This window comes from Topomyia yanbarensis, chromosome 2 (genome assembly GCF_030247195.1).
Source record: "Topomyia yanbarensis strain Yona2022 chromosome 2, ASM3024719v1, whole genome shotgun sequence".
NCBI lineage: Eukaryota > Metazoa > Arthropoda > Insecta > Diptera > Culicidae > Topomyia > Topomyia yanbarensis.
The window spans coordinates 203930741-204074919 of NC_080671.1; the positions used below are offsets into that span (position 1 = coordinate 203930741).

The window sequence follows — 144179 nt, forward strand, 5'->3', positions numbered from 1 at the left end:
CGAGAAAAAAGCGTTCTTCACGTATAATTTTTCAATGATCCACATCGAATGTCAACAAGAACATCTGTTAGCGGCCACGGCTGGGTTGTTTTGACGTTTGCGTTGTTGGTGTTAGTGAGTGCACTGGCTCCACCGACAAAATTTTCGGTGCCAAATATCTGCCCCGAAATTGCACTGGAATTGCACTTTTTTATTGCAGTTCCAATCAATGGAACATGGTGTCGGTGTTTTGACAACACTTCTGCAAGAAAAGTGCAATTTCAGTGCAGAAAACTACACCAGTTCTTTCAATCGAAAACTCTATCAGACTGCCTTTTTGGTATCCAATGAACTTCGCCAGGTATAAAAACGGCACATAAGAGAAAATTCGTCAGTTTGCTGTCTGACCTCGTAGTAGCTGTTACGTTTTGTGTCAGCTCAAACTCTTCGTTTTGAATATATTCAATAACGCCAGGCATCACCCAGTTTCATGCATACAGTGATCAGCACACATCGCAGAAAAAGCAGAACGCTCTTTTTTCGGAGTTCAATAAACGGATTGCAAGTGTGCGCGTGCGAAGCGGTGGTTGGGTGCGAGAGACTCCGCTGTTTTGCTCTTTAAATTATGCGTGGAGGGCTCGGATAAAGTCATCATTTGGTTAATTGTCTTCTGACAAGCGGTAGTGCGATTGACGATGACGATTTGATTAGCATTGTTTGTTGTGTTGTGTGAATGAGATGATGTTGGCTTATTGGATACTGATGGGGTTTTCGATTGATTGACACCGGTGTAGTGGAGTGCACTGAAACTGCACCGTTTTTGCACTTTCTAGCAGAAGTGCAGAAAACTGGGTATGTTCCATTGACACTTCTGCTAGAAAGTGCAAAACCAATGCAATCCACTACACCGGTGTCAATCAATCGAAAACCCCATGATATAATATGTTTCTGCCGTTGATTTGATACTCGGGGCAAACTAGGACTGGAAAAACTTTTTACATATCATCTATGTACATTAGACTGCCCTAGAAAATAATGAATTTTTGAAAACTCAATCGGCCCACCCTTAAGTCGATTCCTAGTCCCACCAGGAGTACTTGCTCCAAATTTGAAGCAAATCGGACAAGTCTAACTGCCGGACCAACGTGCCCGAAGTTTGTATGGGAGTTTTCGACAGTTTACATGAAGATAATTTAATTATCTACAATTTTGTCGAAGACTGCTAGTCAATCTGGATTTGTTAAAAGAAGTTATTAAACTTTTAACGGAGTGAAGTCTGAGTCAGTTTTGCATGGGGCCTAGCAGTGAATGGTTGTGTATCAGTACTCGATTCCTACCAACTATAATTTTTTGTGAGTTAATGGTTAGATTTAGCTGAATAGTATGTCCAGAAGAATTGTAGTACATAATACGAGTTATATTTTGGTTAGAAAATTTCAGTTATACCTGTCACCGCATAGAGGGCGCCAATACTAACTTGTCAACGAAGAGAGATAGAATATCGATATGTTCAGAAGAATTACTGAAAAATGTCTGTTCTCCAACTTTGTAGAAGACATCTAATTCCTATCTCTCTTCGTTGAAAAGTTAATGTTGGCGCCCTTTATGCGGTCACAGGTGGAACTACAATTTTCTAACCAAAACATAACTCGTATCACATACTACAATTCTTCTGAACATACTATTCAGCTAAATCTAACCATTAACTCACAAAAATTATAATTGGTGGGAATCGAGTACCGATACACAACCATTCACTGCTAGGCCCCATGGAAAACTGACTCAGACATCACTTCGTTAAAAGTTTAATAACTTTTTTTAACAAAGCCGGATTGACTAGCACTCTTCGACAAAGTTGGAGAAAATTAAATTATCTTTCTTATTTTCACTTACAGTGATAATGCGATGCATACAGTGCCACCTAGCGGCGAAAATGTGCGCTAGTGGGTTTTCTTCATATAAATTGTCGAAAAATTCCATACAAACTTCGAGTTCGTTGGTCCGGTAGTTAGACTTGTCCGATTTGCTTCAAATTTGGAGCAAGTACTCCTGGTGGAACTAGGAATCGACTCAGGGGTGGACCGATAGGGGTCATTTTTTTCTTGTCACTCTAATGTACATGCTGCTATAAACACAGTTTAATTGTATAAATGCTGCAGGTATGACGGGATTTGTACATCCACATTAAGACCGGCATATTTTATGATTTTTTAAATGATTTTACTTATTTCGCAGTTCAATTAGTGAAATACTACATTAAAAGTAATCTCCTGGCACTACACTCGTTGTTGGTTATTATCATACGTGGCAATTGCAGGGTTATTGCGAAAACTCCACGCTAAGAAACCTGCTTGGTGAAGATTTGAACATATTATGTATAGGGCGTTTCGCCTTAACTCACTAATGCTGACATTCCACGCGCAAATGCCCTTCTGCTGGCTCTTAACTGTAGAGTGAGTTCAATTTACAATAAATCCAAAAACTATTTGTTATTCGATATTCAGTAAGATGAATGTATTTTGATCCCACTATAAATATGTGTAATGAAATACAGCGAAGACCCGTTTTTATCAGCCCCTTTGGTGTATCCTTGGTTGACAAAATGGGGGCAACGCCAACCCATATTTATTTGTTTCCTTTAATAAACCAAAGCTGTAAACATATTCAACATTATTCCGTAGACATAGCCTCAAAACCCTGGCTGGCTGACGAAATCAGGTCGAAAAGCTGACGAAATTGGGGGCTGATTAAAACGGGTTTTCACTGTATTCAATAATCAGGGCCGGTAGGTAATGTGGGTAGTACAGGCAGTACTACCCACTTGAAAATAATCGAGTTGGTAATTACCCACTTGAAACTTTGAAACAAACCTAACATTTGAATTTTGCCACGCATGTGTCTCGGGTGCGCGTTTGAAATTTTCGAGGCATGACCAAGATTACATTTGCACAAACGCGTCGTAAGTGATTATGATTATTATGTAGCGGTAGATGGGGTAAAATACACCCCTAGGGAAATATAATCATAACTTAGCTATAGACCATCAATTGGGATAATTTAATTAATGATATCATTTAGCCAACATTTTCCTCTGAAATCACAATCGCTTTGCAAAATATTCAGGAACCATGAAAAATATTCAATCATTATAATTTGCTCTTTGAAAAATGGGCAGGGCAACGCACCTGTGCGGAGGTAAAATGCATCACAACAAAGCGGCACAATACATCATAACAAATATCGAAATAGCTGATTTTAATGCAGAAGATAGCAAAAATTGCAGCATTTGAATTAACAGCCTAAATGTATTCTACTTCACTTCGGTTATGTCTCTGACATTACCTACCCATCTTTTTATACGAGCGATGAGATGGCGAAATTGTCATTTTTATCGTTTAAACCCTTCGTACTCCGAAACATTGGAAAACTATAATACTATGTTCACACTACAGAGTTAAAACACGTTATAATAATTAGCAACAAGAAAAATGTCATCAAGATAGCGTTAAAACACGTTTTAACTCGTAGTGTAAACGTAGTATAAGGTGAATTTACCGTTACATAGACATGAGCTGAAGCCAAAAACGCTAAGACAAAAATTAAAAAAATAAAAGTGTGTGAACGCGGATCGTGCCTTCCGAACGTCAATTAATAACTGTCTCTACTAGCAGCCCTGAGAAAATACTGCCACTTGATCGTGTGAAGTTTTCCGCACACTTCCGAGAAAGGTTCCGAACTCGCGAAAAGCTAAAAACTAAAATATCTATTATTTTCCAATAAATTGGAGTCTATGGTGGAAAGAAAACTTAGTCATATGAGTCATACGAAAAGTGCTGCTATTATGCAAGCCCGCGATCCGGTTATTTCTTTGGCAGCGTGATGGCATTGTTTTACTTGCGTTAGTACAACACAAAACCACCGTTGCGCTGGTTTGCCTAAGATATATAAACACAGGAAATCTTTTTTACAAGGAGTTTTGTTAATGAAATTTTCGGTCTCATAAAATTTTCAAAAAATCGATTTGTTTTATGTTCGATTACGTATACATTCAAAAGTAAGTGTGTGAATTTTGAAGTTAAAATGGGAAAAAATAACGGAAAATATAATTGTAGAAGCCTATAGTATACGACAATCCATCACTAACCCATTAAAATTGCGAGCAGATTTTTAATTTAAAAAATAACTGCCATTTCAATCGATTTTGATGGTAAATAAGTTGTTAGATGCGGAATTATATTTTCGCTCTAAATCTTTACTAAAACAAGGACGCTTCATTAGAAGAGCTTTATTTCATATTGTTGTCCCAAAACCGCATAGTATTACTAACAAAGGAACATAACATAGCATACCGTTGGAAAGATCATTTCTTCTTCTTTCCAGAACATACAAAAAATTGAAAATTGAAGATTTTGAGGGTATACAACATTTTTCAAACATTATTTTGAGTTGCATTCGATGACTAGGTATACTAGGTCACTTAAAAAGTATAAAATCACTGTAGCGCAGTGTTTTCAACTTTTAGAACTGATTCAGAGCCTCATTTATAAACCACATGGACTTAAATTTACCGGAAACAGTCGGGTTTGGTGTTTATCCGTTTTGACACAGAATTATTCTATGACCATGTGTCTCCATTTTCATTCGTAGGTGAGCAAAGGGATTGGAAAAACTTTCATCGCTACGTTATGCACTTTATCCATCTTGAAAACGGAGACAGAATAACTGTGGGTGTTATCTGTATGCCGATCACCTTCTCAAGGTAAAAGTGACACTGTAAATAGAAGTCAATAGAACTAACTATATACACTCTTTACAGTCTAGAAGCAGGATTCGTCAGCCTAGCGAGGGAACGATGCAACTATCCTATCACAAGCGTAAATTTTAATCTTTATCAACATGGAGAGCAAGGTAGTCCGCCCATAGATTACGCCTTTCAATTTACTACAGGTAGTACCGGAACAAATAAATTTTGATCTGATTTATGCATTCTAACATGCTTTGATTTTTATACAGGAAAGGAAGTATACGTGGTGAAGGTGCTGGCAGTTGCATGTCCCGAGTTCTATATCGGGAAAGACAGCGAATGCCGTATAGTTGAACAGTTATGCAACTTTGAAGTGAATGGTTTGAAAGGATGGGGTGCTGCGGAATGGCAATACAAGAATTTTGACGGTTTTCCTGTACTACTTACTAACAAAGTCATCGCAAAGTAGAACTGGAATAAACACATTTTATTCGCCAAACCTAATAACATATCATAACCGAAGAACGTATCATTGAAATAGAGCAACTAACCGTTCTTATTTTAAATAACGTGTCCTTATTTTCGAAGATTTTGGAGAGCTTAATTTATTTGGCCTCAAATGTTCTATATTTTAGTTTCTGTAGACATTTGAAATCGTTCACATCAAATTTACTTCGTGAAAAGGAAACATTTTGACCGTTATTTTATTTGGTAATTTTCTTCCAGAGCGTTTTTGACCAATAGACTTTCTACGGCTCATACGTACACGTCACATGTATTTTTGCCTGGATTACAAGCTGGTGGAAAATAATAAACAATGACGGCAAAAGCAAAAGGGATTGTCTTCAATCAGGAAGCTGCAGAAGTGTTTGTGAGACCGCCGCGGTGGGTAAGAAAACCAACCGGTACGTAGGGTGATGTGCCTATTATGGCAGTAGAGCCTATTGTGACCCTATTTCGTACCCCTTGGTTTCGAACCAAGCATATGAGGTAATGACAATATCGATTTGGCTAAAACAGGTGTGCAAAAAAAGCTCAAGTTATATTCTTTATTTGTTGTGCACATACGTATTCAGAACTATCCTCTAAATCCAACTTTTAATTAAAACAAAATCACCTTATTGAAATATCTGCTGATCCGCCTCACTCGCGTAGTGAACCGAAACAGGACGCAACGGCGCTTAGCAAAATAAACACTTTCGAGCCAGCATTTACCGCCTCATATCTCGTTATTCCGGCACAAATATATTAAATATTGCACTGATACATACCTTTATTTTAGCTGGAGAACCTTTTTACGATTATTTCACTTTAAAAGCAAGTTTGACGAGCACTAGAATAGGCCTAGTGTTATAATAGGATAAAACTAAATACGGGGGTTCCTATTATTCAGTTATTTGACGTCTATGCAGCGCACACAGAAACAACGTGTATGGATACATTCCTTTCTATTCGGATATGAAATAAGATTGTGTGCGTGAGATTGTTCCACCTGTTTTACCCTCGGTTTGTTGTTATTTCTCCACTCGTTTTAACCTCAATCGCCAAGAAAGTTTGTTGTTATTTCTCCACTCGTTTTAACCTCAATCATTTACGCGTCGCAGAAAAGGAAGTTAAATTTTTGGTCGAGTGAACTCTTCTTGTGGCGAATTGGCCGGGATGGCTATTTCGGAAAATTTGTGTTAATAGTGTTGCCTTAAGTTTGCAAGTGGACTGCGAATCTACCAAAAACGCCATCCATGCTATCCTAATTTTTCTGATGGAGCCGATATGCGATTTCCTAGAAAGAAGGATTACCACAACCCTTAATGTTGCATATTCACTAAGCAGTTGATAAGCGAAACAGTTTCCTCTAATTTTTACACGAATCCTGCCAGTTGCATCGGGTACATTGTTTCGCTTTGCTTATCACGTTCCAACATTCTTAAATTTTAACCTCAAAAAATTGAAATTATAAAATGGCGATTAGATGTTTCGTTCGCTCGTGCGCTAGTTATTCAGACGATAAAGTTCACAAACTTTTTAAATTTCCGACAGTAAGTTCGAAGTTTGTTGGTTGTGCTCGGAAAAAGGCTGAGTTACGACGACTGCGATGGATACGGGCTTGCAGCAGGTCAATATTTCCAACTGCACATGATCGTATCTGCAGCCGGCATTTTGTAAGCGGTAAACCGGCATGTTTCGAAGCGGAGGGTGATGTAGATTGGACACCGACACTAAATCTAGACCGTAAGTCAATAAAGCACTTTGAATCCGATAAGGAACCACAAAATCTGTTCGTGAAAGAACAGACTGCTTTACGGTGCTTGAAAACAGACAAGAAAACTGGTACATTGCCTGCCGAGTACGAGCTTGCCAGTAGCTCCTCTCGCACGATCAGGTGAATTTTGCCTGAAATATATTTTTGTCTTCTCTAAAATTTTGTTGTATCTTTAAGCATTCCGTCTTTTGAATCAGTACAAGGACACTATTCGTTGGAACCAACCCATGCGATTTTTGATATGAACGATGACATTGTTTCACGGCAATCCCATAATATCTTCATAAAGGCAGACGATCAGGCACTTGAGGAGTCTTCCTCTACTGACTTACATGGTATTAGTTTCGGCAGTTTGGGTACTCCACGAACTGAGAGGTTAGTATTTGTATTTTAACTTAAAAAATGTTAGTCAGTATTCACAAAATTTGTTCTTTTTATTCTTCCAAAGTTCGTCGTGTTTGGAATTCAACCAGGTGAATCTGGATCAACTAAACGATACCCACCAAACTATACCCACATCGGAAACCTTCAAGTTGAACGAACTGGAGCGTTATGATATTCCTTTTCAGCACGTAGGGGAATTATGGTTAAAACCGACACCTTAAGCTTAACACTTTTTCTAAGTTTTCTAGTACTATAAATAAGAGTATTTTATGCTATAGGATTATTTATTGATATGAGTATTTCCAAATAATCCTTGCGCACATCATTGCAACCTCCAGTGTCATTTTATTTCATAAGAGAAGATTTTCAAGCGTTCTACGTTCTGCTAATTGGATTCATTCACTTATAAGTGACACACACACACACACTTCTTAGTAAAACTATCTTTTTCAGATTTGATTTTTCGGACTCTGATCATCAACGATCTATTGGAGTATACATAATATCATTGTCTCATTGTGATAAAATTCGTCTATGACAAACCAAGAGAACACTAGAAATTCGGTTTGATGACCTTTTTGCAGAAATAGCAAAAGCTTCGTTAGAATCAGATAAGCAAAAATTCCAATTTTTGATTTTTAAAGAGACTTACAAGAAATAAACACAATAAAAGTATTTCTGTGTATTTCTGCTAATACTATAGTGTTCTAATAGGCTAATTGAAGTGTCACAAAGATCCCCAGTATTTTGAAATGAATCGCAACTATACACAACCATCTTAACAGGGTGTCGGTTTTACCCTAACCATAGGGTGTCGGTTTTACCCCAACAGCGCACATTTTTTTATAAAAGCAATTAAAAATATTGAATTTTTCAAACTCGTCTTCAATGCACCTAGTTGATCATAAGACAGGCCGATAATAATAGGTACTGAAAATGGGGTGATTTGAAAAGCTTTCGTTCGGTTAAAACCTTAAAATCTACCAACGAAATTTTACATCCAGACGAGTATGAACGCTGCTGTCGAATGTTTTGTTAATTTTTATGACATTCGGCGCACTAACGTAAATCCAATTTTTCTTCAAATGCTCTAAATAAACGTACTAATAATATTGTATCATTATGAAATGAATAAAAATTTGATTTCTAGGAAAAGTTGTGGGGTGTCGGTTTTACCCACAGTGTCGGTTTTTCCCACAATTCCCCTACATGTCAGTAGTGATATCGATGCAGACCTCTTTATTTCTCAGGATGGTGACCATTTCGGGTCAGAGTCATCCCAACTGAACCATTGAAACCAGAGCGTAACCGGCAAACCGGCATGCTTCGAAGCGGAGGATGATGTACATTGGACACCAACACTAAATCTAGACCGTGAGTCAATGAAGCACTTTGTAGCATGTTTTGCTGATACACTACTACAATCAAAACCAACTTTTTGCATCCATTATACAGAAAAGAATCATCAGTGCGGCCAAACCAAAACATGAACTTGTAAATATAATGTAATGCAATTTCAGGTATAAGCAATCAATTATTTCAAGTTATTCAACTAATTGTTGATTGCAGATATTTTATTTTCATCTGCACATACAATTTAGATCGGGAGGAAGTAATGTGTGATGTGAAACTTTATATTCCAGTTGTAAACTTTCGCATGGTTATTTCCTGCATGCGCAGTTCTGGGCGCTCTTCTACTAACAGCTGATGAGTTTCTTTCGTGTGCGTGATGTTTACGTTTGTTCTGATCGGCTGAAAAAAGCAGAATAATTCGTTTTACAAATCACGCGTTGGCGTCCATGATCTGGATACCTAGTTAGAATCGACGCAAATGAAATATGAGGCATTGCGTTTCAACTAGATTGTTTTTCGATGAGGTGGAAATCGGCACACCCATGAGGCGATAATTGGAACGTTCAGGTGGGAATAGATGCACAGAATAGAACATTTATTTTCATTTATGCTGAAAATTGAGACAATTCTGCCAAATAAGCATTATACAGATGTTTAAGAAACAGTACACTGATACTTTATTCTGAAAAAGGTTATAGGTAATATGGCTTCTTTTTAAGTTGTTCAAAAAATAGTGCGACCCTCTCCATAATGGTGCCAAAATAGGCTCATCACCCTACATTATCTGGTATGGTTCCCACAACACGTGTAAACGAGTGATGCACATCGTATTCGGTTTGGATTTCGCTCACACGGTAAACGAAAGAAAAACCTCCACCGAGTCTCAGTTTCTAAAACCAAACCGAGCCACTCAGCACCGTTTACATGTGTGTACGAATTTTAACTTGTGTTGATGTATTCTCAGCAGCGGTTTCGGTTTGGCTTTTGAAAACCGAGCCTGGTTTTTTCTGTACACGGTGCTTCGGTTGAAAGAAGAAGCAGTAAATTCGACTGCAGTGCTGCCGAATAGAAAACTGAATTGATTTCAATTAGTTGTTGAGGTAATATCGAAATGACTTCCCGTATAAAAAAATACCATTCCAGAAAACTTCGGAACCATTTCCTAATTATTCATATAATACTCACGATATAGGTAATACTACTGATACATTCCATCATTATAATTCAACTATTATACTACCATACTTATTTATTTACCATTTCCAATACCTTCCGCGTATACTATATTGGAGATTTGTATACTACATTACACTTTTGTGCCAGAGGTTAATATTGCTCTAGGTGGTCTTTGTTATTCGTATATCTGTTTACGCTACTCCAAAAATCTGTAGTTTAACATGGTCAAAAATCCTCGTCTTACAATATTACGGCGATAGCTCAATTGTATAAAGCGTCAGTCCACTTAGTGTAAAGGAAGCTCTCTTCAGAAGATGGCTTGTAACAAAATAAAACTTCATCAATCGATAGAACTGAAATGTGAAAGGGATGAAGTTTTTTTTCTCCACCAATATTTTATGTATCGCTAGATCTAAAATATGCATGCTATCCTAATCTGTGCAGTTCTTGAATGGTATGTTGTCCAAATGTATATGGAAAAAAGTATATTTTGGTATGGTGACTGTTCTTAACGACCCGTTGTCTGTATGGTTGAGCATGGAAATCGACATGTTATGTTCGATATTATACAAGGCAATGGTTAATCTATTGTTGAACGAACCATATTGAAAATGGTTCTTCAACGTTTGATTCAATGGTTGGCATATGGTACACATTTGTGCGGGTTGTTCTGAGCAGTTGTTAAAAGTTCAACAATTGATGTTTGTTTCAATGCTGAACCATGAAATGTAGATATATTTGATTTAGTCAAGTTGTCTAGAGCATCCAAATTGCTGTTAATGTCAAAATGTTTAAATTGAAATTAAAGAAAACAATGAAATCAGCGATGTCAATGAAATAACAAAAACAATAACATCAATTGAATTAATGAAATCAATAAAATTAATGAAATCAATTAAACATGACTTCAATCACTTGAAACTGAAAGGATAATCAACCAATTTTGGACCCCTAGAGGAAGTGAAATTACGTGAACGTCAAAAAATATTTGCTTGCCTATGTTTTAATGCAATACATGCACGAGTCTGCTCCAAAATTACTTTTCTTGAAAGAAAACTGTCAATGGATGTTTTATACATTGACATAAACTCGAAAATGACATTTCTTCACAGCATGAATTTTTAACATTTCGGACCCTTCCACACTAATTTGGACAGTGTTCCAAGCATATTTTGGACACACTGAATGTGACTGAATATATTTTGAAATCAGTGAAGTTTTTTCTACTAAACTGACATACTGACTCGTTCTCTTTTTGCAGCATATTTAATGCATGAAAGAAGAACATAAGCAAATCAGTGACTGCCAATCAAAAATGGTACATTAATCTTTATGTGGAAGGCTGACTGCATGAAGTATTTTTTTAGTTATATCATTTTGAGAAATAGAAAAACTTTTGCTACAATTAGGTTTCTGCAGACTTAACAAAGCAGCATTAAATGTTATGCAATAGAGTTAACAATAATATATTTCGTGTTAGAATTCATCTGTAGCAGTATTATGGAGTAACATCTTCAAGTGGATGATAAATCAAGGTTCAAAGTTCGTCAGGAATCTTCTTATACTAAATATTAATTTTTAATTCTTTTGTTTAGGAGGTGGTTTCTTGTTATTCTTTCTAAGCTCAGTTTTTCTTTGTTTCTCTCCCTTTACTTTCCTTTTTTCTTCAGTTTTTGCCTTGTGGTATTCAACTGTTCGGCGCAATGTTAAAACAGCAGGACTACGTCGCTTGAATCGTGATGTTTCTGTTCGTGTGAGTGTTTCAGGCGATTCTAGGAATTCAGCAAGCACACTCTTATTATTATTATTTAGCTGTGATATGTCCCTTAGATTTGTCAACATGTAGCTCGTTCAATTCAACAAATTCGCACTACAAATGTTCTTCAACGTGGATTTCAGAAGTCTCCTCTTTGGTCATATTATGGTCTTCAATGAAATGTTCCTCAATCGTTTGATTTTCGACATCCATTGGTTTGAACATTTTTAAATAATTTGACCAAAAAGAGCAGGCGACCTACCGTTACGAAATTTTTCACTTCTTGATTATTCTAACTCGATAAACAAATAGCTGTCAAGAAAGCAAATCGAGGGGTGTCCAAAATAAGCTGATATCAATTTTTAAGACATATTGTGGACACCATTTATTTAATATTTTTTAGATAAAACATTACGAATAAACCTTTTTAAACACGTAACATGCATAATACCAAATCAGACAAACTAATTAAATCGATAAAAAAATATTATAATTGTGCATTGAAATCCAATTTGAAAATGTATCATTTCCACCGGTTCCTCTTGGCTATCGTTGAAACATGAAACGTTTTCGGTGATATTTTTGAAAACTGTGGATTCTGTTTAATTTTAAACAATTAGAGATGAACTAATGATATTGAAACTTAATAGACAACCCAAGGAATGTAATTGCTGCATCAAAGCAAACAAATGCAGAGAAACTTGGCACTGTAGGAGGCAAATACATTAACACGGTCCAAAATATGTAGGGGACCAAATTAGGTTGGTTACCCTAGTCGTATCAATGAGATCTACACTGATAAAATCAAGTACCCATTAATGCGTAGAAAACTACGCATTAATGGGTACTTATTATTATTATTTAGCTGTGATATATCCCTTATGGCGATTTCGCTTGAACCTGAAACTGAGTCAGGTTCTAACCCCAACCGCTGTCAGTTCATACATTTTGACAGCAGTTGGGGTTAGGAACTGACTCAGTTTCGCCTCAAACAAAAACCACATTAGATTTGTCAACATATAGCTCGTCCAATTCAACAAATTCGAACTACAAATGTACTTCAACGTGGATTTCAGAAGTCTCCTCTTTGGTCATATTATGGTCTTCAATGAAATGTTCCTCAATCGTTTGATTTTCGACATCCATTGGTTTGAACTTTTTTAAATAATTTGACCAAAAAGAGCAGGCGACCTACCGTTACGAAATTTTTCACTTCTTGATTATTCTAACTCGATAAACAAATAGCTGTCAAGAAAGAAAATCGAGGGGTGTCCAAAATAAGCTGATATCAATTTTTTAAGACATATTGTGGACACCATTTATTTAAGATTTTTTAGATAAAACATTACGAATAAACCTTTTTAAACACGTAACATGCATAATACCAAATCAGACAAACTAATTAAATCGATAAAAAAGAATATTATAATTGTACATTTAAATCCAATTTGAAAATGTATCATTTCTACCGGTTCCTCTTGGCTATCGTTGAAACATGAAACGTTTTCGGTGATATTTTTGAAAACTGTGGATTCTGTTTAATTTTAAACAATTAGAGATGAACTAATGATATTGAAACTTAATAGAGAACCCAAGGAATGTAATTGCTGCATCAAACCAAACAAATGCAGAGAAACTTGGCAGTGTAGGAGGCAAATACATTAACACGGTCCAAAATATGTAGGGGACTAAATTAGGTTGGTTACCCTAGTCGTATCAATGAGATCTACACTGATAAAATCAAGTACCCATTAACGCGTAGAAAACTACGCATTTTCAATAAAAGTGGAATAACCCATTAAATGGGTAAAGCGTTTGTACCCATAAATGAGTACAGACCTTGTCCGTCAAGCTGGGTATGTGGGTAAAAAATACCCATTCATGAAATTCGCGCCAGAATGAAAAATACTGTCAATAGAATTGTTTCTGAATTTAAAAAAACATAAAATAACATTCGTTTCACATTTTTGTTTCCTTATAAAAGTATTTACTAACAAAATAAAACCGCCAACTGGATATATTTTTGATAGCTGGATCTTTTGGCTGCTCTAGAAATGCCGAACTGGCGCATATTTTCAACATCCTCAGTAGTCTAAACAGACGTTTTCGGAGCATTGCCGAAATGTTCCGTTTCCGCCACGGACTCCGATGCAGGGCGATAATTTGCAGGTTCCACTACGATCCTTAGTTTGCAGGTTAACTCGCTTGAAATAATGCTTAAGAATTTTTCACCCATTATCAAGATCAATATACCCATTGACATTACCTCATCGAGTAGTTGTGAAATGGATAAAAAGTACTCATTGTTAAAAACAAAAAAATACCCACTATTTTGACAGCTCGAATAACTTCCGCAAATGGGCAATTTGAATACATAAAATGGGTAAAGTTTTTTTTATCGTGTAATCCACGTCTGGTTGCGCTGGTTAGCGATTCTCGAATAATCTCGAGCACACACTCGCATTTTGTATACATTAATGCAAGGATAGATGTATCAATACGATGCGCCGTAGCAGTAATAATAAGGATATATCAACACTTTTTCTTGAAAAGGGCGATACTAGCAGTGACATCATTTTTTCAGATTTGGTTTTAATATGTATTTAAAAGCTATTGTGTTTTTTGCATCATAGATTGCATGAATCAGTGATTGAAACTCAAAACTGCATAAAGTATTCAAAATTATTGAATTACATTTTGTTTTGACTATATAAATCGACTAAATGATAGTATCGCCTTTTCGGCGATTGTTTACCGGTCCCACGTATCACCATTGAAGTATCGCCCTTACGTTTTTTTACAACAACTCCCGCTTTAGGCCATCAATTTCGTCCGAGTTTTTTCAATAGCGATTATTATTACTATTTACAACTGGTATCAGCTTCATAATCGTCAAAAATATGAAAAAGACAGTTTCGCCCCTAAACTGGTAGCAAAAAAAGTATCGCCCTGGTTGTTTGCATGGAGCGTGGAGGGCGAAACTTCAAATAAACAAAAATACAGTTTCGCCCTAGGGGCAGATCACTTGTGATGCATTTTCAAAAATCAGCGAAATTAAATGCATTTATTTCCATCAAAATAGAAATTCATAATGTATTTTGCGTTGCGTGCAATGTTTTGCGTTGCGTGCAATGTTGTTTGCGTTGCGTGTAAGACGTCAAAACCCTACAGAAAAACTAGCCCTACATTTAACAAAACGTCGAACAAAGTGGATCAGCGTAGGACGTTTGTTAAACAAACTTTTCTGCGAGGCAGTGCAGAGCTGATGCAAAAATGGAAATTAAATGCATTTTTTTTCAATTTGATGCAAATTTGTTATACATTTCTAGAGTGATCTGCCCCTAGGTTTCGCCCGTTGTATTTTTTGCTGTAGTTTAAGAAAACAATTTCGTAGAACCCAAATTTTTAGGTCAATTTTTTGCGTTTCCAAACCTTCATCCGCATGTATAGAAAATACCATTTGTTTACATTTGTAAGTATCGCCCTTTTCACAAAAAGGCGTTGATAAATCCTTATTATTACTGCTACAGCGCATCGTATTGATACATCTATCCTTGCACAGAGGCGTGTATGTGTGTGTTATTCACATATGGTAAGCAACTCAGACGCAAGTGGGGGGAAATTAGGTAATACTTTCATGGAAATATTTAAGAGATGGCACTGCTTCAGTGCTGGCTATGGTCACAGTTTATAAAGAACAGTTGCGCAAAGGCTGAAGCAAATCTACCTATTGAACACTCAAAACGTCTACCTATCGGACACGAAGAATAACAATGCTCGAATGCGTGGGGAGTATCGTTATAGGGATCTTTAGCAGGGTGTTGGTTAAGGCATATTCTGATCCAGATTAGTACCGTGAGTGAATATCTCAGTCCTTTTTCAATTTTTTGGCCCGAAACTATTGAAAAAAAAAACATTTTTTAGTTTGTTTCCTTTTAGGACAATAACACATCCAAACCCATGCGACTTGCACGACTCTATAGGTTGCCTTATCAGATCTACCATAGTTTGCAGATGAAACTTGGGATGGCAGGCTGCTAGCGGATTGAAAAAAAGGATGGGTGGGTAATGTCAGAGACATAACCGGAGTGAAGTAGAATACACTTTAGACCGGTAAATTCTGCTCTGGAATAAGCAATTTCTATGCGATTTTGTCGACTTTAGCACATTCATAGTTTATTTGGAGTATTTTTGGAATTATCAAGTTGACAATTTGCAACATTCTTTGAAAATATTGTTTAACTTTTATGAATGAAGGCACGAAAACGAGCGTTTGACCGTTGTCCTACTACCAGCATCAGAGAAGTAGCAGATCAGCATTTTTCGCTACATGGCCTGTAACAAACAAACCGCTCGTAAGTCCACCGAAGGAAAGGCTCCCCGCAAGCAGTTGGCAACGAAGGCCGTGTAAAAGTGCCCCAGTCACGATTGGCGTTAAGAAGCCTCATCGCTACCGAACAGAAACTGTCGCCCTGCGGAAAATTTACAGCTATCAAAAATCGAGCGGGCCTAAATTGTGACCCAAAATAAACCACAAACCAACAAGTTCTTTTCAGGACCAGCCAATTATAAAGTATTATTATTATAAATGAAATTTTCCATTGTCTTACAACCTCCCCCCCCCCCCCCTTTCCACCCGGCTTGAATTACTATCAATCTTGATGATGCTGTGCGGCGGGGGCACTAGTTTTTATTATAGTGGAAAATTTAGGTTTGCGCGTTTTTCCCAAAAGTTTTTTAGCTGTGCTGTTTTCAAGGAAGTTGTAGTTGAATTCAAAATAAAATAGTTTATTTCTATTGTCAGAGATGGACCTTCCAACGAAAACTAGTCTGGCTCGCTTGGAATCGAATTGTACGGACCAACCACTGCTTTCACAAAATCTGTTATTTTCAGTAATTTTACATTCTACACAACTAGTCACAACTATTTCCAATCAGCGCAAAAATCGAAGGTTTTCATTCAGTACAACAGCAGATTTTCACTTTTAGAAAAACAGGCAACATTTTAGCCGAAAATTTTGAAACGGAGCACCTATATCGAAACGTTAGAAAACGTTCGATTTTTGTAAATTGAATCGTTACACTAACCTGTCTACAAGTCACACAAATAACTTTTTTATTTTGTGCCATTCTACTTGAAAGCGACGATATTGTTCACAAGTGGCTCACTTACCATCCAACGCTCTTGACAAGCCACTTTCTGATGCTTCTAATCAGGGATGCCAACGGTACCGATAAACTACATTTTTTTCGATATATTTACATTTGCACAAGCCGTACAGCCCGCTACAGCGACGCATCACTACAGCTCTTGCCAGAACAGTAGTCAAACCGAGTACATTTTGCCGTACAGCAGTAGAATACATTTTTGTTTTGCTGCTGTACTCCGACTGCTCGGTGAGAGTGTGGCGTAGTAAAGTTTGTTCTCTCGCTTTGTACATTTTTCTCTGCATAGTCAAAGGGAGAGTCCCGCACACGAAAGCGTGATGCCGGCCGTGGCGTAAATGAGCCGCATTAATTGTAGTCATTTTTGAATAAAAATATCAAAAAGATTGAAAATATTAAAAAATGTAAAATAAGGAAAGCGAAGCTGTACCGCTCGCGTCTGGTGGCTGTACTGGGGACAGTAGTTTTCTGTCATGTTACTGCTTTACACACAGGCAGCCGTACAGCGCTAGGCGTCCTGCACCAGCGAATGACAGCAGCATCGAGAGAGAAATGAGAATGTAGGCAGAAAAATTACAGCCGTGGAAAAGGTAGGCATTTTGCATTTTTTTTAGAAGTTCTAATAACAAAACTTCAATTTCATTCTTTGTCGATAAATTGATGGCCCTGAAAAGGGCCTTTTGTTTGGCCAGTGTTCGAAATTTACTTGGAGCTGGTGTATATGGTAAGTTTTGGTGCCATCGAAGACGGCGTGCTTGGCCAACTCTTCTGACAGCAGCAAACGGACAGCGGTGTGAATTTTGCGGGAGATGCTGCAAACGAACTGCTGCATGTTGATGCTGGAAACGAACTGAGCGTAAGCAACAGCATGCTGAGTTTTTATACCTGACTACAGCACAATGTAAGCTCGTCCTTTTTTGTGTTGTCCTCAATATGTGTTCTTCGAAGCTCCACCCCTTCGTTGATTGACCACATATTTTTGATAAAGAACAAATATGAAATTGTGTTTCCAATACGGAGATTATCGAACACTCAGGGTAAAGAGAGTAATGTAATACAGCACATTGGTAAAATGTTTGAGAATTGAAACCTTTTTTGAATGCGCCTAGTAAAAATGTTTTCAACTTCACTCCAGTTTGTTTCTGACCATATTTGCAATTTGCGTACTGAAATAAATCATAATTTTGGGTTTAACCCAAATTGCTCTCCAGGGAGAAACAGTACATGAAACAGAAAATGCAAACTTATTCTTTTAAATGAGTTTGGTGGCCCTGGAAAGGGCCTTTTTATAATGATACAAGTGAGTTCTACCTTTTCAACTTCCAAATCCATACAATGTGCGTCCCTGCCGCTTCAGAGTATAGACGACATTCATTGAGATTTTGCGCTTGGCGTGTTCAGTATAGGTCACGGCATCTCGGATGACATTTTCCTGCACACCATCAGCATTCGTAGATTAAATCGGAAATGCATTTTACACCACCACGACGAGCCAGACGCCGAATGGCGGATTTGGTGATTCCCTGGATTTTATCACGAAGAACCTTGCGATGACGCTTGGTAGGGAACGCAAACATGATACCGCTCATTGTACTGTCCGGACGAGCATGTTGCTCGTGTGGTAAGCGAGCACCCACTGATACAAAACAAGCTCGCGTGACCTGTATATATAACATTCCCGTATGTAATGAAACGCTTACATGCTCCTTTTTGACGGCTCTGCGTGGAATATGCTGGCAAATTGCGCATTTTCCTCACTGTTTCCGAAGGATTTTCTAAAATCCTTGTTTTGGTTTATTTATAGTAGTCGCACTAATTCCGAAATTTAATACGAAATACGTGCACAAATTTCCGATCAGATAGTGCAAAAATATTGCGATTTCGTCCAGTAGAACGGAAGATATTCGCATTTCAAACCTGGGAAAATTTCTCAACTGAAATTTTTGAAACGGGACCCCATATTGAAACGTTAGAAGTATTCTACTTCAAAAGTACCAGATCATGCTGTGTGGGGTGCTGTCCCGGTTAACAATGAGGCGAACGAGATATTTGCAGATACGTCATTTAGTAGGACAACTGTCAGTTTTCTGGTTGACTTTAATTTGGTTGTTTTAAATTTAAAAATCATAAAAGAATAATTAAGGTTTAAGAATGATATGAGTGTACTCGTAAGGACACCCGCTATCAATACATATGAAAAACTGGCACAATTTTTGCAAATTAAAAATCCCTATTATGTGATTATAATTATGAGAAAAAATTCAATGATGTAATATTAACATTATTTAAAACCAGGAATATTTCGCTTAATGACAATTATTGAAAAATATATGTTCACTGATATTCAAATTTGGCACTATTTCAAACACCGGAACAGCTCTGGGTAGTGTTAATAATCTTCTACCGACAGTGGAAAAATGAAGGTATTTCTCATAGTTAAAGTGCAGCTAAAATTTTGACAAATTTGTGTATGCATTCCACTTATACATATGTACTTATTCAAATTTATCTTACGCTGCAAATTCGACTGTTTTTGTCACACCCCAATCAGACGGCAAGCGGCAAAAATCAATGCATTTCGTTCTTACACCGAGACAAAATGACTATTGAATTCCATAAGAATCGCTTATGATTTTGCGCCACAAGTATCCCATATGAAAATCATAAGTTTGACTTATGACTCGGAGGAGAAAATGGCCATCGAGTCACTTAGGGTTTTCATAAGTAATGCTAATGAAATTTTTAAGCCGTTCTTGTACCTTTCATAGGAATGTGCTTATAGAAATCATCAAATTAGTTCGAGAAAATATTAATTCAGCATCACGTTTTTTTTCATTTTATGGCATATCTTTATTATTTAATTGAATTAATTTTACATGAATAAAAAGTGCTTAACCTAAATTTGATGTTTGGATGCGTGTGTGATGTACCTCATTATAGTTCCAAAAAGCTGTAAAATGAATGGAAATGAAATCTTGAAAGTTGGTGTCAATTCCATACTTTTTTGTGAAAGTCATGTTAAATATGGAACAATGAGAAGGAAAAGAATATTTACTTACATTTCATTGCCACAAAATTGCAAAGAAACCTCAGTTTCAATGCACTTTTAAATTTGTAATTTGTAATTTATTTATCAGCAGAACGAAAACTTGTCAGTTACATAAACTTTGTATCAAGTCAAGGAAAAATGCCTGTTTCTCTAATTTCACAGATTTCGTATGGTGAAATTATGACATTTGCACAATAATACGGTTATGAACATCATTACATGCGCCTATTAATTCCATAGGACGAACTTATGAAATTCATAAGCGCTCAATGGAATCAAAATTGTGCACCTTCATAAGTTGCGACTTATGAAATTCTTAAGTAGGTTTGCCTCAGTGTATAGTTGCGGATCAGTTGAGAACCGGAAAAAGCTTAAATTCTTTATACGATGTTATTTATCGTACTGATTTTTACAAAATAAAAATAAACACTTAATTTTAAATTTTTAAATGCACAAAGTTAACTTTGAACTGAAGCGTTCGGGTGAAGTCATTTGAAATTTAACTAAAAATAAAAGGTTGCCAAAATTTAAAAAAGACCAATGATTGGTCCAATGTTGCCAATCCTCTTTACGCAACTCTACTATTAAAAACTCTGGCTATGGCGAATTTAAATGTATGGGAAAGATATTAAAACTTGGGATTTTGGAGAAACTATAATATTGTGGTTGTAAAATTTGATGCAGAAAAAATATGGGAACAGTTTGTAGAAGTTTATTTAGATACTTACTTGAAATTTTTCATATAAAATCTAAAAAAAACTGTTTGCGCCCATACATTTTACTCATTGGTTTCCACCAAGAAAAGTTGAAACTCTTTCTCTCACAACTATCTGTTTCACTAGTTTTAACAGCAGATTCCCTGCTCATCGCAATCGGAATGTTTTCTTTTAGAACTTAAGCGCAAATGTAACAACCGATTCGAAAACCGATTCATTCAGGATGGGTTGTTGCCTTCGGTTGGAATTCCATCATAAATCAGCCCATATTCCAAATCTCATTCCGAATGTAATTTACTGGGATGAGGATATTTTATGGTACGGACATCTATGTGTCGTCATAAAGAAGCTCTAGTTTCATGTATATTGCCGCAAGATGTTTAAAATATGGAAAAGCGCACCCTATCATATAACGTAAGCAGAAACGACATAAACTACTCAATTCACGATTAGGTCCTTATTTACTGAGCGCTGGTAAAACGTATTTCTGTAATTTTTGCTGTTATTGTACATCATTCTGAAACATTTTAGAGGTCCTCTAGATTTGGTCGCGAACATGCGAGTTTCGAGAAAACTACCACTCAATTATTCAATTACTAAAAAACAATTCATTGAGAACAGCAACCAACTAATGAATAGCAAAAACACTTTCATTTTATAGACCGCCGTTAAAAACTAAGTTTCTTTAAGGAATCAATATTTCCGGCGATACCAGTCGATGTGTGTATGTAAATCTACTGTAGAACAATTAAATTTTTTAAACATGTTGCGCAATAATTTGAATAAAAAAAAATTGTTCACATTGTGACCAATCACGAAGTTGTCTGTCTCATTACAACAAAACATGTAAAACGATCATTAATGTGGATATTGGTCCACAATGTAACCATGCTAGTTGTTAAATCAGCATGAATAGGCCGCCATTTTGAATTTCTAATTTACGACGCAACTCAAGTTGCGCTTCCTTGGACATATATGCCTATTTAAATATGCATGATTTTAAATACTAAATCGTCGTGAAAATAACACCATATTGGAATGCAAAATGACGACGAAAAACAATTTTTAATCTCTACACAACTTTTCGATATCAAAAATACCCTTGTTTCATGATTTTTTTGCCATTAAAACGTTATTGAATACCAGTGGTATTGAATATAGCTCGCCATTTCAGATTTTTAATGACGGCAGGCATCAATTTGCGTTCTTTTGATATATTTCTTATATTTAAAATGTCCATGTCGCGTGATTCTAGATGAATAAGTGGCTCTTATATTTTTGTCCGTGTTGTTTGATCACCGTTTTTTGTATCCAATAGAGAAAAAACAGATTTGTGGTAGACGAAAAATAAATTTGAATCAGTAAAATCGACTGGACTATTCCCTGACGCTGTGCTTTGTTGCCAGATTTTTTTGAAACTAATTCGAACATAGTTTTTATAGGATAAAACGAGGGGTGACTCACTCTAGTATTTTCGATTCAGTCTAACGTATTGAGAGACGTATTTGTGAATTTTTCACGAAATGGCATGTATTTTGTGTATTGATGAGTATTGATTATTTCTTTCATAATTCTTAGCGTATTAGTATTAGCGCATTAAAAACGTATTTGTGTATTGTTCACGAAATGCAATGTATTATGCGTATTGCTGAATTATTTCACAATTCTTATGGCTTAGTGTACTAAAACGTTGAATAATCAATTGAAACCGAATGTTATTGAATTTTGACGTTTAAATGTTATTGTAGAATGCAAGTAGAATAATTTCATAAACGCAAATAATAAAATTAGTACAAATTGAATTACCAGTGACTTTTCAAGATTAACGAACAATTCAGCATTATGCCAAACTTTATTATTTAGAGAATTAGTGACTTCTTCAGTTTGCTTCTACTGGTGAGAAGCAGGAAGCGGGGAGACCAAACCAATCTATTGGCGAAAGGTAGGACGCTTAATGTAAAAGTGTATATTAACTGTAACCTCTGTCGCTTCTCGTTTGTATGGGGGAAGGAAAGAGATATCAGTCTTCTTAATATGTAATCTTCGATTTGACTCAATTCAGCTTTTTGCTGGTGGCTGCGTTTTTAAATGCGCACTCTATTTTGACAAGTCGTACAGTGTCAACTTTGACAACTCGTCAGCAGTGTCAATTTTGACAAGCGGTCTCATCAGCCTAGAGTTTCATGGCTATCATACATCCTGCATTATTTATAAGCAGATTCTCAGCTTTTGGAAAGTGTCGAGAGAATTATGCGATTAGAACCTCTGCTCTTACCTAAACTCATCACACATGAAATGACTAATAATAGCACATGAAACTTGCTTTTAAACCACCCGGAAAAGCATCTTTAACGATACAGTACCTAAAAGTAGACCTAAACAATGTTTGTTCGCATCTGATTTTGGATACAAATTTGTAGCAAAATTTGGCACCAAGAATTGACAATAGACCTTTCTCGTCCGACCTAACCCCCTTTTTTCTTATTTTTATTCAAAAGACTCTACATTTTTAAGAATATTTCCGTTGAAATGAGACTTTTTAGAGCTATCGTGATTTTTCAATATTTTTTTTAAATTTGAAAAATGCAAGAATGTTGAGTATGTTTTTCACCTTTGCAAGAATGGTGGGACTCAAAATGTGTGTTTGGGCAACACTGTTTTGTATATTTTTGCTTGAGTTCCTGGCAACGCGGCAAATGAAGTGGTGAGTCGCGGTACAAAGTTCATTGGTTATGTAAACAAACTAAAGTGAACTTCACGGTGGAGAACATTGCATGCAAAGAGAATAGGGAAAGAGACGAATAGTGTGAAGCCAAAAATACCTTATTGAGCAGACCAATCGTGCAATGTAAATAAACATTACTCATGCCTGAGTTGGAGGAGATAAGTATTGTACATCTATTAAAAAAGAAATTTCAATTTTCGTCAGAATTTGGTTCAATCGTGATTGTGAGGTGTATTCTACAGTATATGCATGAGTAAAAACAAGCTATAGAATTATTTCATCTCTTTGTTTCGAAATGCACATCGTTTGATAAACAAATCCAACGATCGACATACGGTTTGTTTTCAAAATATAATAGAAGTCATTTAAAGTGCTGCCTGTGGAAGCGGTTGCCAAAATTCTAGTGTTGAAATCATCATAAAGGGAGTGTTGCCGTTATGACTAATTTTCACTCTTCGTCTCTTTCCCTATTCTCTTTGATTGCATGATGATGTTTAACCTCACTTTTTTGACAGTTCAGAGAGATTAGGTCTGTTCCAGTACCAGGAGAAACTGGAAGTACCCCGGAGAAAATCGTTCCTGTACTCTCTTCTTCTCTTTTTTCTTCTTCTGGTAGCAAACCGGAGTAAAAAGGAGCAAAGATTTTTTGCTCCTGTTTACTCCGGAGTGACTTCCGTGTACTGGAACAAACCTATTATTTACATGGTCTTGGAATTTTTGTTGATTCGATCATAGTATGAGAAACTTGGTTTGGTTCGCTGCCAAATGTTAACACTTTCGAAACAAGGTCGCTCAGCTGTAATTTTTTATTTGATGTCGGCATCATACATTGTTCCGTTAAATTTAACATTTTTACTTTTCTTGTACATGATTCATTGAAGAAGTAAGGAATTTCTAGCCAAACATTTGAAAAAGGCCTACTGCCCAATGCAAACAAATCGAATTTTCATATTCTCTATTAAAATTCTGGGACAGAACATGTGGATAGATGTTTTCTTTTTCTTTTTTTCTGTTCATTTTATCTCTTGTCTTGCATAGCCACTCTTTCTTCCTCACATATTTTAAATGGACTGGCTACATTTGACAGTTCCCCCTGACTGCATTTGACGGTTCCCTTTGGCTGAATTTGACAGCTCCCCTGGCTGCAATTGACATTGGGTTTTTTCGTATCCACACGTCCCGTCCCAGTTAAAAACTATTTATCTGGCCATGTACATTAGACCTCTCCACATTTTGAAAAAGTTTTGAAATATATATGGGTCAGCCCAGATTTTTGTTCTACGTGAGAATTTAAGAAGTTTCGCCTAAAATGACTCAATTTGGACATGATTTAGAGGTGTCTCCAATCAAAAATCGTGTTTTTGCTATGTTTGCATAGTAAGATCACTTACACTCTGATTTAATAGGCCCTACATGCCCATATATCATCACATGTTGTTCCTTAGACATATCTTAACATGTTTTAACAGGTGAACATAGCTCTAATCGCAACAGAAAATTTGTCAACTGGATTTTTATATAGAAAAGTATATCAAAATCAAGAAAAATTAGTAGTATTTTTTCTTGGTTCTGAAATTCTTTTCAATATAAAAATTCAGATAACAATTTTTCTTTTGCGATTAGAGCTATGTTCACCTGTTAAAACCTATTAGAATATGTCTAAGGAACAACATTTGATGATATGTGGGCATGTAGGGCCTATTAAATCAGAGTGTAAGTGATCCAGAGGCAAGCCATACTGGAACGCAGCGAAATTCCTCACAATGAATTGATCTCGTTAGATGAAATTCCAGGAAGTACAATTCTCATAGCATAATTTAATCGACCGACATTGTAGTCCTCAGTCGAGAGAGAGAGAGAGAGAGAGAGAGAGAGAGAGAGAGAGACTGATAGAGTAGCAGCAGTTAGGAATTTTCTTTCAAAAGTTAGGAGCAGTTTCGCGTATCCTACGCTAAGTAGAGAGCATTAAGACAGATTTCCGAAGCATGTCAAGTGCTATCAGATGAGAAAAAACGTCGCATCTATGACCAGTACGACAAGGACGGTCTGCTGACCAGCGGTTCCGTCCGGTACCACCATAACACATGGCACCGACGACACATATATATTCACAACATACTAATTACTTATCCTTCCGAAAAAGTAAATAAATTGACCATGAAATTTATCATTCGCTTCCTAGTTATTTCCTGCCACTTTGAACAAGACAGCAGTTGCAGATAGCTTTATAGCGGTGCAAAAATGATTGCAACTCGGGATATAATATAAATTTACATATAATTTCTCCTCCCTGATATTCATCCAGAATGTATAATGCTCTGCATTCTTACCACTCCTATCAAATTCTTCTTACTCCTTATCGTCAGTGCCGAGCACTGTTTTGCATTTGCCGGTTAAATCAACGATAATGCAATAATCGACGAAACTTTTGCTGTAGTGGCACTTGAACACGAATAATAAATAATTGTTCCATTCGAAAGCGATAACCAGTGCGGTAAAATATCAATTTCAAACGAAAATAATCGTTTCAAGTGAAACTTCGAGCCTTTCACTGTAAACATACCACCACTATATCAGTTGAGTTCGGCTGCCGTCTTCGTTTGAGTCACTCAAAGTTCACTGTCAATTGAATAACAGGTTCTGGTCATTTGACGTTTTTGCCTGTTTAGTTTCTATTGAGCACCAACCTCACATTAGCACGGTCTCAGCTAATGGAAGTGAACCATTCCAATGAACCACTCACAAATGAATATGAAGGAACACTCACTGACAAAAATAACTCCGACCAAGATAATAAATAATATAGGGTAAAGGCTATGATAAGACGAGGCAACTCAAGACGGATACAGGTACGAGCATTTTTTCTCTGTATGAGTGAGGTTGTATGTTTTTTCGATGAAGCTGATGAATCAGGAGGATATGAAAAAGAAAAGAATAAAACAAATGACGTAGTGGGCTTTTTTGCTTATTTTTACAGGTATAAAACAAATTCACTCAAAAATGACAAAATTTGTTTAATTAATGTTCCGAACCATTCTTTCTCTTCTTCTTGAAGAGTTTTCTTTCCTTTCTTGTGCCCTGCTGAATAATTGTTGACAGATGACTGTATGGAACTAGCGAGGTTGGCAGTGCAGCCAATTTCTTTGTCATATTTAGATATGTTGCTATAATACACATAATAATGACTGTTTTATTAACTCACATTTCGCCAAAATATATCTGGAACTAATCAATCCAACATCTTTATCATATACTACATGTTTCTAGCAAATTTGGCCGCATAACAGTCTATTCATCAGAATCAAATTTGCCACAAACATTGAAATAGAGATGGACGTACTACCAAAATACAGAAATATACAGAAATCGTATTACTAGTTGCCTTATCTTGACTTAGGTGTAAACGGGCGAACTCGTTAAAGGTCCAAGATGATAAGCGGACCTTACACGTTCAATATTTTTGTCAATACTTGAGTGTATTGACAAAAGTATTGTACGTGTAATGGAAAAAAAATTATTGACGATGTGGATTTCAAACGGGACTGAAATATTGTAACAATATCGTCAATACTGGTATTGACGAAAATATTGAACGTGTAAGGGCCGCTATAGATGACGGAAATCGATGGTTTAAGTCATTTTAAATGAAGGCGTAGTTGGTTGAGTGGTAAGCGTGACAGCCACCCATCCCAGTTAGTCTGGGTGCAATCCCAGCCGAGCTCGCTGAGATTTTTCTGAGGTGCAAAATCTTCCCTCGGAAGGGAAGCACAGACTAACAGACATAACACTCAAAAACAAAGCTTCGCCCGCTTTAACGGTCATTTTAAATATATTTGTAGTTGGGACTGTGGCCACATTTGAAATTATGGCGCCACTGACATATGAACAAGCATATGGGGGATAGGCCACTAGTGAAAAATTGTTCCCAAACTTGAGGAGTAACCCACCAGTAGATGGGTGTTTGGGACTGTGAATAAAAGGTGGAGCTAGTGTTCTGGGAAAATTGTCGGATCGATGTTTTTCGAGGGAATTCCCTCGTAGTGTTATGTCTGTTAGTCTGTGAGGGAAGTAAAGCCGTTGGTTCCCGGTCCATGAGTTGATGAGTCGATATCTAGTTACTATCAAATATCGTCCTCCCGTGATACTTGTGGAGTGCGCAGTAGTAGTACTAACGTTCCTTCCGCGATCTACGTTTGGGCCAGGCTGGCGCCGGTTTTGATCAATAAACACTTTAGGATTACAGGAGTTGCACATTGAAAGATGTTTCCCTAATCCCAAGCATAACTATCTGCTGATTCCCTGTGCAACTTCAGCTAGTCTAGATCGATAACGGAGTAGCAGCTAGGGGTGGTCGAACAAGGTCAAGCTCGAGCTCAAGTTCGATGGTTAAAGTCATTTTTAAATCAGAGATGAGGGCAACATGGATACCATTTGAAAGGAGGTTAGGCCATTTTGAAATCCAAGATTGCGGCCTATAGTGACCAAGAAACTGTGAAAACAACTATCAATATGGGTATCATTTAAAATAATCATAAAATACCGTAATCTATAAATTTAGGCCATTTTGAAAACAAAGATGGCGGTTTCGGGTAACCACCACAGTAAAAACCATGATCATTATATATCTATATCGCTTTGCAATGATGGTCACTAGATGATGGAAACTGATGATTGAGGACATTTTGCAATCAATCAATCCAATATGGCGCCTTTTGGTTACCTCAAATCAATAAACCCACCTTCGATACGATCTATTTATAGCATCCATATCGAGCAAAACCTTTTCGAATTCTTTCTGAAAAAGAAAAGATTCTCATATCTGTAGACTATGCTCGTAATGTGTTCCTATAGAACCAGTGTGGAAGGGTTTTACCTTTTCACCATGTCATCGGAATTGTACACAGGAAACTATTGGTAGAGGTGCAAAAAATAGCTGAATTACATATTTGATTTTAGCAATGAATTTGACAGCTTCGTACAATTATGACACTGATTATCATACTGCGGCTATCATATTTCTTTTTCAAAATTTCTTACATTCGCAGAGTTCAGACGAAAATAATGACAGCTTATTGAAACTGGTTGCAATGAAAAACGTTATTTGGTAGTACGTTCATCTCTATAATATTTTTGTTGCAAATTTGTTTCTGATGAATAGGCTGTTATGCTGACCAAATTTTCTAAAAACATGTAGTATGTGATAAAAATGTTGGATTGATTAGTACCAGAGAAATGTTGGCGAAATGTGTGTCAATAAAACAGTCATTATTATGTGTATTATAGCAACATATCTAAATATGACAAATAAATTGGCTGCACTGCCAACCTCGCTAGCTGCATACACTCATCTGTCATCTGGCACAAGAAAGGCATGATAACCAAAAATACGAAGCCAGTTGTCTCTTTTTGTCTTAGGTTTACCCGGATCTCATTTGACTGGTGCTCACTGGGTAAATTGAAAGCGGATCTATTCATTTGAGAGGATCAAACGAAGGAGGTTGAATATGAATTGCGACTCATTTGAAAGCAGCGGTGAGTGAAGTGCCATGAACCCAGCTTCAGATCAACAGCAACTGATGCGTTAAATGAATGTGAATGCTACCGTAGACGACTGATTGACTGCGTTCATTCAGTTTCGATTGAATGAAATGAAATTTTACTGCACTGGCCAGATGACAGATGAGTGTATGCAGCTAGCGAGGTTGGCAGTGCAGCCAATTTATTTGTCATATTTAGATATGTTGCTATAATACACATAATAATGACTGTTTTATTGACACACATTTCGCCAACATTTCTCTGGTACTAATCAATCCAACATTTTTATCACATACTACATGTTTTTAGAAAATTTGGTCAGCATAACAGCCTATTCATCAGAAACAAATTTGCAACAAAAATATTATAGAGATGAACGTACTACCACTGAGAACTGACATACAAGTAAAGTTTTCAACTTGTGTAAGAAAATAAACTGTCGCTTTGAAATAACAACAGCAAGTAGCAACTTGCCACCAGTCGGCGCTTCGATCGACTAGCAATCGCTATACGGAACTGGTATGCAAACTTGGATACAATGATGACTCACGCATGCGAACCTGTATGCGATGGTGATTTTCAACGTATTTTCATTTAAATGTTTACACAGGTTTTTCGGGAAAGTTTGTTCTAGATTATATGTCTGTTCTCTGTGGTACTACCAAATAACGTTTTTCATTGCAACCAGTTTCAATAAGCTGTCATTATTTTCGTCTGAACTCTGCGAATGTAAGAAATTTTGAAAAAGAAATATGATAGCCGCAGTATGATAATCAGTGTCATAATTGTACGAAGCTGTCAAATTCATTGCTAAAATCAAATATGTAATTCAGCTATTTTTTGCACCTCTACCAATAGTTTCCTGTGTACAATTCCGATGACATGGTGAAAAGGTAAAACCCTTCCACACTGGTTCTATAGGAACACATTACGAGCATAGTCTACAGATATGAGAATCTTTTCTTTTTCAGAAAGAATTCGAAAAAGTTTTGCTCGATATGGATGCTATAAATAGATCGTATCGAAGGTGGGTTTATTGATTTGAGGTAACCAAAAGGCGCCATATTGGATTGATTGATTGCAAAATGTCCTCAATCATCAGTTTCCATCATCTAGTGACCATCATTGCAAAGCGATATAGATATATAATGATCATGGTTTTTACTGTGGTGGTTACCCGAAACCGCCATCTTTGTTTTCAAAATGGCCTAAATTTATAGATTACGGTATTTTATGATTATTTTAAATGATACCCATATTGATAGTTGTTTTCACAGTTTCTTGGTCACTATAGGCCGCAATCTTGGATTTCAAAATGGCCTAACCTCCTTTCAAATGGTATCCATGTTGCCCTCATCTGATTTAAAAATGACTTTAACCATCGAACTTGAGCTCGAGCTTGACCTTGTTCGACCACCCCTAGCTGCTACTCCGTTATCGATCTAGACTAGCTGAAGTTGCACAGGGAATCAGCAGATAGTTATGCTTGGGATTAGGGAAACATCTTTCAATGTGCAACTCCTGTAATCCTAAAGTGTTTATTGATCAAAACCGGCGCCAGCCTGGCCCAAACGTAGATCGCGGAAGGAACGTTAGTACTACTACTGCGCACTCCACAAGTATCACGGGAGGACGATATTTGATAGTAACTAGATATCGACTCATCAACTCATGGACCGGGAACCAACGGCTTTACTTCCCTTCCGAGGGAAGATTTTGCACCTCAGAAAAATCTCAGCGAGCTCGGCTGGGATTGCACCCAGACTAACTGGGATGGGTGGCTGTCACGCTTACCACTCAACCAACTACGCCTTCATTTAAAATGACTTAAACCATCGATTTCCGTCATCTATAGCGGCCCTTACACGTTCAATATTTTCGTCAATACCAGTATTGACGATATTGTTACAATATTTCAGTCCCGTTTGAAATCCACATCGTCAATAATTTTTTTTCCATTACACGTACAATACTTTTGTCAATACACTCAAGTATTGACAAAAATATTGAACGTGTAAGGTCCGCTTATCATCTTGGACCTTTAACGAGTTCTCCCGTTTACACCTAAGTCAAGATAAGGCAACTAGTAATACGATTTCTGTATATTTCTGTATTTTGGTAGTACGTCCATCTCTATTTCAATGTTTGTGGCAAATTTGATTCTGATGAATAGACTGTTATGCGGCCAAATTTGCTAGAAACATGTAGTATATGATAAAGATGTTGGATTGATTAGTTCCAGATATATTTTGGCGAAATGTGAGTTAATAAAACAGTCATTATTATGTGTATTATAGCAACATATCTAAATATGACAAAGAAATTGGCTGCACTGCCAACCTCGCTAGTTCCATACAGTCATCTGTCAACAATTATTCAGCAGGGCACAAGAAAGGAAAGAAAACTCTTCAAGAAGAAGAGAAAGAATGGTTCGGAACATTAATTAAACAAATTTTGTCATTTTTTAGTGAATTTGTTTTATACCTGTAAAAATAAGCAAAAAAGCCCACTACGTCATTTGTTTTATTCTTTTCTTTTTCATATCCTCCTGATTCATCAGCTTCATCGAAAAAACATACAACCTCACTCATACAGAGAAAAAATGCTCGTACCTGTATCCGTCTTGAGTTGCCTCGTCTTATCATAGCCTTTACCCTATATTATTTATTATCTTGGTCGGAGTTATTTTTGTCAGTGAGTGTTCCTTCATATTCATTTGTGAGTGGTTCATTGGAATGGTTCACTTCCATTAGCTGAGACCGTGCTAATGTGAGGTTGGTGCTCAATAGAAACTAAACAGGCAAAAACGTCAAATGACCAGAACCTGTTATTCAATTGACAGTGAACTTTGAGTGACTCAAACGAAGACGGCAGCCGAACTCAACTGATATAGTGGTGGTATGTTTACAGTGAAAGGCTCGAAGTTTCACTTGAAACGATTATTTTCGTTTGAAATTGATATTTTACCGCACTGCATCTGGCACAAGAAAGGCATGATAACCAAAAATACGAAGCCAGTTGTCTCTTTTTGTCTTAGGTTTACCCGGATCTCATTTGACTGGTGCTCACTGGGTAAATTGAAAGCGGATCTATTCATTTGAGAGGATCAAACGAAGGAGGTTGAATATGAATTGCGACTCATTTGAAAGCAGCGGTGAGTGAAGTGCCATGAACCCAGCTTCAGATCAACAGCAACTGATGCGTTAAATGAATGTGAATGCTACCGTAGACGACTGAATGACTGCGTTCATTCAGTTTCGATTGAATGAAATGAAATTTTACTGCACTGGCGATAACCTTATTGTCCTCATGTTTGCAGCTATTATACGCTGGTAGGCATTCTGACCAATGGAAACGTTCGTCGGTATGGGCATTGAACGATCAAAATCATTTCAACAATTTATCATCGACCGAATTCGTTACCTATAAAGTTCAGGTAAACTTCACCACCTAAAAATTTGTAATCAATCGGATCATCTTGATAGGACTTAACCCACGAGCAAACAATCAAAAGTGTACAAATCCTTATCCATCATCCAGAAAGCAATCGTTTTATAGCCCAATGCTTGATCTTGCGATTCAGCATATGCCACCGGGTTTTACATCTAGCGCCGATTGGTCAATGTATGAACCAGGTTCCCATTGTTCCAATCCTCATCCCTCTTGATTTGATATTCTTTCAAAGAGCATCGAAAGTATTCAAGTAATGTAAATTTTAAAAGTCCGTGTAAACAAGTCTTAGATAAACAAGCACACTGAACTGTCAGAAAAGTGAGGTTATACATTTTCATACAATGCTCTATGTTTTTGACAGATGTAAAGCGGACCCTACACGAGCAGAAATATTGACAATAAACCAATTATTGATCAATATATTGATCGTGTAAGGACATTTTGAAAATATTGATTCTGTAGGATTCAAATGGGATTGACGTATTGAAGCTGTCTTGACAATATTTTTATTGACAATATTCTTGTCTCTTGTAGGGTCCGCTTAAGAATGAATCATTCAGCATCAGTGATGCCAGGTCTTTTTAAACAATAGCCTGCAGTAAAAATATAAAAGTCTGCTGATTGCTACAAAAATCTTCAATAAATTTGACATAGAAATGTAGCATGTATATATTTTAAATGATCAAAAATGTTGAAGGCTGGTGTATAAATTGGCTGCCATAGGCTTTGTTCTGCTAAATATTTGCAATTTGCAAAAGATCTGTAGTGAAAATGCAAAATCTGCAGATTTACTAATATATATGCAGATCTGGCATCCTTTTAGTATTCCCCACAGGAAATTCATCCAAATGGTGTAAAAATACGAGGAAACAAGGCAAGATAGGTATTCAGAATATGGGGTTAAATGAGCAACTTGCACTATTTTTGATTTTTTCAATAGTTAGAGGTACCAAATCATCGCGGCAATAGGCAGTAACGAATTGGAGATAAAAAAGGAAGCATCCTATCATATAAAATTTTTTGACGAGAAAGGTCTATTGTTAGCTACAGCTGCAGCTGCGTTTACCGAAAAAATCGGTTGCAATTCGCCTGACTTATTAGTTTCGACTAGATTGAGTATCGCTGATTTGTTTTCCGCCGTATAACAATCGCCCAATTACATTATAAGACTGATTAATTGCCTTATTGGTCGACCGATTTTTGTATGCCGATTGCGAGTAGCTAATAGTTTTGAATAGCAGATGTTCTGTATCCATATTTCGAGTTGAGTGCCGCTGTTGAATGGGACTACAGTTAACTGTGCGGATCCGTACCGAAATCAGTTTAGTTTTTCAACTGAAAAACAATATTTGTATTTGACGTTCAATTTTAGTTGAGATCAGAAGTGAACGCCTACCGCGATCAAAAAATTGAATCTAAATCACGGTTTGTCAAATTCGACAAGACTGTTGATTTGTCAAAATTGATATTGGACGGAGGACTTGTCAAAGTGGGGTGCGCATTTGAGGACGCAGCCACCAACAAAAAGCTGAATACAGTGAACAAAGATGGCAGGTGCTGCTCTCACGCAAGATGGAGAGAAAGGTGGGAACATTTGACACTTTTGAGTGTATTAGTTCTATACTTGCAAAATTAAGCATGGCGGCCGGGGCCCTTGAAGTGAACATAAACATCCGAACGAGCATCCTTATTCTTTGGCGCACGATGAAAAGTGAGAAAAGGCCGAGCTTCACCTCGGATCTACCGATTACAATACTTAGAGACACTTTTTGCCTCGAAAAAAAAACCGATAAAATTAACTATGACCGAACCGAAACAAAACTTATGGCAACAGAAAGCCCACTACGTCACTTGTTTGTGCTTTTCTTTTTCATATCCTCTTGTTTTTTCAACTTCATCAATGAAAAATGACAACCGCGCTCACACACAGAAAAAATGTGCACACTAGACTGCCCAGGAAAAAACTTTTAACGAAGTGATGTCTGAGTCAGTTTTGCATGGGGCCTAGCAGTGCATGATAGTGTATCAGTACTAGGTTCTAACAAACTAAACATTTTTGTGGATTAATGGTTAGATTTAGCTGAATAGTATGTTCTGAAGAATTGCAGTACATAATACGAGTTATATTTTGGTTAGAAAATTTTAGTTCAATCTGTGACCGCATAGATGGCGCCAACACTAACTTTTCAACGGAGAGAGATAGAATATCGAGATGTTTGGAAGAATTACTGCAATATTCTTGTTCTACAACATTGTAGAAGACACCTAATTTCTATCTCTCTTCGTTGAAAAGTTAGTGTTGGCGTCATCTATGCGGTCAGTTGTGGAACTACAATTTTCTAACCAAAACATAACTCGTATTATGTACTACAATTCTTCCGAACATACTATTCAGCTAAATCTAACCATTATTCCATAAAAATGTTTAGTTTGTTAGAACCTAGTACTGATACACTACCATGCACTGCTAGGCCCCATGCAAAACTGACTCAGACATCACTTCGTTAAAAGTTTAATAACTTTTCCCATTGGAGTCGGATCGCTTTGCAGTCTTCAACAAAGTTGTAGATAATAAAATTATTCTTTCTTAAGTTTCACCACAGATGTGGTTTCACTTTTGGTGATAATCTGATGTATACAGTGCCACCTAGCGGCGAAAATGTGAGCAAGTGGGTTTTCTCCATGTAAATTGTCGAAAAATCCCATACAAACTTCAAGCACGTTGGTCCGGTAGCTAGACTTGTTCGATTTGGCTCAAATTTGGAGCAGACACTCCTGGTGGGACTAGGAATCGACTCAGGGGTGGGCCGATGGGGGTCATTTTTTTTCTGTCACTCTAGTGCACACCTGTATCCGTCTTGGCTCTCACCAACAGCTTCAAATGGGTCGATTACTATATTCATACACCGAGATAAAATAACTATCGAAATCCATAAGATGGAAACGATAACGTGTTGTGTTAAGATTTGTTTGGGTCATTTCATGATGTGGATGTTTACTTTTCGAGGCTATGACTGTCATACTTAATGTAATAAGAAAAAAAACTAATTTTATTAATACCAACAAATGTTCACACCTCTACCAACTTATGGGGCTGGATGTTGTTGGCTCGAATCAAAACTTGTCGAAAGTAAACAAAGTTCATTTCATATCGTCAACCTGGCGCCCAGGTGGTGAAATCAACGGAGTGCTGGAGCGTTGCCAAAAAATTTTTATTTCCAGATTAAATTTTACTAAACTTCCCAGTTAAGTTCAGCCGGAATGCTGGCTGGTTCTAATTCCTATCCCGGCTCCTATGACAGCCGATTCAAGTTAGAATGTTCAAGGGGTACCATTTCGATGCGGCTTAGCCGCATAACCGAGGCCTAGGAACCGAAGCGGCGCAAAGCCGCTGAGGATCCGCCGGGCGAGTTGGCCATCGACCCGCCGTCGGAAGCAAGCGAACCTGTGACCCACTCGTTTGCCCGGCTTACTCTAACATAGGGGCTATTCCTAGTTTAAGTCCGACTGAGCGGTAGCGAAGTCGGACAGCACGCGCAAAAGCGATGTGGCGTAGCCACATTGGGTGCTGCACACAAAATAAAATTGGCAACGCTAGTAAAATGTAAACACAAATGAACACTCCGGATGAACCTATCGTCAATTGACATTTCGACGAGTTTTGATTCGAGCCAATAATATGGGCCCAACTTGTGGTCATCTCAGCTGTCAATTCTAAATAACTATCCATATGTCAACTTTTGAAATAGTTCACTCTCTCGGTTAAATTTTTCCATTCACGAGAAAATAACTTTCGAACAGTCAAATTTTAACTAAAGGTTAAAAAATCGCCAAAGCCTAAGACAATATTAGGTTTGTTCCAGTACACGGAAGTCACTCCGGAGTAAACAGGAGCAAAGAAGAAAGAAGAGAGTACAGGAACGATTTTCTCCGGAGTACTTCCAGTTTCTCCTGGTACTGGAACAGACCTATTGTAACCTACTATCTTGATTTAAAAAAGTTTTTGTTGATGTTGTGAACAGAGATTCCAGGTAATATTTTGTGCCAATCTGTGTTAAGGAAAACGTACATAAATTTGTCTCAAAACAAGAGGTGGCAACCTTTCATTTTTTTTAGTTTTTGCGCGAGGGAAAAATTGAGAAATCTGTGCAAGTCTATGCATTATAAGAGAAAGCTGTGGAAATCTGCTTTAAAACAGAAAACTGGAAATTTCTGCGGTTTTAGAAATTGTGCAGCATATTGAAAATCTGTGAAACGTAGATTAATGTGCGTACCTGGCATCCCTGCGGTTGTGAATTGTAACTTACTCAATTTCTATTCCTCATTTGTGTGTGCTTATTTGGCTCGCATTGAGTTGAAAGTACAGTAGATATAATACTACAAAATGACATTACTGTTCGTCCAGAATTGCTTTTAATTATCAAATAGAACAGAAACTCGTCTTAAGGAAATTCAGACTGCTAGCGGTGGGTTTATGAGAAAAACAATATAAATTTAAATAATTTTCTTTACTCTAAATGACAAGCTTTTATACGCCAAAGTAAGGCTGCTTACAGAGTGGCGGCGAGAAGCTGAGCTGGTGCTGATGCTGACATTAGAAAGCGAGATGCGAGAAACCTGCTTGCTGCAAACCAAAGGGATGATGTCAGAGTGAAAGCTGAGCGGATCGGCGCCGACTGCCTGCTTTTACTCAGACAGGTTCCATTTGATATGCTGCAAGCAGGTTTCTCGCTCAGCTTCTCGCGGCCACTCTTTAAGCACCCTTAGGCTAGGTAACACTAATAGAGATTATCAATTGGGAGCCTAAAACAATGAAATTAAAAAAGCGTTTAATACATTCATTGGTCATGAATACTCACACTTATAAAGTTATATGTAGGTTGGTATATGTCATTTTTTGACATATAATGATTTTACCCATTATTGCGAATGTGCTGTTTAGCCAATAAGTGAGTCTTCCCAGTTTTGCCGCAGATGGGTCGTATAAAACTCATTTACGGGTACTTTTTTAACCGTGTAGGCAGAGACCGCTCTGATAGATTTCTGTAAGTCTTGGTTTGGCAGCCCTGTCAGATTTCTGCGCGTATCCTGCCGGGTTAGATGAGCTAGGGCAAACTTGGTTTCGCTCGCGTTTTCTGGCAAATTTTGACAGAAACCGAGCAAAACCCTCACATAACTCGGACATAAACAGTGCAAAGATCGTGGCAATTCCTACCTGGTAGAATTTAGCTCGAATCGAGCAAAACATCTGACAAAGATGTGGCAGGAAGCGTGCAGAGATCTTGGCCGTACATTTCTGGCTGGATTCTGGATAAAAATGAGCAGCATCGGTTGGTTTAACCGCTTCTGTCAGAAACGCTTGTTGCATTTGAGCGAATTCGTTGCCCAAATTCTCGCACAAATTCGACACAGATCTTTCATTAGGGCCTAAGTCGCAATGTACTCAAATGGAGAAAAATCAGTTTCAATATTCGGCGGTTTTCTAAATGTAGTTTTTATTGTAGGTATAAATTACTTTATGACCGTGTTTTTCCGGAAGCATTTTTCGTTAAACCTTATGGCAATATAACAAAGAATTTAATTCCTATGTGCTTTTAGTGGGTAGAAACTAAAAAAATGCTTACGCCCAATTTGCATCCCAGTCGTGATTTCGCCCTTCAGCAACCACCATTTGCGGAAGGGCTAAACCGTGTACATAATTTTCAGAAGGGCGCGGTAAATGGGCTAAACTGACTCTGTCTTGCTGGGTAGGGCTGGGTAAATGGGCGAGCTTGACAGTATACTTTTTAATAGGGCTCAGCAAATGGGCGCATAGAAACCCAATGTAAAAGAAAGGGCGCGTGAATTTTTTCTTCAAATTTCATGAAAATATCGAAATATTCGAATGTTTATGTGCAACAACTATCGAGTAGACATGATCATAGTAGATCTTGCTCATCATTTATATAACAGAACCGCCGTTTATTCTTTTATTTGTGAATAATAACCGTACGCCCGCTTCTGTCTAAAAATGTAAGTGTGGCCTTTATATTCCATATGAGAAGAAGGGCCTAAGTCGAAATCTCGAAGAAAATGCATATTTCGCCGTTTTGTTTTCTTTAATTATACATTGAACTAAAAACCATTTTAACTAATTTTCACCTCAATCTGGTAGTATTTTTGTTGCATAATGTCGTAATAGCAAAAACGCAGTTTGTTTACATTTGCGATTTAAGCCCTAATGAAAAATCTATGTCGAATTGCGCAAAATGCTCGTAGAAACTCTGCCACCCAGTTACGCTCATTCCGGAACCGGTTCGAATTTCTGAATGGAGTCAGTATGGATTCCAAATTAAATGCAACAACCGATTCCGACTCAGAATCGGTTGTTGCATTTGATTTGGAATCCATACTGACTCCATTCGGAATCAAATTCCGAATGGTTTGACCGGGCAGCACTCTAATGGCGATTTCGCTTGAACCTGAAACCAAATACAATTTGTATTTGCTGAAACTGAGTCAGGTTCTAACCCCAACTGCTGTCAGTTCATACATTTTGACAGCAGTTGGGGTTAGGAACTGACTCAGTTTCGCCTCAAACAAAAACCACATAAGAATGTATAACAAATTTGCATCAAATTGAAAAAATGCATTTAATTTCCATTTTTGCACCAGTTTTGCACTGCCTCGCAGAAAAGTTTGTTTAACAAACGTCCTACGCTGATCCACTATGTTTGACGTTTTGTTAAATGTAGGGCTAGTTTTTCTGTACACGCAACCGTAAAATAACCTACAAAATAAGTTCTTTTAACTTAAATTTAGGTACTTTTGAGCTGTGCATCTCTTTCGCACTTATTAGTGTTGTCAAAAACAAAACGAGAGATTCGACCCAGTCGAGGTCTTCCGTGCAGTAAGGTACTTTTGAGTTGTTTGGGGTATACTCAAAATTAGGTAAATTCAACTTAAATTTAAGTAAATTAAACTCAAGGTTGAGTTATTATTTTTGCCGTAGTTAAATGGAAACTACCTTCAACACCGAGGGGAACGTCACTTCAGAATGATTGTTTTATTCCGTTAAGTTTTACACGAATTCGTACTTTTTCCGGTAATTTTAGAAAATTTTGACAATGTTCTAACAAATCGAGCATTGTTAAGAAAAATCGAAGAAATTACAAAAAATCTATCCAATCTCAAGCAAATTTTGCTCGAATTTCGACGATTTTGATGGAACTGGCAACTCTGTATACTCAATGTTTGAATCTTTCAACAATTCTGGCAACAAAATTTATGTTTTTGTTTTGATTTGGTCATGCAGTTATGCTGCTGGTAATGCTTTGTTTTGGTTTCATCGAGCACTGAAGCTGTCAAAACGTGAATTTCGAGCATTTCATTTTGTTTTTCATGACACATTTTAAATCATCTTCGGCCATTTGAAACTTTTTTTTGGCAATGTTGAAAATGCGAATCCATTTCGAACTAACTAATGTTAATCTTTATCAATCTGTTCAGAAATATAAATTTTATGTTCATTTCATCAACAAATCAAGGAGTGTCGTTCCCCTCGTTCAACACGGTTTACCTAATTTTACATTCCTGCTCGATAATACGAGATTGAGTCAAAAGTACTGAATTTTAGGTAGTTTTTCGGTGGCGTGTAGGGTTTTGACGTCTTACACGCAACGCAAACGATATTGCACGCAACACAAAATACATTATGAATTTCTTTTTTGATGGAAATAAATGCCTCGACAAATACATGATTACGGCCTAAAAGCCAACTGTCAAAATCCACTTTGAATGGAAATTCCAGACAAACAGTTACTAGTCGAACACAGTTCACAACAGTTTATGAATGAGAAAGTTTTTCTCTTTCGTTTATTATCAACATCTGTGATTGGCGTGTAACGGTTTGTCCGGAATTTCCATTCAAAGTGGATTTTGACAGTTGGCTTTTAGGCCGTAATCATATGATTGTCGAGCATTTAATTTCGCTGATTTTTTAAAATGCATCACAAGTGATCTGATCTGGGGCAGCATCAACTTCGCTTTGCTCAACTTTTGCTAACTTTCTGCTGTAGTGAGGAGTTCAAACAATCACCAAATAATTAGTATCCTATTTCACAGAACTTTTGCAGTATACTTCACTGGATACCCAGAGATGCCAGGTTTGCAGACAAGTCTGCAAATTGGCAGACTTTTAATTTAAGCTGCAGATTTTTTCGATGATGCAGATATTTGCAGATTTTTTAGTTTGGTTGCAGATATTTGCAGATTTTTTAGTTTGGTTGCAGATATTTGCAGATTTTTGGATATAAAGGCTTTTGGTTACACTAGGTTTCCTGACATTTTTTGTTCTTCCCAGACTTTTAAAATTATTATCGCAGACATTTGAAAAAAGTACCTGGCATCTCTGATGGCGATCCGCAGTCGGGTAATCTGAGTTTTGTTTACAGTCTTTACGTTAGTTTGCGCTAAATTTAATTTGATTGGATTTATCACCACCGTTAACTTCAATTGTAGTTCAATAATGGCTAATCTGAAGCCGCTTCAATGTCTTAATTTGGGTAAATATTTTTAAGATGCGTTAAGAAATGCAATTAATTTTGAATATTTTTTACAGACACTAATCAACAAAAAAAATTCATGAAATTTTATAAGTCCTTACCAGATGTAAGTAATAACATACTATTCCAGTATATTTGAAGTCTTCCGAGCTCACTGTTATTCTGGAATGTAGGTAAATGTTCCGGGTAATTGTTTACTTTAGCTACTTTTCTCCCTGTAAGTGGAAAACATGTTTTTCTTTCGTGATTATGCTAGTTTAGTGTTGTAGATTCATAAAAATGAGGCGGAAAGCAATTTTTAATAATTCATTAATTAGCTTTAAAGTAAGTTGTACCTAATAACTTTGTTCATAGGGTTATTGTGCTCCCGAAAGTAAGGTTTTTGGCGAAGCTAGTTTAGCCGCATAGCCGTAGTCCTCGTACTCGTCATCGGAAACGTAAGCGAACCTGTGATCCACTTGTTTGCCCGATATACTCAAACATAGCGGCTATCCCTAGTTTAAGTCCGACTGAGCGGTAGCGAAGTCGGACAGCATGAGAAAAAAATCGATGTGGCGTAGCCACATTAGGCATTAACAATGTTTTATTTAGTAACAATAGGATTGTATTCATCGGCAAAAATTAAATTATTGTCACTGCCTAATGTGGCTACGTCACATTGTTTCAATTGGGTGCTGTCGGACTTCGCTGCCGCTCACTCGGACTTAAACTAGGGATAGCCCCTATGTTTGAGTATACCGGGCAAACGAGTGGATCACAGGTTTGCTTGCGTTTCTGATGACCGCTGAGGATCCGCTGGACGAGCCTTCCTTGTACTTACAAGGAAGGCTCGTCCAGCGGATCCTCAGCGGCGTAGCCGCATTAAACTAGCTTCGCCAAAAACCTTACTTTCGGGAGCACAATAACCCTATGTGCAAGGTTAGTAAGTAGAACTTATTTTTAGTGTCATTAATAAATTATTAAAAATTTTCGCTTTCCGCCTCTTTTCTATGAATCTGCAACACTAAACTAGCATATTCACGAAAGAAAAACATGTTTTCCACTTACAGGGGGAAAAGTAGCTAAAGTAAACAATTACCATGTTCCGAATCACGGGTCTTTCGGACAATGGGTCAATTTTGTTTGGAAATTGTTTTAAATGGCCTATTTAATAATAATCGATGAAAAAATAGGGGGAAAGCTTTAGAATAGTTTAAACAAAAAAATATGGTCTTAATAATCTTACTAACAGAACTATTGCTTATAAGAAAGTGACGTTTTGGGCAAAGATGTGTGATGCGGCTTGGCCACATAACCTAGTCCGCCGGACGAAGCGGTCTTTGGCTTGCCGTTCAAAGTACAAACAGATCTGTGATCCTCGTTTGCCCGGTATACACAAACATAACGGGCTCTCCTTGGTCCAACTAAGCGACAGCGAACGAAGCGATATGGCGTAGCCACATTTTGCAGCGACAATATTTTATTTTTGTTAATGAATACTATCCTACTGCGTGGGTGAACGGAGAACAGTGAGTCTAGTTATGTGTGGTATGCAAACTAGGCTCGATGGCGGATCCAATTCATAGTGTCTCAATCATATACATTGATGTTGTTTCCAACTGTTCTCAACTCCTATTCGACAGCTCTCACAACGCCACCCACGTTACGGCTTGGTAAGGCCAAACTGGTGTCGAGGGGGGTCAATTGAGGTTGTGACGTATTCTTGATGGTCACATCATTAGCTTCTGCATTAGAATCGTTAGACAGCCTTAGTTGATTACAGAATTAGGGAGTTTTTTATAAAAATATTTATATATTATTTTTGCTTCAGGTAGTTGATAGAGTCGAGCGTCTCATGTACGGGTTCCGACGGAAGTTGAGGATTCGATGAAAGAAATCTCTTCTATGCGACGGTCGACCGACGGAGTCGAAATGCCGGAGGAGATAGGCAGCGGCAGGCGAGTTTAAAATGAGAGAATGAGATTACCATTAAAATGAAGTCTGTAAGTAGCACTAATAAAATTCTTAATTTCAGGAACTGTACGGGATGGCGGTGGGCCTGTGGCCTTCGACTGGCATGGTCCATTCTCCTTGATTCGGAAGTCTTCTTGTCTGGTTGCTAGATATGTGCTCCTACTTGCAAGTTGATTAATTCGCTTGGGTGGGGGATATGTGGATCCTATTAGTTGTCGACTCTTTTGATCGTCGGTATGAGGCTAGTTCAGGAAAGGAGTGCAGGACTGGCACCTAAGAGATAGTTAATTATTCAGGACTTTTTTTTTATGATTATTAAACTCGACCAAGCGCACCGGCTCTCAGAAATGATAAGCAACCCTTTCGGGTCGGTGTGGTCTATTCGAGTCGAACCAGGCGAAATCCTAAAATACCTTCACTGGTCTAGCTACTCAGGATAATAATAATAGAAAATTGAGGGTTTGCCTGGTTCATAATGTAATGAAAACGTATATTGACTAGAACAGGGATAATCGAATTATGTTATAAGATAGAGATGAAACAGCACAGTTGTAGGAAAAGTATTCGCGAGTAAGGACTAATACTGCTAGTATGTATGTTTACCGTTTCAATTAATAGTCGATTGATCCGCTTCGGACCTAGGTGACAAAAAGGAGATTAGGAAGAAACAGAAGCGGATTCAATGCGAAATTTTCCAATATGACGTTGACCCTAAGGCGATGGTATGATGATTTTCCATAGGATGACAGACTAGATGGCACGACGTTACACGCTCTAAACTTGTGCCAAATAGTTTGTATGTTTTATATGAGCAATGTATCCCTGAGCAACTTGGAAGGACAGCCTCTGAGCCGCCAAAACGCTCATGGGAAGCCGGGTGCCCGGTTGTAGGTGTGACCATAAAGTACTGCACACACTGCCAAGTGCAACGGTGAGATGCGCATAGGTTGCGGAAATAGGTTGTTGAGACAGCCCGATTGCACACTGATAAATAACAATAATAATACTATCCTATTGCTACCAAATAAAACATTGCTAATTCCTAATGTGGCTACGCCCCCATATTTCAGTATTACCGGCAAACGAGTGGTTTGTTTGCGTTTTCGATTGCGAGATTAAGACCACCTTTTCCCCGGATTCTCAGGGGTTCTGTGTCGCTTCGAATCCTTGGACTCGGCTAGGCGGCCGAGCCGCATTATCTTACCTTCGCCATGTTACTTTCTCATGCGCAACACCACTGTTAGTAAGGGTAGAACGAACAACTTATTTTTTAAGTTTTAAATACTTTAATCCTTTGCAAGGCAATGGCAACTATATTGCCACCAACAATATATATTTTTATAGGCCTAATAAAATAATAGAATCAAATAGTTTTGTGTTTGTAGCAAACTCATCACTACTGAAAGTACTCGATAATATTTTGGACGTGGACGATTGCACAGAATACCACATGAGTTGACCTGTAATCTATTAATGAAATATGTTTGATTAAACGGTGCTACAGTGATTTTGCACGTTTCAAGTGACCTAGTATAGGTTGTAGATCTCGCCAAATGTTACACAAGACAATGTATGAAAAATGTATACCCTCAAAATCTTGATTTATGGCAAAAAACTATTTTTCGAGAGTTTCGGCATTAAACAATTTTCTACGCGGTCTTTTTTCAACTGATTTTAAATTTGTGTTCTGGAAAGAAGAAGCAAAGACCTTTCTAACGGTATGCTATGCTATGTTCTTTTGTCAAAGATACTTTGCGGTTTTGGGTTAACAATATGTAAATAATTATGATTTTGGAATTTTTCCATGAAAATTATGAAAATTACTCAACATTCTTCTAAATAAGCGTCTTTGTTTTAATAAAATATTAGAGAGAGCGTTCAATTTTGTATCCAACGAACTGTTTATCATCAAAATCGGTTAAAAAATGACAGTTATTATTTTTTTAAAATTAGGAATTTGCTCGCGTGAACTCTTAAGAGGTTAGTGAGGTATTGTCTCGCACTATAACATGCTATAATTATACCTTCCGTTATTTTTTCGGATTTCAAACTCAATGTGTGGGAAACATACTTTTGAATGTATACGTATAGAGCTTCCATTTCCCGGCGGTTTTCAATTTCCCGAGATTCGGGAAATAAATAAGTTTCCCGGGAAACTCCGGGAATCCAGAAGAAAAATAAAAAGGTGAATGATTTTCTTGGAAAAAAATAAGTTGAAAAGTTTTCATGTATATCTGTCCTAGAAGCAGTTGTCAGAAAACGGCGATTTGGTGTCCTACAAATTAATTAAGTTTCTACATTAATTTAGAGCATTCAATGTATATATTTTATTTATGTTCACGTTATACTAATTTTAGTCTTGGTGGGAAAGGAGGGAGGGGGGGTTGCTTCTCTAATCTTGCGGTCATCACATAACATGATTTGGTATTCTTAGTATGTATAACAAACATAAAAGATGTGACACAAGGTGCTAAAAACGCACAAAAATCCCACCAATTCTATTTTTCATTGGATTGTCTGCTTTAAAGATATTGCCAAGGGCCATTCATAAATGATGTCGCGAATTGATAGTTGGGGAAAAACCATGAATTACCGAGAAAAAAATTTGAGACGTAGGGGAATTGTGGGAAAAACCGACACTGTGGGTAAAACCGACACCCCACAACTTTTCCTAGAAATCAAATTTTTATTCATTTCATAATGATACAATATTATTAGTACGTTTATTTAGAGCATTTGAAGAAAAATTGGATTTACGTTAGTGCGCCGAATGTCATAAAAATTAACAAAACATTCGACAGCAGCGTTCATACTCGTCTGGATGTAAAATTTCGTTGGAAGATTTTAAGGTTTTAACCGAACGAAAGCTTTTCAAATCACCCCATTTTTCAGTACCTATTATTATCGGCCTGTCCTATGATCAACTAGGTGCATTAAAGACGAGTTTGAAAAATTCAATATTTTTAAATGCTTTTATAAAAAAATGTGCGCTGTTGGGGTAAAACCGACACCCTAAGGTTAGGGTAAAACCGACACCCTGTTAAGATGGTTGTGTATAGTTGCGATTCATTTCAAAATACTGGGGATCTTTGTGACACTTCAATTAGCCTATTAAAACACTATAGTATTAGCAGAAATACACAGAAATACTTTTATTGTGTTTATTTCTTGTAAGTCTCTTTAAAAATCAAAAATTGGAATTTTTGCTTATCTGATTCTAACGAAGCTTTTGCTATTTCTGCAAAAAGGTCATCAAACCGAATTTCTAGTGTTCTCTTGGTTTGTCATAGACGAATTTTATCACAATGAGACAATGATATTATGTATACTCCAATAGATCGTTGATGATCAGAGTCCGAAAAATCAAATCTGAAAAAGATAGTTTTACTAAGAAGTGTGTGTGTGTCACTTATAAGTGAATGAATCCAATTAGCAGAACGTAGAACGCTTGAAAATATTCTCTTATGAAATAAAATGACACTGGAGGTTGCAATGATGTGCGCAAGGATTATTTGGAAATACTCATATCAATAAATAATCCTATAGCATAAAATACTCTTATTTATAGTACTACGCTTTCGAACTTTCTTCCCCTCTTTACATGATGAAGCAATAAAAAGCACATATTTGCATCATACATACTCACATTTTATTAATCACGCATATATCTCATTTTTAATAAAGATAAAGATTTTAGTAAAGTGGAGAGAAAATAAATTAAAGGGGGTGTCGATCTTACCCCTATGGGGTGTCGGTTTTACCCGCAGTGCTTACAAAAAGTCACTTTGTTTTCCAAGTTTTACAACCAATATTTTTTAATGAAATTAATTTTTTGAAGCGCTGAAAAAATTAAGTCTTGTTAAGAATTTTCTGAAGAAGAATTCTGCATAAAAATTATAATTTTATTGGTTTTGTGGCAACTTAGAAAAAGTGTTAAGCTTAAGGTGTCGGTTTTAACCATAATTCCCCTACTAGTGGAGCGGGGTTAATAAAACCAACAACAATTTTTAGACGTTTTCTGCGAGACATTGTTTATGAATGGACTCCAAACAAACAATATTCCATAACGAATATCACGTAACATCGATGACAGAGCAGTGGCATCAAGGCCAAAATCCCCCTGGGTCGTGCAAAACTGAGAAGCAACATCAATTTCGGCACAGAGAACAAACATCCATCTCAAGCGTAAAATTTGAGTAAAAGGCACATCCAAAGATAATCGAGAGGTTACTACCAAAGGTGGTTCTGTCCTGCCGTTTAGTGCGTATGTGTTACGGAATTGATATCAAAGTGATCGTTATAATTATGTGATATGCCAGTATGGTGGTCATAATGGTCTAGCAAATATTTGTTCAAATGACAAAACAAACATTTTAAACTTGTTTGTTCGAAACTGGATATCTGTTCTCTGTGGCTTAGTTGTAACAATTAAAATCTTATATTATTTTTGATTTTCAAACAAAGCGATTATTAATACACACTAGAACAGGAATCATAACTGGCAGAATACATAGTTACAGGGATATTAGTATTCGTGGACATTGCGATTATCAGCGCTCTCTGAATAAGTTAATATTCGATTGATCCGCTTCAGACCTAGGGGACCCAAGAGGAGATAAGGAACAAGACAGAAGCAGAATCAATGCGAAGTTTTAATTACATCACTTACGATTTAAAACGCGTTGTTAGTAGCTTGATACATTGGACTAGACAAAATAGTGGACTTGACGTTATACACTTCGAGACAAACAGGCGCAAAATTTAGTACAGGTCGCGGAACGGACCGAGATCCCCTAAGCTCTAAGCTGCAGTCCTATCAGCCCGCTAAAAAAAGTTATACTAATGCCAGTCTTGATACTAATCCATGAAAAATAATGGCTTAAATTTGCCTCGGACAGACTCCACGAAATTTTTGTATAAATTCGGAGCAGATTGTCTGGCCAGATAAGCATATACAGTCTATGACATTTGAAATTATTCCGGATCATTTGCAAGGGGTTTGGTTGAATATTTTGCAAAATTTTAATGATTAGAGCCAATTGTGCACCAATATAGATCAGAGAAAGAACAACAATAAAGCAAAGCCCTTTGTTTAGCGAAAATTTTCATCAAGGTACATTATTGGGTTATCAAAAAAATACAAGATCCAAGATACTTTGAATTCTCTGCTTTAAAGGAACACTCTAACCTGCACATGAAAACTAAATAAAAATGGTTTATCGTGCAAATTGCTTGGATTTGATCATAATGAAAGCTAATTGGAATACCATCCTTGACACGATGTACATAACAAGATGGTACTTTTCCAGCTCTACAACATTTCTTGACATACAATAAGAACCACAATATTACTTGAAATACAGCAGATTAAGAGAGAACTGTTTTGTTTTGCTAAATAAGCTTTCCAGACTATATTCTATCGGCACGTCACTTTGGTACGTCACTTTTTTATCGTGGCCATTTCAGAATTTAAAAAAAAAATGCGGTGGCAGATGTGGATTTTTCTACATGGAAAGGTAAAGTTTGACCAAGTGCAGTATGAGGCTAACCCTAATAATAAAAATCGTACACGAACTTCAACCCATATACTACCCATTTTCGCATATTTGTTTTGTTTTCTATGGGATTTCCTATCTTTATGGGACTGACTTGCGATCATAGGCAGTATAGTTCATCGCTTCCACTATTTGGTTCCATATTGGTTGAATGATACCCTGAACAGGTTGTTAGGCTCTTGAATCATACGATTTGTATTTGAGAGGTTATTCTCTTACCCAAACCCATGTCAAATGTGCGAAATCGTAGGGAGAAAGTTTTTGCCAGGGTCAATGGATTATTCAGATAGAAAAACATTTACTTTTCTGTATTCTAGCAAGGCTTGTTGGAAAGGTTGCATGTGCAAATGAGAGCCTCTCTTCCGCTAATAACTCATTGTCCTATAATATTTTAGTCGAAACATAGTCTTCCAACATTTTCGCTCTCATTTGTACAATTCAATGCCCTTTTTGCCTTTCTCATATAGAAAGGTTATGCAATCACTCTAAAAATCGTCAACATAAAGCCCGATTCAGACCATACATCAGCTTCCGTCAACGTCAACGGAACGTCACCGTTCCGTCACGATAAGTTTAATACTTTTCTCTTGTGCCCGTTCACATGTGCCGTACGTCAAAACGTTCCGTGCCGTTGATGTTGTGTGTGAATGCTTCCATTTAACTGCATGTAACTAATTTTGACGTTCCGTTGACGTTGACGGAAGCTGATGTATCGTCTGAATTGTCCTTAATCCCGGCCCGGAGGGCCGAATGTCATGCCATTCGACTCAGTTCGTCGAGATCGGAAAATGTCTGTGTGTGTGCGTATGTGTGTATGTGGAAAAAAATGTTACCTCTGTTTCTCAGAGATGGCTGGACCGATTTGCACAAACTTAGTCTCAAATGAAAGGTACAACCTTCCCATCGGCTGCTATTGATTTTTTTTTATTGATTGGACTTCCGGTTCCAGAGTTTCGGGTTGCGTCCACACAGCAAATGCTCATAAAAGCCAAAAATAAAAAATTATCAAAGGGGGAGTAAGGAAAAATTTCAAAATCGAATTTGCATTTTTGATGCCAAATGACTTTAAAATGCATGAAACGTTGATATTTGATGAAATCTCGAAAAAAATTTGACTAAAATTGACTTTTTTGGACTTTTGTCTTTTTGACCTTTTTGTCTTTCTCACATAGAAAGGTTATGCAATTACTTTAAAAATCGTCAACCTAATCCCGGCGATTTTTTTGACTTATTTAGGCGTAGGTAGGAGTATGCAATGAGGGGTTGCTACTTTAAAATTGAAACTAGTTGAAAATTTTCGGCAGGGTCCGGACCCCCCGGATCCTCATCCTTGATCCGCCGCTGGTTTCAAGCGATGTTTCAGTGTCGACACATAGCATCTCAAGATCGTGGCTGTCGATCCATTGTATGTATGTGCAAATCGTAGTGAATATGTAATATTAATTTCCACCGTTGTATTGAACATGGAATCGTAGTTTGGACAAATGAGAAAGGCACAATTGCACCACTAGGTGGATTAAAACAGGTTTTTATATATGAAGGTGTTCATTTAGGCCCACATGCGGTAGCTTAATGACGCGGATTGTTAATTTTGTTAAGTATATTGAATATGTTATTGGATTTAGAGGCGGTTTGCTCCCCTTTTATGTTTGTAAGGGAATAGGTAGGGATCGATAGAGTCGTTGTCGCAGTTTGCCAGGACATACTGGACTAACACATGACGTGATCTGCCTCGGACCCGAAGCACTAGGGGGACATGACATGGACATTCATCGTAGCCAACATCAATACCTTGTATACGTAATCTAACTGAAACACCAAGGCAAACGTTTTTGAACTGATCAAATCAGGGTAGCCGAAATCAAATACAGGTTACATGGATGATGACTTTAATTTTACTATTCGACATATTTATCGAAGTTTGCTCTGAAAATCTAGCGAAATCGTCTTAGGGCACCAGCGGCTGCTCACTCAGTGGGCCATAAGCGCGACTTCCGGAGGGTTAAAGAATCTTGCATTTACATTTGAGAGATCGAAAATAAAAGTCGCAAGGATAAAACATACTCTGTAGAATCCACTCCAGATATCTTAGCATGTAAAAATCGAATGTAAACATCAAGCGTAAAAATCGGACAGATATCCTTGAGCATAACAATCGCTTAGAATATTCTCACCCGAAAAAATCGGCAAGGATGAACCTCCAGTATAATTCGCTCAGAGGAAATTCCGTACAACGTTACATTCAAGATTAAAAGTTGGATAAAGAAAAGTCCATAATCGAAAAGCTCCTGTCCAATTTTGAAACTTGAAGTTTAAATTCAATTTTCACATTCTAATATATTTAATACGGGTTTTACGAAGCATTTTCTGTTCCTGCGACTTTAATTTCGATCCATTCCATATTCCAACTAGTTTCATATAATACTGGGAACAATAGTCATTGTTACTCTGACAACTGAAAATTAGAATAAGCCCAAACTACTTTTATTCTGCTTGTTACTCATTTTAGGGGTTGCTATACTTTTAGCGAAATGAGGTAGGTATTCACACAAAATTTAGAAAATACCAATTTAGTTCGGTGAAAAGTGAGTAGTATGCAGAATGCGAGTGGCCTTGACATTCGTCATTAGTATGAACCGTAATCAGAACTCTCACAAATCACAATCCGAATTTTTTCGGCATCAACTACATCAGCAACAGTAGAAAAAATGTTTAGTTCGTTTAGGTGGATTCACAGTAAGAAACGAATCGACTTAGCCCAAACATTGAAAAGTGTTACCACTTATTTAACCACAATATTTGTAAAGAAATGTTGGATCACCGCTATAACAATGATTCAATCGAGGAATTCATATACATGCAAAACTTTATGACAATAATACTCATAAAATTTTTTTGGATAACAATACATTAATGTTCAATTACCAAAATATCAAAAAATGCAAAAAACCCAATCTTCCCGCGAAAAAACCGTTTTAACTGGGAAAAAACGTTGGGTTTTTTCCCCAAAATTATAAAAACCCGATTTGGTACATCAGTGCAAACAACACAATAATTATTCTCAGCAAGCCCTATACGACGGAGATGCGCATCAAACATGTAATGGTTGGACATGGGTATTTACATCGTACAAATAAAGTCCCGGTTCGCAAGAAAGCCCAAGTATTCGTTGATACCTTCGGAATAATAGAATATCCTCAGATATTGACATGTTCATTGGATCATATTCGTCTAATGCGCCTTCTCATTGCCCGGGATAGAGCTGTGTGGCCAACCAAGGTAATCTGGTAGGATTTTTCAGACGAAACAGTCAGATGTTCCCGTATTTTCCCTAGGAAATACGGTGAGTGCCAGCGTTGCCATAGTTGCGGATTTTTCCGCAATCCTGCGGATTTTCCGCAATTTGAAATAGAGTGGCGGATTTTTCTGCGGATTTTCTGAATTTGCGGATTTTTCATGAATGAATCAAATGGTTGGCCTTAATTTTTGAATTTAAAATTTCATGTTTAATCACAATACGTACATTATATTATTTAAATAAATTTAATTATGCAATAATTGGCGTACAGGGATGTAACCGACTTTCACATATAGGGGAACATGAGGTGACTTGACCAGGTTTTTGGCTCAACCTGTATAACTCTCTAAAAAGTTTTCATTTCCTCAAAACTCATTGAGATATGATGCACTAAGGTATTGTGCGTGGTCATGTTTTTTTTGCAGAATTTTTAAATTATTTTTGCAAAAGTTATAAAAGTTTTTCTGTGAACGCTTTTTCTGGTCAACTGCGGAGAGACTTGACCAAGGCCTGGGGAGACTTGACCAAGAAAATATTAAAAAATCAGGACGAAAAATAAAGACATAAAACATACTGTAATCCTTTTTTCATATTGTCCAAATCCTTGGGTAGCAGCAAAAAATACAAAAGGGTTGCGTTTCATAAATTTCCATTTTTAAATGTATTTCCTTTTAAGGATTATCTGTACTGCTTACATTGCATATTCACACGTTACGAACTTATCCATAACTTTCATTACTAATACTAAAAGATATAGACTGATATTTTAGGTGGGATTTTTGTGTGACGTGATAACATTTACAGTAGGAACCACAGCATAGTATATATCAGAAATTTGGTATCTTTCTTCAGCTTATCGCCACTTGGTCAAGTCTCCCCATAAAATCTTGGTCAAGTCGCCCCAACATTGGTTCTTACGTTCAATGTCGTGCAAATTTTAGTAATAATAATTCCAATGTTCCGATTAATGTAAAATCGTTTTGCTATTTCACAAAGAATAAGATGTGATATAAGTACTTTGAAAGTAATTATTAGTCGAGTAGATATGTCCATACAAAGTTTGATAAAAAATTACATCCTTTAACTTAAATTTATTAATTACGGAATATACGCTATAAGGATAGGATTTTTCATTCCAAACATTTAAAATTACCTTTTAAAATTACCAAGCATAAAAGTATTTTTGAAAAAATTTGTCGTCATTGCTAATAATAGAATTCTGCGCTTGGTCAAGTCTCCTCATGTTCCCCTACTCACTTAACTCAGCTAGGAAATTTCCGGAACGAGTAAACAATTGATTTCGAAATGGCAAAGTAAATTTTGGTTGCTGAATTTCAGCGAAATAGTTTCCGAGTTTTAGCAACCATTGAGAACTAAATAAAAATACATTAAGGCAAAAAATACTATAAACTGAGATTGTTTCTTCGATCCCGCTTTTCTCGTTGTTTCAACTATTCGTTATGTATTATTTTAAATTTTTAAGCATTCAAAGTTAAAAACGCTAAGGTTTTAAACTTTTAGAGATTTCAAAGTCTATAATTTTGAAAATATGATGCTTTAATATCAAATTTAATATTTAAAAATAAATATTTAATTTTTTTGTTTTGAATTTATGAATATTTTTCAATTTTGAATTTATTAAATTTCAAAATTCTTGGATTCTTAAACTTTTATATTTCCGATTTTTAAATTTTGAGAAGAAATTGAACTCTAAAATTTTTGAATTTTAAAGTTTTTAATGTTTAATCCTTTAAACCTTAATTCCCAAATTCTGATATAATTTTTATATCATAAAATCTTAACAAATCTTCAAATTTCAAAATTTATAAACTTTTAAATGTTTAACTTTTTGAATTCTCAAATATATTTATTTTGCAATTTTCAAATTTTTATTCATTTCAATATTTAAAATAAAAAAAATCAGAATTTCAAATTAAGCGTTTTGGCCTGTAATTTTTTAAATTTCCAATTAAACATACAAAAAAATTATATCTCAATTCCCTCTCGCAGGTTGATGGGATTGACGGTATTGTAAACATCATCAAGCCACAATATATTCAATAGAGTTATCTAAATATAAGGACCTTCGCTCTTTTTAGTTTTTATTTGCACCAAGTTCTACTACTAGAGGTTAATTAGTTCTCATGTTAATATTCCACCAAACATTATGACTACTGAGGATTTGATTTATATAAGAAGCCCGCTTCAAGATGTTGATTACAATACGCCTCGATAGTGGTGTGTCGGGGAGGCCGGGAGGGCTGATATGAGCCTTTTGTCTGTTCTATACCTTTCCTCTATTCACCAGCTCATAACCAACAATCAACCAGTAACAAATAGATAATTGAGAAAGGATGTGCTATGTGTGGTGATTGGCTATTCAAGTATTAGTAGTGTTTGAAGTACTAATGTATGTCTCATGTGATGATCATAACTTCAGCTGTATCTTGTACCTATCTAATCTATTACGTCTCTCATATATTGTCTTTTATTTCTTCTTTTCGAGTCCTATACTGCCATTCTACACCCGCCTTCAGCTGGGTCAACAAAGATGGTGATAGTGAACGTCTTAACACTCACACATTCTCAAACGCGGTCTCAGCGGGAACCTACAAAAATGCCATCGTGCACGCGATTACGAATCGGTCATGTCCGAAAGTCTATCCTTGATCCTAGAAGCCTAGGTCCATGCCTTCAGCTGGACCAATTGAGAAAATACGCCCATACCTATTAGACAACACGTCTCATGGCGACATGACCGGGAACCCTATTGATATAAACGATCCCACTCTCTGCCAGAATTCAAACCGCGCACTGAAAATTTAATATCAGACTCACGGTTCGCGCAACCATTCAAGAACACACGTTACAAAATCACGTCAGCGCACAAACGTTAAAGCCCCTCGCGATTTTCCAAGCAACCTACGAACTCGCAAACATGATTACACCCCGGTGATAAGGTGAAAATCTCAGCACTAATAAACTTACCAACACGATCTCAAGTGTCAACCTACAAACTCCCGCGCTCGCGCCATCATGAATCGGGATCGTCCGGAAGTATCTATCCTCGGTACAAACAATCTAGGTCCTTGTTAATTAATAAAAAAATAATAAAATTGAAAAATAACTACCATATCCACTAGACAAAACGTTCCATGGCGACATGACCGGAAACTCTAGTGATATGGGGTAACTCTCTCCCTGTCAGAATGTGATCCGTACACCGAAAACTAAAGATCAGAATGACGGTCCGCGAATATATCAATCGCCGCAAGGTTTCAAAATCGAATTTATACATGCAAAGTCACATACACGCGACAAACACGTCAACATACGAACGCTTAAGCCCTTCGCGATCATCTACGCACACCTATGCCCGCGATCGCGTAAAGTTGATAACACTCCGGCAATTGTGTGAACGTTTTAGTACTTACGAAGTTACAAACGCGATCTCAAACGCCAACCCGCAAATGCGCGATCATGAATCGGTCACGTCCGGAAATCTTTAACCTTCATTCTAGCAATTTAGGTCCATACATTCAGTTGGACCAATCAAAAAAAAAAAATAAAGCTCATATCCTCTAGACCACGCGTTCTACGACGACATGATTGGGAACTCTAATGATATGGAAGAACCCACTTCCTTCTGGAATCTGAACCGTACACAAAAAATTAAGTATCAGATTCACGGTCCGCGCGCGATTATTCTAGAACACACGCGAATATGCGAAAGGCACACGGTTATGAAATAGAATTTATGCACGCGAAGTTACACGTTAGCACACGCGACATACAAACGCACACGCGATCGAGCACATTAACGTACAAATGTTCGAGCCCTTCGCGATGATACACGCGATTCCGAGTCCCTACGCCCGCACATGCCTGAACCGTACAATGAATATCACATTCAGAATCACGGCCCGCTACAATTGGCCTATTGCAGTGTTTTATTGGGCGACATTGCCTGTCTCGTCTGCAAATTGTAGTATGTGATTCTGACGGGGAGCCCTTCCGAGAACCTAGCTCTACAGCTCCAGTAGGACAACTCTCGAAAAAAAAAAAAAAAAAAAAATTATATCTCAATTGTTTATTAGATTTTTAAATCTTCAATTTTTGGATTGCAAATTTTTAACTTTGAAAATTTTTGAATCCTCCGATTTTAATGTTTTTAAAAAAAATTTAAATCTTTCAATTTTTCATACCTTTTTTGAAATAATTTTATTTTTGAAGTTTTAAATCACTTTTTTTTAATTTAAATTTTTTTAGATTTCAAAGTATTTAATTTCTAAAATTTTAGACCATTAAATTTGAAATTTTGAAGCATTTCGATTATAGACGTTTTAGCCTTAGGGTCATTTGCCTCCTTTTTCAGGATAGAAAAATCTCTTTAGAAAACTCTTTAACTCTATGTGCGAGATTGATAATTGAACCCAAGTGAGCTGCGAACAAGGCAAACGATTTATCAACTATGCTATGCCCGCCCCTTTGAATTTGATTGACGCATCCTTAATTTTTTTTTGTTTTTCGTAATTTTATCAGTTCATGTTTTTTTTTAAATTTTCGATGCTTCTATTTTTTAATTTTAATTGTTTTTTATTTTTTATTTTGGAATTTATTAGGTTTTTATTTGTGATTTTTCAATCATTTAATTTTCAATTTTTATATTTTCAATTCATGATTTTTTCCTTTTTGAAAATTTCTGGAACAAGGTGCGCAAAACTAAATATGCGTCTTGTCGAATTCCCGCAGCTCCTTTAGTTCATTGAGAAAGTAGATATTCTCCCACATTCAGCGGCGAGTGTGGAAAGAGTTTTCAGCCAAATATTTAATAATTTAAAAATTAAAGTTATGCATGTGTAATGATAATAGATTGTTAAAAGCTCGAAAAGCCCTTAATGGTGGAAAAAAATAAAAAATGGGGCTTGTATTGCTTGCGGATTTTTGCGGATTTTTACATCAGCCAGGGATATAACATTTGCGGATTTCCCAAAATAAATAATGGCAACGCTGAGTGCTTTCCAGGCTTCGGCGCACGAAGCACCTCAATGGAGCTGAGACTGTCCGTAACGATGTAGTAATGGTTTGCGGGCAATGTGTTAATCCCAAGAGTATACTGAATGGCAACTAATTGTGTGACGTAAATTGGGTCATTAAATTAGAAAAAAAAGTCGTTTTTTTATTACTTACATCGATAAAGCTGATTTTCGTGATTGTAAAAATGTTTTTTTCCAACTCAGGAAACGTGAAAATAATATTAAAATTTAAAATAAAGAAATATGTTGACAGTCTGGATTTGACACTATAGGAAGGATTTGACATATCGAATTTCACGACAAATGATGCCCTGTCAGAAAAAAATAGGGCATGTTTTCTCGGTTTTCCAAGAGGGTTATTTTTATTTGACATAAACATCATCCATTGCATATAGTTTTTTTTCATTTTGGGTGTTGTCCTGATAGGCCAGATGTAAACAACCGCAGTTATCCTATGTATGGTTGCCAAGTTTACATAAGATTTATTTTAAAAAACAAAAAAATCGTTTTTACGTATTACAACGAAATTTATTTTGAAATAATGTTTTATTATGTATACTGGACCTAAAATTTATCGAATGGAACGGAAAACTATATATAGCTTAATGACCCAATTGAAGCAGGATCACTAAGTATGGGTCGAGTGCATGCAACCGCAATCAATGCGCAAACAGCGTTACTAAATTCTCTCTAGTTTGATGAAATGTTTGTTCGCAGCGGAGCGAAAGCCGAAGCATCCGTTCTCCATCACGGATAATATCGTTGTTTGGTACAATCTGATCAGGTCTCATGGTTGGGCTACCCACTGTGTTCTTGTTATTGTACGGAAAAAGTTGATCCTTTGTTGGTACTTCTGTTTCAGATACCTTATGTGACATTCCACTAACGAAAAGGTGTTTCGTTCGCGGTATTACGAGGGGTGACGGGGCGGCAGAAATTCTGTGTGGGGGGGGGGGAAGAGGAGGGGGGAAATCCGGACTAAACTTTGCGAAATCGAAAATCCAACTTTTGAATTTTCCATGCTCTCGTTAGTACTGTTTCGGTTTCGCGGGCCGCCAAAAGAGTGCTAATAAATGTTTCTCCTGTTAACGTACATCGTAGCCAGTGGCTACGTTTGTAATATCGCGTACGCTAGTAGTTCACATGTCGTTCCGGAAGGCTTTAAACGCTGCAGCCATTTCTGCGTATAATTCTTTGTCTCACCACGGATACTCGCTTCTTAGCTTGCATAGCGGTATCGAGAAACAAGTTGGACAAAAACGTGTACTCCTTGTATCGAGTCGATAGTTTTGGATATCGTAGTAGCGTAGCTCTTCTAATCAATGTTTCGCATGAGGTCATACGAAAAATTGATTGGGTACGATGGTCTTGAACCAGGTTATTATTATTATTATTATTATGTTTATTAAGGCTTTAACCACTGAGGGTCATTCGCCTTCTTGAACCAGGTCACTATCGTGGGAATCAGATATTACCTTCCACTTACAATTTAACCGTAGTGACGTCAAGTATTTAGATATGTCCAGTGCATTTGGGTGGTGGTCTAGGTATCCGTGTCGTTGTCCCTGTGTTCAAAATTGTCACAAAAATCTTGAATTGTCGAAGATCGATTCTCGTGGGACAGGCAAAACCCTCCTGTACCGTGCGAGCTAACGTCTCCAAGAAGCAGTCGTGATGGGGGGAGATGTTCTTTCTGTTCGTAGAATAGCAATCAGCAAGCTTTTCAGAGGATCGGTAATGTTGAATGCTGGTGCAAGTATGATCCGCATGGCGTTCCCTACATTTGCCGCGCCGCTGCTTGTTGCTGCAGTAGGTGGCCGTGCGACTTAACTGCTTGCAGTTGGAACACTTCTTGAGCCGCGATACAAACATACGCAGAGATAAACGAGCTGCTCCCACTTCAACGTAGTTCGGAAGTGCAGAACGAAAATCACGGAATCGAGTCTGCTGAGTCGGACATTGAGTGCAATTGCTTCTTAACTGATCGAAGGTTCGGGTTCTAAGTGGCCAACCCCGTCATCAGAACATCGACAGTCAAACCTACATCACTTACGAAACCGTCAATCTCCACATCGCGAGAACGTAGACGGGAAACCCCATCGCGTAGGAGCTATTGTTAGCGATATCGTCTGTTTCAAGTCAATAATGACTTCGCGCAGTTAACCTGACTGAATCTTTTTAATCTCGGTCGCAGCAGACTACCGTTTCATCAGCTCCCACGCGACAGAAATACTGTTCAGTGGTTTATTTCTGTGCCTACAGTATATCGCCCAAGGGCCAGTCGAACTATCCTGATACATCTTGACACATGTGGGGCGAGACATTGGGCAGACAAATACTTAACCAAGTCCTAGGCTAGTGAGTAGGTGGATTACTCTTCACCGTCCACTATGTGTTTCCTATATGACCGTGATGAAACTAGGTTGTTATCAATCGGTGAGACAACCATACAAAGGCGGTGTCAGAATTCTAATGTCGGAAATCCGACGTAGAATTGATGTCGAAATTCTGTTGTCGGAAATCCGATGTTGAAGTTCGTATGTCGGAATTCCAACGTCAAAACTCCGATGTCGGATTTCTAACGTCGAAAATCCAATGTCGGAATTCTAACGTCGAACATTCGATGTAGGAAATCCGACCTTGAAATTCCGACGGACCAAAATCCGACATCGGATTTCTGACAGCGGATATTCGACAGTGGAATTCAGACATCGGAATTCCGATGTCGGATTTCCGACATCCGAATTCCGATGTCAGAATACCAATGTCGGAGTTTCGATGTCAGAACTCCGACGTCGAAATTTCGAATTTGTCTTGGTAAGGTTTCCGTCGTCAAATTTCCAACATCGGAATTCTGACCTAAGATTTCCGATATCCGATATCCGTAATCGGATTTTCGACATCAGAATTCTGACGCCCAAATTCAGACGTTTGATTTCCAAGATCGGATCTTCGGCGGTGGATTTTAGACATGGTTGAGTAAAAGAACAACAGAAAACGTTCCGGAAACGACCTCGCTAATAGAGGATTTAAACAGAAAAATATGAACATACCTATTTGGTTTCTGCTGCTCAAAGTAAGCATCTATCTGTACTTTGCTTGTCTGTGACCTTGCGCGTACACAAAAAAAGGAAAAATTTGACCCCTAAATTTAAAAAATAAAACTTAGAAGAACCACGTAAACTCAGAGGATTTTTTGATGGGTTTGACGGAGACCGAGAGGGCTAGTAGGCTTTGTTTATTCACTGCTCAGATAAAAACCCAAAATTACTATATCTTAAATTAGATTCATGCTAACACTCACCAACACAATCAATTGCATATTCTCTCACAATCTCTTCTATTTCAAACGTCAAAAACACTCGTTGCCTTCGCGCTAATACAAACCTGGTCACAAACGCAAACATGCAATTGCAATCATCCACACATACTTACACCCGCGCTATCGCCAACATTAAAACACCTCGGTAATTAAATGAACGTTTTAGCACTTATAAATTTACAATCGCGGTCTCAAGCATTAACTCACCGCTCGCGCGATCATGAATCGATCACGTCTGGAAGTTTCTACCCTCGGTTCTAACAGCCTAGATTCATGCCTTCAGATGGACCAATCAAGAAGAAAGATACTCATATACACTATACAACTCGTTCCATGGCGACATGACCGAAAATTCTAGTGATATGGGGCCACACGGTTATATAATCGAATTTATCCACGCGAACTTACATACACGCTAGCAGACGCGACAAACACGGTGCTCGAGTCCTTCGCGATCATCCACGAACACCTACGCCCGCGATCTGGCAAACACTATAACTTATAAATTTACAAACGCGGTCTCAAGAGTGAACCTACAAACGCCCGTGTCCGCGCGATCATGAATCGATTACGTTCGGATGTTCCTACTCTCGATCTCAGCAGCCTAGGTCTACGCCTTCAGTTGGACCAGTAAATAATGATGTTCATATCCACTATACAACACGTTTCTAGGCGACACACAGTATCGCCTAGCTGGACAAAACCTTAAAATTCAATATGTTTGTAAACAGGTTTAGTAAAGTCATCTCAAAATATTTACAGAACTTCAAAGGTGAAATAGAATTCTGAAAAAACTATTCAAATCTATGTTATTCAAATGAATATATCTTTTTAGTTAAGATTCTGATTAGGTTTGAACTGATTTTATTTGAATCTTTATTCGCTGGACTTATACATGCCATTCGATTTAGTCTATACAAGCCTTTCTTCTCGCTTAAACATAAAGAACAAATAATGCATCGTGCATTAGATTAAAGTTATAATGTTCAAAGTGACTGTACTTTTTTTGAAACAGTTCGGAAAATTTTCTTGTAGTTCATGATACTTGAAAATTTGTGTACTTTTCGAAAATGCATGTCATGTTTTGCCGCTTTCTACCCGAGACATGAAAAAAGGTGATCTTTCATGATATGTCTGAAGGATACGCATGATACTGTTTGATTACCCAGTGTTCATAATGTGACTTTTAGCCGTAAGCTAAAAGGCGCACTAAATGTTTTTAAACCGGACTAACTTTTAAACCGGCCTAAAATATTTGGTAAGCTTTAACCAAACGATGCTGTCATTTATATGGCTGCGTTCTGATCGACGATACACGACAATGTTAAAAAAACAACAAATTCAAGTTAAAGAAAATGAGTAAATTAGACAAAATGGCGAATTATTTTTCATTCCGATATTTTCTTGCAGTAAAATAGCTTTTCTACGTCATATGTCTCGTTCCAAAGCGTGTGACAACAATTATGTCAACTTATAGCCGATATGTTTCTGAACTTAGAACTTTAACGTGTTGGACAGTTGAAAGTTGGTCGATGATGTACAGCATTTTGTAGTGACATAATATTCAATGCACAAAAGAATAGAAATTGGTACACATATGCATGTTTTCATTCAGTTTGAATACGCGCTCGTCAAGTTTAAGGCTGTTGAACCATCGGTTGTAACTGGTACCATGATAGTTATTTCAAGCTTTGATTAAAGAATTGGTTGAAATATTTCAATTTGAATTCAAAATGAACTGTGAATGTCATTCTAATTGAACATGATACCTGTTCACGTGGGGGAGAATAGTTATATTCGTTTCAAGCGAATTTTCACAAGTTTGGAATAAATATCAATTATAAATAAAGGTTAGATCGCACTCTGCGAATTAAAATTGTACACGTTTTCTTAGAGAGGCTTAAATTAAAAGTAAACAAAGCAAAGTCAAACAAAAAATTAAAATTTGGCAGAATGATCATTTCATTTTCATAAATAGGGCAGCTGACCCAATGGTTGTGATAGCAGCTATAGTTGTGAATCAACTTGTGATAGTGATGAAAATTGGTTGTTTTTGATCATTTAAATAACGTAAAGGCAAGAATATCAGTTTGTAAAATTTATATTTCTACAATTACTTAGAATACTCCAAGAATTAATGCAGTAATAGTATCAAATATCTGCATAAAATGCTTTTTCTTTGGGGACAACAATACGACGGTAGCGCGCTAACTATTTCGCTAGCAGGAGTAGTTTTTTTCTATGCGTATAACTAAGTGAAAACTAAACCGATCGTGCATATGTTTACTTATACTTTTTAATAAGAAGTTAAACTGTACTTTCAAATATCTAAACGGTATTGTTTTGACTAGTCTTTCGAATAAAAACGTGTATTACAACTATTGGGTCTGGGTAACCTACCATGTCGGTATAGTTGTAATGGTAGTAGATTTTTTTCTAACTGCAAAACTAAGGAAAAACAAAACACAACATGTATATTTTTACATATGCATATAAATCAGTTAAACTGCACTTTCCAGTATCAAAAAAAAAATAGTTTTGGCTATTTGTTCTCATAAAAACGTGTAGCACAACTATTGAATCAAATCAGCCTGCGATGTTGGTATAGTTGCGTTACCTATTCCATTAGTTGTGCTACCATTTCCGTTCATCCCAAACTGGTACGGATAGATGTTTTCTTTCCACTACTGCTCACATATTCTTATTCTGGCTCAATTTTTAATCGCCAGCTCTCTCACTCCAGCTACCACTGATATGAGAGATAAATTCACTTGACACTTGTGTTTCTTTCTATTTTCGACATAGGGTGATGAGCCCATTTGCACCATGTTTCTATTATCACCCTACCCATTTGAAGCCGTTGGTTAGAGCAGTGTCTGCCATCTTTGTTCAACGCATTGAATCAAATGGTAGCGCAACAATAGGGGCTCTCGATTCGTGTTTTCGTTGCGCTCAAGCACGAAAATTTTGCTGTTTTCAGCGCATTAGTGTTATTATATTGTTTCTTAACAACGAAGCAAAGCTGTTGATGTCAATTTTTACGCATTCCATTGATTGTAGGGTGAGAAATTAACGAATTTGTAAGGCACCTTGCTTAGTATGGTGAAAATAGGCACTTCACCCTACATAGATTGGGAATATACAACATATTTTTTCCATCCAATATATTGGGATTGTTTTACGAGTTTAACAACGTCAAAGTGACAACAAATTACGAAAATTACGTTCAATGGAAAAAATGAAAATAAGTACGCAGGTAGCCAGTTGTTAAATTGGTTAATCATAGTTGTCCTCGTTTATTATTTTTACTCTATATGACTTTTAACCAACAACAAAAAAGTTTCGCTCCCTTGCTACCCACAAACAATTTAAATTTCTTCGCAGTTAGTTAAGTTAGATAAAACGATATAAATAAAGAAAAAAAAATAAACAAAGATTACAGAAAAAACTATCAATAGGTTTACAATGAAATTCAAGAAAATAGAGTATAAATAAAAATATTCAAAATGATGATTATCCTCAGTGTTAGCATTAGAAAGTGAATTTTTATTATAACGTGATAGTCTTAAGAACTTTTGTAACATGTTATGTAAAAAAACCCCGGCGTAAAAAAGCTTTTGCAAATGCCGTGTCAAATAAACGTTTTATAAAAAAAAAGCACATTTAACAGGCCGACAAGGTTACTCGGGTACCCGCCAATTAAAAGGTTAAATAATATAGCGGTTTTAGCCGATTTGGACACTTTTGAGCGTTTTGAATTGAGAATCTCATCTTTCACTTTCTGTGAAAATGAATTCGACGAATTTGAATGATTCTTGAGAATTCGAAATCCCCCCGGTATTATGACACTAGTTATGAATTTCAGTGGAATACTGGCAAAATGAGTATCAACATTGTTGCAATTATTTTAGATATCTGTTATTCATCATTACGGGACCATAACACTTTGACCTCAGAACGGCCACTCACGGCCCCACGAAATGTTCCTTTCAGAGTCAAATCACCAAAATAGAGGATTTCAGGACCCTAAGATACAGTCTTCTGAGGCAATTCCATGAATTTTGATATCCATATTGCCAGTATCCTATTGAAATTCTAGAATTGAAAGCTCTATCATATAAATACAAATACAGAGCATATATAAGAAAATTTGAGTTAGTTTACTTATAAAATTGCTTAGGCGTTGGCATAGTTCATCCACTATTGGGTCATCTCCCCTACTTTTGAGGGATTAAAAACTTGTTTATAGATTTACGCAGGTTTAGCGTGAAACCTGGTCAAGTCTCCCCATGTTCCCCCATATGTAACGTATGCATCAGTAATGAAATGAACAACTGCGACTAGAGCAAAAAGGGCAAGGAATAATTTGAGATTTGTTTTTCCTTCCTATTCAAGTTAACTTACCTTTTAACAGGTTTGGTAGGTAGGATTCAACTACTGTCCAGTTTATGACCGCGACAAACCATATTTTTAAACAGCATTTGTTATTTTAGCGTACAATACTGTTTGTAGATCATTGGAGTAGTCGCATCGCAACACATGAATAACATACGGAAACGGTGAACACACCAAGCTACACAGGTTTAAAATTAGCTTAATTTTAGTTTAATAGCAACCATAGGATTAATCAAAAATATATACAATTTTATTGATCTCCAGTTGCTACACAAAAAACTTTTCTAATAGATATTTTAGAATTCTTTGTCTCTGGTATTTAGCATACTTTGTCTCTGATATCAATTAAATGGAAATTATAACTGTATTATGCTTATAGTGTCGTAAATCTAAAGCTTTGAACAAAATTATATAGTGAATTTTGACCATTGTCGTTGGAACCAGTTTTTTTGCTTCTTTTCGGTGCTTACTGGAAGTGATGTCGTCAGTTCCACCACCTATAAATAGCGAATATAGCGTTGAATAGGTTAATTTCTAGTTTACGTTGGGTGGTACTACCCGGGGGACTCTAGAAACGAATACTTACAGGTTCAAATACTCCCTCCTCACCTCCTTTTACTGCCACATCAGGATTACGGTATTGCTGCTCCGGTGGTGTCTGCCTGAAACTACTTGCTTCTTGTAATTGTTGTGGGAACGTCTCTTGCCCTAACTGCAACAAACTTTGCTGTACGTCTTGGAAGTGCTGAACATCTTCATACTGTTGATAATCAACATTGCTCACTATTGATTGCGTTTCATGTTCTCCAACGTTGTCTTGTATGTTTAGATCTTAAATTCAAGAAAAAATTATCTAGGGGGAGTCAATTTGGACAATGTTTACCTAGCTTAACCTTCTGCGGCCCAAAACCGGGCGGGTTGCGGGAAAATCGCTATAGGATATTCAAATCACAATTGTATGTTGTCACCACTATGAAACCCTCTTCACAACATTCCCATTAATCATTCAAATACATTGTTTGCATTTTAATTTTTAAACCACTATGTTGAATACAATCAACGTTGAAAGTTGAAAATTTTAGGAAAATAAAAAAATATATGTATGGCAATGTAATTTAGATAAAAACTCGTGAAATGCTCATGTCCGTAGCTTTCGTGAGCTGGTAATATATTTTTCGGCTTTTTCATTACAAAAACAATCTGCAATAGCAAAACTTGGGCAGAAGAGGGTTAATTTATAAAAGGACGACAAAAATGAGAAAATGAGACTGTGCCGGTGGTTGAGTGGTAAGCGTGACCGACACTCATTCTAGTTGGTCTGGGTTCAATCCCAGCCGAAGTCGTTGAGATTTTTCTGAGGTGAAACGTCTTACTTAGAGTAGTATAGCTGTTGGTCCCCGGTCCATGAGTTGTGATGAATCGATATCTAGTCCAGATAGTGGAGTCAGCTCTCTGGCGCCGGTCACGAAGAAATAGAAACCAACTTCTATACTCACTATCAAATACCCTCCTCTTGTGATACTTGTGGAGTGCGTAATAGTATATACGGCCTCTAGCAAAAGGAAGTTCCGGACTAACATTCATTCCCTTTCCTTCCGCGATCTAAACAGCAAAAAATACTTGTAACTTTACATCTTGCCAAATGCACATAAAAGGAGCGTCCCAATTCACATAAATTTACATTTAATTGCATGTAAAAATGTGAGTTGCTTGGCTTGTGTTTTACATCAAAAGAGTCGCAATATTTAATTTTACATATCATAACTTGTAAAATCATGTTATCAGACAGGAGAAATACGTCGCCACGTTGTTTACGTCAAATGTAATTTTCATTTTTTCTAAGAGTGTACGTTCGGGTCTGGTCGGCGCCGGTATTGATCAATAAACACTTTAAGATTACCAGGAGTTGCACATTGAAAGATGTTTCGCTACTCCCAAGCATAATTATCTACTGATTCCTTGTGCAACTTCAGCTAGTCCAGATCGATAACGGAGTAGCAGCCAGGGGAGGTCGCGCAAGCTCAAGCTCAAAGGACGACAAAAATGAGTAAATGCAGTTCCCCAAAATCCAATTGTGTAAATTTACATTTGCCTATCCTGATATATACGTTTTTTCCGTTTGATTTTAATTTTACATGACGTTGAATTTCGTAAATCAGGTAATTTTACTTCACATATCGTCGCTGTTGTGCTATCTTATTATCCCCTTAAATGAAAAATTTGCTCTAAAACTGAACGTATGGGTTAGGTATTTTTAACATAGAACGTGTATGCAAAGTTTGAAAGAAATCGGTTAAGTAGTTTTTAAACGGCAGGTAACACCGCAAATCACGTTTTTCCAGGGACGTTCTACAAAAAGCTTCGTCGCTGAGTCGTTTGTCGGTAATTTTGCATAGAAAAATTACAGGATGTTTTTGGAATGATACACTATAATGTACATAAGTTTTGATAAATTTGCTTCACGCGAAGTTCAACAAAAATTCGCATAAAAAGTGTTTTTTTTCCACGATGACACCTTTACCGCCCCCCCCTTAAAATATCTACACTTTTTTTTTTCAAAAATCAAAAACAAATTATTATTCTGTCTGAAAGTGAAGTTCATTTTTAACATTTTTTTCAAACTTTTCTGAAGATCCGAGTAGTAGATCGGAAGCTACATCCTTTCAAAGTGCATCTCCTATACCAAAAGTAGTACTAGGAATGTCCCTATACAAATGTTTTTTAGCGTTGTAGGATTTTAGTTGGCCTGCTTCCGTCTCGATCACCGCAAGCCGCTATAAGGGTTTCGAGGGAAACGTCGTGACTCCGTCAATTATTATTTTTTTTTATAAATTAAGTTTTATCAATGGAAAATGTACTATCAAAAAATTATACTTTTATGTACCTCTAAAAAGTCTAAACATATACCAATTTTCAACACGTAAAGGTATATAACATCCACTGTTGTACTATCTTATGACAAACGCCATTTTATTGTCTGAAAACAAGGATTAACGAGAAACGTAATGAGAATTTGTGAGTGTTTTGCTTCAAATCACTTTATCTAGTTGGCTCAAGTTATATTGAAATTTTAAATAATTTTAAATTTTAAATAGAAAAATATATTCATCGCGAGAAAAATGCAGATTTATTGTTAAACTGAAAATATTGCATGTTTGGTAACACTGTAACCAACAATTGTTATTTTTTCTAGATTCCTTGACCAACTTTCTCTTGAATTCAAATTAAACCGAAGATGTGAATAAAACATGATAATTGATGCTTTATTTGTATGGACAATTTTCCATGCACAATATGTTGGGGGAGTATCTCCCAGTCACACTCCTGTTAAAATCCAGAATATCTACCTAAGTCGTAATTTTTCTGACCGGGAATAGGTTGACGATTTTTGGAGTGATGGCATAAGTTTTTTATAAGAGGCAAAAATGTGTCAATCAAGTCGAAAAAGCCAATTTCACCCAAAAAAATCACGATATTGCCTCGAATCTCGACGTTTCCTTCAATTTAAAGACGTTTGGTATCAAAATTAGAATCGTCGTAGGGGGTCAATGCACAGTGGTCCCAAAGAGCAAAACAGGGGGTTTTTTAGATTGCGTCAAAACGGTTGACTTTAGCAATATGGTGTCTTTGAGAAAGTTTCTTGGAGTAGAACTCCCCTTCTTTCTGTCATATCAGATTAATGATTAATCCCCCTAAAAGTGAATTACGAAATTTATTTTCTTCAATAATTCAGATAGACAAATACTTCAGTAAAGTTGTAGAAAAACTCGTTACAAACATTTTACCCGAAGACTTCAACTCTCTATCTTTTAAGGTTTTTGAGATATGGGACATTATTTGCGAAAGGCCTCTTAAAAACAGTTTTTTCATCATAAGTTTTCTTCTAGATTTTTTCCATGATATAAATGTTCTAGAACATTGTTTGGACTATTAAACTGCATTACTTTGCCGAAGACGGAAACTTGTTATCGCTAGTATGTGTGGAGATATTCACATTTTTTGATTGAAAATAGCTCTTTTTCCAATGCCGATAACTTTTAAACGGGCAAAAACGGGCAAACCACTTTGTAAACAAATTAAAGTGCAAGAAACGCACAATAAATGCTGGAAAAATCAAATCTCCCCAAGGCGGCCCTCTATGGAAATACTAAAGCTTAAGTTTGGCCATACTAGAGCTATTCCGGCATTAAATACATCACCATATATTACTATTAGTTTTTTTTATTTCGATTATAGAGGTTTTCACCTTAAGGTCATTCGCCTCTTCGGGTTAGCAAAATCTCTTATGAAAAATTTCTAACCCTATGTGCGGGGTCGGGACTCGAACCCAGCTGCGCTGCGTACAAGACAATCGATTTACCAACTACGCTACATCCACCCCCTGCTGTTAGTTCTGAAATAAAGGCTTAAAGTCGTAATAATTAGCCTTTCTTACTTTTGTAAGCACGTCTTGAGTAAATACCCCAGCAACCAAAAGTTGATATAAAGGAACTACATAAGCTTCTCGTTTTAAGTAATTTTGCAACACGTTTTATGTTCTAATAGCGGGTTAAGCAGTTCTATTAAAGCTTGAACAGCTTGAAAGTTTGCTAAGAGCTTTTTGTGAATTTTAAAGTGTGCTTTTTAAGTATTATCCGAACTTCTGTTTGCTTAGGTCAATAGTTACAGTTGTTCAAAAATTCAATGCATGCGCCTGACACCGGAAACTGACAATTCCCTTGCGCCTACTTCATAACAATGGCGCAAGTGCAACCAAACGGCGAGTAATCAATTGTATTTGATGACGGAATGAGACAAATTTCAGCTCAAGTATTTCCATAGAGGGCCGCCTTGGGGAGATCTGATTTTTCCAGCATTTGTTGTGCTTTTCTTGCACTTTAATTTGTTTACAAAGTGGTTTGCCCGTTTAAAAGTTATCGGCATTGGAAAAAGAGCTATTTTCAATCAAAAAATGTGAATATCTCCACACATACTAGCGATAGCAAGTTTCCGTCTTCGGCAAAGTAATGCAGTTTAATAGTCCAAACAATGTTCTAGAACATTTATATCATGGAAAAAATCTAGAAGAAAACTTATGATGAAAAAACTGTTTTTAAGGGGCCTTTCGCAAATAATGTCCCATATCTCAAAAACCTTAAAAGATAGAGAGTTGAAGTCTTCGGGTAAAATGTTTGTAACGAGTGTTTCTACAACTTTGCTGAAGTAAGTATTTGTCTATCTGAATTATTGAAGAAAATAAATTTTTCGTAATTCACTTTTAGGGGGATTAATCATCAATCCGATAAGACAAAAAGAAGGGGAGTTCTACTCCAAGAAACTTTCTCAAAGACACTATATTGCTAAAGTCAACCGTTTTGACGCAATATAAGAAACCCCCTTTTTTACTCTTTGGGACCACTGTGCAATGTGGTCAAAGCGACTTTAGTTAGGCATTATTGATCTAGAGCAAATCCAAGTCATGTTGCACCCATTTTAACAAGTTTTGCATCATTTTGGTATTATTCACTTTTCGTTGTTTCTAGAAATATGTTTTCATTCAAAGAATCAAAGATATAAAAATATTTTTCTTGCACAACCATGTGTAATGATTAATTTGGAGTAACTCCATTAAGGGTGCTATTTATCTATATATTTGTTTTGGCATTTTCTTAATACGATAAACTTAGGTTTATTCTTGAAAACTTCGTTTTGAAAAAGTGCATTTATTCGCTGCAATTTTCTTTTTCTATGCCCAAATTAACATCAACACAAATTAATGTGTTAAGGAAAGTGTCCGAAACTTTAAAGAATAAACCGAAGTAAGCCGTGCTAGAAGAATTTTAACCTGTCACATAACGCCTATTTGTGTCCCTCTAGCTACGAAAAGGCAGGTAATCTTCTATGCCAGCGCGAAGTCTTATCCGTACAATCTAGCTTTGAATAACGTATTCAGCGTCGGTCCTGTAGTGCAAAGTGAGTTGTACACCAGCATTAGAGTGGCCCAAAGTTGTATGAAAAAAATGCAAAGTGAGGAATTTCAAACCTTGCACCTGAATATGATAGTTTGGGTGGCTAATAAGCTTCCCTGAAAATTTCATCTCATTTGGTACACTGGAAGTGGTTGCGCAAATGGCTCAAAGTTTGTATGGGAAAAATTGACCAAATGTATGGAGAAACGCACCAGTTTCACCTTTTCAGATCTAGGTGGCGCTGTATTCGATCAATGTTTTTCGTGAGAAAAATTAAGAATCTTCGTGTAACAACAAATCGACTCATGAAGATTGCAAGTCAATCCAACAAAAAACTGACAAAGTTATAAGCGCGCAAAGTTGAGGGTGTCATGTGCTGTAGTTGGGGTGGCTCTGTCGAAAATGAAAAAAGCGGCTTATGGTGAACGCACGATTGGCAAGAGGTGGATAACTACATGAATTTCAACTTTTAATAACACGAAATGCTGACCATTTGGAAGGGTAATATCTTCGGCAAACAGAATGTCAAGGGCTATCCGATGAAGAACAGGCTAATGCAGAATTATCCCACCAGGTGGCGCTAGGGAGTAGGTAAATGACCTATAGTAAACTTATATATTGGGTCATATCTCATGATCGGAAATACTTCGACAAAGCAAATCATAAGATCCAGGGCTATTCGACGGAGCATATTTTAATTTAGAATTCTTCCACTGGGTGGCACTAGAGTGCCTGAGAATTTCCTATTTATTTGATATTGAGTCATATCTTGTGAATGGAAACACCTGTCGGAATAAAGTCTTCGGCAAAGTAGATTATATAATCAAGGACTTGCCAACGGAGAACAGTTTTATTCGAAATTCTTCCCCTGTGGCGCTAACTCATATTAAAATGTCCTATTCTGTTTTCATTAGGTTTGCTAAGTGATCTTAAACACTTGACGACAGTCTTCCGTAAAACAAATTATAACTGCAAGAATTTTTACTGGTGAACATAATCCTCGTTCTAAGTGAATCATTCCTTTTTTAAGAATTTTCAGATTAGGACATCCTTATCGGAGCCGATTGCTGCCTGTTAATGATTTACGTTTATAAATAAATAACACTTCAGTAGGGTGATAGTAGCAACAGGGCGAATTGGCATTCCTCTCGTGTTCGCTCATTTCTAATTGTTCTTTTCTTATGCGCTCCTGTCGCTCAAAATAAAATTATTTGACACCAAGCTCAAGCTAAATCAAAAAATTCTTTTTAGTCGTTTCGTTGTTTCTGCGGATCTACCCCTTCCAGAATCTTACTCTGTTGTATTATTTTACTATTTCGTTTATGATCGGAAGACTTCGCGCCATCAAGTGTTTAAGATCACGTAGCATATTCTAATGAAAACAGAATAGGACATTTTGATATGAGTTAGCGCCACAGGGGAAGAATTTCGAATAAAACTGTTCTCCATTGGCAAGCCCTTGATAATATAGTCAATTTTGCCGAAGACTTTATTCCGACAAGTGTTTCCACTCACGAGATATGACCCAATATCAAATGAATAGGAAATTCTCAGGCACTCTAGCGCCACCCAGTGGAAGAATTCTAAATTAAAATATGCTCCGTCGAAGTGCCCTGGATCTTGTGATTCTTCTTCTTCTTCCAATTCTGTTTATTTTCCGTCGGCCTTTTTCCGCTACGAGGCCAAATACCGACGCCAGAGAGGTGACACACTCCCACTATCTGGATTGGATATCGACCCATCGACTCATGGACCGGGGAACAACGGCTTTACTTCCCTTCCGAAGGAAGGCGTGACCTCAGATTTTTCTCACCTCTGAAAAATCTCAACGACCTCGACTGGGATTGAACCCAGACCAACTGGGGTGGGTGGCGGTCACGCTTACCACCCAACCATCGGCGCCGTCGGATCTTATGATTTACTTTGCCGAAATGTCCACCCCACTAAGTATTTCCGATCATGAGATATAACCCAATATATAAGTTAACTATAGGTCATTTGCCTACTCCCTAGCGCCACCTGGTGGGATAATTCTGCATTGGCCTGTTCTTCATCGGAAAACCCTTGACATTCTGATCTAGTTTGCCGAAGATATTACCCTTCCAAATGGTCAGCATTTCGTGTTATTAAAAGTTGAAATTCATGTAGTTATCCACCTCTTGCCAATCGTGCGTTCACCATAAGCCGCTTTTTTTCATTTTCGACGGAGCCACCCCAACTACAGCACATGACACCCTCAACTTTGCGCGCTTATAACTTTGTCAGTTGCGATGTGACCATTGTTGGATTGACTTGCAATCTTCATGAGTCGATTTGTTGTTACACGAAGATTCTTAATTTTTCTCACGAAAAACATTGATCGAATACAGCGCCTCCTAGATCTGAAAAGGTGAAACTGGTGCGTTTCTCCATACATTTGGTCAATTTTTCTCATACAAACCTTGAGCCATTTGCGGAACCACTTCCAGTGTACCAAATGAGCTGAAATTTTCAAGGAAGCTTATTAGCCACCCAAACTATCATATCAGGTGCAAGGTTTTGATTTCGAGATTTAATGTATTTTGGGCCAGGCTGCTCTTCTTTAGTAATCACAAAGTAGCATTCATGACAGTCCTAAAAATGTCCGTTCAGATTCTGATAGCACCTGAACATAAATACTATCAGTGAATTTTCAGGCGAGAACTAATTTTTCAACTGCTGCGGGTACTGTAATTGGACACCGTCACTTATGGTACAACACTAGCCCCACACCAAAGAACCCGAAGTCTGACACAGATGACCGAGAAAGAGAAGGTTGACTTCATGGACGAACAGCTTCGTAGTACCGATTCGGTACTGAAGATGAAGTTTCGAGAAACTGCCTGCGATGTGACCATTCAATTGTTCTAACCTGGAACAAAAATCCACTCACTGAACTTGAGTTGATTGGCCGAAATCGCATTGAACCAAGATAAAACCGATGAATTCAGATGGAACTACAACAATACCAACAACAATCCCGCCTATATCGTTTCGCATCTCGAGAGGCTGAGAAGAAACAAACACTGATGGCATGGTCCTGAATTCCTTCCCTGCACGGTCTATCAGATTCTGTCGCCCATAGGGTTTTCAGATAGATTTGCCAAAAATGACAGCAGTCCTCACCGCATTCACCCGCTGCCACATACTGCAAATTGTGCAAAGTAGCTACGTGGTCAAGTTCCGACAACGTACAACGAATGTATTTTGATGAATGATGAATCTTACGCTACTCTCCGACTATGAATGGATTTTACAAGGAAGAGTTGCCCCAGAAGAAAATTTTGCCACTTGTTCAACCTCATAGGCGAATGACCATAATATAGTTCAATCTCACAAAGAACCCGTAAAGTTCTGATACGACTTAGGGAACGTACACTAATTACGTAAGGCTTTTTTAGAACTTTTCAACCTCCCCCTCCCCCCTACATAAGATCTTATCATGATTTGTGTAATTAAAAAATCATATTGTTAATTCATTAAATTAGACGATAGCGAAAACGATACTTATAGAACTATTAAAAGAAAATTCTGGACAAAATTTAACTTTAATCATCTGCAGTAATTTTATTTGCATCCTAATCTCGCCCAGTAGAAATTTCAGATTAATTTTTGTAGATATTCAGCAACTTTGATTTGGTCAACATAATTTACTTCGCTATATTCCACTTTCTTTGTGTCTATTTCCTTGTAATGTAGAACTCAAAAGAATTTATAACCTCTTCTGGTGTGAAATTATTCCAACTATACGGGTATCAACACTATTTAACTTGTAAGACAGATTGTGACTCCAGTTCTTGATCAGAACAATGTACCACCAAGAGTCAAACAATTGCTGTAACTGCTCCAAAACCATCGACAATTAAGCCACTCCTCACGTTGGCAACAATCAACAAAATTCCATAACTAATTTAACTATCGTATTATGTCGCTGCAAAACACTTCAATTCAAGGTCCGCCTTTCCTTGACCATGATGTACAATATGTGATTATATTGCTTGATATACAAAATGTGCATGGCACAAATAAGAAATAGTTTCTTTTCTTATGAAAAGAATTTTCATTTTTCATGCATGTTTTACGATATTACGTAAGAAGGGAGGAACCCTCCCTCCCCCTCAGACAAGAATTTGTAAGATATTGTGAAACGACCCCTCCCCCCATATGCCCTTACGTAATTAGTGTATGGCCCCTTAAATGCTACTATAACGGGGATTTCTTAGAACGCCATAACTAGAATCATGTCGATTTTGCTGACAAAAGGTTCAATCGTCAAAATTGTTCGTTTCGTTTTCTGACATTTTTCTACTGCTAATTGATGAAATGTGGCAAAGCAATCGAAACAATTGATTTTGGAAATTTGCGAGGTTTTCAACGTGTTACTAAATCATAAGAATAAGATGTAGTCTACAAAGTTGTAGAAGAAGCCTTTTCCAGTAATTCTTGTAAGCATATCCATAGGTGAACTCTCTTCTTTTAAAAGTTAGTTTTGGCGCCCTTTACGCTGTGAAATGTGGAACTAAAATTGTGTAGTCAAGAGATGACTCATGTACTAAAATGATAATGTGCTGTTAGGCCCCATCAACAACTTACTAAGACATCACTTCATTAAACATTTAATAACTCCTAAGAAAGTAGGATTGATTTGCAGTATTTGACAAAGTTGTAGCCAATAACAGTAGTGTAGTGATAAACTGATGCATACAGTGCTACCTAGCGGTGAAAATGCAATTTTGTGCGCTTTCTACAGGTAAATTGTCGAAAAATTCCACCCAAACTTCGAACGCGCCGGTCCGGTAGCTAAGCTTGTAGGATTTTATTCAACTTTGGAGCATAGACTCCTGCTGGGACTAGGTATCGATTCAGAGCCGATCAAGTTCTTTTTTTGGGTCTACTGGTGGCGTTACAGTAAATAAAATGTAGTGACCAAGTTCTAAATGGAACAGACTTTACACTAATGCATTGTCCACCTATCCCAAGGTTTCCTCACCCATTAAGTTTTCTCAACTGGTTACCATACATACCTTGCAGGGTATTCGCTTCTACATATGGGGCATGGTTGGGTTCTAAAGCTTCGGTTTCCTGAACCATGGCATCTAACTCGGTTGCTTGTCTATGTACCTATAAATTGATTTTATTCAGTTAGGAGCAACAATCGAAGAATGGTTAGATTTTGGTAACCTGTATTTGCTGAACCTCTAAGGGGCGCTCTGGTGTAGGAAATTCGGCCAATTTTGCAGAATAGTACGGATTGGATCTGAATGTGGTCGTTGGTAGTGGTGCCAGAGGAGCATCGTAATACAGATTCATTTCACCTGTTTTTTTGTACGACGGTTCCGTTGTTGAAATATACAGTGAGTTTGTTTCATGAGGAATGAACAAATTTGAATGCGGGCTACGGACGTTTTGCTTAGTTTGTTCGAAGAGATTTTCTGTATTTTGAGTGGATGCAACTACGGCTAAAGCTGGTTCAGTATTTACCGGATAGCTACCTATGCCAGGTTCAGATTGAATTATCTCATCCGTAATGTAGTCATCATCGTTTACAGACGGTTGATCGCCGCGATTTTCCATAGGAGTCGTTTCGTTGGTCACTATGTCGTAAGATAATTTCTCGTGTTCCGTGTTACTGGTCATTCCCATGAAATGAGTCTCCTCGTTTGTGGTTTCAGTGTGTTGTTTGAGGTTTTTCTCTAATTCATTTCGCACCTTCTCATATATATCACTATAATTGTAAGACGGGACTTTATGCGGTAACATAGACATAACGTTGCTGGCGGTGACTGATTCGGTTGTGGTGGCGATTAAATTTGAAGTGTCAAGAAAAGTTAAAGTTGAGTTTGATTCTGAGTTCCGTTGTGGGTTGGAAATCCTCTTCCTAACTAGTGCGATTGCATTGTTTACCTTCGAAGATGTTGTAGTTGTATTCTCTACAAATTGCAAATCGTAGATCGGTTGCTGATCATACGTGCTCCCGTAGTAGTTATCTCCATGCGATTCAGTTATTTCAGGTGTGGTTGATATCGGTCTGCTTTCAAATTGTGCAGACGAGCGAATGTCCAAATCTCGACCTGCTTTTTCTACTTTGTCGTTGTTGAATTTTACCGGAGGAAGGGATTGGATGTACGGTACATATTGATTATGTGAATTTTGATCCTCCATTTCAATAACTTCATGATGTTGTTGATCTTCAATGAAAGATGATTGATAGTGAGGCTCGTGCAGATCCACTGGAATAGTTAATTGATATTGATGTTGTTGTTCGTTGTGATCGAATTGCTTTGTGTCCAAAAAGAACATGTTTTCATGTTGTCCATTGTCATGTGCACTGTTCTGTACAAGACTTTGTTGTGATGCAAGATCATCTTGCAAATGAGCTTTATCAAGCTCACTAGCCGCTTGCTGAATAAAAAAATCCGGTTGCATGACGACCTGTTGTGTAACTTTTCCCTGTTCTAGATTTTCAATTAACTGGCGAGACATTTGTTCAGTCTGCTGGTGAACGTGTTCCAGTTGATTGCCAAAGTATTCGTTCCAGGTATAACCGTTCGGCAGTTGATAAAACTGATATGTCACTACAAAAATCAATCCACTGTTATTGAAATACTTTTAAATGTAATTCTGAAACACGACCTGGTCTTAGTAAAGTCTCCATGAACGAGTTGTGCTGATGGACCATCTGGTTATAATTTTGTCGAAACATTTCAGCAAATGCATTCACTTCATTCCGATGCTGGATGGACCAGGGAACTGCATCATTTCGAATCGGAGCCACTTGTACCCTGGCACCCATATATGAAACAAAGGTCAACAGATGACAAATAGTTTGAACTATAGTGCATACCTACCCCATAACGGGAATAGCTGACGGTCCAGAAGCAATATCTTGAAAATTCTGGAATTCATATCTTTGTTCTTGTAATTTTCCAGGTCGCCCAAGTGCGGATCCGCATAAAAGCAGTACCATTAACACGGTTTCTCTTTGTATGGTTGACATTTTCGATAAATTGTCAACTAAGCACACGCCTACAATGAACGAAATATGTGAAACGATCTTCTGTACGTTCTAGATTGGAATGACTAAATCATAAGGTTTTTCCACTAGCCTGAGCAAACAGATTCAGGTCACAGGTTATCTGCTTTATATGCCTTCGTCATTGATTGAGGTACTCCTTTGCATTGAAGCACATTCATAACAAATAGTTCAGGGAATTCCATTTATTTCCCTTCTATGTTTTGACGATAGACATGTCTAACTATGTGTTACACTATGTGCGGTCTAATATTTGTCGAGCTCGCGTTTTTGCATCACGCTTTTAGTTGTGCTATAATTAGGAAACGCTTTTTTGTATTCCAATACCACACAACATATTTAAAAATAGGTAAAATTGACTGGCTCACTGTTGAATGGAAACAACTTAAATTAATGCTTATTCAGAGGTGACACGTCGGTACGTTCAACCTGTTCATTGAACAGGTAAGCCAAATCAGTCGAACCGAAACCCATTCAGAGTTTAAATTAACTGCAGTTAGTACACAAAATATTTTAAATGATGAAAAAACCTCTACCTTTATGGTTTCACCTGTGCAACTTCAAACATGCACACATCTCGTACTCTCAACCACAAGCTTTCGATTGAATAGCAGCACGAGTGTCATGGGAGACGGCTTTTTCTATTATCTTTTGCACCGGTTCAAATGAAATATTGAACCAGCGTGCGTTGAATTGATGTCCATATGCTCGTCAGTTCTCTGTGTGCGAATTGAGAGCACCTTATAATTTTTGCACACATTTTGCAGCTGTGTCGTACGTTAACAGCTATCGGTCGAACGCTTGTTTTCTTGAATAGTCTAACTCAGAGTTGCACAAAATCATAACTATCACTTTTTCTTCAAAATGTACGCAAAGCTTCAGTCACAAATCAAAATGATCGTCATTTTCAGATGAGAGAACTTGAGCAACCAAAACTGAACATAGTGAGTACCAACAACAGTGACGAGGGAGAGCGAGAAAAAAAATTACGGGTCGCAGATAGTCGAGTCAAGTGACATCACACAATGATAATTTCTCTTTCCTTTTTGTCTACCACGCGAATTCAACAAGCGTAGTTTTTATTCACTAAATAATCACCATATACGATTCAATCACTAGCCAGTGTTTATGTTTGCCTTAAATTCTATCAAAATCAGCAACATACTGATAGTTAAACTTAAATAATACTTATAGCTTATATGCTCCTGAATTAGTAGTAATGCATGTTGTTCTTTGACCTGTTTTACTTCAAAAATATTTCTTGAGCGTTTTTTCAAAACATCATATCTGCAATGAGTTACTCTCTTTGTTTACTTTCTCTTCTGTTAATAATTCGGTAACTTTGACATTTATCCCTCAACTCTTTGCATAATATGCTAGTTAAAACCACCGTCTTTCGATCTGTACTGTAAAATAAGTGAAAAGTGTTATAGTGACGCCGTAAAAATCGAAAGAGAAAGTAAACAAAGAGAGTAACTCATTGCAGATATGACGTTTTGAAAAAACGCTCAAGATTTATCAATAGACAGAGCATATTTTTAACTAATCGAACACATCAACATGATCAAAACACAGCCTATTTTTTTTGTTTTCCTCACGAAGTAATTCGGCACCGTTTCATTTTTAACGGGAGTAGAAAGGTCAATATATTTCTTTTGATTTCCTTGCATTTTAACCCTGCCTACTGTAATTGGGTGCACTAGACTGCGAATAAACAGAGTTAGTTTTATCACAGACATAAAACATAACATAAAACCGCAGTTAGTTTTATCTGTGTTTTTATGTTATTAGGGAATCCGATAGAATACAAAATGAATATTGCATTATTAAATATGACATTACATGAGCAATTTACGTGGCTTGCAACTCTTATCAAAACGGTGACGGAAAATGAAAGACAATATTTCTCAAACAATTTTCGGTTAGCAACCAAGCCAATTGTTCAATAGGTAATGTAATTGAACTGTAATATTGAAATCAAAACTTGCATCTTGCAGAAATTAAAATTTCCTTTGCTAGGCTTAGGGCTGATTTCTTCACCCTCGCTTATCTTTAAACCAGGTTCACCAGTACGTTTAAACCTCGCTAAGCGAGGGTGAAGAAATCGACCCTTAATGACAATAATTTTCAAAACTGACTGTCATCGAGAGGCTTCAGTCAAACTGAGTGAACAAAAGAGCGAAAAGACAGAACATTTTTTTGCAAAGGCACGTAGTATGACTGACCTTATATGTTGCTGTCACAGTACGGAAAGAGAGTCGACTATGAGTGCTTGCGACCGTGTAGGAAGGTTTTCTGTTTGCGGTTACCGAATGCAGCACTGGTCTAACTAGATGTTTTTGCCCTTGGGACATACTAGTTATAAACGCATGGTTCAACGATAATAATGAACCAATAATTTTTGCTTCGAAGAAATTGTTTGTTCTTTGCATTTACTTATCGAAAACATGTCTACTGAAAATATAAATGGCATTTACCTCCAAAAAGGTTCCTTTTAATTCGTGTTGCGTTGTATTAAAATCATGAACGGGTGGGTGAATGTTAAAAGTTTCTTTCTTATGATATGCGGAACCAATGATTTCTATCCTATCTGGCAGAATTAAAGGATGATTTTACACAGGTTGATAAATGTTTCAACCTAGCTTATACAGCAGGACGAATAATTATCCGTGTTAAAACATGATTCTACATTGCAAGTTAATGCGAATCATAGTATGATTTATGAGTATTCAATAATGCCTTTGGACAACGGTTGTGTTAAGTTGAGAAATCTTTTTCAATACCCAGTACGGATGTTATATGTTGCCTTCCGCATATAAAGAAAGGTTATGCAATCACTGGCTACGAACTTGAGTTGGTATGTGTCGACGCTGAAACACTTAAAATCCAGGAGGATGGTTCGGGGGCTTGGACCCCACCAATTTTCAACTTGCTAAGAAATTTTAAATTAGTTTCTCAACTCGAAATTATTTCAAACCAAATTTTTCACTGGTTTTCAGACCCACTAGGAAATTTATTCTGGAGGGACCAGAAAATTTTATTCGGGTAGGGAGGTACATGATGAGGGAAGGGAGGTTTAGGGAAGGGTGGTGAGTGATGTGGGGGGTACCCCTCACCGTATCCCCCTAACTACGTCCCTGTTAAAATACAGAAAGCCTATGTAAGTAAAAAAAAATGGCCGGGATTAAGTTGACGATGTTCAGAGTGATCGCATAACCTTTCTATAGGAGAACGACAAAAATGTGAATTTGCTGTGTGTCCGCACTCTTAAACCCGTAACTCCGGAACCGGAACTCGGAATTTAATTAAATTCCGGAGTTACGGGTTGAAGAGTTCGGTCACATAGCAAATTCCCATATAAACTGGTACAACCATGATGTCCAAATGACGTAAAACGAATTAAAATGGGTTCTCGCCAAGTTCCTAAGCTAATATCACAGCTATTCCCCAACGAATTCTCTTCCGATTTTTACGACATTATTTCAAATGAAAGATACAGTAATGCCATTGACTGCTGCTGAATTTCATTCGGTTCTGACTCTTGGTTCCGGCGTTACAGGTTGGTTAGTAAGTTTACACTGGAATTTCCCATAAAATTGTACAATCCACAGTGTTTTAAAACATTATTTTCGTGCTCAAAATTAATAGCGTCCAAACCGTTAACTTTAGAAGTATTATGCTATATTTCACCCTAAGGAGAAAAATTTTGTTAAACACCAAAAGAAGACACTATATATCTAGCTTCAATACACTCAGGTTTTTTTTACGCGGGGGATACAGGCCGCGTAAATGAAAACCGCGTAAATTTCAAAATCCGCGTAAATGAAAACCGCGTAAATTTCAAAATCCGCGTAAATGAAAACCGCGTAAATTTCAAAATCCGCGTAAATGAAAACCGCGTAAATTTCAAAATCCGCGTAAATGAAAACCGCGTAAATTTCAAAATCCGCGTAAATGAAGACCACTTAAATTTAAGAATCCGCGATAAAGGGAACCTCATTGATGGATACCGCGTAAATTCCAAAATCCGCGTAAATGAAAACCGCGTAAATTTCAATACCCGCGTAAATGAAAACCGCATAAATTTCAAAAACCGCGTAAATGAAAACCGCGTAAATTTCAAAATCCGCGTAAATGAAAACCGCGTAAATTTCAAAATCCGCGTAAAAAAAACCGCGTAAAAAATACCGCGCAAAAAAAAACCGCGTAAAAAAAACTTGAGTGTAGTTTGCAAGTTATGGAACATATTGTATGAAAGACCCCTTGAAATTGTTTTTTTCATGATAACTTTTTTAGGCATTCTCCTAATTTCTTAGGATCTTCCATAAAGTTGTTTGCGGTATCGGAACACATATTTTTGTCGAATATAGTTACTTCCTATCTGTTGAATTTAAAAAGATATTCCAATTTTTGCGATATTTTTGGGGTAACTTCTACCTGAAATAAATCGATAAGGAGCAAAAAGGAGCAAACAACATCATAACATTGTGAAAATACTAGCTTTTTACTTCCATCTGGTAGCCTGATTGTTAGTTGACGCGATTCTCCCCCAGTGTTATGTTCAAAACAATATACCATCGCAGTGGTATACCAAGTACCTACCAATGAAATATTCAAGCGAACTGGGACAAGCAGCTTTTTCTTATCATGGTAAATTGCATAGAACACGTTCGCCATAACATGCAATGTATATGGTTTGCCTTTCAAAAATCGAAGTGTAGATTTGGATGTGTCTAATAATGTCGAAATTTTATGTATAAATTAGATAAATAAATTCATTTTTAATAATCGGTATCTCCCGCTTTCTTCTTCCGCCAAGAGCTTTGGCGTCTTCGATTTATACTTTTTTGGCCATCCCTGAGCTTCACGACAGGATCCACATTGTGAACAGGTGACGTTTATCAAACTCCACTATAAATGTCACGAAGGACATTAACAAACTTCATACCACTAATTAAAATTGTTGCAAACCTGCTGGTGGGATTTCCGTCATTGTTCAAGCTTACCAGTATCCACTGATTGCTTAAATATCACTTGACACACTTCTCGAACACACAATAGGCTACGTTTCGTACTTTGATCTTGATTGTGGTCAAAAATCCCTTTCCTTCTTTGTACATATTATATTATCGATGGATGTTTTATGCAATTTACCATGAAAAAATGAAGCTGCTTATCGCTGTGCGCTTGAATATTTCATTTTATACCACTGCGACGGCATATTGTTTTGAACACAACACTCGGGGAGAATCGCGTCAACTAACAATCGGGCCACTATATGAAAGTTAAAAGCTAGTACTTTCAGAATGTTATATTATTTGCTCCTTAACGAGTTATTTAAGGTGGAAGTTAACTCAAAAAATCGCAAAAATTAGAATATATTTTTAAATTCAACAGAGGGAAAGTAACTATGTTCGACAAAAATATGTGTTTCGATACCGCAAACAACTTTGTGGAAGATTCTAAGAAGTAAGGAGAATGCCTAAAAAAGTTATCATGAAAAAAACAAATTTAAGGGGTCTATCATATAATATTAGTTAGGGAACTTGCAAACTATTAAAGATAGATATATAGTGCCTTCAGCAATTTCTTTTGTAGTAACATTTGCTACTACTTTTCTAAAGACACAAAGTCTCTATCTTAATTAGTTCAGAAAATAAATTTCGTATATCGTTTATAGGTGAATTAATCACTAAACGATATATTCCTGTGGATGCGCAATTATAAGAGCAACAACTTCTCCAAACAAACTATACAGCTAAAGTTAACGGTATTAATTTTCAGCACGAAAACGACGTTTTAAAATACTGTGCGTTGGTCCTATTCTTATTGAACAGGTTGATGGTGGAATCACGCGTCGCCTTTATGCTTATTTTACCCCGCCCAAAATTTTTTCGTATCCTTTTTTAAGTTTGGCAACACTTGTGCTTGTTTACGTTCCTTAATATTTTGTGCTCCGCGTATTACAAGTTTTTTCGCTGTTAAACAGCCTATTTTTCCGTGCAATCACCGTTAGATATTCCGACCAACAGCTTTCCGCTAATTCTACCGATCGCCATTCGTAACGAGATAAATCGCCACCGCCGCCCGCCCACCTCGCACAAACGACCCACCCCATCAATCACCAGCAGTTAACCTCACTACGTCGTATCATCAGAACCAAAATTTGACAATAATTGCATCTTTATACAACTGCCGCATTCAACGAAATAGAACAGATTTCACTTGCTGTGTTTTTTTTTCAACGAGATAGATAAAGAACATCCATCCGTGCAAACTGTGTAGCGTTCAACACACACACACAATTACATCTGCGCAGCTCCGGCTAGTGTTTTCGCTCCTACGTCGCTTCACTGCTGTTAGTACCACTCACCAAACCAATCTATTTCATCGAGTATAACATCCGTCGCATGATTTCTGACGACATCGCCATCTAACTCTGAGATTCATAGCTATCGCAACTGACTCGAGCCGTGTTGCCATTTACACAGAAACAAACAAAATGACCGGTATCTGTAAAAAATGCACAAACGATGTGGCAAAGTTCTGGACGAACCAAAGTTCTGGTTATATCTTTCCGGAATTGACCCGCAGGTACCTGACGACACCGTACTGCAAATGATGCATACGAGACTGGATTCTGAGGAAGTGAAGGCAGACAAGCTGGTTCCTAGAGGCAGCAAAGTGCGCACGCTGAGCTTTGTATCCTTCAAGGTGAACATGCCAGTTAATCTTAGGGCAAAAGCTATGTCAGCGGATACATGGCCAATAGGTATTCGGTTTCGCGAATTTAAGGATACAGGACGAGCCGGTCAGAATTTTTGGAGACCTCCGCACACCCCAATTCCACCCCTGATCGCTGTGGAGACGCCGCTAACATCCAAGTAAGCTTCGATTCTCAACGATCCATTCATACCACACACTTGACCTCTGAAGATTTCCTGTCCGTCTACTATCAGAACGTCCGTGGAATGAGAACGAAAACTCAGACCTTCTTGCTTGCCCTTACTTCCTGCGATTCCGACATTATTTTTCTCGCCGAAACCTGGGTATGGGATGATATGTATGATATGTATTCCGAGCTTACAACGAACTACGCTATTTATCGTTGCGATCGTATTCTTCTACCAGCCATCTACGCCGCGGAGGTGGTGTTCTTATTGCGATAAAGAAAAATCTTGCTGCGACTGAACTAAAAATGCCTGGATGTGAATGTTTGGAACAGGTTGTCGTACGCGTGTCCCTGCCAGGTCGGTCGTTATTTATTTGCTGCATTTATCTGAGGCCGAACAGTTATCCTGACTTGTATAACGTACACTCCTCCGCGGTTCAGAGCATTCTTGACAAAGCCAGCAGGCGAGACAATGTACTAGTTGTTGGTGATTACAACCTTCCTCATCTCCGGTGGTCTTTCGACGACGATCTTAAGTTCTACATTCCAGAAAATGCGACATCGGAGCAAGAGACGGCCATCACAGAAACTTTGGTCTCTGGTGGTTTATATCAAATCTGCTCTCTTAGCAATGTGAACGGACGGACACTCGATCTAGCCTTCGTCAACGACACGAACGTGTTCGAACTGATCGAGCCTCCGACATCTATACTTAAGGTATACCCTCACCATAAGCCCTTCGTTTTAAGGTTTGATGCGTGTTCTAACGACGGCAACGATTCTGATACAACTAATGACCTCAACTTTGATTTTACTCGATGCAACCTCGATGAAGTAACATCGGTCATTGGCGCAGTCAATTGGCACGATATACTGCATGGAAATGATTTGGATCAGGCAGTTTCGGCGTTCTACGAGGCCATATATGGAATTCTTCGTTGCAATGTTCCTACAAAACGTACCACTAAAAAGTAGATTATGAGTACCCGTGGTGGAACGCTGAGCATGGCCGGCTGCGCAACATACTACGGAAGCAACGTAAGCGATTCTTACGTCACAGGATTGAAGACAACAAAATTATACTTCGAAAAATTGAGCTGCAATATGAAACAGCCCGAAACAGTGCATTCGGTGAGTATCTCAACCAAGTCCAATGCAACCTGCGGAATAATCCCTCGACATTCTGGAACTTTATAAATAGCAGAAGACGCTCCGGGGGTATTCCAGAAAATGTTTATCTTCGAGACAAATGTTGACAGTCCACTGCCGAATCGAATCTATTTGCAGATCACTTTCGAGATGTTTTTACCAGGCCTCCTATCTACCCATCGCAAGACTACCTCGAAACATTGCGAACCTATAATATAAGCCTCCCCCGCCCTAACGTAAACGATGCCGATGTTTTAATAGCTTTGTCGAGCATTGACCCGTTGAAAGGGTCAGGTCCGAATTGTTTGCCCCCTTTGTTCATAAAACATTGTGCCCGAGCGCTTTCTGTACCAGTAAGCATTATTTGCAAGCGCTCGATCACGGAAAATGTTTTTCCAAGTGTGTGGAAAGAAGCTGCTATAGTTCCTATCCATAAGGCAGGAAACACTCATAACATTGAAAACTATAGAGGGATCTCGCTTCTGAATTGTTTGGCCACATTCTGGAAAAGTTTGTTTCCAATGAGATGTACGCTGCATCTTCACACATAATTGATGAACGTCAGCACGGATTTGTAAAGAAACGCTCGACAACTTCGAACTTGATGACGTACACAAGTTTTCTAGTTCCAGCCGTCGCGGTGCGCCAGCAAGTTGATGCAATATATTTTGATTTCGCCAAAGCAGTCGACAAGGTGCCGCACAACATTACGGTTATGAAACTGCAGCGATTAGGACATATGCTTTATCGCATAAAGTATTGCCATCGCCTCAGCGGAGAAAATTGAACATACTAGAGGGAGTTGCTTGCTAATTTCGATATTTTCACAGGTGATTTCAAAACCAACAGCTGCTTCCGTAACTGAGCCATCGGTTTGTGAGTCAGGTACTTGGTTTCTCTTGTTGCTAGGAATAGCTGTTGAGCCTTAGATGGTGCCTCACCAACTTTGTACTTGGTTTTAGTAATCCAATCAATTTGAAGGCTTTTTTTATTCAAATCGTTTATTTGATAAGGCACGTTGCGTTAGCTTAAAGGTGCCAATTTTGTTTTGTTTTACATTTTAAATTGCTTAAAACTAGGGGATTACATATTGATTTTTTTAAAATGAAACTAATGCGATTTTATAGCTATCTTATATATCTACACAAGGGGATAATATTATTTTCGTAAGATTAGGGGGGTCATTTAGTTTTTGTGGCAATATGGTTTGACATTTTTATCAGTGAGATTATTGGAGCAAATAATGTTTAACTAAGGGGGACAATTTTTTACGACTATCTTAAAAGTAGGAATAATTAGAGGGCATGATTGAATTTTGTAAAGATTCGTAATTATAGTTATTTTTGTGGGTAGTAGAGTTGGGCATTTTCAACGAGATTATATAATATAATAGTAAAAACTAGAAGAGACAAGAAGAGCTAAGTTCTTCGTGAAGATAATGGGGGGGGGGGGGGGTAGGGGTGTTACTTCTGGGTATAAGAGTCAGGGGAGGGAGGGTAGACAAAGATGGCAGGGAGAGAAAATTATTTCAGTTTCAGGCATCGTGAGATCAACGGATTACAAACTCGGGTGGCCTTCATCAGGGGAATCATGTACTGGGACGCCGGGTGGTCCTCCTCAAGATGGCAGGGGTCCAGACGATTTCGTAGTACGGCTCAGATGTGGATCGGCTACATTTCGAGTTAAGCGTGTTATGTTCGTGCCGTAGGTCCCGTGTTTGTTGGCTCATTCGATACAGATGCTTTGATACATGTGGAAGAGGGTTCTGAGAATGATAAGGAAAATAAGAAGGGGAAATTAGACTTGTATATTGATGGTTTTCACAAAGGTGTATATAAGGGACATAGAGAGGACATCGCGGCTTGCCAGCACATCTCGAACCGGGACGTTGGTTGGTCTTCCTCGGGCCCGCAGGGTATCCATTAGCCGAGACCTGGCGGAACTGTACTCAGTGCACGCCCAGACAATGTGCTCGATGTCGTGATAGCCGTCGCCACAAGCGCAGATACCACTATCCACGAGCCCAATACGCCGGAGATGTGTATCCAGCGTGTAATGGTTTGCCATGGGTCGGGACATCACACGAATGAAGTCACGACCCACATCCATCCTCTTGAACCAAGGTTTCTTCGATACCTTAGGGATTATCGAATGTAGCCACCTTCCCAGCTCCCCACTGCTCCACGAAGTTTGCCAACTTTCGAGGGTTCTCTGATGAGTAATACTGAAAAATTCGCTGAAGCAAATTGGTCTTTCGTAAACGTCTCCTTCTAAGGCACCCACCTTAGCTAAGGAGTCTGCCTTCTCATTGCCCGGAATGGAGCAATGAGAAGGGACCCATACCAGGGTAATCTGCAAAGAGTTGTCAGATAAAGCACTCAGTAGCTCCCGTATTTTCCCCAAAAAATACGAGGAGTGCTTTCCATGTTTCATCGAGCGAATAGCGTTAATGGAACTGAGGCTATCCGAAACGATGAAGTAATGGCCTGCGGGTAATGTTTCAATGACTCCAAGGGTATACTGAATGGCAGCTAGTTCTGCGGCGTAAACTGAAGCAGGGTCACTGAGTTTGTAGGAGGCGGCGAATTTTTGATTGAAAATACCGAAGCCAGTGGACCCTTCGAGGTTTGATCCGAACAGTCGACTTCTCGGAAATTATTATCAAAAATGTTTGGAACCACTTGTGGGCGTATGTGGTCCGGAATTCCACTAATCTCGTCTTTCATGGATGTGTCGAAGAAAACAGTAGATTCAGAAGTATTTATGAAATGCACATGGTTGGGATTGTAAGAAGAAGGGTTAATATTCTGCGCCATGTAGTCAAAGTACAGGGACATGAAACGGGTCTGAGAATTGGGCTCAACAAGCCTTTCGAAATTTTCAATCATGACCGGGTTCAAGATATCGCATCGAATGAGCAATCGATATGAGAGTTCTCAAAATCGATTTTTCAACGGGAAACGCCCGACAGCACTTCGAGACTCATCGTATGGGTCGACTGCATGCATCCTAAGGCGATACGCAAACAACGATACTGAATTCTTTCGAGTTTGATGAAATGTATGTTCGCGGCGAATCGAAAGCAGAAGCATCCGTATTCCAGTACCGACAGTATCGTTGTTTGATACAACCTAATTAGGTCTCCTGGGTGGGCTCCCCACCACGTTCCGGTTATTGTACGAAGAAAGTTGATCCTTTGCTGGCATTTCTGTTTCAGATACCGAATATGGCATCCCCAAGTACCTTTCGAGTCGAACCAGACCCCTAGATATTTTACTGTGTAGACCTGAGCGATAGTTTGACCCATTAATAGAAGCTGTAGTTGTGCTGGTTCACGCTTCCTTGAAAATACAATTAGCTCAGTTTTCTCCGTGGAGAATTCGATACCCAGCTTAATAGCCCAAGCAGACAAATTGTCCAAGGTATTCTGTAATGGTCCTTGTAGATCGACAGCTTTGGGTCCCGTAACAAGCACCACGCCATCGTCTGCAAGTTGCCTTAACGTGCAGGAATTGTCAAGACATTCATCAATGTCGTTGACGTAGAAATTGTATAACAGGGGGCTTAGACATGAGCCCTGGGGAAGGCCCATGTAGCTAAATCGTGATGTTGATAAGTCACCATGCGAAAAATGCATGTGCTTTTCCGACAACAAGTTTAGTAAAAAGTTGTTTAAAGTCGCTGAAAGACCATGCTGGTACAGCTTCTCAGAAAGAATGTTGATCGAAACTGAATCAAAAGCCCCCTTAATATCTAGGAACACTGATGCAATCTGCTCTTTGCTAGCATAGGCCATTTGAATTTCAGTTGAGAGCAACGCAAGACAATCGTTCGTCTCTTTGCCTTTGCGAAAGCCAAATTGTGTATCTGACAGTAAGCCATTTGCTTCGACCTAATTGACGAGGCGGGATAGGATCATTTTCTCGAACAACTTCCGGATACAGGATAGTATTGCGATCGGACGGTACGAATTGTGGTCGGAGGCTGATTTTCCTTCACTTGTCTCCAATCGAGTGGGACAATGTTAGCCTCGAGAAACTTATTAAATAAGTTCAACAAGCGTCTCTTGGCAGAGTCAGGCAGATTCTTCAACAAGTTGAATTTGATTCTGTCTGGCCCCGGAGCTTTATTGTTACACGACAAGAGAGCACCATCGAAAAAGGTGTTTCGTTCGCGCTATCGTGAGGAGACGCGGCGCGGTAAATCTTCTGTGCCGGGGCGGAATCCGGACAAACCTTCTTGGCGAAATCGAATATCCAACGGTTTGAATATTCTGCACTCTCGTTAGTACTGTTTCGGTTTCGCAAACGCCGGGCCGTGCCCCAAAGAGTGCTCATCGATGTTTCTCTCGTTAGTCCGTCAACGAACTGGCGCCAGTAACTACGTTTCTTGGCTTTCATCAAACTCTTCATTCGCGTTTCTAACGTCGCATATTGTCGATAGCTTGCGGGTAACCCGTCGTCCCAGAAGGTCTTATACGCGGCGGCCTTCTCCGCGTACACGTCTGAGCACTCTTTGTCCCACCACGGATTAGGAGAGCGTTTTTGTATGTTCGCGCCGGGGGTACTGGCTTAGTCTGAGCTTGATTCGCGCTGTCGAGAATCAAGCCAGCCAAAAAGCTGTACTCTTCCTCCGGAGGAAGTTCTTGGGTAGATTCGATGTTGTCGGATATCGCGGCAGCATAGCTCTTTCAATCGATATTTCGTGTGAGGTCATACGAAATATTGATTGATTTCAATGGCCTTGAACCGTTATTGATTGAGACTACAATCGGCAGATGGTCGCTGCCGTGGGGATCAGGAATTACCTTCCACGTGCAATTTAACCGCAGCGATGTTGAGCAAAGGGACAAGTCTAAGGCGCTCGGGCGCGCTGGAGGAGCAGGAATCCGTGTCATTTCACCCGTGTTTAAAATTGTCAAATTGAAGTTATCGCAAAGATCCTGAATTAAGGAAGACCGGTTATCATCATAGAGGCAACCCCATGCTGTACCGTGAGAGTTAAAGTCTCCTAAAACTAGTCGCGGTGCTGGCAGAGATTCTAAGATGTCTTGTAGCCGTCGGTGCCCAACCGCGGTGTTGGGGGGAATATAAACGGATGCTATGCAAAGGCTTTTGCCTTTGGTTCTTACTTGACAAGCGACAACTTCAATACCTGTTATCGAGGGAAGGTTAATTCTGTAGAAGGAATAGCACTTTTTGATCCCCAAAAGCACTCCTCCATAGGGGGTGTCTCGATCCAGGCGAATAATATTAAAGTCGTGGAAGTTGAGATCTATATCGGAAGTTAACCAAGTTTCACATAATGCAAATGCATCGCAACTCAAATTATTTATTAAAATTTTGAAGGAATCGATTCCGTGACCTCGTTCGATGAGATAGCCATCGAAGGATACAATCGTTGAGAGGAGGGGCAATTTAGCAGTCAACTGCTTCAAAAATGTTCTCACTGTAGGGAGAAAAGCTAACATAAGACTTTTAATAGGATCAGTAATATTGAAAGTTTTTATTATTCAGTCCACTATGTCCGAGAGTTTTATAATTCCAGTGCTATGATTACTCTCGAACTGAAACAAAGGAACACTTGGGATTTTTGATGTTCCTGGCAGTGCTGGGAACTCCTTCTCTGAGCTTAATCCTCCGAGACCAGGAGCTAATTGCTTCGGTTTGGTTGCAACACTTCCAATAGATGTCACTTTCGGAGCCCCGTCAAGGGACACCTTCTGGCCTTTACAAGGAACTTTACGAGAGGAAATGTTCCTCCTCTTCCTATAACTTCTAGGCACCCTAGTAGATGTTCCCTCTTGTGGGTTACCAGCCTCGCCCTCGCCAGGAGGCAAGTGAGTATAGATTTTTTTTTATAATTAATATATTTATTTAGGCCCAAATGCGGTAGCTCGACGAGGCCGATTGTTCGTTTTTTACAATAAATAAAAAAAAACAACTAAGTCAAGTTTTTTGTCTCGTTCAGACGCAGCTTTCTGCTGCGTGTTGAGATCCTTTTTCTAGGGGGCGAAAGATTGCCAGTGTTGTCCACTGCAATTTGAGGTTCGATCCGTTTGTCTTCTTTCGCGTTGTCGTTCATGTCCATGTCCTCATCCGTAGTACTTTCCTGCTGCTCGCGGTCAGATGTTCCAGTTTGTGTCTTACTCTTATCGGTCGTATTTTTCGGCATTCGTTTTGTTGTTGTTGTTGCTGGTTGTTGGTGCTTGATCCGGAGATGTTGGTTTTGCAGCTGTTAGTGGTTTAGCGTAAGATGGTTCTGGGCTGATTTCAGTTGGATTGGTTAAGTTTTCCTTAACAGTTTCTACGCAAGGTTTTCCGAGGTGCAGCTTCTTCGTGCAGAACTGGCACGTAGGAATTTGCCCTGGGTACGTGACTAGTGATGTCTGTTGAATGAGAGCATCGTCCCTTCCTAACACTGTGAAGCTTAAGTATGAGGGAATTGGCTTGGTCACACGCATTCTCACCACACGAACACCGTTAGGGATGCCCGGGAAAAATTCCTCCATGTATCATGTGTAACGGAGTCTACTTCTCCGTATTTTTGCAAGCATTTTTTAATCGCGCCGTCAGGGGTACGCGTAGCCAAATCATGGACCCGAACTTCTACGGCACCGTTCTCGATGTATACGGGAATGCTATATTTAACATTGCCGCATTCGGCGGTGTGCTGCATGTTGTTTCGCGAGGCGAATGACTCAGCTTGGTTAATGTTGTTGAACGAAATCAGCGCGCAATGTTTGATATGATGCATTTGTAGTGTTTTCACTTCAGCCAGATTGAGTTCCATCTGCACTTTTAATAACTGTTCCACTTCCCGAATGGCTGGTCTTACGGGGCATTTTGAAAAATCAACAGCAACACAGTTCGGCCGCATCTGGGTTGCTTTTTGCTGGGCACCGTCACTCATCACTATATCCCACAGTAGGTATAGGCTATTGTTATATGGACTGCTTGTGTGATAGGCACCGATTGATTTTTAGGTAGAATTGACTGTTTCACTTGCGCGGGACAATTTTTTGCTTCTGCTCAGGGCGAGATGTGAAGACAAACTCAAGTGAGTATAGATGTTTGCTGAGGATGGTGGCGTAGCATTCTTTAACATTTCTGCGAAAGAATGTTTGGATCGTCCCGCAAGGGAACGTTTCAGTTTATCCCCACGTAGTTTGCACGCGGGACATGCAAGATATCATGCAGACTCTCCGCACAGTAGGGACACTATTCGGCTTGCTTACTGCACGAATCATCTAGATGATTCTCCCCGCATTTTCCACAGCGGGCCTTATTGCTACAATGGGTGGCTGTGTGACCCAGTTGTTTACACTTTGTGCAATTCATGACCCGCGGCACAAACAGACGCACAGGCAGACGGACCTTATGCAAGAGGACGAAATTTGGCAAAGCGGTACCAGCGAAGGTCACCCGATAAGAGTTTGATTGGGGGTACGTTTTTGAACCATCCCCCGCAACTACTACTGAGTGCAAACGTTTGCACTCAAGTATTTTCACTGGCTGAAGTAAGCGGTCTCAGAAACGGCCAACCCCGTACTTCAGCAGATCCTCGCACGTCAAACTCTCATCGGTTACGACGCCTTCGGATTGTACTTTTACAGCTGGAATATACACTTATAATCTCGCGTAAAGTGCTCACAGCAAGCAATATCGTTTGCCTGCTTTGAGTTGGCTAGCAACACCCTTATCTTGTCCGAGCGGACCTTTGAAATTTCGGTCACAGCCGAGAACCGTTCCGTCAGGTCTCTAGAAATCTGAAGAAGATTCAGTGATTTAGTCTTGGGCCGAAAGAAGACCACAAATGGACCAGTTGAGAGTTCTGGACAGCATTTGGGCCAGGGGGAGCCTTAGAAGTTGAACCCGATTCAACTTCCATTTAACCAACAAGCATTATAACGTAGCCTAATATCTGCTTTAGATCCACATATAATGCTGTCCTATAAAGCCGTGAAGCCCTAAATACTTGTATAATGCTGATATTATGCCAGAAAAGGCGAAATATAGTGCTATTACTGTGCAGAGATTGACAGCTCATTTCTGCAGTACTAATGCTATTATATAGCAAAAGCGCACAAATGTCAAATTTGAAAGCCTTATATTGACACTACTAATGCTATTAAAAAGCTTCAGTTGGTTCTCATTGTCCGCCTTGGTTTTAAAACCATTTCTTATGTTTCCTTTCGGTATGATGAGCAAAAAGGAAAAATTTTAAAATAAAATATTCTGTTTAAAACTGTAATTGACTCTGTTCTAATGCATTGTAATGAATATCCTTAATGGGTTTACGTTCTCGCATGATATGAATGTTTACGAAAATTACCTTTAGTAAGTCTCGAACTGAGGTACCTTGCCGCGTCCTTCACGGTAAGTGCGCTGCGTTAGCTTCCTGGACTATATTGCATATGTTCAATTGAAATGAAATATGCCGAATATAATCTTCAAGAAGAGTTGCTTAACAAATAAACCCACAGCATTACAATAGCATTATATCAGCTTTTTATTTTCTCTATAATGGCATTAAATGCACTTGTAAAGCTTACATGCTTTAAAGATCCTTGAAGCATATACGCGTTATATCAGCTTTATATACGCATATAGAGCAAGCTATAATGCTATATGTCGGCTGTGCAGCTATGCATTATTGATGCTAATATAGAGCTTTATTGCGTTGTTAATGCTGTAATAGAGTTTCAATGCAACATTAGTGCAAATGTATAGCCAATATAGTGCAATGGCTTAATGCTTATGGTTACTTGGGTATTGTTTAATCCTCACACGCGAACAAAAGACTGAGGACCGAACCGAACTGGCAAAATAACCTTGAATGCGGATTAACACTATTCTTTATCGCCACACACAGCACTACGGACTAGAAAAAACAACCTCTGTCTCGATGGAGAGCTCGAAAACGAATGGCAATTTGAAGGCTTGTTGTATCCCCTGGACGTTCCCCGACACATGATAGAGAGGCGATGTTTGGAAGTGCTTCTCCGGTTAAAATTCGATATTCTGTCATTGCTCTGTTTACCGATGGAAAAACACTTGGCACTCCATTACTTGGCGATAGATTTGGGAAGATTTGGCTTGATTTTTCCATTAGTCTAATGGCCTTAGTAGTTACGTGGAGTGTCGTCATATGTCGAAAAAGTAGTTGACCAGATTCAGCCATGATTGAGTCTACTGGACTCGTACGAAACGCTCCTGAGGATTCCCGTATAGCTGAGTTGTATAAAGGTTGCATAGTTTTGATCGCTGTTACACTACCGCTGTTAGTTAACGAAAAACCCAAAAAGTAATTTTGGTAACACTACCGCATTTGTTATTTGAAACAGAGATTTCCTTGTTGCTCCGTTCATCCTGTTACCTAAGATCTTCAGCAGATTCAACATAGACTGCGTATTTCGTCGAACTGCTGCTGCATGGCATTTGAAATTCAACCGCCTGTCCACTGTCACGCCGAGAATTCTAGCATATTGCACTTCTGGTACTGATGCGTTGTTAATTACAACTGGAGGTAGTTCGGGACGTTTACGTTTCTTGCACAGATGCATGTAGCATGATTTTTCAACCGATATACACATTTTGGTTTGTTCAACCCATATTTCTAGTGCTGTTGCTGCTACTTGAATTTTGCGTCGAACTTGTTTAGCATTTCTGTTGATAGCCAAAATCAAAATGTCGTCTGCATACACAAATATTTGTAGACCTCTAGGGATCCTTTCGAAGACCGTTTCCATTAATACGAGAAACAAGGTGACCGATAATATGGATTGTTGAGGGACACCGGTAGCTTGTACTTTTCTTGAAGACAATGAATCCCCTACGCGGAAGTGTCTGTTCGTAAGAAAATTTTTGAGAAATTTCAACATACGTCCATTAATTCCCCAGCTGATTAAAGTTGAAATAATTTTGTTTCTGTCTGCTTTATCGTAGGCTTTTTGTAGATCGATCATCAACACTTCGCAGTGTTTACGGTCCTCGAAGGGCTCTCGAATGGCACTCTCCAATGAAGCGATGTAGGTATCCACTCCTCTACCTTTTTGAAAGGCGAATTAATGAGAATTAAATCGCCCTTTTTTCGATGTGAGCTGTTAATCGTCTGTTGACCATTCGTTCAACAGTTTTGCTGAAGCAGCTTAGCAGTGTGATCGGACGTTGATTATCAATTTTTTTAGGGTCCTTTCCCGGTTTTGGTAGCGGAATAATTATGCCTTCTTTCCATTGTTAGGGTATTGTTCCAGTACTCCATATTTTCTTGATTGTTTCAAGCACTTGTAATTTAATGCGATAAGGTAACCGTCGAAGCATTTGGTAACTGATGTTGTCAGCTCCCACTGATGTGTTTCTTCCCTTGTCTAGAGCCCAGAGAAATTCTTCTAGAGAGAAGTTGCTGTTGAAATCAGTCTCCTGATTTTCATTCAGATTTTGGACCGTCTCCTCCTCTAAGCAAGTGTTAGTTGACTGTGACTGAGAAACAGATTCAAAGTTGCAGGCTAAGTTCTCTGAAATCTGCAAAAGTTTCCTCTATTGTTTGATTATTCACCACCAAGACCGGTTTGTGAATGTTCCTCTTTCCGCGTAATGCATTCACTTTACGCCACAACTCGCTTCCGGGTATTTGTGAATTGATTCCGGAGACAAAGGTATCCCAGGATGCCTTTTTGCTTCATTTACAGCTTTTCTGGATTCGTTTCATGCTTGTTGAAATTCTTGCAAGGCTTGCTGTTTCATTGGATCATCGTTGTGTAGTCGTTTCAATGCTCTAAGTTTTTTTTCGCCTAATCTTAATTACCGCTCGTACTTCTGTGGTCCACCAAGGAACGCTTTTAGTGCCAAGTTTTCCCGATGATTTTCGTGGTGTTCTGCTGCATTGATTATTTCGTCGCTATGTTCTGCTGCTGAGTATGACTGGTCAGGGTGAATCCGTTCTAGCAGGATATCTTCAAATAACGTCCAATTCGCTCTATCATATATCCATCGTCTTCGACGTCGAATTTCTGGTACAAATTGCGATTATCACTGGAAAGTGATCACTCGTACGATTATCTGCGTCCACATGCCACTGTAGTTTAGATGCAATTTGTAGTGATGCGATGGTTAGATCGATAGCCGAGGTGGTTCCACTTCTTGGATCTAGGCGTGTGTGTTCTCCAGTGTTGAGTATTATAAGGTTGTGTTGAGCTGTGAAGTCTTCAATTACAGCTCCTTTACCATCGTTTTTGATACTACCCCAAAGTGTACTGTGGGCATTAAAATCACCCATCAGGACAATAGGGGGTGGTAACTCGGTCACTAATTGTTCTAGCTCGTTGTGTAATTGGCCTGGGGCACAGTGACATGGGATGTAAATTGATACGTATGTGGCTTCGATCGGATGGTTTACCCTTGCGGCTACCACTTGTAAATTTGTGTTTATTCTCAGAAACTTATGTGTTAATGATTTGTGGACAACGGGTGGTACTTCATTCTGGGCGCAAGATGTTGGCCCCGGACGAATTGACCATTTGTACTCGCTTCTGTGAATTTTTTGCATTATGTCTGCTTGAGCGAGGCGCGATTCTTGTACAGCGATGATACCTGACTGAAATTCCGGTGCAAAAAGTTGCAAATCCGCATAGCGTTCTCTTATACCATTCACGTTCCATTGAATAGCGATACAACGTTCTGACACGTTGTGTGGGATGTTTGAAATTGCTGATCGATGTGATGATGTTCTTGAATTGGTTCCGCGGTGTGATTTCTTTGCTGTAGTAGTGTTTAGGTCCTGGGTTTGCGTACCACTATTATTATCACCAGGAAGACCGGAGATTGGCTGAGACAGTGGCGTATTGATAGCCTAGTCTGCTATCCCCGGTTCCCTTCCCTTCCAAGATGAGTAAGCGGATCTGTGTCTTGCATTGTAGTAGGGGTAGTGTGGCTTAGACTTGCTGGATTATACGTGTTTATAATAGATTGGTGAGAGTTATCCATAAAGATCAAATAAATTGGTTAACATATACGCCTAGTTGATTACTCCTGTCATTTCTTGATCTTGCTCATAATCGGATACTCCAGATGAATCATGCATGTGGTGTTGTGTGTCAGTTTCATCATTGCTGAATGAAATGTTTAATTCCTCGTTCTTTTGGATTTTGGGAGGTTTTGCTAATGGTTTGAAAAAGGAGCGTTTTTTGTTTGAATTCATGGAATCTGAATCACGGGGGATGCTGCCTTGACTGCCACTACGTGTCTGTTGTCTAGTTAAAATACGATTTGGATCAACAAAAGTCTTTCTCGATGAGTGTGCAGTATCACATGGTGCTGTTTCTTCTGATCTGACTTGCTCTTTTTGCGACTCGTTTGGCTGTTGTGCACGCTGAGTGTAACGGCTAAACTGTTCCTGCAGTTTTTTCTGGTTTTTCAGCACCTGCTTCAAGGATTGTTGAAGATCTGTTACCTGTTTCCGTAATTCTTGATTTTTTTGATGCAGTGTCTTGTTGGCTTGTTCTTTTTGAACGAGGAGTTGGGTTAGAGTAGTTATTTCATTGTTCGGCAATTGTGCAACGATCAGTCTTTGCTGCACTACATTGGCGTACGTGCCTTTTGATTTTGTGACTCGGTTTTGGTGCGCTTTTCTGGCTTCGACAAATGTTAAACTTCGTCTACCTTCATACGGATTATCTCTACCTCCATCTTGTAAACTGGACATGAACGATCAGCAGGCTTTGTTCGCAGTTCTTGCAGAACGTGGGTTTATTACATGCCTGAACGTTGTCGTTGGTTTCAATCAGTTCGTGTGTATCCGAGCAGTTTTCGCAAGTCATTTGGTTACTGCACTTGAATTTGGTGTGGCCGTAGGAGAAACAACCGTAGCATAGTAGAGGCAAAGGGTAATAAGGACGGGTCGGAGCACGTAATAGGCCGAATTTGATGTATTGTGGGGGGACAGTTCCATTGAATGTTAAGATGATAATTCCAGTGTTAATCGTTTTCTTGTCTGGAGTACGACGAGTAATTCTTCGGATGTTTATCACATTTTGTTTTTGTAGGTACTGCTCAATGTCTTTGGTATCAGTATCGACCATATCCCAGCATGTGACCACGCATCGGCACACATTGCGTGTAGGATGGTACTTTATTTCGACCGGTGTGTCGTCGATTAGGTTTTTCATTGTGAGTAGTTTATCGACCTGGCTTTGGCTGCGAACTTGCAAAGTATATCTGGCTCCTCGTGCCTCTGATATTGCACCATCGATTGGCCCACCTGCAGCTAATTCAATTGATGTCTCAATCACTAATGGTTTCCTTGGCAGTGGTTTTTCCTCGGTTCCTTGCAGTAACAAAAACACTACATCACCGTGCATATTTTGTGTCCATAAACGATGGTATCGTACGTCGATTTTTGTTGACCTTATAATGTGCCTTTTCTTGGCCCTCAAGATCAGGATCATTTTCCTTATTGCTTTCAATATCCGGTGGCTTAGCTTTCGTGGAGTTCGCCATGCCGGTCAACAAAACACTCCTGCTGCTCCAAGCAGCTCAATAACCTAGGTTAAGAGCGCAAATAGTTGATGGAAACGAATTGCACGTATTTTGTTTTGATCACCGTTTTCTTGACTCACACACTATCGAATGATTGCTGGGTCAACTGTGGTACGACAGTTGTACCTATATTCGGCAACAACAGTATGCAATTTACGCGAAGAAATCCAAAAAAAGCTAGAGCAAACGCGCGCGAGGGTAACTCAAGCTTGCGACTCTCACCGGGGATAGGATTAAATATTTGAATAAACAATATAAATAACGGATTATGCTTACCTTTTATTTCAGAAACCTTCAACTACGATACGCTTCTTCGATCGATCAGACTACTACAGCTCCCACGGTCCCGATGCAGAGTTTGTCGCAAAAAGTGTATTCAAATCAACGAACGTAGTCAAAATCATGGCCCCGGCTGGTTTAGATTCAGAGCTACCGTACGTCGTGCTGAGCAAAAATAATTTTGAAGGCTTTGTTCGAGATCTTTTACTTATACGCAACTATCGGGTAGAGGTCTACACGAATAAGGGGCCCACGAAGACGTCTAACGAATGGGTATTAGAGTTCAAAGGATCGCCAGGAAACTTGACTCAATTTGAAGATCTGCTATTTTCCAACAATGACATGGTTGCAGGCTCTGCGTTGATTGCGCTACACGTGAAACAGCAAGCCAAGCAGAAAGTTATTGGAATATCTTGTGTTGAAATGAACGAACGGATTTTTTCGGTATCTGAGATTGTTGACAACGATTTTTACTCGGAGCTTGAGGCTTTGGTTGTTATTCTGGGTCCAAAAGAGTGCATTTTGCCCTCAGGGGATGCTGAGGTAAGTAATTACAGGTATTTGTCCATTGACGTACTTTAAAAGTTCTCTTTTTACCATTTCAGTATGAACGCATTATAAATCTATTAAAAAGAAATAATGTCGTAGTGACCTTCAAGAAGAAACAAGACTTTTCTCTAGAAAAAAATGACGTCATACAAGATTTGAACAAACTGCTCCGATTCTCTAAAGGTCAACGAGAAAGTGCCAATACCATGCCGGAAACTTCTAACACAATAGCACTAGCTGCACTAGGTGTAGCGATACGTTATTTAGAAATTGTGAACGATTCCTCTAACCACGGTCAATATCAAATTAAAATGCTGAATCTCAACAGGTAGGTCCACAGGCTAGCTTGTTTTCTGAACAATCAAAAAATATTACAGTGGCTTTAAGATAATGTACCTAATAAGCACCTATTCTATACCAGAAGACAATTCGACGTCAAATACAATAAGCTGATGTTGAGAAAATTACTTTGGAAAAAATAGCTTGCATGTTATATTCCTATGACAGAAGCTTTATAGAAGGATCAAATAACGTTATGTCGTGTTAAACTAGTCATATTTTGTGAATAATATACCAGATATATTCATAAAATTGCATTTTAAACTAGAGATGCACCGAATATTCCGTCTACCGAATATTCGGGCCGACTACCAGCCGATTTTGATTTAAACCGAATATACGGTACGCCGAATAATAAAAACCGACTTTCGGCCGAATATGATAAGTAATGGTCTAATATTCATGAAATATTTAAAAGAAACAAAATAAAAGAAAATACATAGGTATATACAAATAGAGATGCACCGAATATTCGGTCGACCGAATATTCGGGCCGAATACCGACCGATTTTAACTTAAGCCGAATATACGGTACGCCGAATAATTAAATATTAAATATTCGGTATTCGGCTGAAAGCCGAATAGTACTATTCGGTGCATCTCTATTTTAAACAATTTTTGCTGATAAATGTTTTTGGTACCTTCTGAAACATTACACTGGTTTTGTGCCCTCTCTTATAAACCCTTTACGGCGAGACATTAACTTATAGTCCGTACGAGAAAACCCTTTCGTTTACAGCAAATGTGTGACGTTTATTTTGGTTGTATACCATTCCCCCAAAGGCCATTTCCCAGAAAGTCATTCCCCAGAATTCCTTTGCCCAGAATGTACCATTACCCAGAAAGACATTTCCCAGAATGTACCAATCCCTAGAAAACCATTATCCAGAATGCCCCATTCCCCAGAAAGTCATTCCCCAGAATGCCCCATTCCCCAGAATGCCCCATTCCCCAGAAAAGTTATGGTTTTTATTTATTATTTGTGCTTAAGCCAAAGGTTTACGCATACCTAATTAAAGAAACTTATGCGGTGTTAAGCTGCTGAGGATGTGCCGTTCGAAAGCGGCGGCCTCTCGCAAGCAAACCTGTTATCCTCTCGTATAACCGGTTTACTCAAACATAGGACTTGGTTCCTTCTTTCAAACATGAGCAGTTCTTTGAAGTTGTACGCCAAGCAACTCTTGCACGCATACTTGTGATCTTTTCGTCTGCCCGGTTTATTCAAACATATATGTTGATTCCTTCTTTGGAGCTTTGGTTGAATCCATATTAAGATCGAAATGAATGCATATTTTGACAAATGGTTTCGTGGGTTTTTAGAGCATTTATCTTTCTTTTGTATTGGGAATGTTTCGTATGCAAATGTACGATTCACCCGATTGCTCGGTTTACTCAAATAGGTTGAAATAAATACATTCGAAAGTATTTTCATACCTTACGCCAAATGGTACTTATAGCACAGAGTTACAGACATAATACTCGACAACAATTATTCGTCAATGTTAGCGATCATTTTGAATTGAATATATTATTAGTTGGGACTGTTTTCGCATTTGCGATTATGGCGCCACTGACATATGTGCAAGTATACGGGGGATATACCAATTACTCCTGGGCCTGAGGGTTGACTAATTTGTAAATGAGTGGTTGGAACCGTGTATAAAAGGTGTAGCTAGTGTTTTGGCCGAATTGGCGCTACGATATTTTTGCGAGGAGCCGCCGCTTTCGACGGCTTATCCGTACCAGCTTAACATCGTGCATCATGCATCAGCTCCTTGACTTAGGTTATGTACAAAGTTTTTGTTTCGCCACACAACCTTACTTACATAACACTGTTACATTCTTTTGGATCCTAGGAAGGGGGCTACCTCTTTCTATGGTTGTTGTTAAATGGCACTGAAAAACACGCCTGTACTGAATTTGTATGTATGTATGTTTATATTATTAAAAGAAAAGTAAAAATATTGCTATTGGCAATATGGTCAACATAATGAAAAAATGTTTTGATTACCATCAAAAAAATTTCCCACTTCAAAAAAAAAATGTCTCGGAAATGGTTATATCTGTGGAATGAACTTATGAGCATTGGTTCATTCTGGATATGGTTTTCTGGAGAATAGTTCTTTCTGGGGATAACGCTTTGGTATTTTAGCTTCTGTGGAATGATTTTTCGGGAAAGTTAGTTATTCTTTATTTAAATTCGGAATGAATAATGTCATCCTAACTTCCGGTTTCAACACAATGCAAATCATTTCAAATGTGACCGAATCGAAGAATGTCGTTCGATGGAAATGGGAACGAGTAGTACGTTTGAAAAGATCAAATCTATAAAAAAATTAAACCTTTCTGGGGAATGACTTTCTGGGAGATGGTGCATTCTGGAGTATGGAATTCTGGAGAATGGTACATTCTGGGAAATGACTTTCTGGGGAATAGTATATTCTGGGGGATGATATTCTGGGGAGTGGAATTCTGGGGAATGGCTTTCTGGGGAATGATTTTCGGGGGAATAGTATACAATCGTTTATTTTGATCCCTTTCGCGGTGAACCTTTTCAAGTGTAGTCTTTTGCAAAAAGTCCATTTAAACATTTTTTATGTTTTGTTGTTTGAAGTATATTAATTTTTGAGGGAAACTGAAAGGTGTAACACAAACAAAGCAAGTTATTTTGCTTATGTGCCTTTTCGATAATCTATTACACGGTGCTACAAAATAATAAAAAATGGATGTACTTTTAAATTGGTCTGTTAAAGGTTGTAGATTTCGTCAAATACAACACAAAACCACGTTTGATCAATTTAATGTACCCTAAAAATCTTTTTTTATTTCGATTATAGAGGTTTTAACCTTAATGTCATTTGCATCTTCGGGTTAGAAAAATCTCTCATTAAAAATTTCTAACCCTATGCGGGGTTGGGACTCAAACCCAGGTGCGCTGCGTACAAGGTAATTGATTTACCAACTACGCCACGCCCAAAAAATCAGGATTTTTGGCACGAAAAAAAATTCTGCTAGGTCATTTTTCAACGGATTTTAAATTTGCTACGTGTATTAGAAAGAAGAAGAAATTACCTTTCCAACGATATGCTATGTTAGGATTTTTTTTAAAAGTATTATGCGGTTTTGGGACTATAATATGAAAGTAACCATTATTTTGCGTTTTTTTTCTTTAAAAATATAAAAATTGCTCTGCATTTTTATTACTAAGCGTCTTTGTTTAAATAGGAATTTAGGGAGAACATTTCGAATTCGCATCCCTCGACCTATTTATGATCAAAATCGGTCGGAAAATGGCAGAGATATTAATTTTTTTGTTCAAATTAGAAACTTGCTCGCATGAACTTTTAAGGAGACAGTCTCGTATAAAATTTCCAAAAAATAGATATTTTTTTGGCTCGTTTACGTATACACTCAAGTTTTTTTACGCGGTTTTTTGCGCGGTATTTTTTACGCGGTTTTTTTTTACGCGGATTTTGAAATTTACGCGGTTTTCATTTACGCGGATTTTGAAATTTACGCGGTTTTCATTTACGCGGATTTTGAAATTTACGTGGTTTTCATTTACGCGGATTTTGAAATTTACGCGGTTTTCATTTACGCGGATTTTGAAATTTACGCGGTTTTCATTTACGCGGCTCGTATCCCCCGCGTAAAAAAAACCTGAGTGTACATTCAAAAATATGTGTGTGAACTTTGAGCTTGAAATTGGAAAACATACCGAAATAGTAATTATAGCATGTTATAGTGCGAGGCAATACCTCAAAAATTAATAACTGCCATTTTTTGACTGATTTTGAAATAGGTATTTGGATGCGAAATTTAATGCTCTTTCTAATATTTTGTCAAAACAAAGACGCATCTTTGGAAGAATGTTAAGTAATTTTCATAAATTTCATGGGAAAATCGCAAAATTATGGTTGTTTTTATGTTTGTTGACCCAAAACCACAAAGTATCTTTGACAAAAGAACATAATTTTCATGAATTTCATGGGAAAATCGCAAAATTATGGTTGTTTTCATGTTTGTTGACCCAAAACCACAAAGTATCTTTGACAAAAGAACATAACATAGCATACCGTTGGAAAGGTCATTTCTTCTTCTTTCCAGAGCACTCAAAATTTAAATTTGTTTGAAAAATGACCGCGTAGAAAATTTTGTAATGCCGAAAGTATCGAAAAATAGTTTTTTTTGCCATAAATCAAGATTTTGAGGGTATACAACATTCTTCAAAAATTGTCTTGTGGCGAGATCTACAATCTATATTGAGTCACTTGACAAGTACAAAATCACTGTAGCACCGCGGTATTTCGTGAACTGTCAGGTATCAGAATCGGCTTATTTAAGGTGTGTATAAAGCTAAGTTAGTTTGTTTGAAGTAAGTATTAACCGGGTTGGTTTACGTATTGTTTATGTGCTTATTTGAAATGTTCACGTCGAATTATATTCTTATAATTTCAGAACAAATTCAGGATAACAATCACTAAAATAACTGTAATGACTATCTTCCAGATTTGTGCATATGGATGCCGCAGCTGTTACCGCGTTGAATCTTTTCCCTAAACCAGGCGTCAGCATGACTTCGGCCGCTTTCAAATGGCACAGCGTACTGGGAGTACTCGATCGTTGTCGGACACCTCAAGGTCATCGGCTGATGGCTCAATGGATAAAGCAACCGTTACGTGGCTACGACATGATCAAGGATCGCCATGACATTGTCGAGTGTCTCGTGGATAGTGCTGTAGTTCGGGCGGAACTGCACGATCTGCACATGAAGCGACTTCCGGATATACTTCTAGTAGTTAGGAGGCTACTGAAAAAGAAATCATCACTGCAAGACATTTTCCGACTGTACCAGGTCGTTTTGCGAACTCCAAAAATTTTGCAACTTCTGGAAACAGTGGAAAATACTGCAGTCAGAAGTATTATTCTTATTCCGATGAAGGACACACTGGGAGATCTTAAATTGTTCAAGGCAATGGTAGAACAAATTTTGGATCTGGAAGCGGTTGAACGTGGAGAATATTTGGTGAAACACACGTTTGATGATCAGCTAAAAGAGCTCAAAGAACAAATGGACGAAATCCAAGGCAAGATGAAACGACTACTCTCAAAGGTAGCTAGTGAGCTTGGTTTGGAGGGCAATTCAATAAAATTGGATTTCGTCGGTCATCACGGTTTCCATTTTCGCATTTCGCTTAAGGATGAAACTCTCATACGCAAAAGTACAAAATTCCAGGTAAATTTGTTTAATTAGGTTAAACCACGTGACCTGAGTAATATATTTTTATTTGAAATCTAGATACTGGATGCAATCAAAGGTGGTGTTAGATTCACGAATGAAAAACTTACTGACTTCAATGCGGCTTTTGCCAGCTCGAAAGAATCGTACGAAGAGCAGCAAAAGTCTATTGTTGATGAGGTCATACGAATTGCCATCGGTTATGTCGAGCCATGGACGATATTGAACAACCAGATAGCACAACTTGACTGCTTCTTAAGTTTTGCGGTAGCCGCAACAAGTGCACCGGAGCCATATGTGCGTCCGAGAATGCATCCAGAAGGAGAAGGCTCGCTGAAATTGGTAAGCTTGCGTCACCCTTGTTTAGAACTACAGGAAGATGTGAGCTACATAGCAAATGACGCCGAGTTTCAAAAAGATAAAACCACAATGTATATTATCACTGGCCCGAATATGGGCGGAAAAAGTACCTTTATTCGTTCCGTTGGAGTTGCTGTTTTTATGGCTCACATGGGAGCCTTTGTACCATGCGCTGAAGCCGATATCACGCTTGTTGATTCGATTCTTGGCAGAATTGGCGCAAATGACAACTTAAGCAAGGGTCTCAGCACTTTTATGGTTGAAATGGTAGAAACTGCTGGTATTATACGTACCGCCACAGATAAATCATTAGTCATTATTGATGAGCTCGGTCGTGGCACTTCAACTTATGAGGGTTGTGGAATTGCTTGGTCCATTGCAGAATATCTTGCAAAAGAAAAAAAATGCTTCACTCTTTTTGCTACTCATTTCCATGAAATCGCCGAAATGGCTGAGACCATAAAAACCGTGTATAGCTGCCACATGGAAGCCATCGCCGATAAGGAGAATTTCACTTTGCTGTACCACGTCAAACCAGGTGTCATGCAGAAAAGTTTCGGAATACAAGTTGCCAGGCTGGCAAATTTTCCTGACGATGTTGTTGAGGTGAAATCAATTTCCGTTAATGTTTACTAATAAATTACTCACGTTTCAATGTAAATTTCTAGTTGGCTCAAAGGCTGTATGATGAATGCGAAGGCCATTACACTCAATTACAAGCTGACAACGACGAGGAAGGAATTAAGGTTTTCTTAGCATCACTCGATAAAATTACCAATGTGAATCCACACAGCGACGAAGCAGTCCAAACAATGCTGCAAGACGTTCGTTCTTGTGTTCGCAATTGCAACAGTCCGTACTTCCGTAAGACTTTTCCAAATCTGTATGTCTAAGCAAAGTAATGAGAAAGATGCACTTTGATAAAGTACAAATATGGTTATGTGAAAATGTCAAAACCTTTGTCTTCTTTTCGTTTATGAAACTTTTATTCCATATCAAACTCCACTTATCAAAAATAATAAACACTGCCTAAAAAAGGAAACTAATTTGGATGATGGTGAAGTACCAAAACATGTTAATTTTTAAGTTGGTTTCGCCTTCTCTTTCTTGTGAAATATTCATCCATCTTTGGTAATCAAACACCATCAATAATGAAAAAACTGAAGATAACGAAATGTGCTGTATTTCGAACACATCTTAGATATTTAAACTCTCGAAAAGGGCCGCCCTGAAAGCATTTTCTAATAGGGAATGAGCTATAGGGGAACTGGTGGTAAAATGAACACGTTAAACAAAGTAATTATTTTCTAACTAATAAGTGATTGAGATACTACAATTACCTTATACGTTTCTTGTTAAACATGTTTTGTACATACTTCGTGAAAATACTTCGACATAAACACAAGTTTTCAAACATTATTCTTGATTTCAAAACATGTCCAAAAAACAGACATGTTTATAGCGTGTGGGTAAAATGAACATGTGCTGGTGGTAAAATGAACACCTTCTAGTGAAAAAATGTTCTGTATGTAGGGGAATTATGGTTAAAACCGACACCTTAAGCTTAACACTTTTTCTAAGTTGCCACAAAACCAATAAAATTATAATTTTAATGCACAATTCTTCTTCAGAAAATTCTTAACAAGACTTATTTTTTTCAGCGCTTCGAAAAATTAATTTCATTAAAAATTATTGATTGTAAAACTTGGACAACAAAGTGACTTTTTGTAGGCACTGCGGGTAAAACCGACACCCTATAGGGGTAAGATCGACACCCTCTTTAATTTATTTTCTCTCCACTTTAATAAAATATTTATCTTTATTAAAAATTAGATATATGTGTGTAACGGATTACTTGTGCACACAACAGTCGACAACTTAAGCGCCACTTCCGTTAGGAAGGCTGCCGACGCATGACGATAGTCCGGCCAGAGACTCTATCCACAAGGCGGGTATGTTAAAGTGGCTCAAACACCGTTCTTATTCAGCTAATCCACCGACGAGACCCCAAAACAATAGCCAAACCGAATAAGTTCCTTGAGAAAATCTTTCGCGTAAAAATCTAACAATAAAAAAGTAAAACGAACGAACCGCGCACTTTAATCGAGATGGTCATAAACCCTCAGGGAGATAGAGAGACACTATAGAGCGGTATAACATTTCTATTTTCCTATGGATGCGTTTTCTAGTCCCGGGACGCTTAGATATAGGTACAATCTTGGTCTGTCTCTCTTAGCTTCTAAACCTGACCTGATAAGATCCAGTTCGATGACGATCGTTTCCTTCTCACGCTGACGATGCAATTTCGGTCGTACTTACTGCTCGCTTAGTGACTCCACGCACGACCATGCGCGTGCAACATATCGCCCAGTTCTGCCTAGCGGTTGACGATTTACCTGGACGACGAGGGTGCCCGTGGGATGGCAATGAGCACGAGAATTTGTCGGACTGTTCTCCGTCGTATACGCCCGACGGAATGCTACCGGGCGAGGTACCGTCTTAACGTCACAGGATGGTGAATTTGGAGACGTTGGATCGGCGCGTAATTGCTGCTAGGCGGTGATTGGCTGGCTGGCGGGTTTTCCGATCTGCCCAGGCTGAAGTTGGCTGGGTGGTGCTCCCAGAGAAAAACCCACGTTGAGCGGGTTGCCTACCTGTTCAACGGTTATCATTAACAGAAGTCTCATTTCGCGACATTTACAATTTTACCTGATTTGTATCACTAGGGTTGCTCAGTGATCAATCGGTAGGGGTTTTAAACATACTATTTCAGCCTTTTTGATCAAGAGGGCCTAGAAAAGATCACTGGGTTATACCTACAGCACGTGGTGGCTTTTGTCGTCTACTTACGATCTACCTACAGCATCTGTACACTAAATATGCTGCCTTCTTAGTCTTCTAACTAGTATTCGCTTCAGTTTTTAATTAAATATTTGCTTCAAATCTTCTCGTGTGAACTTTCTTCAACTTTCAATCTGATATCTTTTGGTCACACGTTTCGCACTTATCCCCAACTGATGGCTTCAGCAATCTCTTTTAAAGTGAGAACAAATACCTTTTTGGTATAGTGGCGTGATTTCCGAAACACAAAAGAGTTGCCCATCTCCCTCACTCTGTCTGGCAAGTCTACCCTACGTGATCGTTTAGATCCTCGTTGGAGTTATTCTCTTGGTGGTTCATCGGGTGGAAAAGGCAAAGGAGGGTGAGGTGGAGCCTTACGTGTTAAGTTAAACTTTTCCGTGAGCCGCAGCTTTCCCGCTGACGGAGAGATGGCGCAGTAAGCAATGCTGTCAGTGTGATACCGACTGGGATATTCTATCTCGTTACATGTGTGATTAATAAAGTGTGAGTATGTATGATGCAAATATGTGCTTTTTATTGTTTCATCATGTAGTGAGGGGAAGAAAGTTCGAAAGCGTAGTACTATAAATAAGAGTATTTTATGCTACAGGATTATTTATTGATATGAGTATTTCCAAATAATCCTTGCGCACATCATTGCAACCTCCAGTGTCGTTTTATTTCGTAAGAGAAGATTTGCAAGCGTTCTACGTTCTGCTAATTGGATTCATTCACTTATAAGTGACACACACACTGTTGTGGCACAGCATCTTCTCTGGCTGTACCCCGAACTTGTCAATTAGCTTAGTATAAAATATGGAGGTGTAAAAGTAGATGGATAGGTAGTGTCATCGATTCTGTGTAGTAGTAGCGCTGCACTGTCTCATTGATTGTTGGCCGTGATGCCAGAGTTAAGGTTATTGAATCGATAGATATAAGACGAAAAATAATTATAGGTAGTCGCTATCCGACCACCGCCAAGAGCGGTTGGTATTCAACATAGAAGTTTAAATAAAGTTATTAAATATATTAAACCGTACAACTTACCGAATGTGCCAAGGAGAGAAAAGTACACCGCTTACCTGATTGCCTGGATACCATCCGAAGAGTGATCTGTAACGAAAATAACCCAGAACCCACGTTCCTCAATTTGGATTCTCGACCCCTGACCAATCCCGGTAAGGACGAACCACTCATCCACAACGTAGGGCTTAATCATTGGACGCATCACACACTTCTTAGTAAAACTATCTTTTTCAGATTTGATTTTTCGGACTCTGATCATCAACAATCTATTGGGGTATACATAATATCATTGTCTCATTGTGATAAAGTTCGTCTATGACAAACCAAGAGAACACTAGAAATTCGGTTTGATGAGCTTTTTGCAGAAATAACAAAAGCTTCGATAGAATCAGATAAGCAAAAAATCCAATTTTTAATTTTTAAAGAAACTTATAAGAAATAAACACAATAAAAGTATTTCTGTGTATTTCAGCTATTACTATAGTGTGCTAATAGTGTAATTGAAGTGTCACAAAGATCCCCAGCCTTTTGTAATGAATCGCAAGTAAACACAACCATCTTAACAGTGTGTCGGTTTTACCCTAACCAAAGGATGTCGGTTTTACTCCAACAGCGCACATTTTTTTATAAAAGCAATTAAAAATATTGAATTTTTCAAACTCGTCTTCAATGCACCTAGTTGATCATAGGAAAGGCCGATAATAATAGGTACTGAAAATGGGGTGATTTGAAAAGCTTTTGTTCGGTTAAAACCTTAAAATCTACCAACGAAATTTTACATCCAGACGAGTATGAACGCTGCTGTCATATGTTTTGTTTATTTTTATGACATCCAATTTTTCAAATGCTCTACATAAACGTACTAATAATAATGTATCATTATGAAATGAATAAAAATTTGATTTCTAGGAAAATTTGTGGGGTGCCGGTTTTACCCACAGTGTCGGTTTTTCCCACAATTCCCCTATGCAATGCTTAACGCTGAAAAGCAATTTCCGAGCAATGCTGATGTCCCAGCGGCTCATGAGCATTGCATACACACAGGGCATTTTGAAGGCAAAAAACCTTGTCACGGAAAAATGAAATTTTCATGTAATACTAACCAATTTACAATTCTGTGACATGGAAACACATCTACAAACTTGGGGTTATCCATAGGTGTTTAAAATTTAAGGATCTGTTGGAGAACAGTGAAGATATAGCAACTTGAACTTAGCGATTAATTTTGAGGCTTGGTACTTGGAGCAGCAAGATGGTTCATATTACCCCCACTACAACCTGTTCATTTTACCCCCTAAGACATTTTATTTTCAAACAGCCGTTCCGATTGAGCCGATTTGTCCTGATCCCTACTTATTGCTGTGAAATATCTGCAAGAGGTTCAACTACTGTCATGTAACACCATTTTCACAAAAAAATTAAAATTTCACCGCAAAAGACCTTATATTCTACATGCCGAATTTAACATCAGCGACAAACATGAATGCCGATTTTGGTTTTCATCATATTTATTTCACATTCGACAGCTTTTTATCAAAAGAAATTATTTCAATATCCTTTGAATACTTGGCAGGTCACGTTTCTGTGAAGTTTGTTCTAAATTTAACTCACATTGACTTGATTTGGCTACCTGTTCATTTTACCCCCCCCCCCCCTGTTCATTTTACCCACAAGTCCCCTACTAAACTACAAACAGCGTACGGATTCAAGTACACAGGATATGCTAGATGTTTGCGGGGCCGTAACGTGATCTTATGGTGCCCTTCGTGAAATCCCAATTTTGCTCTTGCGAAATTTGTCTACGCTAGCACTATTGCTAGTGAAAACGCTTCGGCGATTATGTAAGACATGGAGCACAGGTAAACATTACAATACCAGCACAAATCTCGAGGTAAGAAAAATTTATTCCTAGAGCTATTATTACCCTAGATAGATCAAGAAAAAGTCGAATATAATACTGACAGTATTCTGACTCATGGACGGACATAGTAAATGACTTAACATTAGGCTCAACAAACATTTCATACCTTTCCCCGTCCATCATCCCTTCTTTTCCTATGGAGTGCATGTCGTCCGCATGGACCAGCTCAGCCATTACCCAAACTATCCTGACCCGTACCAGAACTGACATAATTATAACTGTTCCACTTGGTTTCGAAGAAAAAAAGAAAGTAGCTAAACCTTATATTTTAGAGCTACTATGTGTTCAAGACAAATAATCAGTATCAAGCAGGGATCTTCAGATGTAGATGGTATTGGTGTGGCTCTTATTGTTAGGGTGTTACAAAAATTGTTTTCTGAATGTGGTGAGTTGGAATATTGCTGTCTTCAGCAACATTGTAGAGGAACTTATACCAAGCAACTTTGCCGAAGACGTCATAGTTGTATCTCCAAAGATTTTTATTTTATAGCCATTTTAGTTGAGCAGTTGGGCTTCCACTTGGTCTGGGTTCAATCCCAGCCGAGGTCGTTGAGATTTTTCTGAGGTGAAAAAATCTGCGGTCACGTCTTCCTTCGGAAGGGAAGTAAAGTTGTTGGTCCCCCGGTCCCCATGAGTTTGATGGATCGATATCTTGCCCAGATAATGGAGTCACTTCTCTGGCGTCGGTAATGAAGAAGTAGAATCAAACTTCTATACTTACTAACAAATGACCTGCGTTAAGCCAAAGTGAACTGAGCGCCATAATTTTTGCCTTTCTCAATATAAAGGTATTGCAATTGCTCTGAAAACCGACTTTTTAACGGAGGCCCGGAGGGCCGAGTGACATATACCATTCGATTCAGTTCGTCGAGTTCGGCAAATGTCTGTGTGTGTATGCATGTGTGTGTATGTATGTGTGTGTGTATGTGCGTCTGTGTATGTGTACGCGAACACAATCTCACTCACTTTTCTCAGAGATGGATGAACCGATTTTTACAAACTTAGTCCCAAATGAAAGGTGCAACGTTCCCATAGGCATTGCATTTCTAATGGATCCGACTTCCGGTTCCGGAATTACAGGGTGATGAGTACGATCACGCAGAAAATGTCGATTTTAAGAAATTCTGCAATGAATGTATAATGGTGAAAATTTTTCCAAAATATGACCACAACTGCTTCGATTTGTAGTATTAGGTCACTAACATCCATTCAAAGTCTATTTGGCCACATTGGCCACCATCATCGGTTCCGCAAGCCCCGGCGGAAGTATCTAAATTCAGAATAACAGTCACATCGGTTTCTCGGAGATGGCTAGACCGATTCGACTAAACTTGGTCTCAAATGAAAGGTATTGCGTCCCCGTAAATAGTTATTTAATTTCATCCCGATCCGACTTCCGGTTCCGGAGTTACAGGCTGTGGCGTGCGATCACATAGCAAATTGTGATTCAAACCGATACTCCGATGATAGCAAAAAAGGTAAAAATTTCGCTAAAATGTCTCTCAAACAACTTAAATTTGCTGTTCTAGGTCACCGACAGCCAAACAAACTTTCGTTGACTACATTAACCACCATAGACGGTTCCGGAAGTGCACGGGAAAAGCGGCCATCTTTCAAAATTTACGAACTCACATCAATTTCCCGGAAATGGTTTGGCCGATTTTCACAAACTTAGCCCCAAATGATAGCTATAATATCCCCACAGATGTCTATAAAATTTCGTACGGATCGCTTATATGGGTCCGGAAATATAGACTAAATCGTCACGTCACATATGAAATTCCCATATAAGCCGGAACTCAAATTTTTTTTTCAAAGGGGGGACCCCATGAAATTTCAGAAATCGAATTCGTATTTTTGATGACAAACATCTTTAAAATGCATGAAACGTCGAGATTTTATGTTATCTCGAAAAAATTTTTTTTATAAAAATCGACTTTTTGGGACTTTGCCGATTTCGCACCTTTTTTCAGTTCAATATTACCGTGGCTGTTTTTTCTTTTTCAAAATTTTAGAACTCGAATAATGATTTATTTTCCTGTATATAGTTGTCATGTGATGTATAATAATAAAATGTAATATATGCATTTAAAAGTTTTTAATGAATTTAAACAACGCACACATTCTCGTGATTCATGATTGAGAATGGCACAATTGCACCGCTAGGTGGATTAAAATAGGTTTGTTTTTCCTGGTATTTTTATTGAAAATATTAATTTTTCGATTATTTACCATTATCATAGAAAGTTTAAGGGTACTTTTTTGCTATCGATTACTACTTCAGTTCTCAGAAATAAATTGATGTAGGTGTTTATAGTGCTACATTAGCTGCGATAGCGATTTTAATGAAGGTACCTCCAAATGGCGCTTAGTCCTCTGGCTTAACACAGGCCAAATATCCCGTGATACTTGTGGAGTGCGCAGTAGTATATACGGCCTCTAGCGAAAGCAAGTATCGGACCAACATTCCTTCCCTTTTCTTCCGCGATCTACGTTCTGGCCTGGCAGGCGCACAGAGGAGTAACAATAACCAAAATATTTTTTCTCGATTTTTAGTTTCTTCATATTTTTTACATACCTGGAAGCCTACTGAATAACGTGGTAAAATTAGGAGTATGTCAAAAATTGTCAAAGAGTTTTGCATGGATGCAAAATGGTGATATTTGAAGGGGTGTTTAATAATTTTCATTATATATCCAGCAATATCGCTTTCTAATGATGATGACTGTAATAAATAAGACAATATTATTAAAAACGTAGTTGACCACGATCATGTTCACGAGCCTAAAATTCACTGAAAATAGTGGTGTTACTGTGCATTGCACCAACTTTCAAAAATACGTTTTTTAAACAAACACTTGAATGAAAAAAAAAATATATTAAACGCCGAGAGCCGGCGAGGTTTCTGAAGCAGAATTACAATACAAGATTCCAGCTATCCAAAAAACATAAGAACTCTTCCGGACTTGGCCGATCCACAAATTCCAAGCGATTTGAAAATATTGAAATTTTTACTAATTTGAGGTACACCGAAATACTGCAGGGCTAAATACTATGTTTGGAAAAATGTATCCCTATGAAAACCCACACAGTCATCCCTTCCCCTCTCCCTTTTTCACTGATCATTTGTTTATACAACTAGAAAAACATGTATTCAGAAAGATCTCTTCGAAATTACTAGTATTCGAAAGGATATAGAAAATTGACCTTTGCACTGATAGGTGGATATATGCCAAATTATTCCAAAATCTAGTTATTGTCTATTTTTAGTTCACATTAAGGCATAATAACAACAATAGCAGCAGAAAATAATTTTGGCCAGGATTCGATTCCAGTTACTCCTCTGTGCGGCGCCGGTATTGATCAACAAACACTTTAGGATTACCAGGAGTTGCACATAGAAAGATGTTTCGCTACTAGCAATCATAATTATCTAGTGATTTCCTGTGCAACTTCAGCTAATCCAGATCAGTAACGGAGTAGCAGCCAGGGGTGGTCGCACAAACTGTTTTATTTCGCGTAAACGTTGTTTTCGAGCAACTTTTAAAGTTAGTTGAGACAATTTTTATCAAACTAGAAGATTTCAGATCGCACTTTGAGAAACCAAGTGATGAGTAATATTGAATAAAAAAAAATAATGTAATTAATTCTAATGAAATTTTACTACAGTAAAATGCCTCACATACTAACTCGAACATTATTTTCATTATATAATAAGATTGTATCACAGATTTCCTTTCAAAATATCTAAGATATTTATTTTTTTATTCATTTCGTTTATTTGATAGGCACAAATGCGTTAGTTTGGCGGTGCCGAATTCTTTTGTTTTGACATTTTGGATATTTTAAAACTAGGAGGTTACAATGTTGAAATATTTTTTTTAAAGAGAAAAATTTTACAGCGATCTTAAGACTAGAAATAAGATTCTATATACAAGAGAGGGGGCAAAAGATTTTTTTTATGAAAAATTTTAAAACAAGGAATTCAATAGTAATAGTTTTGTAGGAAATATTTACAGTTATCTTAAAACTAACAATATTGTTTGGTACACAAAAAGGGGAACAAATATTTATGAAAAATTTCACAGGTGTTTTAAAACTAGGGATACAATTCTATTTACAAGATGGGGGACAATAATTTTAACAAAGAGGTAAAATTACAACTATCTTAAAACTAGGAATACGGAATACAAATTTAAACTTTTTTACCGGAGACTTATGCTTGGTCAAGATACTCAGAGGGGGGCTTATTTCCAGAATCGGTGTAGAAGCAGTTGTATCAAGGACAGGGAAGAGAAGGCGTAGATGGTGACCGGGAGAGAAGAGCAAAACTTGCAACTTTCGGGCAAACGGGAGATCAGCGAAACAAATTAGCGCCTCAGTCTAGTAGGTCGGATTGGCGGATGGTATTCTTCGGACCCGTGGGAAATCCTTCAAAAGTCATTGGACCTCGAGTCGCTCTCGCTTCAGTTTCCGTAGTGATAAGGGCGACAGCGGTTACATAGTGGCAGTCTGGAGCTGATTGGTTCCACAAGCCAGGAGAAAACTTCTAAAAACGAGAAAAAAAGAGAGGGGCTAAATTGGGATATTTATCGTTTTTATGAAAGTATAAATAAGGGACATATAGAGGAAATCACGATTTACCAGCATATCTCGGACTGGGACATTGGGTGGTCTACCTCGGGCCCGAAGGGAATCCTTTAACTGAGACCTGGCGTCCAAATACCCGGCGCATACCCAGACAACGTGCTCGATGTCGTGATAGCCCTCGTCACAAGCGCACAGACTACTCTCCGCAAGCCCAATACGCCGCAAATGCGCATCTAAGGTGTAGTGGATGGACATAAGTCGGGACATTACACGAATAAAATCCCGACCCACATCCATCCCCCTGAACCAAGGCTTCGTTGATACCTTTGGGATAATCGAATGTAGCCATCGTCCAAGCTCCCCGTTGCTCCACGAGGTTGGCCAACTGTTGAGTGTCCTCTGACGACAAATACTAAAAAAATCGTTGAAGCAGATTGGTCTTTCGTATGTGTCACCATTTAATGCGCCCACCTTTGCTAATGAGTCGGCCTTTTCATTACCTGGGATAGAGCAATGAGAGGGGACCCAAACAAAGGTAATCTGGTAAGATTTTTCAGATAACGTATACAAGGACTCCCGTATCTTCCCCAGAAAATACGGGAATTGTTTTTTGGGCTTCATCGCACGAAGAGCCTCGATAGAGCTGAGGCTGTCCGAAATGATGAAGTAGTGATCTGTGGGCAGAGTGTCGATGATCCCAAGGGTGTACTGAATTGCAGCTAACTCTGCGACGTAAACTGAAGCGGGATCATTGAGCTTGAATGAAGCGGTGATAGAATTGTTGAAGATACCGAAGCCAGTGGACCCATCGAGATTTGATCCGTCAGTGTAGAACATTTTGTCACAGTCGACTTCTCGGAATTTATTATAAAATATATTGGGGATCACTTGCAGGCGTATATGGTCCGGGATTCCACGAATCTCTTCCTACATGGATGTGTCGAAGAATACAGTAGAATCAGAAGTATCTAGGAAACGAACACGGTTGGGAGTATATGAAGAAGGGTTAATGTTCTGTGCCATGTAGTCGAAGTACAAGGCCATAAATCGGGTTTGAGAATTAAGTTCGAGGAGCCTCTCGAAGTTTTCAATCACCAACGGGTTCAGAATGTCGCATCGGATGAGCAATCGATATGAGAGTTCCCAAAATCGATTTTTTAGCAAAAGAACGCCCGCCAGCACTTCGAGACTCATCGTGTGGGTCGAGTGCATGCAACCCAAGGCAATGCGCAAGCAGCGATACTGGATTCTCTCCAGTTTGATGAAGTGTATGTTCGCAGCGGAACGGAAACAGAAACACCCGTACTCCATCACCGACAATATCGTTGTTTGGTATAACCTGATCAAGTCTCTTGGGTGGGCACCCCACCATGTTCCTGTTATTGTTCGGAGAAAATTGATCCTTTGTTGGCATTTCTGTTTCAGACACCTACTGTGACATCTCCAGGTACCTTTAGAGTCGAACCAGACCCCGAGATATTTAAATGTGAAGACCTGATTGATCGTTACACCCATTAATAGAAGCTGGAGTTGCGCCGGTTCACGCTTTCTAGAAAAAACAACCAACTCAGTTTTCTCCAAGGAGAACTCAATACCCAGCTGAAGAGCCCAAGCAGACAAATTGTCCAAGGTAGCTTGTAATGGTCCTTGCAAGTCGGCAGCTTTGGGCCCTGTAACAGAGACCACCCCGTCGTCTGCAAGTTGCCTTAGCGTGCATGAATTGGCAAGACAATCGTCAATGTCATTCACGTAAAAATTGTAGAGTAGGGGACTCAGACATGAGCCCTGGGGAAGACCCATGTAGCTAAATCGCGATGTTGTTAAATCGCCATGCGAAAAGTGCATGTGCTTTTCAGACAACAGGTTTAGCAAAAAGTTATTTAAAATTGGTGAAAGACCATGCTGGTGCAGCTTCTGTGACAGAATATTGATAGAAACTGAATCAAAAGCCCCCTTAATATCCAAGAAGACTGATGCCATCTGCTCTTTGTTAGCATAGGCCATTTGGATTTCGTCCCTTTGCCTTTGCGGAAGCCAAATTGTGTATCTGACAGTAAGCCATTTGCTTCAACCCAATTATCGAGGCGAAACAAGATCATTTTCTCGAACAACTTCCGAATACAGGACAGCATTGCAATCGGCCGATACGAGTTGTGGTCGGAGGCTGGTTTTCCTGGTTTTTGGATGGCGATGACCTTCACTTGCCTCCAATCGTGTGGGACAATGTTACCCTCAAGAAACTTGTTAAATAAATTCAACAAGCGCCTTTTTGCAGTGTCAGGCAGATTCTTCAGCAAGTTGAATTTGATTCTGTCTAACCCTGGGGCGTTATTGTTGCATGATAAGAGAGCAAGTGAGAACTCCACCATCGAAAACGGTGTTTCGTTCGCGGTATCGTGAGGAGACGCGGCGCGGCACGTTTTCTGTACCGGGACAGAGTCCGGACAGATCTTCTTGGCGAAAGCAAATATCCAACGGTTTGAATATTCCACGTTCTCGTTGGTACTATTACGGTTACGCATACGTCGAGCCGTACCCCAAAGAGTGCTCATCGCTGTTTCTCTCGTTAACCCGTCGACGAACCGGCGCCAATAACTGCGTTTTTTGGCTTTCATTAGACTTCATTCGCCTTTCTAGCGACGCGTACTGTAGATAGCTAGCGGGTAACCCGTCTTCCCGGAAGGCCTTGTATGCAGTGGACTTTTCCGCGTACAGCTCTGAGCACTCTTTATCCCACCACAGGGTGGAGACCGTCCATGGGTATTCGCGCTGGGTACTGGTTTAGTCTGAGCTTGATTCGAACTGTCGAGAATCAAGTCAGCCAAAAACCTGTACTCTTCCTCCGGAGGAAGTTCTTGAGTGGATTCGATTTTAACGGATATCGCGGTCGCGTAACTCTTCCAATCAATGTTCCGTGTGAGGTCATACGAGACATTGATTGTTTCCGATGGTCTTGAACCGTTAGCAATTGAAATCACGATAGGCAAATGATCGCTACCGTGGGGATCAGGGATCACCTTCCACCTGCAATCTAACTGTAGCGATGTCGAGCAAAGCGATAAATCCAACGCGCTTGCGCGTGCTGGTGGTGTAGGAATCCGCGTCATTCCTCCCGTGTTTAAGATGGTCATGTTGAAATTATCGCAAAGATCTTGGATTAATGTTGATCTATTATCATCATGAAGACAGCCCCATACCGTACCGTGCGAGTTAAAGTCTCCCAGAACTAGCCGCGGTGCCGGTAAGGATTCCGTGATATTACAAAGCGTTCGGTGCCTTACCGAGGCTCTAGGAGGAATGTAGATGGAAGCAATGCAAAGGTCTTTACCTTTGATTAGAACTTGACAAGCGACAATTTCAATGCCTGGTGTTGAAGGAAGGTTAATTCGGTTGAAAGAATAGCACTTTTTGATCCCCAAAAGTACTCCTCCATAAGGGTTTTCTCGATCCAGACGGATTATATTAAAGTCGTGGAAGTTGAGATTTATATCGGAAGTTAACCAAGTTTCACATAATGCGAAAGCATCACATTTTAAACTGTTTAGTAAAAATTTGAAGGAATCGATTTTCGGGAGGATGCTTCTGCAATTCCACTGTAGGACAGTGATCGAATCAGTGACCTCGTTTGATGACTTAGCCATCGAAGGATACGATCGCTGCAAGAAGGGGCCATTTATCAGTGAACTGCTTCAAAAATGTTTGCACCATAGGGAGAAAATGTATCAGAATGCTTTTAAGAGGATCAGTAACATTGAAAGCTGTGAAAATTAAGTCCACTATGTCAGAAAATTTCATTAGTCCGCTACAGGAGTGAGTATCTGTTTGGAAAAAGGGAACACTTGGTTTTTTTGGTGTCCTTGGAAATGGTGGATACTCCTTGTTAGAATTAAAATTTCCAAGTCCTGGAGCAAATTGCTTCGGCTTTAGTGCATCACTTCCGTTGGATTTATTGATTGTAGTTGGCGCACTCTGAGTGGACGACACCTTGGCACCCTTACGAGGCAGTCTAGGGGAGGCTAGATTTCTCCTCTTCCTGGATTCCCCTGGGTTAACCAAAGATGTTCCCTCTTGTGGGTCGTCAGATTCTTGCTCAACGCCAGCCAAAAGAGCAAAGGAATTTTCGGAAGGGACAGATGGCGAAGCATTCTTAAGAATTTCTGCATAAGAGCGCTTCGAGCGTTCCTTAAGGGAGCGCTTAATTTTATCCCCGCGCTGTTTGTACGCGGGGCATGATTTAAGATCATGCGGAAGGCCCCCGCAGTAAATACACTTTTCAGTTTCTCCACCGCAAGCGGCATCCTCATGTGCTCCCTCGCATTTGCCAAACTTTTTCTTATTGCCACAATAGATGGCTGTGTGGCCCAGCTGCTTGCAATTGCTGCAGTTCATTACCCGCGGTACAAACAGGCGAACAGGTAGACGAACGTTATCCAGGAAGACATAGTTGGGGAGGGAAGACCCGGAGAAAGTCACCCGAAGCGAGTCGGACAATGAATAAGTTGTCTTATTATTCTAAGTTTTTGCTGAATACAATTGCTTGCATTCCAGAATCTTCACATTTTCAAGTGAGGGGTCCTTAAAGCAACTAACTCCTTACTTCAACACGCCTTCGCACTTCAACCCCGGTTCGGCGACGACCCCGTCAATCTCCACTGCCAAACAAGGTATATACGCCTTAAATTGCTTTGTAAAACGCTCGCTGCGAGCAATCTGGTTTGCCTGGTCGAGGTCATTCACTAATATGCGTATTTTATTAGCTTTTTTTTTTTTACAATGGAGAAGACCTTTACGTCCTAGCCCAGTACACGTGCTATTGGTAGGGTCCAATCTACCGCACGGGGTGCACTGGGGGCGTGTCGGGCTCGAATGGTGACGCTGCCATTAATACCGACTAAACTCCATTGGGCTCCGCCATCGATCCTTCCAGGAACTACCTCTCGGTATTACTTCTGGGGGGATGGCTGTACTAAATGTACTCATTCACTCTCACTCACGCGTTCATACGTCCTGTATGAGGCTTACTTGTGTGCTCTCTCTCTATCGCACCAAGTTTCACTCTCAAACACTCCCACATGAGGCTGACTTTTGTGCTCACCTTTTTCGTTCCTTGCGAGGCTGACTTGTGTGCTCACCTTACTCATTCCTTGCTAGGCTTACTTTTGTGCTCGCCCCACCCATACCATGTGAGGCTGACTTGGGTGCTCACCCTATCACCTGATTCACTCTCGATCGTGCCACTCTATTGAACCTCTGTCACTCCCCCTGGCATCCCATGTGGGACATTTTCCTTAGGCCCCACTTCTGACATACCATGCGAGGCTGACTTGTTTGCTCACTTTTTTCATTCCTTGCTGAGCTTACTTTTGTGCTAGCCTCTACCGTACCTCGTGAGGCTGACTTTTGTGCTCACCCTTAACATGCCGTGTGAGACTGACTTGGATGCTCACCCTTTCACTCCTCTGCCACGCCATGAGGCATCGATAGCTAAGTCCCAACATACTACGCTACGACCCTCCCGTCTTGGCATGAGGCAGTCCACTTATACGCCTATACACTCACTCTTCTGTCTTGCTTCGGGGTGGCTGGGTTTACCCCTTACGCGGTTGCCAGTCGCTGCGCCAAACCTGCCTCGGCATGAACAGACCTTTCACTCTCTTTTTTGCGCTTGGCCTTTTTCACTCCAGCTAACCAATCACTAGTTAGCCGTGCCCGTCGTCTGTTGCTCGGTTCGCCAGATTACCTGTAGCCTACTGGCAATCTGGATGGTAGCAGCCGAGACTGCGTTCCACTTCTCCACCGTTTGACACATCCGCTGAATAAGGGTATCCGGGGTTGTGTCCCAGCCACAGACGTCAAGCATTGCTCTTCTTTCGACGTCGAACCGATGACATACGAACAGTATGTGTTCGGCAGTTTCGTCTACACCTGGGCAGTCCGGGCAGACTGGGACCTCCGCGTGCCCGAACCTGTGGAGGAATTGTGTCAGGTGGAAGTGAACTTCCCCATGGGGTCTTCCCACCCAGCTCGATATGCTAGGTATCAGCCGGTGAGTCCACCTACCTTTCGAGGAGTTGTCCCACTCACGCTGCCATCTGGCGACCGAGGTCACCCTGGTGCGCTCGCGGGCTCCCCTATTTCCACGTAGCTCGAAGCACTCCTCATCTTCCCGAATGACCAGCCCGACTGGCATCATGCTCGCTATCACGCAGGATGCATCGTGTGATACCGTGCGGTAGGCAGATATCACTCTGAGGCACATCACGCGGTAGGTGCTCTCCAGTTTCTGTAGGTAACTGGTTACCCTCAGTGCCCTTGACCATGACGGGCCGCCGTACCTGAGGATAGATACGGCAACGCCTGCCAGTAACCTACGTCTACTGGCGCACACCTTTGAGCTGTTGGACATCATTCTCGATAGATCCGCAACAGCAGTCGACGCTCTCTTGCATGTATAGTCGACATGGCTGCCGAAGGTCGGCTTGTCGTCTATAATGACTCCGAGAGACTTCAGACTTCGCTGTAAAGTGATCGCGACTTCTCCCACATGGATAACTGCATGTTGTGCCGACTTGCGGTTGTTGACGATAACTACCTCCGTCTTATGATGAGCGAGCTCAAGGCCTCTCGCGCTCATCCATTCCTCCACCGTGCTGATCGCGTGTTCTGCGGTTAGTTCTACCTCAGGAGTTGACTCCTCGTAGACCTCCAAGGTTATGTCGTCAGCAAAGCCGACGATCTTGACCCCAGGAGGGAACTTCAGTCTCAGAACCCCGTTATACATGAGGTTCCATAGCACCGGGCCTAGGATCGAGCCCTGCGGGACTCCGGCGGTAATCGGAACCCTTTTCTGACCGGCATCGGTCTCGTATAGCAGTACGCGGTTTTGGAAGTAACTTTCCAGGATCCGGTACAGACCCACCGGTAGGCTAAGCCGGTGTAACGAGAGCGCGATGGCATCCCAGTTTGCGCTGTTGAATGCGTTCTTCACGTCAAGTGTCACTAACGCACAGTATCGAATACCTCGCCTTTTCCGTTGGATCGCTATCTCGGCAGTATTTATCACTGAGTTGAGAGCGTTCACTGTGGACTTACCCTTCCGAAAGCCAAACTGGTTGCTTGACAGACCGTCCGTACCTTCCGCGTACGGGGTTAGCCTGTTGAGGATGATCCTCTCAAGCAGTTTGCCAGTCGTGTCTATCAGACAGATTGGTCTGTACGCCGATGGGTCGCCTGGTGGCTTCCCGGGCTTCGGCAACAGCACCAATTTCTGCCTTTTCCATCTATCGGGGAAACGGCACTCGTCAAGGCATCTCTGCATAGCTAGCCTGAACATGTTTGGGTTCGCTATGATCACTGCCTTGAGAGCGTTGTTTGGAACTCCATCCGGCCCTGGAGCTTTGTTCATTGCTAGGGATTTAGCCACTGCGAGTAGTTCTTCATTCATCACTGGAGCCACCATTTCGGCCGTGCCCGCACTGTCTCGTAGTGCAGGTGGCCAGGGGCTTGTGGTTCGAGACGGGAAGAGTACTTCGATAATCGTTGCCAACCGGTCCGGAGACCGTTCTGGGGGTGAGGAGCCCCCTTTGGTCTTGGCCATCACAATCCTGTAGGCGTCACCCCACGGATTCGCGTTGGCACTCTCACACAGGTTGTCGAAACACGCTCTCTTGCTGCTTGTAATGGCCTTGTTAAGGGCCAATTTCGCAGCTCGAAACACTTCACGGCGGTTCTCTCTTGCATCCTCGGTGCGAGCTCTTTGCATCCTACGTCTAGCTCTGAGGCAGGCTGACCGTAGAGCTCCAATCTCGGCACTCCACCAGTATACCGGGCATCTACCGTTTCTTGGCAGTGTTTTTCCCGGCATAGTGGCGTCGCACGCGCGTGATAGAACAGCTACCAGCGCATCCCCGCTTAGACTGTCGGTGTTGGCCTCCAGTCCCAGGGCCGCGGTGAAAGCTTCGCTGTCGAAGTGATTGGACTTCCACCCGCGTACCTGACAGGGATCTCCCGCCCTCGGATGCTGCACACCATAGTTGATCCTAAAGCGGATTGCTAAATGATCGCTATGGGTGTAGCTTTCGTCTACCCTCCATTCCATGCCTGGAGCCAGACTCGAGCTGGCAAATGTTACGTCAATCCACGCCTCCACTCCGTTTCTACGGAATGTACTAGCGGAGCCATTATTAGCTAGCACAGTATCGAGTTCCGCAAGCGCCTCCACTAGCGCTTGACCCCTGCTATTTGTACAGCGGCTGCCCCACTCCACTGCCCAAGCGTTAAAGTCTCCCGCTATTACTACCGGTTTCCGGCCCACTAGGTCCGACGAGAGCCTGTCGATCATCTGGTTGAACTGTTCTATTGGCCACCTTGGTGGGGCGTAGCAGCTGCAATAGAACACACCATTGATCTTGGCAATCGCCACACCCTCGGCGGAGGAGTGTATTACCTCTTGAACCGGGAACCGTCCCGTTGTACAGATTGCCACCATTCCAGACCCGTCCGACACCCAATTGCCGTTGCCGGCAGGGATGTGGTACGGGTCTGATAAGAGGGCGACTGCCACAGCAGCTGTTGGGCTGCTGCACAATGGTTAAGATTTAGCTGTGTGACTCTCACGGCTTCTTATTTAACTCGCCGAAGGGACACGAAGGTCCGCCCATAGCATGTTTATGGGCTTGCTTCTTAGCGGTGCAGATAAGGCACTTGTGTGCCTTAGTGCAACCCCGCTCTTTATGCCCCTCCTCGCCGCAGCGACGACATAGTTTGCTCCTATCTATGCCCTTGCACTCGTAGGCTTTGTGGCCGGACTCAAGGCACCGATAGCACCTATCCACTGAAGGCGGCTGGGGTATGCTAATAGGGCATACCGACCAGCCGATCTTCAGCTTCCCTTTCTCGGTTACCTTTTTGGCATCCGCCTTCAGAAGCCTGAGGTAGGCTACTTGGGTGCCAGAGGGTCCATCTCTAAATCGCACAGAGGCCCGCTCGATTGTGACGTCGCATTGTTCCTTAACGGCTGCGACATCTTCTGCGGTCGTGAACTCGTCCAGATACTTGCATTGGAGAGTCATTTCCGCCCCTAGCGACCTGACTTGGGCGCCTTCACCAAGGACCTCTTGGGCCAAGGCCTTGTATACCGCACTAGATTGTGCGCCTCGCTTCAGCACCAGAAGCATTTCTCCCGTGTTGGTGCGTCTCACGCTACGCACATCTTGCCCAAGGGCCGAAAGGCTTTCGACCGCCTTCATCGACTTTAGGACATCTGCGTATTTGTCTTTGTCGGTTTTTAACCACAAAGCTTTGCCACTGTCCTTGGCCTTCTTCGCGGGCCGCGGTACCTCCGGTGTCGGGGGGTTTGGGCCCCCCTGCCCCGGTCGTGCCGGGTTGCTGGTACCAACGCTCTGCTCAGCGAGGTCACTCTCGCCCTCGCTTACCTCGGCCAGACGGCGTTTGGCCTTAACGGTTGCGCGCCGTGTGGTGTCAGTTTTTGCACCCTCGCCTGGCGACTTCCTAGGGCGCTTCGCGTTCGACGCCGTCTTACGATTGCCCTTGCCCTTGCGTTTTCCCTTCGAGGGGAACTCGGCCGCCGCGTCGAGCGACGTGGCTGCTCCATAGAAGGTGAAGGCCACTGTCTGAGTGCCTGTATCGACCTTCTCTCTTCCCTCTCTCTTGGAGGCCACTGTCTGGGTTTCTCGGTCGGACTTCTCCCGACATTCCACCCTCTTGGCATAAGCCTGCTGCTTCTGTCTTGCGACACGAACAGTTTTCCGCAGCTGCAGGAGACTCTGTTTTAACTCCTTGCTTATGTTTTGCTTTGCGCTAGTGAACTCGATTATTGAATCGAGCTGCTCCACCACTTTGCGCATCGCCGATAGTGTCCCGTCCAGTGCGTTGGTAGGGCTATTTCCTACCACTACTGGGGGGTCACTGGTGCTATCAGATGCAGCACTCGTCGCTGCACTACTCTCTCCACGGGGGGGGGGAGACCTCGCCAAACCACCTCTAGCAAAGGGGTTTGGCACCTCCGTTTGTTTACTATAGTTTTTGTTTTTGTTCTCCATATCAGATCCCACGAGTAGCGCGAGAATAAATGTCCGCCACGCCAGAGCTCCGCATTAGCGTGGTAAGGGACGCTTACTGTGGGGGTTGCCCAGGTACCCCAGAGGCTCCGTTAACGATCGAGCATCTTTTTCACCCCCTCGATCACTCATCCCTCGGCACGGGTCGCTTCACGCCTTGGAATTGGGGTTATGACCTGTCTTGCTTTACGTGGTGACCGCGGCCCAGATCATCACAACCATCCTCCTTTACCAGGGCTTTGGACCTGTAGCTCAGTTTCATGTACGTATATTATTACAGACATGCTACTATTGAGATCCGTCATTCGCTAGCGGAGTCCATAATATTTTTTTTTGTTTTATCTGAGCTACGGCCGGGTAGTTAGCAGTCAGCTCCCGTGAGATCTCTAAAATATTAAGCGATTTCGTGATGGGCCGGAAATAGACCACCCAGGGTCCAATTGAACTGGGTGGGTATGTTTTAATACGAGGAGGACTGGGGGAATCAGGGGAGGGAGTAATTTCGGGTTTATCCGGTAAATCCATGGGAATATCATTCCCATCCAATGTCACTTCGCCCTCGGCCATTTAGGAACGAGGATAGCACGTGGTGTAAACGAGAGATGAAACTTATATTCAGGGGAAAGGGAAGAAGTAGAGACCGATCGGGGAAAGGGAAATGAAAGAAGAAAAAAAATACTTAGCTTTTATAGCGGCGATTCCGGCTATTCTGGTATTCACTTCACCAGCCTGAACACCGGCGAACAAAGACTGCCTCAAACAATGGTTGACCTTCACTGACAATATTTATATTTATTCACTTTATGCACGGCACCAGAAAACGAACTGCTTCGATCGAGAGCTCGGAGAGTTATGATATCTAAGATATTGTTGCTTGCGGTGTCATTCTAAGGCAACTGTCTATGAGAAATCTTACATTCTTTGGTCTTCAAATATCTCTTCGATCGAAATAAGCACGCAACCCTTCGACGGCTACAATCTTATAATATTCATCTTCGTCAGATGGCATTACTTTTGGGTTGACTACCAAAAATCGCTATTTATTACCTTCTTAACTTTTTGAAACAAATTGAAACTGCTCTAACATAACTCAGTTCAGCAAAGTATCACGATTTTACCTGCGCCATATTCAGGTGATGTAAGATTGACAGTCCGAGCTTTTCCAAAGGACCATTTATGGATGTTGTCGAGGTTGTAGGGCGAAGGAAAAAGGCCGTTTTGACAGCGTAATGATTTTAATTAGCTTCAAACTTTGGTGGCCTATTCCTTTTCTCCGCCCTAGATAGCGGTTAGCTTCGTCCGCGAGTTTCCTTCTAGCACAGTTAACTCACTTCTATCTAATTCTATACTTTACTCCTAATCTCGCTTTCACTCTTTACTATCTTTACTTTTCTTCACTTTAATACTAAAATTTTCAATTTGTTTAATTTTCAGCACTTTGCTAGTTCAGTCCTGTTCTCGTTCACGGCTAATGTGGAATAGACCGATTACGAGAACACGCGGTCTTGCCGTTGACAGTTCGGTGACGTATCTCCACTGTCATCAAATGACGTCTGTCACCCACTGACGCGGCGCTTCACTGTTGTGTTGCTTTTGAAGCGGACGCGTTGCCTTTGTCAGGCAGTGTTGCCAGCTCGACGGTTTCTGCGTTGACAGTCTCCCCCGGGTGTAGTCCGGAGTCCGCCGGAGCTCCACTCTCCTTGACGTCGAGCAAAGCCAACCGCGTCACCGGTCGAATACAAGTCTTGTCGCCTATCTTCACGACCGCTCGTCGATTTCTGCCGTCCGCATGCTTCTTCAGGCAAACTATTCGCCCTCGCTCCCACTTACCAGGTCGCCTGGTTTCAATGATGGTGTCTCGCTGAACCATTTCGGTTGTCGGCGGATCACCGGCAGATATTCCACCAACCAGCGCCCCCAGAATACATCTAGCTGATGCTGGATGTGCTCCCAGGAATCCCCCAGGATTCGACACCGAACTGATTCGCTGAACTGTCTCGGTCCTTCATCTTCGTCGTTCATTTGCTTCATCCCATTCGAACTTAACAACAGGAAGTGGTTCGGGGTGAGGGCATCGGTCTCCTCGCTCTCCAATGGCAGATACGTCAAAGGCCTTGAGTTCACGACACTTTCAGCCTCCACGACCAACGTCTGCAACCCCTCGTCGTCAAGCTTCCCCTCGGAATACGCTTCTTTCATTGCAGCTTTAACGGACTGTACTAGGCGTTCCCACGCTCCGCCCATGTGTGGCGCTCCTGGTGGTATGAAGTTCCACTTCGTGTTTGCACTGGTAAACGTTGCGGACAGTCCCTGGCTTATCTGGTGCTGCAGTACTCGATCGGCTCCTTGGAAATTCGTTCCGTTGTCGCTGAAAAACTCGGCAGGTGGCCCGCGCCGTCCGACGAATCGGCGGACGCACGAAATACAGGACTCTGTTGATAGTGTGTAGGCGATTTCTAGGTGTACGGCACGAATCGTTAGGCAGGTGAACAGTGCGACCCATCGCTTTACATTGGATCGCCCCAACTTCACCAGCAATGGTCCGAAATAATCCACCCCTGTGTAGGTGAAAGCTCGCTCGTGATGGGCTAAGCGGGCAGATGGCAGTGGTGCCATTGGAGGGATCATTGGTCTGGTTCGCCGTATTTTGCAGGACGGGCATTCTCTGCCCACTTTCTTGACCACCAATCGAAGCCTCGGGATAGCGTACAATTGTCGAACTTCGTTAACGACCGTTTCAGCATTGCCATGGCGAAAGTTGCGGTGGAATCGATGCACCAGAAGTTCCGTGACGCGATGCCTTCTCGGTAGAATCACGGGATGGCGCACGTTGTAGGCGACGTTCTTAACTGCCGCGATTCGACCCTGTTCACGTAGCAAACCCTTCTCGTCCAGCTTCGGCATCATTTGGTAGATGCAACTGTTTTTCCCGATGACTTCTTGACCGGTCTCATTGGGCGCTTTGTTTGACAGCGCTGCAACTTCGTCCGGGTATTGTTCACGTTGCACCAACTTGAAGATGACTTCTTCAGCAGCCTTCAGTTCCGACTGTTGTAGCTGTCCACTATATCGTGGCTGTTTCTTCGATACATTGTGCAGAAAACGGAGAACGTATGCGGTCGCACGTTGCAACCTGTCCCAGGAAGAGAATCGGTCGAAATCGATCGTTGGTTCAAACGAACTGTGATGTAGTGTCGATACACGCATTTCTTCCACGGTAACCATCACCGGTTCTTTGCGACAGGTCCAATCTGCTTCCAGGAGATTCAGGAAATGCGGTCCTTGGAACCACTTGCTGTCGTGGTTGAAGTACGGTCCACTACCCCATTTCGTTGCTTCGTCCGCTGGATTGGATTTGGAAGGCACCCATCTCCAGTCGCTTACCGAAGTATGCTCAAGTATCTCACCTACTCTACAGGACACGAACTGTCGATAGTTTCGAGGGTCAGCATTAATCCAGGATAGCGCCGTTCTGGAATCGGTCCAGAAAACCGTCTTGGAAACTGGGACGTCGAGGTTTTCCTTGACAAATTTTGACCACCGTACGCCCAGTACACACGCCTGCAGTTCCAGCCTGGGAATAGACCACGGTTTCAGGGGGGCGACCTTTGATTTTGCCGCTACTAAGCTGCACTGTGGTTTACCGTGTTCGTTGAAGGTGCGTAAGTAGATAGCGCACGAATAGGCTACTTCGCTTGCGTCGACAAACACATGCATTTCAGCCCTGAGGTAGGTCCTTCTCGTGGCGTTGGGGAAGTAACATCTGGGAATTCGGATCTCTGCGATATGGTTGATCATCTCGATCCACCTCTGCCACTTCGCATAGACTAAATCGCCTACTTGTTCGTCCCAATCCGTGCCTTCGCGCCACAGGTCCTGGATCAAGACCTTTCCGTGGATGATAAACGGCGAGAGTAACCCCAGTGGATCAAACAACGTCATGACGCAACGTAGAATCTGCCTCTTCGTCGGTCGGGTTGCCATGCGAATCAGTGTTTGTACCTCGTCGCTCATTTGAGTAGAGAAACTCAATTCATCGGATGATGGGCTCCAAAGCATACCGAGCACTCTCTCGGTTGTCGACACGTCGATCAGGTTCAGTTGCTTCTCAGTTCCATCTGGTACTTCGCCCAGTTGCTCGAGGACCGTGCTGCTATTTGACCGCCAGTTGTGCAATTTGAAGCCTCCTTGGCCCTGAATGTATCGCACGTCGTTTGCTACCTTTGTCGCCTCTTCTGCGGATCCGAAACTCGACAGGTAATCGTCAACGTAGTGATCGTGGACGATCGCTTTCGATGCCTCAGGAAACAGTTCAGCGTGCTGAACTGCGTTCCGATTTTTGACGAATTGTGCCGAAGCTGGTGAACAGGTGCTCCCGAAGGTAGCGACATCCATCAAGTAGATCGTAGGTTTCTCCGATGGACAAGCGCGCCACAAGAAGCGCTGGGAATTCTTATCTTCCTCTCGGATACGGATTTGGTGGAACATTTCCTGAATATCCGAGCTGATCGCCACCCCATACTGTCGAAAGCGGAATAGCACGGCTGGAAGTGACGAGAGTTGATCCGGACCTTTGAGAAGAGCGCTGTTAAGTGAGACTCCATCGACTTTGGCGGCTGCATCCCAAATAACTCGGACCTTTCCTGGTTTCTTAGGGTTTATTACCGCTCCCACCGGGAGGTACCATACCCTTCTTGGGTCCGCTGCATCTATCTCCGCTTTCGTAGCCCTGTGCGCGTAACCCTTTGCCTCGTATTCGCACATCTGTCGATGGAGGTTCTCTTTTAGCAGCGGATCGCGATCCATTCTGCGTTCGAGACATTCTAGACGACGTACCGCCATCGTGTAGCTGTTCGGGAATTCTACATTGTCTTCTTTCCACAACAAACCCGTTTCGAAACGGTTCTCTACTCGTCGGGTTGTAGTTTCCAGGATGGTTAGCGCTCGTTGTTCTTCCTTAGACATTGGAATGTTTGACGGGCGCACGCCTGCTTCCTCGATGGCAAAAAACTGCTTCACCGTATCGTGAAGTTCTTCGTCGCAATCGCATCTGCTTACGTGGAAATTATAAGCTTCGGTGTCACCGCTTTCTCGCGGGCCGTAGACACACCAGCCCAATCTGGTTCTCGCAGCTATCGGACCGGTACCATCGCCCTCTCTTACTTTAAGTGGTAGCGCAAGTCGTAGGTTGTCGATTCCTATGAGGATCTTAGGCTTTGCATTATGGTAGCTGCTAACCGGAATCCCCCTAAGGTGCGCGTGTTTTGTCGCTGCTTCTTCCACCTGGAAACTCTGACTCGGCAGATTGAGACATTGAACCGTTCTTGCGTTCACTATCTTGTGCCGTTTGTGCTGTCCTTCACCTGCGATCTCGAAAGTGATGCGTTGCGATTCCTTTTCCATGCGGGAAGTGTTTCCCGTCCAGCGTAGACACAAAGGCTGAGGGCTACCTTTCAGACCCAACGATACAGCCAGATCATGTTCAATTAGTGTCAGATCTGATCCCTCGTCCAAGAATGCAAAGGTGTCAATCGAGACGTCGCTTCCATGTAGGATCACGGGAATTATCCGAAACAGCGTCGACGAAGTCAGGAGACGGTGGGTGTGATTCTCCGCCACTAATGCATTCGATGCTGGAGCATTTGGAGGCCCACGTAGAGAGTGAAGCAGTGGATGATGGCGGAACTGACAACCCTCGATGTCACAACTACTACGAATCCGACACGCCCTGCGTCCATGGCTGAATAGACAATTTTGACAAAGACCTAAAGCTCGGACTCTTCTCCAGCGGTCGTCGACGTGCAACGCTTTAAATGCAATACACTCGCGCACTCGATGACCAGTTTTGCTGCAGTGTGCGCACTCAAACTGTTTCGCTGCGCCGGTTGGCACATTCATTGACCGTACAGAACTGACTGCTCCTTCCATCGCGTGAGTGTTCACGAACGCTTTGTTCTTCGGACGATCGCGTGGGTTGTTCCTTCTGGACTCAGGTTCGAAAGTTACTACGCTCGACGCGTCCTGCACCACCGACGTCATGTAATCGCCGAAGGTTTTTAAATCGACGACTTGAAAACTACGCTTATATCCTGCCCACATCATCCTTTGATCTGCGGGAAGTTTCGCAACGAGTTCCTGTAGTAGTGAAGGATTCGATAAATGAGCGCGTTCGTTCGCCGCTTCGATGTGGTCGCATAACGCTTGCACCGCCGTCCCGAAATCGATGAGACCTTCCAATCTGTCGGACCGTGGTGCTGGGATGTCTCGCACCTTGCGTAGCAGAGCGTTGATCAGCAACTCAGGACGTCCAAATCGCATACGAAGTGTCTCGATCACTTGGGGCACCGCTGCTGGTAACACCAGCCGACTACGTACTGTTTCAAGCGCAGGACCAGACAAACATCGTTGCAGGCGAAGCATGTTCTCACCATCCGAAAAGCCGCAGGCTTCTGTTGTGTATCGATAGCTTGAAATAAAGATCGGCCAATCCGCTGGGTCTCCAGAGAATCGGGGAAGTTCCTTAGCCAGGGACTGCCGTGCTGCTAGCTGCTGCTGCGTTGGACCTCCTGGAGCTCGAGGGGGAATCACTTGGTCTTGATACACATTTTCTGACAGACGAGGGGGCAGAGGAAATTTATTGAATTCAACCGGGTATGTGGGGGAATCACGCATTCGTTCATCGGTTTTATTCTTATATTGACTCTTGGGCAGAGTTAGTATTTGTGTTACACCCGGGCGCGCGTGAAAAACTTGCTGCTGCTCGCGGGGAACTTCAGGAGGCATTTTACTATTTCCCGGATGCGCGAAATTTCGCGACTGTTCACGGGAAATTTCATACATATTGGTCGTGGGGCAATATTGAGAGGTGTATTCGTTTGCATTTATTGAATAATTACTCAAGGCTTGACGCTTACCTGGGGGTTCCATATAGCTTGGATTGCTTTCCGTTGCTGCGATTGTTTGACTTACCGCTGCCAAACTAGTATGGCTTACCGGTTCCCTCACAGGCCAGCGTCGATTCATTGGGTCGATTCCACCTACTGCTTCAGCTTCGGAACCATTTTTAGACCGAATTCGTTCGCCCTCCGGGACAGTTGCTAACGTTCGGCCCGCCTTGGGAATGGCGCCGGTCTGCTTCTCCATGCGCGGCTGGCTTGCCGCTGGCTTTGGTAGCTGCTCCGTCACTGTACTGCTTGCTTCCGGTTGTCCGACTCGTTCGCACATTTCCGCACTGGATTGAAATCCCTCAAGTAGGTTGCGGCACAGTTCCAACTGTGCTTGTAGTGCTGATAGCTGTTCGTGTGTCGGTTTTGCTCGCCTTTCGCATTGCTCCACTCGGTTTTTGAGTTCCAACAATGCATCCTCAGATTTCGTTCCCTGCGGTAACTGAGACGCAGACGGCTTCAACACTGCTAGGGGAATGGTTACCATCGGTGGCGCTACCGATCTGGGTGTACCCGGCGCCGGTACCGAACGACGAACAGATGATGCTAGTGGGGCACCGGGGGGAAGTGGAGTAGAAAGACGCTTACTTGAAGTAGGTGAAGCCGCTTCATTGGTACCACTGCGCGCTGAAACACCACTGCGATGGCTGCCATTTTCTTCTCCTTCCAGCACTTTGTCGATGAGTTTTTGTTGCTCATCAAGATGGCGGCGTTGCAGCTCTATTTCCGCACGTTTTCGTTCTAGCTGCTGCCTTTCCACCAGCTGGCTCATACAGACGGAAAGCGCCGACGCTGCACTGGCACGACTGGAACCGCTCTTCAATGAAATGGCATCCTCTTGCATGGAGGTGCAATCACCGCACACCCATGACCGGTTCATCACACTCGCATCCACCCCGGCGCATGTATAGTGCCGCCATCCGTCGCATCGGTCACACTGGACCATATTGTCCGCACTATCCAGACGTTGGCAGGCCACACAATTGGATTCCTCTTGTTCCAACTCCGTTGTATCTCCAATTGGCGTCTGTTCGGCCATCTTACCACAAATTTTGAAGATTGTCGAGGTTGTAGGGCGAAGGAAAAAGGCCGTTTTGACAGCGTAATGATTTTAATTAGCTTCAAACTTTGGTGGCCTATTCCTTTTCTCCGCCCTAGATAGCGGTTAGCTTCGTCCGCGAGTTTCCTTCTAGCACAGTTAACTCACTTCTATCTAATTCTATACTTTACTCCTAATCTCGCTTTCACTCTTTACTATCTTTACTTTTCTTCACTTTAATACTAAAATTTTCAATTTGTTTAATTTTCAGCACTTTGCTAGTTCAGTCCTGTTCTCGTTCACGGCTAATGTGGAATAGACCGATTACGAGAACACGCGGTCTTGCCGTTGACAGTTCGGTGACGTATCTCCACTGTCATCAAATGACGTCTGTCACCCACTGACGCGGCGCTTCACTGTTGTGTTGCTTTTGAAGCGGACGCGTTGCCTTTGTCAGGCAGTGTTGCCAGCTCGACGGTTTCTGCGTTGACAGATGTATTTCGTCGCAGTATATGAAGAGCGCATTTTGGTGCAATGGATTTCCTGAGGGAAAAATGACACGTTCGAAAAATGTAGCACCGAGTGTAAAAAATTAGTTGTAATCACAAAATACAATTTGTTGTACAGTTACAGTTACCGTCGATAATTTCTTCAAATTGAAAATGGATAATACACCTTTTTGACGGTTATTTGGATTTATTATCAGATACTTAATTTGAAATAGTTGAGACATCTATATGAAAGTAGTCAACACCTAATGCATGTTTATTTGTGACGAAAAAAAGTAAAATAAAATAATCAACAATTAGTATTATCACAGATAACAGACGTTTAGGCTCGATTTGAATCATGTGTAAGTACCCGCTACTGAAATTCCGAATAATTCAGACGTCTGAAACACGTTTGGCAAACGTTTGTAGATGGCGCAGTGATCGATACAATGCAGTTAGAGTGCAGCTGTCAAACACGTGTACACCCCCTCGAAGGGAAAAGGAAAGGGCAATCGCAAGACGGCATCGAACGCGAAGCGCCCTAGGAAGTCGCCAGGCGAAGGTGCCAAAACCGACACCACTCGGCGTGCAACCGTCAAGGTCAAACGCCGTTTGGGCGAGGTAAGCGAGGGCGAGAGTGACCTCGCGGCTGAGAGCGATGGTACCAGCAACCCGGCACGACCGGGGCAGGGGGGCTCAAACCCCTGGACGCTGGTCACCAAGAAAAAGCCGGCACCAAAACCGGAGGTACCGCGGCCTGCGAAGAAGGCCAAGGACAGAGGCGAAGCCTTGTGGTTAAAAACCGACAAGGACAAATACGCCGATGCCCTAAAATCGATGAAGGCGGCCGAAAGCCTCTCAGCCCTTGGGCAGGATGTGCGTAGCGTAAGACGCACTAACACGGGAGAGATGCTTCTGGTGCAGAAGCGAGGCGCACAATCAAGTGCAGTATACAAGGCCTTGGCCCAAGAGGTCCTTGGTGAGGGCGCCCAAATCAGGTCGCTAGGTGCGGAAACAACTCTCCAGTGCAAGCACTTGGACGAGTTCACGACCGCAGAAGACGTCGTCGCAGCCGTTAAGGAGCACTGCGACGTCACAATCGAGCGGGCCTCTGTGCGATTGAGAGATGGACCGTCTGGCACCCAAGTAGCCTACCTCAGGCTTCTGAAGGCGGATGCCAAAAAGGTTACCGAGAAAGGGAAGCTGAAGATCGGCTGGTCGGTATGCCCTATTAGTATAACACCCAGCCGCCTTCAGTGGATAGGTGCTATCGGTGCCTTGAGTCCGGCCATAAAGCATACGAATGCAAAGGCATAGATAGGAGCAAATTATGCCGTCGCTGCGGCGAGGAGAAACATAAAGAGCGGGGGTGCACTAAGGCATACAAGTGCCTTATCTGCACCGCTAAGAAGCAAGCCCATAAACATGCTATGGGCGGACCTTCGTGTCCCTTCGGCGAGTTAAATAAGAAGAAGCCGTGAGAGTTTTTTTATTTATTAACAGTTTAAGGCCGAAGTGACCTGTGCCGTATACAAAAGATTCCTCCATTCCACTCGGTCCATGGCCGCGCGTCGCCAGCCACGCAGTCTGCGAAGGGTCCGCAAATCGTCTTCCACCTGGTCGATCCATCGTGCTCGCTGCGCGCCACGTCTTCTTGTACCGGTCGGGTTGCAATTGAGAACCGTTTTCACCGGGCTATTGTCCGACATTCTGGCTACGTGCCCGGCCCACCGTAGTCGTCCGATTTTCGCGGTATGACAGATGGGCGGCTCCCCCAACAGCTGATGCAACTCATGGTTCATTCGCCTTCTCCATGTGCCGTCTTCCATCTGCACTCCACCGTAGATGGTACGCAGCACTTTCCGTTCGAAGACACCAAGTGCGCGTTGGTCCTCCACGAGCATGGTCCAGGTCTCGTGCCCGTAGAGAACTACCGGTCTAATCAGCGTCTTGTAGATGGTCAACTTCGTACGACGGCGAACTCTGTTCGACCGAAGTGTCTTGCGGAGGCCAAAGTAAGCACGATTTCCTGCCACGATGCGTCTACGAATCTCTCTGCTGGTATCATTGTCGGCGGTCACCAGTGAGCCCAAGTACACGAACTCTTCAACCACCTCGATTTCGTCGCCACCGCTGCAAACTCGAGGCGGGCGGTTCTCATTCTCTTCTCGTGAACCTCTTCCTATCATGTACTTTGTCTTCGACGTGTTGATGGCAAGTCCGACGCGCTTGGCTTCTCTTTTCAGTCTGATGTAGGCTTCCTCCATCTTCTCAAAGTTTCGTGCAATAATATCAACGTCATCGGCGAAGCCAAGTAGCTGAACGGACTTTGTGAAAATCGTACCACTCGTGTCGATCCCTGCTCTTCTGATTACACCTTCCAGCGCGATGTTGAATAACAGACACGAGAGACCATCACCTTGCCGTAACCCTCTGCGTGATTCGAAGGGACTCGAGAGCGTCCCTGAGACACGTACTACGCACATCACCCGATCCATCGTCGCCTTCACTAATCGCGTCAGTTTGTCCGGGAATCCGTACTCGTGCATAATCTGCCATAGCTGATCTCGATCGATAGTGTCGTATGCGGCTTTGAAGTCGATGAACAAATGATGTGTGGGCACATTGTACTCGCGGCATTTCTGCAGTACTTGACGAAGAGCGAACACCTGGTCCGTGGTAGATCGTTCGCTCATGAAACCCGCCTGGTACTGCCCCACGAACTCTCTTGCAATTGGTGATAGTCGACGGCATAGTATTTGGGAGAGTACCTTGTAGGCGGCATTCAGCAGGGTGATTGCTCGGTAATTACAGCAATCCAGCTTGTCGCCCTTTTTGTAGATAGGACACACGACACCTTCCATCCACTCCTCCGGTAAAATCTCCTCCTCCCAAATCTTGGTAATCACCCAGTGCAGCGCTTTAGCCAGTGGCTCGCCACCGTGTTTTAGTAGCTCGCTTGGTATTTGGTCAACCCCAGCGGCTTTATTATTTTTGAGCCGGCTAATCTCCTCCTGGATTTCTTGGAGATCCGGAGCCGGTAGTGTAATGTCTTCCGCGCGTGCTCCCAGGTGCGTTACCGTGCCATCCTCGTCATCTGCTGCATCGCCGTTCAGGTGTTCTTCGTAGTGCTGCCGCCACCTCTGGATCACCTCACACTGGTCCGTGAGAAGATTCCCGTTTGTATCTCTGCACAAAGCCGTGAGAGTCACACAGCTAAATCTTAACCATTGTGCAGCAGCCCAACAGCTGCTGTGGCAGTCGGTCTCGGAGTCGAGGACAGATGTCGCCCTGTTATTAGACCCGTACAGCATCCCTGCCGGCAACGGCAATTGGGTGTCGGACGGGTCTGGAATGGTGGCAATCTGTACAACGGGACGGTTCCCGGTTCAAGAGGTAATACACCCCTCCGCCGAGGGTGTGGCGATTGCCAAGATCAATGGTGTGTTCTATTGCAGCTGCTACGCCCCACCAAGGTGGCCAATAGAACAGTTCCACCAGATGATCGACAGGCTCTCGTCGGACCTAGTGGGCCGGAAACCGGTAGTAATAGCGGGAGATTTTAACGCTTGGGCAGTGGAGTGGGGCAGCCGCTGTACAAATAGCAGGGGTCAAGCGCTAATGGAAGCGCTTGCGGAACTCGATACTGTGCTAGCTAATAATGGCTCCGCTAGTACATTCCGTAGAAACGGAGTGGAGGCGTGGATTGACGTGACCTTTGCCAGCCCGAGTCTGACTCCAGGCATGGAATGGAGGGTAGACGAAGGCTGCACCCATAGCGATCATTTAGCAATCCGCTTTAAGATCAACTATGGTGTGCAGCATCCGAGGGCGGGAGATCCCTGTCAGGTAAGCGGGTGGAAGTCCAATCACTTCGACAGCGAAGCTTTCACCGCGGCCCTGGGACTGGAGGCCAACACCGACAGTCTAAGCGGGGATGCGCTGGTAGCTGTCCTATCACGCGCGTGCGACGCCACTATGCCGAGAAAAACACTGCCAAGAAACGGTAGATGCCCGGTATACTGGTGGAGTGCCGAGATTGCAGCTCTACGGTCAGCCTGCCTCAGAGCTAGACGTAGGATGCAAAGAGCTCGCACCGAGGATGCAAGAGAGAACCGCCGTGAAGTGTTTCGAGCTGCGAAATTAGCCCTTAACAAGGCTATTAAAAGCAGCAAGAGAGCGTGTTTCGACAACCTGTCTGAGAGTGCCAACGCGAATCCGTGGGGTGACGCCTACCGGATTGTGATGGCCAAGACCAAAGGGGGCTCCTCACCCCCAGAACGGTCTCCGGACCGGTTGGCAACGATTATCGAAGTACTCTTCCCGTCTCGAGCCACAAGCCCCTGGCCACCTGCACTACGAGACAGTGCGGGCACGGTCGAAATGGTGGCTCCAGTGACGAATGAAGAACTACTCGCAGTGGCTAAATCCCTAGCAATGAACAAAGCTCCAGGGCCGGATAGAGTTCCAAACAACGCTCTCAAGGCAGCGATCATAGCGAACCCGAACATGTTCAGGCTAGCTATGCAGAGATGCCTTGACGAGTGCCGTTTCCCCGATAGATGGAAAAGGCAGAAACTGGTGCTGTTGCCGAAGCCCGGGAAGCCGCCAGGCGACCCATCGGCGTACAGACCAATCTGTCTGATAGACACGACTGGCAAACTGCTTGAGAGGATCATCCTCAACAGGCTCACCCCGTACGCGGAAGGTACGGACGGTCTGTCAAGCAACCAGTTTGGCTTTCGGAAGGGTAACTCCACAGTGGGCGCTCTCAACTCAGTGATAAATACTGCCGAGATAGCGATCCAACGAAAAAGGCGAGGTATTCGATACTGTGCGTTAGTGACACTTGACGTGAAGAACGCATTCAACAGCGCAAGCTGGTATGCCATCGCGCTCTCGTTACACCGGCTTAGCCTACCGGTGGGTCTGTACCGGATCCTGTAAAGTTACTTCCAAAACCGCGTACTGCTATACGAGACCGATGCCGGTCAGAAAAGGGTTCCGATTACCGCCGGAGTCCCGCAGGGCTCGATCCTAGGCCCGGTGCTATGGAACCTCATGTATGACGGGGTTCTGAGACTGAAGTTCCCTCCTGGGGTCAAGATCGTCGGCTTTGCTGACGACGTAACCTTGGAGGTCTACGGGGAGTCAATTCCTGAGGTAGAACTAACCGCAGAACACGCGATTAGCACGGTGGAGGAATGGATGAGCGCGAGAGGCCTGGAGCTCGCTCATCATAAGACGGAGGTAGTTATCGTCAACAACCGCAAGTCGGCACAACATGAAGTTATCTATGTGGGAGAAGTCGCGATCACTTCACAGCGAAGTCTGAAGTCTCTCGGAGTCATTATAGACGACAAGCTGACCTTCGGCAGCCATGTCGACTATACGTGCAAGAGAGCGTCGACTGCTGTTGCGGCACTATCGAGAATGATGTCCAACAGCTCAAAGGTGTGCGCCAGTAGACGTAGGTTACTGGCAGGCGTTGCCGTATCTATCCTCAGGTACGGCGGCCCGTCATGGTCAAGAGCACTGAGGGTAACCAGTTACCTACAGAAACTGGAGAGCACCTACCGCGTGATGTGCCTCAGAGTGATATCTGCCTACCGCACGGTATCACACGATGCATCCTGCGTGATAGCGAGCATGATGCCAGTCGGGCTGGTCATTCGGGAAGATGAGGAGTGCTTTGAGCTACGTGGAAATAGGGGAGCCCGCGAGCGCACCAGGGTGACCTCGGTCGCCAGATGGCAGCGTGAGTGGGACAACTCCTCGAAAGGTAGGTGGACCCACCGGCTGTTACCTAGCATATCGAGCTGGGTGGGAAGACCCAATGGGGAAGTTCACTTCCACCTGACACAATTCCTGTCAGGCCATGGCTGTTTCCGTCAGTACCTCCACAGGTTCGGGCACGCGGAGGTCCCAGTCTGCCCGGACTGCCCAGGTGTAGATGAAACTGCCGAACACATACTGTTCGTATGTCATCGGTTCGACGTCGAAAGAAGAGCAATGCTTGACGTCTGTGGCTGGGACACAACCCCGGATACCCTTATTCACCGGATGTGTCAAACGGTGGAGAAGTGGAACGCAGTCTCGGCTGCTACCATCCAGATTGCCAGTAGGCTACAGGTAATCTGGCGAACCGAGCAACAGACGGCGGGGATGGCTAACTAGTAATTGGTTAGCTGGAGCAAAAAAGGCCAGTGAATGGTCTGTTCATGCCGAGGCAGGTTTGGCGCAGCGAATGGCAACCGCGTAAGGGGTAAACCCAGCCACCCCGAAGCAAGACAGAAGAGTGAGTGTATATGCGTATAAGTGGACTGCCTCATGCCAAGACGGGAGGGTCGTAGCGTAGTATGTTGGAACTAAGCTATCGATGCCTCATGGCGTGGCAGAGGAGTGAAAGGGTGAGCATCCAAGTCAGTCTCACACTGCATGTTAAGGGTGAGCATAAAAGTCAGCCTCACAGGTTGGTAGAGGCTAGCACAAAAGTCAGCCTAGCAAGGAGTGAAAAAGGTGAGCACATAAGTCAGCCTCGCATGGTATGTCAGAAGTGGGGCCTAAGAAAAATGTCCCACATGGGATGCCAGGGGGAGTGACAAAGGTACAATAGAGTGGCACGATTGAGAGTGAATCAGGTGATAGGGTGAGCACCCAAGTCAGCCTCACATGGTATGGGTAGGGCAAGCACAAAAGTAAGCCTAGCAAGGAATGAGTAAGGTGAGCACACAAGTCAGCCTCGCATGGAACGTAAAAGGTGAGCACAAAAGTCAGCCTCATGTGGGAGTGTTTGAGAGTGAATCAAAGTGCGATTGAGAGAGCACCCAAGTAAGCCTCATACAGGATGTATGAACGCGTGAGTGAGAGTGAATGAGTACATTTAGTACAGCCATCCCCCCAGAAGTAATACCGAGAGGTAGTTCCTGGGAGGAATGATGGCGGAGCCCAATGGAGTTTAGTCGGTATTAATGGCTGGTCACCATTCGAGTCCGACACGCCCCCAGTGCAACCAGTGTGGTAGATTGGACCCTACCGTTAGCACGTGTACTGGGCTAGGACATAAAGGTCTTCTCCATTGTAAAAAAAAAAACACGCCACCGAAAAACTACCTAAAATTCAGTACTTTTGACTCAATCTCGTGGTATCGTGCAGGAAGGTAAAATTAGGTAAACCGTGTTGAAGGTAGTTTCCATTTAACTACGGCAAAAAAATAACTCAACCTTGAGTTTAATTTATTTAAATTTAAGTTGAATTTACCTAATTTTGAGTATACCCCAAACAACTTAAAAGTACCTTACTGCACGGAAGACCTCGACTGAGTCGAATCTCTCGTTTTGTTTTTGACAACACTAATAAGTACGAAAGCGACGCACAGCTCAAAAGTACCTAAATTTAAGTTAAAAGAACTTATTCTGTAGGTTATTTTATGGTTGCGTGTAGCAAACAGTTTCGCAGATGGCAATAGTGAAACACGCATTTCCAACGTTTATCAATTTGAAAGTTTACACAGGTTTTTGAAGAATTTTTGTTCTTGTTTCGAAAAATCGTCGAGCGGTATTTCCATCATTCGTGGTGCCTAATGAAAGAAGGAAAAATGTGTCAACCAAACCGTGTCAATAAAGAAAATAAAAGGAATTTACCTCCGGATGGCATGGGTTCACTAATACTCAGCCCATTTTTATTAAACTCTTTTTTATTTGACGTTACCGTTCCGGAATTATTTATTTATCCTTATTAATATGCCACTTCTTTAGTAGAATTTTATAAGCAATACTAAGAATCTGCTCTATGCTTCTATGTACGCGTGCAAAATCGGAATACAGTCGTGATTCGCTGGTTGGGCTACAGCCTTCTCCAACTAACGAATTTGATTCGCTAATTGGACCGACTGACAAATGTCAAAAACTCTCCAAAGGAGATTTTGGCAGTGTAAATGAATCTATTCACATCTCTAAATATTGTCAGATTGATTGTCAATGTAAATTTGACATGAGATTTTGCCGTTCAGATGCTTTTTAGTTGGACAATGGTCCAACTAGCGGAGGTCCAACTAAAAAGCGGTCCAGTTAAAAAGTGTCCAACCAGCGAATCACGACTGCAATCTGAAGCTTCTTTAGATCATCGCAAGCACGCACAACGTAATAACCTGTGGCTCCACAAATCCACGATCAGACCTAAAATCACATCTGATATCACATTTACACAAATTCCTTTTATGAAAAATGTGGATGGTTTTTAGTTATTTACTTATTTACAGCATTATACGTTTAATCTCGTCTTCGGTAAGATCTGTAGTTTCTTTTCGGAGTATCATTTTGATTGGGCGACATAAATTGATGGAGATGCACAGATGTATTGCATACTACTAGTCGTTCACCGTCGATTGGGTGAAAATATATTCGCAAAAGCACCAATCAAATCGAAAAAATGTGTCGTCGCACGATATAATATTGTTGTCGATCTTTTCGACAAAAAGGCATTTAATATCGTGAGCGAGTGATCGTTCAGTTGTCCAAGTTTTTGTTAAATATTAGCGATTAATCGAAGAAAAATGACACACATACATAGAAAAAATTTGGCTACTTGTATCGTGTTGAGCCTATTGCAAATTTAAGGTGGGGCAGAGAATGCTCAAAAATCGAAAATTAAAAAAGCAGTTTTTTTCCACACCGTGTGTTAGATCTTCATAAAAATCAATCAGAAGTACTGTAACAACATTCTACATAAGCTGATTGATTCAGTGGCGGCGCGAGGTGTTTTGTCGCTCGGGGCCAAACATTAAATTTGCCGCCCCTTTTACAACGAATTTTCAAAAGAGTTCAACTGTTTCCCACCTTTTCACATGAAACGAATATGGGGTCTACATAAAAATGAACTTTTCACATTTTATTGTCAATATTTTGTCCTAGCGGTAGTGTTGCGCATAAATTTCCTCGCGAAAGGTGTGGCTACGACTCCGTTCACATATTCGCTCCGCGCTCATGTCCTTTAATTATGGCAATAATTGGTGCCTAAAATTTTCTTGTTTGAGCAAAGAGAGAGCATTCTTCATTTGGTTTATGACTACTGGTACACCTATAAAATATTACATATTTTAAAAAAAACTGATCAAGGAATTGGACAAATCATTTATAATATTATTTTTGTGAGATACTGGCGATCAACCTTTTTGCCTTTCTCATATAAAGAAAGGCTATGCAATCACTGTAAAAATCGACTTTTTAACCGAGGCCCGGAGGGCCGAGTGTCATACACCATTCGATTCAGTTCGTCAAGATCGGCAAATGTCTGTGTGTGTGTGTATGTATGTGTGTGTATGTGTGTGTATGTGTGTGTGTGTCATTTAAACTCACACAATTTTCTCAGAGATGGCTGAGCCGATTTTCGCAAACTTAGTTTCATCTGAAAGGTATAACGCTCCCATGCTATTGAATTTTTAGTTGATCCGACTTCCGGTTCCGGAGTTATAGGTTGAAGAGTGTGGTCACACAGCAAATTACCAT

At 40.4% G+C, this 144179-nt stretch overlaps 4 protein-coding genes across 4 annotated transcripts in view; 2 read left to right on the forward strand and 2 right to left on the reverse strand.

Annotated features, from left to right (window-relative positions):
• LOC131682750 (uncharacterized) overlaps positions 1–5261 on the forward strand; it is a 22627-nt gene extending 17366 nt beyond the window's left edge. Inside the window, exons 5-7 of the mRNA XM_058964468.1 lie at positions 4627–4738; positions 4796–4926; positions 4993–5261. Of these exons, the coding sequence (XP_058820451.1) occupies positions 4627–4738; positions 4796–4926; positions 4993–5192 (443 nt within the window). The 3' untranslated portion in view covers positions 5193–5261. The remainder of the gene's footprint in view (positions 1–4626; positions 4739–4795; positions 4927–4992) is intronic.
• Positions 5262–40458: 35197 nt separating this feature from the next.
• Positions 40459–107546, forward strand: LOC131682745 (DNA mismatch repair protein spellchecker 1). The gene is made up of 7 exons (XM_058964463.1): positions 40459–40842; positions 40899–40948; positions 99265–99798; positions 99861–100132; positions 104653–105379; positions 105443–106348; positions 106411–107546. The coding sequence occupies exons 1-7, from the start codon at positions 40806–40808 to the stop codon at positions 106633–106635; spliced, it is 2751 nt and encodes a 916-aa protein (XP_058820446.1). The 5' UTR covers positions 40459–40805; the 3' UTR covers positions 106636–107546.
• Positions 64630–77553, reverse strand: LOC131682748 (uncharacterized). The gene is made up of 6 exons (XM_058964465.1): positions 77216–77553; positions 77001–77149; positions 75549–76942; positions 75392–75488; positions 64988–65232; positions 64630–64898 (listed from the first exon to the last, which is right to left on the reverse strand). Exons 1-6 carry the CDS (start codon positions 77362–77364, stop codon positions 64809–64811), a joined length of 2124 nt encoding a protein of 707 aa, XP_058820448.1. The 5' UTR covers positions 77365–77553; the 3' UTR covers positions 64630–64808.
• Positions 107547–128005: 20459 nt separating the features above from the next.
• Positions 128006–134182, reverse strand: LOC131679995 (uncharacterized). Its single transcript, XM_058960733.1, has one exon. It carries the CDS (start codon positions 134180–134182, stop codon positions 128006–128008), a length of 6177 nt encoding a protein of 2058 aa, XP_058816716.1.
• Between the last annotated feature and the right edge of the window lie 9997 nt (positions 134183–144179).

Excerpts from the sequence above, each read along its gene's own strand:
- LOC131679995 (XM_058960733.1), bottom strand. The coding sequence starts at position 134,182 with ATGGCCGAACAGACGCCAATTGGAGATACAACGGAGTTGGAACAAGAG.
- LOC131682748 (XM_058964465.1), bottom strand. The coding sequence starts at position 77,364 with ATGTCAACCATACAAAGAGAAACCGTGTTAATGGTACTGCTTTTATGC. Across the intron at positions 76,943-77,000 it reads GGAGACTTTACTAAGACCAG|TGACATATCAGTTTTATCAA; the intron begins GTCGTGTTTCAG and ends TGATTTTTGTAG. Across the intron at positions 65,233-75,391 it reads AGAAGCGAATACCCTGCAAG|ATCTAAACATACAAGACAAC; the intron begins GTATGTATGGTA and ends CTTGAATTTAAG.
- LOC131682745 (XM_058964463.1), top strand. The coding sequence starts at position 40,806 with ATGGCTAATCTGAAGCCGCTTCAATGTCTTAATTTGG. Across the intron at positions 40,949-99,264 it reads TTTATAAGTCCTTACCAGAT|AAACCTTCAACTACGATACG; the intron begins GTAAGTAATAAC and ends CTTTTATTTCAG. Across the intron at positions 106,349-106,410 it reads TTCCTGACGATGTTGTTGAG|TTGGCTCAAAGGCTGTATGA; the intron begins GTGAAATCAATT and ends GTAAATTTCTAG.